The sequence below is a fragment of the Crocodylus siamensis genome, chromosome 1 (genome assembly GCF_052110815.1).
Source record: "Crocodylus siamensis isolate JL-2025a chromosome 1, ASM5211081v1, whole genome shotgun sequence".
NCBI lineage: Eukaryota > Metazoa > Chordata > Crocodylia > Crocodylidae > Crocodylus > Crocodylus siamensis.
This window is the reverse complement of record NC_143395.1, coordinates 326,513,396-326,657,574: the sequence shown is the minus strand read 5'-3', so window position 1 is coordinate 326,657,574 and position 144,179 is coordinate 326,513,396. Positions and strand designations below refer to the sequence as shown.

Below are 144,179 nucleotides of genomic sequence, written 5' to 3'. Positions count from 1 at the left end.
ATCTGTTTTCACTAATACACTTTGGGATTGCTTGCAGATGTAAATGCCCCCCCCCGAAAAATTATATATAAAAAGGTGCTTTATTTTCATCCTGAGCCCGTGCGTTACTTCGACCCGGCATTCCTGGTGTCTGTAATGATCGGGCACTTTGTGAGGCTTTTTTGGCACTTTTATATAATATTTAATATCTTTAGAGATCTAATAACTTTAGACCTAATGACTTTAGATCTACAGAAATTATGTCAGGTAAATTAAATCTAAGGACAAAAGTAGTATGAAAACAACAGCAAAACTTAGGAATGTTGCTAGCAGAATGTTACAGAAATGAAGAAGTATAGGAAGGATAATAAGGTAGACTAAATAGGGAATTTCGCCCATGTCTAAAAGGAGGAGAAGGGGAAAAAATCACCACAAAGATAAAGCAAGAGCACAATGCCTAGCATAGAGAGGTTTGCCCCAGAGATACCATAAATGTACAGATGTACAAGCAGGCTTGTTATCATCACAGTATAGTAGTTTGGTAATTGGGTGCATGGGATTGTAGATCATTACATGTCAGATGACTATTGATATCAAGTCAGAGGTAGATTTGGATCTTAACTGACTATAAATATATTTTTTTTACTTGAGCTTTATCTTTGATTTTTAAGACTTGAAGTTGCATGAGCTTTCCTTCCTTACATAGTATTTATAACTGATGATATGTTTAACTTTGCAATCTGACAGGTGTTCTCTTCTGATCAAAAATAATATGACCCCGATTTGCACCTTGCCTGTACTGATTTTCATGAGACTAAATCTACTGACTTCAGGGTAGAGATTAATGCTTTATTTTAAGTTTAGGATCTTAGGTTCATAGGAAAGTAGGTCTGGAAGGCACCCCATAAGGTCATCTGGTCAAGTCTCTTGCACAAGACAGGATCATCCCTGACTAAACCATTCTGACCAAGAGTCTGTCTAACCTAGTCTTGAAAAGTCAAGGGCTAGAGATTCTAAAATGTCTCTAGGTAGCCTGTTCCAATACACCTTCTGACCACCTTCATAGTCAGAAAGTTCTTTCTAATTTCCAAACTAAACATTCTCTGCACCAGTTTTAGACCCTCCTAGTTACTCTTCAAGTAATTGATAACTGTTACCAAACACCCCGTACAAGTGTGAGTGAAAGCATTCAGTGCCCAAGATGAGTGGTCATTCCTTAAGGAGATGATACTCAGGGCCCAAGGGGTAACCATCCAAACAAGAAACAAGGGGGGCAAGAGTGCCCAAAAGCCCCCCGGCTCACCAGGGGCATCTGGGAATCCCTGATTGCCAAAAAGTCAGCGTACACCCGGTGGAAGGGGGGTGCTGTCACCAAAGAGGAGTATACATCCTCTACTCAGGCCTGTAGGGGGGCTGTCAGGAAAGCTAAAGTGGACATAGAACTAGGACTAGCGTCCAAGATCAAAGATAATAAAAGGTCTTTTTTCAAATATGTAGGGAGAATGAAGAAAGCACCGGGAAATGTGGGGCCCCTGCAAGATACTCTGGGCAATCTGGTGGTTGCACCAAAGGAGAAAGCAGACCTCTTTAACCAATTCTTCACCTCTGTTTTCTTGTGCAGGGACCGGGACTTCCCCACCGTGATGAAAGACGGACTCGAGGGAAACGTCTCCAGACCTCAGGTTGGGGAGAACTGGGTTATAGAGCTTCTGCAGGGCTGAACGTGTTCAAATCAGTGGGTCCAAATGCTCTCTACCCCAGGGTGTTGAGGGAGCTAGCAGGGGTTATTGCAGGACCCTTCCTTGGCATGGCATTACAAGCACTTGTGTTTTTGGGGCCAGGTGCCAGATGATTGGAACATATCCAACGTGGTCCCCATCTTTAAAAAAGGGACGAGGGAGGACTCAGGCAACTATAGGCCCATCAGTTTTACTTCAATCCTAGGGAAACTCTTTGAGAAGATCATCAAGGAGAACATCTGAGATGCGCCAGCTTCGGGGATGATGCTCAAGGGCAACCAGCACCATTTCATTAGGGGCAGGTCATGTCATACCAACCTGATTGCCTTTTATTATCAGGTCACAAAAGCATTGGATGCAAGTGTCACCATGGATGTAGCCTTTCTGGACTTCAGGAAGGCCTTTGACACCGTCTCCCACCCCATCCTCATTAAAAAACTAGGCAACAGTGGCATTGATGCCTACACAGTCAGATGGATTGCAGATTGGCTCAAGGGTCATACTCAGAGGGTGGTGGTGGATGGGTCATATTCGACCTGGGGAGAAGTTGGCAGTGGAGTCCCCCAGGGCTCGGTCCTTGGGCCCGTGCTGTTCAAATTCTTTATCAGCAATTTGGATGATGGGGTGAAAAGCAACCTGTATAAATTTGCTGATGAGACCAAAATCTGGGGTGAGGTGAGCACGCTAGTAGGGAGGGAAAGACTGCAGCAAGACCTGGATAGGTTACAGGGGTGGGCTAACAAAAACAGGATGCGTTTCAATACTGACAAGGGCAGGGTGCTGCACTTGGGCAGTAGTAACCAGCAGCAAACTTATAAGATGGGAAATTCCCTTCTTGAGAGCACGGAGGCAGAAAGAGATCTTGGAGACATTATTGACTCCAAGATGAACATGGGCTGACAATGTGAGGTCGTGGTTGGCAGGGCTAACCAGACCTTGTCGTTCATCCACAGATGCATCTCAAGTAGGGCCAAGGAGGTGATTCTCCCCCTCTACGTGACACTGGTCAGGCCACAGCTGGAGTACTGTGTCCAGTTCTGTGCACCCCCACTTCAGGATGGATGTGGACAACATTGAGAGGATTCAGAGCAGGGCCACCTGCATGATCCAGGGACAACAGGGCAGACCCTACAATGGGAGACTGCGGGACCTGAACCTGTTCAGCCTTCACAAGAGAAGGCTGAGGGGGGACCTGGTGACCATCTATAAACTCCCTAGGGGGGACAAGAAGGGTTTGGGAGAGACCTTGTTTCCCCTAGCAACCCGTGGCAAAACAAGGAATAATGGCCACAAGTTGTTGGAGAGTAGCTTTAGATTAGACATATGTAATAACTACTTAACAGTTAGGGTGGCTAGGATCTGGAACAACTTCCAAGGGAAGTGGTGCTAGCTCCTACCCTGGGGGTCTTTAAGAAGAGGCTTGATGCCTACCTGGCTGGAGTCATTTGAGACCAGTTTTTCTCCTGCTCAGGCAGAGATCTACAAGGTCCCTTCTGACCCTACTTCTAGGATTCTATGATTCTATAATTTTCAGACTTCATACTTTTCTATTCTCTTTCTGGTGTAAAACAAGGTAACGTTGGAGGCTCTGGAAGGCTGGGTGAGGGAACTAGAAGAGGAGGTGAACAGGTTGCATAGCATGAGGGAACACAAGTCAGAGACTGATGCTTACTGCCAGGCCCTGCACCTGGAAACACCACAGAGACCAGGCTGATGAGCAGGCCTGAACAAGATACCCCTACAGATAACGAGTGAAAACTGGTCATGTCAGGACTGAAGGCATTGCATGCATCAGATGTCCAACCAATAACACTGCATAACAGTTACAAAGCCCTCACACCATCGATGGATGATGCACCCATGCAGGAACCACCAACCCCAGAAAGGAAACCATGTAGAGTGATTGTCATGGGAGACTCTCTGCTGCCTGGCACAGGAGGAACCATCAAGGGAGCAATCTGTTGCCCAGACCCCTTTGCTCAAGAGGTTGGCTGCCTTCTAGGAGCCAAGAGTCATGATGTTACAGCAAGTATCCCTAAACTGGACCACCCTACTGACCACTACCCCACGCACCTTGCTCATGTGGGCACCAATGACACAGCAATAAGTAGCCCTGGGAGGATCAGGAAAGAGTACAGGACCATGGGGGCAAAGCTCAAGGACCTAGGAGCACAAATTGTCTTCTCCACATTCCTCCCAGTCAGAAGCCATGCCTGGAGGAGGGAGGAGTGTATCAAGGAGGTCAACCAAAGGCTGAGAAGATGGTATCACCATGTGGACTTTGTATACTTCAACCTTGGCACATAGTTTAACTACAGCAGCCTCCATGCAAGGGGTGGTATTCATCTCATGGCCAGAGGGAAGAAGCTCTTTGCCATGAGAGTCATCAGCTTGTTGAGGAGGGCTTTAAACTAGGTCTATCTTGGGGCTGGGAAGAAGATTCTGCTGCTGAAGCAGAATCCACTAGCCAGAATAACACATGGGAGGGTGTTCAAACAAAGATGTCCACATAGGAACTGACATCTTGAGACACAGACAATGTGACAGAAAACCTGATGTGACTGGGGGAGAACTCAAGTGTCTTTATGGGAATGCCAGAAGCATGGGAAATAAACAGGAGGGACTGGCACTCCCTCTGAGTGATGAGTTATTCAATTTGGTTGGGTTGATGGAGACCTGGTGGGATGATACAAATGACTTGGCAATGAATATTGAGGGTTGGAGGGTTTATAGGAAGGATTGGATTGGGAAGAAGGGAGAAGATCTGGCCCTCTATGTGAAAGAGCACTAACCCTCCCTCAAGGTCATGTTTGACAGCAGGAAAGGGTCCCTTGAGACCCTCTGAGTCAGGCGGATCAGGAGAGGGAGACATGATAGTAGGAGTCTACTACAAGCCTCCCTCCAAAGAGGAGAGTGAACGAGAATTTTCAGAAGAACTGACAGAGGCAGCTAGCACTAGGGACATTCCCCAAGGTGGATGATCCCTACAATGGCCTGCACTTGTAGGGATCATATTAGAAATCTAAGGTGGCAACTGAACTAAAATTAGCAGCCGGAATCAAGGACAAGAAGTCAGCAGGACCAGATGAACTGCATTTGAGAGTGCTGAAGGAGCTGCCCAAAATAATCACAGAACCTCTGTTCAATCTTTTCCAAAACTCATGGTGATCTGGGGAGGTCCCTGAGGACTAGAAGAGGACCAGTGTTGTGCCCATCTCCAAGAAGAGGGGGAGGGAAGGCCTGTGTAACTGTAGGCCAATTCGCCTAACTTCTATCCCGTGGAAAATCCTGGAAAAATTCATTAAGGAGTTTATGTGCAATAGACTTGCAGAAGGTAGGATTCTGAATGACACCCAGCAGTGTTTCATCATGGGCAGGACTTGTCTAAACAATCTCATTTCCTTTTATGATCAGGTGACTCACTACCTGGATAAGAGAGAGGAGGTTGACATTATATACCTTAACTTCCAAAAAGCTTTAGATCTGGTGTCCCAGGATGTTTTGACAAGAAAATTGGAAGACTGTCAGCTTAACTGTGAGATAGGAAACTGGTTGTGCGGTAGGACCCAGAGAGAACGGATCTGTGTCATCTTGGCGGGAACTGGCCAGTGGTGTCCCACAGGGGTCACTGCTTGGTCCAGTGTTGTTCAACATCTTCATCAATGATTTTGATGTGGGGGTGAAGAACTCACAAAACAAGTTTACAGCAAACACTAAGTTTTGAGGAATAGTGGTCATGCTTGAAGATAGGCTGGAGATACAGATGGGCCTAGACAGGCTTGCCAGGTGGACCAGAATCAGATGACATTCAACACTGAGAAATGTTAAGTGCTCCACCTGGGGATGAACAATCCTCTGCTTTTGTAGTGCTAGTCTGATTGGCATTCCCTACAGGCTTGGGAATGCCAATCAGACTAGCACTACAAATGAAAGGGACCTGGGGGTAATAATAGACCACAGTATGAACATGATCTGACAGTGTGATGCTGTAGCCAGCAGGGCTAACAATACACTGGCATACATCAATCAATGCATCTCCAACAAAACCAAAAAAGTGATTCTCCCATTCAACTCGACATTGGTGAGACTGCAGCTGGAGTACTGTATCCAGTTCTGAGCACCACACTTTAACAAGGATGTGATAAAGCTTGAGAGAGTCCAGAAAAGGGCCATCTGTATGATCAGAGACTTGTATAGCAAGCCATACGAGGAAAGGCTGAGGGATCTGGGACTCTTCAGCCTGAATAAAAGGAGGCTGAGAGGGGACGAGGTGAGAGACCATAGGCTGAGTCAGACCAGTGTTCTGTGAACTGCCCAGCACCTGCTCAGATGAGCATAGTGGGAGATGCCCAAAAGGTGGGAAAGTGGGGTGGTATGAATGGGGCCCAGGAAGGGCAGCATGAACGAGCCTGGGTGAGAACCGGTGGAGTGAGAGAGGCCTCAGTGAGAAGTAGGTGGTAAGAGTGTGGCCCATAATAGAACAGAACATGAAAGGCCTAACGCTGTGCTGAGCTGGGCCTAGCCTAAGGCCAGAGCAGAGCAAAGCTGTTAAAAATATCTGTGAGGCATGAGACATGTTAAGGGTTGGTAAGAGCATGTACTTTTGGCCCTTAGACATCAGGGCCCTTGAATGGCAGTCTCCTGCCTAATTACCAACTAATTACCTAACAGCAAGGTGTGGTAGGTGAGAGAGGCGGGTAGCATGCCCAGAGGCAGTGGGAGACCAGCACTGTGGCTGGTTGAGGACCACTCACTTTGCCACACTTAAAGATGGGCTGCTGGACAGGTATTCTGGGCGACAGTGACCATGGCCTAATAAGCTTTACCATCCACCATAAGACTGGGAAGTTAGTCACCAGAACAGAAGTCCTAAATTTCAAGAAGGCATATTGTGGCAAACTCAGGAAGCTCATTAGAGAGGCCCTCTACAACCAGCAACTGCAAAATTTGGGAGTGCAGGCATGATGGTGCTTCTTTAAGGAGGCAATAAAAGACAGCAGAAAGTCCTTCTACAGATATATAGGAAGCAAGAAAAAATCAGGGTCCACTGTGGGACCCCTACTGAATACCCAGAGTCAGCCCATAGTTGATGCCTGCAAAAAGACAGAACTCCTAAATACATAATTTTCTTCAGCACTTGTAAAATCAAACAGGGCTGCTCACCTCACCAGAGGTCCAGGGAACAGAAAGAAGGCAACAGCCCACATTAAATCAGCCCAGAATGGGTGAGGGATTTCTACACTGCTTGTATATTTTCAAGGATGATGGGCTGGACAACCTGCACCCAAGAGTCCTGAAAGAACTGGCTAAACTTATAGCAGCACTACTGGTCAAGCTGCTTGAAGGGTCATGGAACTTGGGAGTGGTCCTGGATAACTGAAACTGGGTCAATGTGGTGCCCATCTTTAAGAAAGGAGAGAGGGATGACCCCACAAACTACAGACCGGTCCATCTGACCTTGGTCCTGGGTGAAATCTTTGAAAAGTTGGTTAAGAAGGCCGTAAATTACAAGCTGGTAATGGATGGGGTGCTAAAAAGCAACCAATATGGTTTTGTCAAGGGTAGACATGCTTGACAAACCTTTTGTCTTTCTACCACCAGCTAACTAGCCAACTGGCAGACTTCATATCACAGCTATTGTCGTGGATATATGCTGCTCAGATGAAGTACCTGAAGATTGAACTAGGGACAATGTAGTGCTCATTTTCAAGAAAGGGAGGAAAGAAGACCCAGGAAACTACAAGCCAATCAGTTTGACCTCAATCAAGATTCTGGAAAAAATTATAAAAAAAACCATTCTTGACAGGCTAACATAAGGCAATATCCTGAGGGATAGCCAGCATGGGTTTGTTGCAGGTAGGTCTTGGTTGACCAATCTCATTTCCTTCTATAATCAGGTGATTTATTACCTGGACAAAAGGGAAGAGGTTGATGTCATTGTGCCCACTGGGCTGTATTCCCTCCGGAGGGCAGCACCTTTTTGATATTGCCCCACCCCCAGAGCCTTGAGGGCAATGTGGGTGTTCTTTCACCGCCTCACCGCCCCCATTCTCGCCTGCCATGTGTTGGTGGGGCCGTCTAGTGAGTCCCTCATTGCTGCGTGGGTTTCGCCGGCACGTCGTCTCCTGCTGCAGGTGAGTTTCTTGTGTCACCCCGGTCTCTGGGACATAACCCCTCCCACCAGTTGCTTTGTGGTGGTTCCCATGACCGCGCGTGCCCATTACCTGTGTCTTCCCACCGGGCCTGCACCTCTTGCTGTCTGGAGTTTGGGACCCACTTGTCAGAACATCTGGACAAGAAATCCATGGTGATATTAGTTCTCCCCAGGTGATATAGGATTCGGAACTTAAACGGCTGGAGAGCTAAGGCCCACCGCATGATACACTCATAGATTTCATAGACATTAGGGCTGGAAGGGACCTCAGGAGATCATCGAGTCCAGCCCCCTGCCCAAAGGGCAGGAAGTCAGTTGGGGTCACAGGATCCCAGCAAAATAAGCATCCAATTTACTCTTGAAGGTGTTCAATGTAGGTGCTTGAACCACCTCCGCTGGCAGACTATTCCAGACCTTGGGGGATCGGACAGTAAAGACATTCTTCCTTATGTCCAGCCTGAAACGTTCTTGCAGGAGTTTGTGACCGTTCGACCTCGTCATTCCTTGAGGCGCTCTGGTGAACAAACGTTCCCCCAGATCCTGGTGGTCACCCCGATAAACTTATAGGTGGCCATCAGATCACCCCTGAACCTACACTTTTCCAGGCTAAAAAGTCCCATGGCTCTCAGCCTATCATCATAAGATCTGTTTTCCTGACCTCTGATCATGCACGTGGCTCTCCTCTGGACTCTCTCAAGCTTCTCCACATCTTTTTTGAATTGCGGAGCCCAAAACTGGATGCAGTACTCCAGCTGCGGCCTCACCAAGGCCGAGTACAAACGGAGAATGACGTCCCGGGATTTGCTCAAGAAGCATCTATGGATGCAAGCCAGCATTTTGGTCGCTTTACTAGCCGCAGCATTGCTTTGCAGGCTGATGTTCATCTTGTCGTCAATGATGACCCCCAAGTCTCTTTCTTCTGTAGTGCTATCCAAAGTAGCACTGCCGAGCCTATAAGCATGTGACAGGTTTTTCCTCCCAAGGTGGAGAATCTTGTATTTTTCAGTGTCAAAGACCATCAGGTTCTCGTCCGCCCATTGGCTGAGCTTGTCCAGGTCAGCCTGGATCACCTGCCTATCTTCTGGCATGGATGCTTTGCCCCAAAGTTTGGTGTCATCGGCAAATTTGGCCAGTCCACTCCTGACTCCAATGTCTCCATCATTAATGAAGATGTTGAACAGTATGGGTCCAAGGACAGAGCCTTGAGGGACCCCACTGGTAACAGGGCACCACGATGAGTGACTGCCATCAATTACAACCCTCTGGGTCTGACCACGGAGCCAATTTCCCAGCCAGCGGATCGTGGTGGAGCCAAGGCCACAACTGGGCAGTTTGGCCAAGAGGTGATCATGGGATACCAGATCAAAAGCTTTTTTGAAGTCAAGATATATGACATCAATCTCTTCTCCCTCATCCAGGTGATAGGTCACCTTGTCATAGAAGGAAATGGGATTGGTCAAGCAAGACCTACCAGCAACAAACCCATGCTGACTGTCCCTTAGGATGTTAGCCTGGGCCAGTCCATCAAGGATGGCCTCCTTAATAAACTTTTCTAAGATCTTCCCCAGGATAGAAGTCAGGCTAATGGGCCTGTAGTTAGCCGGATCCACTCTCCTCCCTTTCTTGAAGAACGGCACCACATTGGCCTTCTTCCACTCTTCGGGCACTACACCAGAGCGCCAGGAGTTTTCAAAGATCTGTGCCAGGGGCTGGGCTATGACTCTTGCCAGCTCCTTGAGTACCCTGGGGTGCAGATTGTCAGGGCCGGCTGACTTGAAGGTATCCAGCTTCTCAAGGTGTTCCTTCACGAGATCAGCATTTATGGAGGGTAGGGGATCCCCATCACCCGAATCTCCCTTTCCCATAGCAGGCATGGGCATCCCATGGGACTGATGAAAGACTGAAGCAAAGTACCTATTTAATAGGTTGGCTTTTCCTGGGCGTCAGTTGTCACTTGCCCCATCTGGTTTAGCAGGGGTCCAACCTTGCCCTTGCTTTTCATCTGGCTCCCCACATACCTGAAAAGGGACTTTTTGTTGTCCTTGATGCTTGAAGCTAGTTGGAGTTCAGTTGCAGCCTTGGCTTTCCTGGTTTGCTCCCTGCAGGACCGGACCAGTGCAGAATAATCCTCCTTGGAGGTGAATCCCATCCTCCATCCTTTGTACGCTTTCCTTTTTAGCCGTAGGAGGTCCGCTAGGTCCCTGGAGAGCCAGGAGGGCTGTTGTGCCTTCTTGCTGCCTTTCCTCCGTGTTGGAATAGATTTAGCTTGTGCATTGAGGATCGCTTCCATGAGAAGCAACCACTCTTCTTGAACTCCCATCTCCCTGGGGTCATGGTCCCTGAGGGCCTGACCGACAAGCCTCTTGAGCTTGTCAAAGTCGGCTTTTCTGAAGTCAAGGACTTCTGTGTTGCTGACTGACTTGCCAGCTTTATGGCGGATGGTGAAGGTGATCAGCTCCTGGTTGCTGTCACCCAGCTTCCCATCGATCACTAGGTCACCGATTAGGTCATTTCCCATAGCCAGTACCAGGTCGAGCAGCGCTTTGCCTCTCGTTGGCCCATAGACTTCTTGAGTCAGGTAGAGGTCATCCACGCACGAGAGAAAGTTTTGCGACCACTCGGATTTTGCTGAGTGATCTTTCCACGAGATGTCTGGGTAATTGAAGTCACCCATGACAACCAAGGTCCTGGAGCAAGTGGCCTCAGTCAGTTCCCGGGCGAACTCCTGGTCAAGCTCAGGACTTTGAGTGGGAGGTCTGTAGTAGACTCCCATCATTGTGTTCCCTGTGCTGTATTCCCCATGAATTTTTACCCAGAGGGTCTCTAGCTGTCCATGCTGGTTGCCAACATCAGCTTGCAGGGACATGTAGCTTTCCTTCACATAGAGAGCTACATCCCTGCCCCTTTTGTCAACACGATCCCTCCTGTACAGGGTATAGCCCTCTATACCCATGGTCCAGTCATGGGTGGAGTCCCACCAGGTCTCCGTTATCCCAATGATGTCATAATTCTTTGCACTGAGCAGGAGGATGAGCTCCTCCTGCTTGTTGCCCCGGCTCCTGGCATTACTGTACAGGCAGGCAGGTGTCCCCTTGGGGCTCTTGCCTTGCCCACAGATTGTGCCAGGGTTGGGGCAGGGGTGGGCTCCCTTAAGTGCCTTGGTCTGCTTGCTTTGCAAGGGTTGCTCAGCGGGCCAGCAGTGGCAGTAGTCCCCCCATCCCCCAGCGGGCTTAGTTTAAAGCCCGGTGGAGCAGGTCAGCAAGCCTGGCTGAGAAGAACCTCCTCCCCAGGGGAGAGAGGTGGAGGCTATCTCTTCCCAGCAGCTCACTGCCCCTCTCACCAAAGAGCAGGCTGTGGTCATGGAAGCCAAAGCCTTCCCGATGGCACCAGCTCCGCAGTCTTTGGTTCACTATGTGGATCCTCCTCTCCCTCCTCAGCCCATAGGCCGAGATTGGGAGGATCGACGAAAACACCACCTGAGCTCCCAGACCCCTAAGCCCCGCTCCCAAATCCTTGTAGCACCTCATGACCTGGCTGGGGGTGCTCCGAGCCGTTTCATTGGTGCCCACGTGAATAAGGACCATGGGATAATGGTCTGTGGGCCGGAGGAGCTCTGCGATCCTCTCCGCAATGTCTTGGATGCAGGCCCCCAGGAAGCAGCAGACTTCCCGGGCTAAGGGGTCAGGCTGGCAGATTGCCCCCTCAGTCCCCCGCAGGATGGAGTCTCCCACAAGAAACACCTTTCATTTTGTCTTGGGGAGAGCTGGGGCAGTAGCTGTGGTTTAGGCTGGGTTGCCTGCGGGAGCCAGCAACTGAGCAGGCTCTGCTGGGGCTGCAGGAGGTGCGAACCTGTTGCTAAGCTCCGGCGAGGGAGGGGCCATGGTGCAGCGCCCTTGACCACCTTGGTCCATGCCCCTGACTGGGCAGAGCGGGAGGTCCCAGAGTCCTCCTTAGTCCTGGAGGGAGATCGTGCTCTAACCTGCAGCTCCTGGGGGAGAAGGGCCTGGCAGTAGGAGTCTATCTCCTGCTCGCAGTCCCTGATGGCACGTAGTCTCTGGACTGTGGCCTGGAGCTCCTCCAGTTGGTGCTCCACAGACCCCAGTAGGGAGCAGACCCCGCAAGGGGAGGTGGCCATGCTCCCGGGCCTCAGAGCCTGAAAAAGGGAGGCTCTACCTTTGCTGTTTTAAGCCATTTCAATGGCGCGTGATCCGTGACTAGGGTGAATTCCCTACCAAGGAGATAGTATCTAAAATACTCAACCACCCATTTGATTGCTAGGCATTCCCTTTCAATTGCCATGTACCTGTTTTCTGTGGGCAGTAACTTGCGGCTAGCATATGCTACCAGTCAATCTATTCCAGCATCGCATTGGGTCAACACTGCTCCGATAGCTGTTTCAGATGCGCCCGTCTGCAATGAGAAGGGTTTCCTAAAGTCGGGGGTATGAATGATCACCTCCTCGCAGAATGCACGTTTCAAGGCTTGAAAGCTCCGTAACCTGGCTGCTGTCCACCGCACCCTCCTTTTGCTGGACCTTTTAGCGCCTCCGACACAGGTGCAGATACTTCTGGAAATTTGGGAACAAACCTCCAGTAATAGTTCACTAGCTCTAGGAAGGACCACAGCTGTCTCATAGTTTGGGGAGCTTGGAAGGAACGAATGGCCTGGACTTTGTCCTGTAATGGTCGAATGGTCCCCTGTCCTATGAGAAACCCCAGGTACTTTTTATATCTGTGGGCGATTGCACACTTTCAGGGAGTTGCAGTCAGGCCCACCTCTTTCAGTTCCTGCATGACTGCCCATAGAGCTTGCACGTGCTGGTCCCACGTCTGGGTGAAGATGACTATATCATTGATATACGCTGCTGCATATCATTCATGGGGTGCCAGGAGTTGTTCCATTAGCCTTTGAAACGTGGGTGCCGCACCATGCAACCTGAATGGCATTTTTATGAACTTGTACAGTCCTCGTGGGGTCCCAAAAGCAGTCTTGGGGCAGTCACAGGGTCTCAGGGGAATTTGCCAATATCCCTTGGCCAAGTCTAAGGTAGTGATATACCGAGCTACTCCGATCTGTTCCACTAACTCAATTACTCGCGGCATGGGGAAGGCATTGAACGTTGCTACACTCTTTAATTTGTGAAAGTCTATACAGAGTTGTAGGGACGCATCCGTCTTCCGAATAGGTACCAATGTGCTCCTCCAGGGGCTTTGTGATGGTCGTATTATCCCTAATGCCTGCATTTTCTCCACCTCGGCTTTCACCTCTTTGTTCCAGTGATACAGCGGCGGCCGCCACTGATCTCGTATTACCACTCCAGGCAGGGTATGGATGACGTGATGCATGCCCTGTACCCACCCTGGCTCCTCAGAGAATACAGCTTTGAATTCCTTTAGAATATTGTCTACCTCCATCAACTATGGTGGCTTCAAGTCCCCACTAACTTGGACGGTTCCTGTGCCCTTACTGTTTTCACTATTCTTCTCTCCGTCTTCCCCCCCAAAGGTCACCCAGCATTCCGGTCGCCGCCACTCTTTCAATAAATTAGTATGATAAATCTGTTTTGGCTTTAAATGTCCCGGACAATAGACTTTATAGTCTACAGGCCCCACTTGTCTTCTAATCTTGAAAGGCCCCTGCCACTGCGTTAATACTTTACTGGTTGAGGAAGGCAACAGGACTAACACTTTCTGTCCTGGTTGAAACTGTCTTTCCTTCGCACGAGTATCATACCAGGTTTTCTGCTGTTGTTTGGCTTGTTTCAGTTCCCTACCGTGAATTCTCATGCCATCTGCACTCATTGTTGAAATGCTTGCTGATATTTTGACCACTCGAGGACAGTCTCCGGGCCCTGCTCCCATTCTTCCCTAAGCATCTGCAGGAGGCCCCAGGGCTGATGCCCCAACACCAACTCAAATGGGAAGTATCCTAACGACTCCGACAGGGCATCTCGTAGTACAAATAGAACAAGTGGTAGCAACATATCCCAATGGCGGGGGTCCCCTTGGATGCACCGCCGCAGCACTCTCTTCATCGTCCCGTTTAGTCGCTCGACTAACCCATTCGTTTGAGGGTGGTACACCGATGTCTTGAGCTGGCAGATCCGTAACATCCGACAGACCCCTCGCAAGTCCCTCAACATAAAATTCTGCCCTTGATCCATGAGGATCTCCTGTGGGATCCCCATGCGTGCTATCCACTTCACTAGTTCCTCCGCAATGCGCGGTGCTGTCACTGACCTTAGAGGTATGGCATCCGGGTACCGAATAGCATAATCCACAAAGACTAGGATAAATTGGTAGTCATTGCTGCTCCGCGGTAAGGGTCCCACTATGTCCATTGCTATTCGAGAGAAGGGCTGATCTATGATGGGCATGGGTTGAAGTGGGCCCAGGGAGGTCTATCCTCTCGGGTTTTCTGGCACACGGGGCATTCAGTGCAATGCTGCGTGATATCGTCCCCCAGTTTAGGCCAATAGAATCACCGCGTGATTTTATCTATGGTCTGCTCCTGACACAGATGAGCGATTTTATCTATGGTCCGCTCCCGACCCAGACGCCCCCCCATGGGTGTGGCGTGGGCCATACGCCACACGGCCTGTCTACACTCTCGTGGTACCACCAGCTGGACTCTCTGCTCCCGTCCCCCTCTACCTGGGGTTATCTGATAGAGAAGGTGATGTCTCACCTCAAAGGGGCTTGCAGCACCCGCCGTCCTCAATGCTCGTCGGTCCCCATCCATCGCCTTGTTCCACAGTTTCTGCAACTCCGGATCTTCTCTCTGGGCTTCTCAGAACTGAGGTCCACTGATGCTATCTCTCCATCCTTCCCAGGAACTTTCCTCTTCCTCAGTCAATTCGGCTGGGCCACCCACATCTCTGAGCCAACCTTCCCAGTACTTCCACTTCCATTGTGCCACCTCTACATCTTGTACCCTATCTAGTACCTCATACAAAGGGGCCCAATCTCACCCCAGCAGCATCTCACACGCGAGGCGTGGTGCTAACCCAACCACCAACTCTCCTTGATGCTCCATTACCTTCATCTGAGCCTTAACGCAGTGCTGGACCTGGGTGTCGCCATGAAGGCAGGACACCCTCACCGAATCCTCCTGTCCAACACCATCTCCAGCCCACAGATCTGCCCAAATCACCAACTGGGCACAGCCTGAATCTAATATGGCTCGCACTGGTCTGCCCTCTATCCACGCCTGTACTACAGGGCACTCCCATTTGCTGCCCCAAAGCTACGATCCATTGGCTCCCCACCGTTCCAATCTCTGGGGAATTCCCTCATCCCCTTGGATGTGCTCACAGTATTGCCTTTTCCCCAACCGTGCCTGGGACATTCTCGGGCAAAGTGGCCCCCTTTTCCACAATGATAGCACACCATGTCCCAGCTTTGGGGCCAATACCCCATCTTTTGACGCTCATTGTCCCTCGATACCGACACCGCTCCCAGGATTCCTCTCCCTTCCTGTGGGTAGAACCACTCAGAGGTCGCAAAGGCCTCCACCACCTTTAAAGCTTCTTCACATGTTGCCGGAGCATGTTGCCTGACCCACTGTTGGGTTTGGTCTTCCAAATCATTAACAAACTGCTCCAGGATGATCTTGTTCACCAGAGTCGCCATTGTACATGTTGACAAGTTGACCCACTTCCCAAACAGATCACGTAGCCTTTGGAGCAGTACCCATGGCCTCCTTTCCTCAGGTGCCTTACGAGCTCAGAAGAGCCGCCGGAAGTGTTCTGGGCTTAACTCCAGGCAGTACAATATCATCGCCTTCACTGGCCCATAATCTTGGGCCTCTTCCCGATTTAGAGACCTATACGCCACCTGGGCCTTGCCTACTAGCAGCGCTCCCAGTTGGCTCACCCACAGCAATTTATCCAAACCCATTGCTATGGCGTGCCGCTCAAACTCCTCTATAAAGGCCTCGGGGTCATCCTCCGCTGACATCTTCAGCATCTCCAAGGTTGCTGAGCCCTGCTAGGCTAGCCACCTCTGTTGCGACCCCACGATTTGGGTTATGGCCTGCAGATTCTGGGAGATCAAATCAGCAGGACCCATTTGGGATGCCTGAAACTCTGGTGTCCCGAACCACGTTTCCCAGCCAATGCACCAGGTACTGTGCCCGCTGGGCTGTATTCCCTCCTGAGGGCAGCACCCTTTTGATGTTGCCCTGCCCCCAGAGCATTGAGGCAATGCGGGTGTTCTTTCACTGCCTCGCCTCCCACATTCTTGCCTGCCACGTCTTGGTGTACGGTCAATGGTGGGGGGCATCTAGCAAGTCCCTCGTTGCCCGGGTCTGACCCGGAGGATGTACACGTGGCTCCAACCACCCCTGCACCTTGGCCTCATGCCACCTTCAGGAGTGGACCCTGAGGAGGAGGTACGTGGCTCCTCTTGCCTGTCTGCAGCCTTTCCCTACCCCTATCCCTTATACCTAAAGGGTCGAGCCTTTATGGTTACAAGTTTGGCTCTGGACCCTCAGTCCCTAGGACCTTCGTCTCTAATAGACCCGGGCACCCGTGGTTCCAGCGGCAACCCCACCCCGATCGAGCTCCTCCCTCGGGATCCTTGCCACCCTGCTGCACCCAGCGTGCACCTGGTTCTCGTGAGTCCTCCGCGGTGCCTCCTTCTCCCACCATCTCGTCCGGACGCCGTCCATCTGCTGCCGGCTCCTGGGAGCTGTTGCCAGTTCCCTCTCTCCGGCTCCTCCTGCTCCGGCTCCTCATCCTACCCTGGACATCTCAGGGCTTCCCCCTCCTCTTCCATCATCAATGGATCTCCCTCTTTGGGGCCATCCTCCCCTTCCACTGCAGCCACCACCGCTTTTATCTTCACCGGCCAGCGTCTGGTGCTTACGTCACCGGCCGGCCACAGCTGTATAAAGAGCCAGCTCACGAGCTGCACGGGTTTCACCGGCGCATCGTCTCCTGCCGCAGGTGAGTTTCTTGTGTCACCCCGGTCTCCGGGACAGTCATATATTTGGACCTTAACACAGCCTTTGACCTGGTGTACCAAGATGTCCTCGTGGAAAAATTGGGCAACTGTGGCCTTCACTATTCCACAGTCTGATGGCTGGGGAACTGGCTCAGAGGTCATACCCATAGAGCGATAGTTGACAGAACTGAATCAACATGGCACTAGTGGTGTCCCCCAAGGCTCCTTTCTTAGACTTGTACTGTTTAATGTCTTCATAAACGAGATGGACACTGGTGTTAAAAGCAGACTGGCCAAGTTTGCTGATAACACCAAACTTTAAGGAAGAGTGTCCACCTGAGGATAGGCTGGTGATCCAGGCCAATCTTGATAGGCTTGCAAGATGGGCAGATGAAAACCTGATGGCACTCAATGCGGAGAAGTGCAAGGTGTTCCACCTCAGGAATAAAAACCTGCATCACACTTACAGGCTCAGCAATGCTACACTCGCTAGCACCGTGACTGACAGATACTTGGGGGTTATGACTGACCACAAGATGAACACGAGCCACCAATGCAATACTGCAGCTGGCAAAGCAAACAAAACTCTGGCTTGCATCTACCAATGCATCTCAAGCAAGACCCAGGATGTCATCCATCAGCCTTCGTGAGGCAGCAGCTGGAGTACTGCATTCAATTTTGGGCACCACAATTAGGAAGGATATGGAAAAGCTTGAAAGAGTCCAGAGGAGAGCCATGCACATGATCAGAAAGCAAGATAACAGGACTTATGAAGAGAGGCCATAAGCTATGGGACTTTTCAGCCTGGAGAAGCGAAGGCTCAGGGGTGACTTGGTGGCAGCCTATAAGTACATAAGGAGTGTGCTTCAGGATCTGGGGGAACACTTGTTCATCAGAACACCCCAGGGGATGACAACACCCAATGGTCACAAACTTCTGCAAGACCATTTTAGACTGGACATAAAGAAAAACTTTACTGTCTGAAGCCTGGAACAGATTCCCCCACAGAGGGGGTGCAAACACCTACTTTGGACACTTTCAAGAAACATCTGGATGTTTATCTTGCTGGAATCCTTTGACCCTAGATGACTTTCTGCCTCTTGGGCAAGGTGCTGGACCCAGTGATCTTACAAGGCCCCTTCCAGCTCTAATGTCTATGAAATCTATGAAATCTAGATGAGGGACATGAGGTAGATGTCATCTATTTAGACTTCAGTAAAGCCCTTGACTCTGTCTCCCACAGGATTCTCTCTAACAAACTGGAAAGTACTGGGCTGGACCAGTCTACAGTAAGCTGGGTGGACAACTGGCTTAGAGGCAGCTCTCAGAGAGTGGTGATCGATGGGATGGCCTCATCCTGGAGGGCTGTCTCCAGTGGTGTCCCCCAGGGATCAGTACTTGGGCCCGTGCTATTCAATATATTCATGACTTGGACGAGGGGGTAGAAAGCTCCATGATTAAGTTGGTAGATGATATCAAGCTGTGGGGAAATGTGGACACACCAGATGATAGGGCAAAGATTAAAATGACCTTGACAGACTGGATTTACGGGCAGAATGAAATCAGATGAGGTTTAACAGAGCACAAGGTCCTTCACCTGGGTAGGAAGAACCCTCACCACAACTGTACAATGGGCGGTGGCTGGCACAACATCTGAATGAGACCTGGAAGTTATGATTGACCAGAAGATGAATATGAGCCAAGAGTCCAACGAGGCTGCCAGAAGGGCAAATAAAATTCTGGCGTTCATCAGCAGATGTGTGGTCAATGAACAGTTTTTGGTTTTAAAAAAGTAACCCCAAATCCACATTTTTCTATGATTAAAATGAAACACCACTACCCATATATCTATATATTACTGGTGTTTTATTTAAATCATGGAAAAATGTGGATTTGGGGCTACGTTTTTTTAACCTCAAATCCACACTGGGGATTTTTTAAAAAGAAAATCAGAGAAAACCAGGATCCCTGGTCATAGGGTTGGCATTGTAGCAGACAGGAGCAGGATCTGAATCTAGCTCTGTTGATTTGATTGGCTATGGTTTTTGGTTTCATTTTAGGAAACCCTATTTCAGATCCCTTAAGTGTGTGCTCTGGCAAGTGGAATAACAGCAAATATAGTTTTAACATATATTTTGACTGTAGACAATGGATCTAGTGGTGTGCTTAAGATGAATACTGCACCGTGGTAGCCATTGTATCACTATCAAACTGAACACTACAACTATCTCCACCTTCTGTCTGTTGTCCACTTGAACAGCAGTGAGATACATAATGGGATGAACAGGCTTTCATGTCAATGGTAAAGAGGTCTTCTACGGTTTGAATGAGGTTTAGGTAGCAGGGAAAGAAAGACGTACAATGCCAGTGGAAATGTTCCTTCCATACTTGAAAAATGAAACTAATCTCAAATCTTGCTGAGATTTCAGGAGCTTTTCTATATTCATTTTTTTCATGGAGTGGCTGACACCAATTCTGCTTCTTTAGGTAGAGCAGGGCATTTTTTCCAACATGGATTAACATACTAAATGCAATATAAATCTGTCCTTTTCCTTGTGTTTCCATTATTCTTAACTGAAATAACAGATACTAGCCAGAGTACAATTATACTCCTGCTTCTGCCCTGACTATCTATTGATTCAGAGTGATGCTCCAAACCCTTTTATACACCTCTGTTAGAGTTAAAAGGACTTACCTGATCTGTCCATGAGGATGTGGAAGTGGAACATGTTATAGGTGGGATAACCTTTTTTTTTTATTTTCACCTTCTTTTCTTTCACATTTCTTTTCCTGAGATAATAGGGTTTTTCTCTCTTGTTCATGCTTCTTTATATCTCTTCTTCTGTTTTTAAAATGCTTTAAAGTTGCCTCTTCAATCTGTCATTTCAGGGCAGATCTAAACACACACACACACACACACCCGCACACACGAAAAGTTAAACACTTTGCTACAAGAAATAGTTAAGATTACTGAAAAAATCAGTTAATCTACTCAACATGTTATTTGAAAAAGCTTTAGCATGTAAAAGAAGATAATATATAGTTTGGGGTATCATAAATCTGCTGTCTATATAAGTAAATTATTCTTATCAAGGATAAAATAAATATTATATTTAATCACAAAAATATAGTTAAAAAAGAACATTAGTTTTCTCTATTAGTCTTAAAATATAAGGTCAATAAAAACCCCATTAGAAAGTGAAACACAATTATAGATCTTCAAAATAGTAACATATACAATATAATATTTTTTCCTGAAAAGAATGATCAGCCTGTCTCTTAGGTCCAGCCAACCTATACTCAAGGAATAGAGGCAAGTCAGTGCGGAGCTACCCCATCTTTATATGCACTGATGGCCAGGGGGTATTCTGAACTTTTCTGAACTCAATGAAGAGCAGCACCTCAGTCATGTTTGTATAAATGACTTTCTGCCCAGTTAAGCCAGCCTAACATAAAGGGTTTCTTTCATTTTGTACATATGCAAATATTATATATAACGTCAAGCAGAAGAGAAATTGGTAAATTATTTTAGTTGTTATCAATATTTTCTATAGGGGAAAAGAACAAAATGTAAAACTGTTATGTTTTCTGTTCCTATCATTCATAGCCTTCAAAAAATGCTTTAACTTATTTTAAAGATCCTCTTGGAAATTTAAAGCATGCAAGGCAATTTTTTTTCATGGAGTAAAGTTTATATCAGAGTTGTAAAAGCCTTTAAAAATCTAGGTTTATAATGACAAAGAGAACAGTGCCTTCACTACAGTGTTACTAATTCAATGCAGTAATGAAATAATCCTTTGACAGAACATTCAGTAGTCATGTAGCACATTAGCTGTATTCTGCAGCCTTCAGTGACTTCAAGGGAATTAATGGAACATCTAGAAACCTAGTTAGTGATAAAGGAAATTAATTAGTCTACTTCAGGAATTATCTTTTCAAACATGTTAGAGCGGCAGCCTGCAAGTCTTGTAAATCGTCATCAACATCACTGAATCAGTTCACTGATAAACAGGTGCTTAATAATCTGGTGAATATGAAACAATCTTGTTGACCTGATAGGAAGCAAGTAGCAGACTTTTATAAGCAAAATAATAATATGAATCAGAAACTACAAAATTACAATTAATCAACATGGAGTAAAATAGAAAGAACATAATGATCTTCTGAAACAGAGTATACAGTAGCTATTTGCAGAATAATTTTTGGTAAATTGACAAAGATTTTGTTAATTTTAGGTAGGCAAGGGTTTTTTGAGTAGATGTGATATCTTTTATTAGTTCAACTGAGTAGTCAGAAAAAAGTTCTTAGCAAGCTTTTGGGCACACTCACTCTTCTTCAGGCATTAGAAGCTTTTGGAGTTCTGAGATTCCAAGGTCTGTGAATTTTAAGCAGCTTTTTCTCTATTATATTTCATAGTTTCATAGTTTCTAGGGTTGGAAGGGACCTGAGTAGATAATCTAGTCTGACCCCCTGCCATGACAGGAAATAATACTGGGGTCAAACGACCCCACCAAGATGTTCATCCAACCTCCTCTTAAAAACCCCCAGGGTAGGAGCCTGCACCACCTCTCTTGGAAGTTGGTTCCAGATCCTAGTCACCCTGACTATGAAGTAGTGCTTCCTGATATTGAGCCTAAACCTTCCCTCTGCCAGCTTGTGACCGTTATTCCTGGTCACTCCTGGCAGTGCACAGGGGAACGGTGACTCCCCCAATGCCCGCTGATCCCCCCTGACTAGTTCATAACAGGCCACTAGATCCCCCCTCAGCCTTCTCTTGTGGAGGCTGAACAGGTTCAGGCCCTGTAGCCTCACCTCATAGGACCTGCCCTGCTATCCCCTGATCTTGCAAGTGGCCCTCCTCTGGACCCTCTCAATGCTGTCCACATCCCTCTTGAAGTGCGGCACCCAGAACTGGATGCAGTACTCCATCTGCAGCCTGACCAGTGTTGCATAGAGGGAGAGGATCACCTCTTTGGACCTGCTCAAGATGCATCTGTGGATGCATGACAAGGTACGGTTGGCCTTCCTGACTGCCTCCCCACACTGCTGGCCCATGTTCATCTTGGAGTCAATGATGATCCAATGGGATCCTATGACCCCAGCGGACTTCCTGCCCTTTGGGCAGGGGGCTGTACTCGATGATCTCCCGAGGTCCCTTCCAGCCCTAATGTCTATGAAATCTATGAAATCTATGACCCCCAGATCCTTTTCCGCGTCCGTGCTGACAAGAGGGGAGTTCCCTAACCTGTAGGTATGGTGCCGGTTGTTCCTCCCGAGGTGCATCACCTTGCACTTGTCTGTGTTGAATCCCACCCTATTCACATCCGTCCACCCTTGTAGCCTGTCTAGGTCTGATTGAAACCTGATGCTACCTTCTAGTGTGCCCACATCCCCCCACATCTTAGTGTCATCAGAAAATTTGAACAGGGTGCTTTTTACCCCCTTGTCCAAATCGCTGATGAAGATGTTGAACAGCGCGGGCCCAAGGACCGAGCCCTATTTCTTCAAGTTAAAAATGTTTTGAGCAAGATTGCTGTTCTGCTATTTTCTGATGGAATATTCTGGCCAGGAAACTGGACTATCTTTCTCCAGGAGAAGTGCATGCCTTGATAATGGGAAACTACAGATGAGTCTTTTGCTTCTCTTATGTACACAACCTTCCACTGTTTTTTACTTCCCAGTTCCAACTGTTGGTCTAGTACTTAAAGTTTAAATATAAAATGGTATCATCCATGTATTCATAAGATTTTGTAACAGTCCTAGTTATATGTACACACCTGACTTAGGATACAAAAATAGCACCTGAGTGAAAAATTTGAATCCAATGTTGCAAGCTGCTAACCATTAATGTACTAGGGAACACTGTCCTATAAACTAAGGGACAAGTTTTCAAAAGTTCTTAAAAGAATTAAGAGCACTAGTCTGAGTGATTACTAAATGTCTTAGGCGTTTCTGAAACTCCCGGCCCAAATCTCTATGAGTGAATGCTTATCTCTGTTATCTTTGTGGATTTCAGTCACTCCCGCTGTGGTTGTCAAATGACAGTGTTTTTAAGGAGATTGAAGAAAGTTTAACTTTCTGCTGAAGCAATTCAAAAGAGCATTGAAATAAAGGTCCAATTGTGCCTCCTGGGGGCTCATGTTGCAGCAAATTTCAGCAACATTGCCTCAGTGGGAGCTCTGCTGTCAGATACCCACTTCTGCAGCTCACAGTTGTGCAGGGAGTACATTTGCTTCTTTTCTCTCAAATGGCCCTGCCTGGCCACCTCTTTGTTAGGCAGGGTTTGTAATCTTTTTTCCTTTAGTTTTTTGGGGTACCTAATATATATATTAGAATTAGGCCACATATCTGTAAAGGAAGGACCAAGAATATCTGTAATGTGTTCAACTTTCTTCTCTCACTTCAGCGAGAGAGAATCCATGTTTAAAAACTGGCAGGATGTAAAAGCAATCCTAGGCTATGAACACATTAGCATGGAGGTAAACTTGTGTTAAATACTCAAGTCATATTTCATCCTCACTATTATCTCCTCTTAAATGGGAATTCTGTCTGAGTTAGCCTTCCAAAAGAATTATTATTTGAGACATCAGCATTAACAAAACTTTCTCAACAATGAAGTTATGAGATCAAACACACTAGCAGCAGTTAGTTACCCAGTAGAATATTCTTCTATTTGCACCTTATTATACAATATAGTTGGAATAACACGGGGGGGGGGAAGCTGTGAAATAGTAATTTACAGCTATATATGTTCTTTATGGGTAAGTGTGTGTGTCTGATGTTATTAGGAACAGTGCCCATCTGACATCATATCATGTTCTAGTAAGGAGGAAGATTTCGATTCTAGTTGATCAAAATCTATTCCCAAAAATAATGATTCCTATTAATCTCTCTTGAGTAGCAATAGAATTAAGACATGCTTAACAGGGATCCTGGTTTTCCCTAATGAAAAGCCCCCAAATTGACAATATAACCCCCCCCCTAAAATGTCCCTTTTTTCGTGATTGAAATGAAATGTTGTGTGTGTGTGTGTGTGTGTGTGTAGCAAAGTGCCTGTCAAGAATAATGGGCCAGCAGCAGGGACAGAGCACCACTGCCCCATGCTGCTATCACTCTGAGTCCACCCATGCACACCCCAGGGCTCTCTGTCAGCCCTGTGCACCCTCCACCTCAGATACAAACCCACCCACACACATCCAGCAACAAGTAACACACACACACACACACACACACTTAGCCGCACCCACCCACCTAGCCACATGACATGCACCCACCCAACCATACACCCCACACCCACCCAGCCATGTGCCACACACCACACACACACCCATCCACCCACCCAGCCACATGGCACATACACACCCACCCACCTTCATGCCGTGCCATGCACCCCACCGCCTGCAGCCAGTGGGTGCCCCTGGTGCAGAGAGGGGTTTGGCATGTGGCTGCAGGGTTCCATGTGGGGGGGATGGGGCAGCTCCCCACCCTCCTGCCCACTCCCTGCATGGTACCCTGTAGCCATGCTCCCCACCCCGTGCAGCAGGGAGCTCCCTATGCTAACTTCCTGTGCAGCATCCTATGGCCATGTGGTAAGGCAGGCACACCTTGTGTGGGGGGGCGTGACTTCAGGGTGTCATGCAGGGAGTGACTAGGGGGCATGCCCTGTCCTGCAGCCATGTGCTGCAGTCAGTGGGTGCCACCCACCCCGCCCAAACACCACGTGCCCCCAACACTGGGAGTAGCTGCCACTCTGAGGGAAGGGCCATGCAAGGTGCAGGCAGTGCCCACCACCTGTAGTGAATGGGGTGGGGCACAGTGGGGTGCACCCCCCCATGCCCACTCCCTGCATAGCACCCTGCAGCCATGCACCCAGACGCTCCCTCGTTTTGGTGTTCCAAGTGCAGGGTGGGGGGCATGGAATGTGCTCACAGGTTGTCTTGGGGAATGTGCTTGGGGGCTGAACCATGCCCCACAGGCCATGTGCAGTATTCAGCAGTGGTTACCCATGCCCCCCTGCCTACTCCCCTCATGGCACCCTGAGGCAGTGTGCCTTGCCCCCTCCTCATGACTATGCTCCACACCCCCTCCATGTTCTCTGCTATGGCAAGCCATGCCCCCACACGGCTGGTCCCTGGAGCAGGGAGCACAGCCTGGCCTCACCTGCCTCAGCCCCCAACTCCGCCTTTGCCTGTCAGTCTGTCTGTCCTAAGGCTTTGGGATGCACATGCACAGTTGATCCAGAGTGTTATGAACAGGCAGATGGAAATGGTAAGGCTTTCATTATATTAGAATAGCTTCTCACAGTAGAATATGTCTTTTGCAGTCCAGAATAGAGATGCTGAATCTATTTAAGTATAAGGTGAATTTTGTGGCTGCTGAAGTGAGGGTTCTTTATTGCTTTGTAAATTAGACACAATCCACCCATGTCTTGCTAGTCACCAAGGCTCAGATCCTACAACAGGCTTGAAGTTTTGGACTTTAAAAATGCAAAATTCAACAAGCTTAGGTCACTAGTAGGGAATAAGCTGCGGGACCAGGGATTGAAGCCTACAGGAGTGCATGAAGAGTGGTTGCTCCTAAAGGACACAGTCCTTGAAGCAGAAAGAAGTCAATTCCCATGCAGAGGGAATGTAGCAAAATGCCTGGGAAGTCCTCTTGGCTAAAGAGGGAAATCATGGCCGTCTTAAGAAAGAGGCATACAATTAATGGAAGCTAGAGACAGCCCTGAAGAAGGACTACTGGCATATAGCAATGGACTGCACTTGTAGGGATCATATTAGAAAAGCTAAGGTGGCAACTGAACTAAAATTAGCAACCAGAATCAAGGACAAGAAGAAGTCCTTCTTCAGGTACATAAGGAGTCAGAGAAAAACAAATGGGAGGGTGGGGCCATTTCTTAAGAACTCAGGATAGCTAGTCACTGGCACTCAGGAGAAAGCTGAACCCCTGCATGACTACTTCGCCTTGGTCTTTAACCGGGTCAAGGGGTTATTCATGCCAACTAGGGTACAGAATGAGCAGGGTTCAAATGACCACCTTCCTACTATTACTATAGAACTGGTGTGTGATTAATTGAAGAAATTAAATGTATATAAATCAGCAGGAATGGATGAACTTCATTTGAGAGTGTTGAAGGAGCTGGCTGAAGAAATCACAGAACCGCTGGTGAATCTTGCAAAATTCATGGCATTCCAGGGAGGTCCCCAAGGTCTAGAAGAAGGCCAATTTTATCCCCATTTTCAAGAATGGTAGGAAGGAGGATCTGCATAAATATAGGGCAATTAGCTTAACGTCTATCCCAGGGAAAATCTTGGAAAAATTCATTAAGGAGTCTATGTGCAATAGGCTTGCAGAAGGGAGGATTCTGAACAACAGCCAGCATGGCTTCATTGTGGGCATGTCTTGTCTTAATAACCTCTTCTCCTTTTAGGATCAGGTGATTCACAACCTGGATAAGAGAGAGGAGGTTGACATTATATACCTCAACTTCCAAAAAGCTGTCAATCTGGTATCCCACAATATCTCACAATAAAATTGGAAGACTGTGAGCTTAACTATGAGACAGTCAGATGGGTAGGAAGCTGGCTTCAGGGTAGGACCGAGATTTCTAATAAATGGATCTGTGTCATCTTGGTGGGAAGTGGCCAGTTGTGTCTCACAGAGGTCGGTGCTTGGTCTAGTGCTATTCAACATTTTCATCAATGATTTAGATGTGAGGGTGAAGAGCTCACTAGCCAAGTTAGGGGACAATATCAAGTTATGTGGACTCATGGTCACGCTTGATGTGGTGGAGCACAAGCAGGATGATCACCACTCCAGGGCTGTTACAAGCTCTGTGGGTGCTTGCTAGTGCAGCAGTGGGGAAAATCCTTCCCCAGGAACCATTTTAGGGGGGCAGGTGGGTGGCAGAGCACATCTGGTCTCTGCCATTTTAAGAGCTGGTGTCAAGTGATGCCCCATCTCAGATGAGCAGCCATTTTTGATCCATGCTAACAGAGCTAGAGGCAGCAGTTTGCTGCCTGACACCATGGGAGGAACATCTCCTGGTTACCAACTACTTAACAGTATTTAAATCACCTGGTCCTGATGATCTCAGAGACCATTGCAGGACACCTGGCACAGCTTTACAAGCATTCATGCTCTGGTGTGGTGCCAGAGGGCTGGAAAAGGGGCAAAGTGGTTCCCATTTTCAAAAAAGGTAGGAAGGAGGACCCAGGAAACTACAGGCCAGTTACTCTTACCTTGATCCTGGGTAAGCTTTTTGAGAGAATTATCCTGATGCATGTCCATGAGGGGCCAGCAGGGGAGATTACGCTTAGGGGCAACAAACCCGGGTTCACTAGAGGCAGGTCCTGTCAGATCAACTTGGTGGCCTTCTATGACCAGGTCACAAAATCCTTAGATGCAGGGGTAGTAGTGGATGTAGTCTTTACTGGATTTTAAGAAGGCCTTTGACATTGTCTCTCACCCCATTCTCATTAAAAAACTGGGGGACTGTGGTGTGGACACCTACACAGTCAAATGGGTCACTAACTGGGTTGATGGCCCCATCCAGAGAGTGGTGGTGGATGGGTCTTATTCGACCTGGAGGGATGTGGGCAGTGGGGTTCCACAGGGCTCGCTCCTCAGGCCTGCACTGTTCAACATGTTCATCAGCGACTTGGACGAAGAGGTAAAAAGCACCATGTTCAAATTTGGAGACAACACTAAGATGTGGGGGGGAAGTGGGCACACTAGAAGGAAGGAATAGGCTGCAATTGAACCTAGACAGGTTACAGGGGTGGGCAGATGAGAACAGGATAGGTTTCAACACTGACAAGTGCAAGGTACTGCATCTGGGGAGGAAGAACCAGCAGCATGCCTACAGGCTGGGGAACTCCTTTCTTGTCAGTGCAGAGGAAGAAAAGGATCTTGGAGTTATTATTGATGTCAAAATGAACATGGGCCGACAGTGTGGGGATGCAGTCAGGAAGGCCAACCGTACATTGTCATGCATGCACAGATGCATCTCAAGCAGGTCCAAGGAGGTGATCCTCCCACTCTATGTGGCACTGGTCAGGCCACAGCTGGAGTACTGCATTCAGTTCTGAGTGCTGCACTTCAGGAGGGATGTGGACAACATGGAGAGGGTCCAGAGGAGGGCCACTCGCATGATCAGGGAGCAGCAGGGCAGGTCCTACATGGGGAGGCTACGGGACCTGAATCTGTTCAGCCTCCACAAGAGAAGGCTGAGGGGAGATCTAATGGCCATGTACAAACTAGTCACGAGGGACCAGCAGGTATTGGGGGAGTTCCTGTTCCCTAGAGCACTCCCAGGAGTTACAAGAAATAACGGTCACAAGCTGGCAGAGGGTAGATTCAGACTATGCATCAGGAGGCACTACTTCACTGTCAGGGTGGTTAGGATCTGGAATCAACTTCCAAGTGAAGTGGTGCTGGCTAACAATACCCTGGCATGCATGAACTGATGCATCTCCAGCAAAACCAAAGAAGTGATTCTCCCAGTCTACTTGGCATTGGTGAGACCACATCTGGAATACCATGCCCAGTTCTGGGCACCATATGTTAACAAGGACATGGAAAAGCTTGAGAAAGTCCAGAGAAGGAGTCATCCACATGATCAGAGACTTGGAGACTTCCACTGCAACCTATATGAGGAATGGCTGAAGGATCTAGGACTCTTCAGCCTGAAAAAAAGAAGGCTGAGAGAGGACTTGATAGCAGCTTACCGCTACATCAGAGGCATACATCAAGGGCTTGGTGAACTGTTCACCAGGGCACCCATGGGGAAAACTAGGAGCAATGGTCTCCATGTCTTGTAAGTCTGTTTCAGTCTCAACATTAGGAAAAACTACTTCACAACTAGGGTGTCCAGACTGTTGAATTAGCTTCCTCCAGAGGTGGTGCAACCTCTTGCCCTGTAGATGTTCAAGAGGAGACTGGATAGTCACCCTGCTGGGGTAACCTGGCCCTAGCTGTCTTTCTTGTTTGGTGCAGGGGGCTGGACCCTGTGATTTTCTGAGGTCCCTTCCAGCCTTACAATCTATGAAGAAAAAATAATCTGTGTACTTGGACCACCTATATTGGTTTATGTTTGTAGTCTATGAAGCTCTTTCTGCTTCCTTAAACTAGTGTCATGAACCCACTATATTTCGGGGGAAGGGGGGAGATGTATGGAATGTCATACATATTACCTTGAATTAATTAACTGATATGGCATATGTGGTCTCTAGCATTAAGCTGTGTTTAGCTTTATTATTTTTAGATTGATATGAATTATGGCATTTGATGTGAATGTGTTAGTTTTATTCTCTAAAGAGTTAGAGTTAGCTTCATAAATGGCTGAAAGAAATAGTCACTGAAAATTAACATCCAACATGGGTAAAATTGATGCCTAGTCAAATAGGCCCTGCCAGTGTGGTCCTACATGTATGAGCCAGGCCATTTCAGACAATACTAAACTTACATGTTAAAAGGAGGGTCCTCTGGCAAGGATGACAGCTGGAAACAGGAGAATCATGTTCTATAGATACAGTAAGTGAGAGATCACTGCTCTAGAAGAGTGGTGCCCAAAACTTCTGGGCCGTGTACCAGGTGTGTGGTTCAAGATCAGTCCATAGACCGAACTGATTCATAGTATCAGTCTGTGGGTGTGATTCAGTGCATGGGTTTGATCCCATGCAAGGCCTCAGCTCCTCATGACCAGGGATCCTGGTTTTCTCCTATTTAAACAATCCCCAATTTTTGGTTAAAAAAAAGTAATCCCGAATTCACATTTTTCCATGATTAAAATGAAACACCACTATTTATATATTAGTGGTGTTTCATTGAAATCATGGAAAAAATGTGTATTTGGGATTACTTTTTTTTTAGACTGAAATTTGGGGATTTTTTTTTTTTAAACAGAGAAAACCAGGATCCCTACATGACAATTTGGGTCCCTGTTCTGATCTCTTTTGCACACTACAGACATTTCCTTTACAGTAAAAAGCAAAATATGTCAATAATATGCTACAGACAAGGATACAAGCAGTTTTTTGCCATGGCTAAAACTGATAGCTGAAAGACAATCAGAATAGATGGCCATTGTTGGATATCTGTCATTTTTAACTTTTTCAGTTAAAGTGCCTTTAACCTAGCAGGAGCAGATCATGTCTAGAACTGACTGTCTTTGAGAAGTTACTTTTCCCCGCCCCACAACATACTCTGGGTGTATGCTTACTGTTATCTATCTGTAGAAACCACATATGCCATATCAATTAAACAAATTCAAAGTGATATGTATGGTATTCCATGAACACCTCACAATAGTGGGTGTTCTTGACACTAGGACTGTCAAGAATTGACTGTCTTTGTAAGACCATTTCCTCATTCCCCAAAATACTTGGGTGTTCCAATCAAAAGGTACATGAAGCTTACTGTAAAACAACGAATTACAAAAAAAAGCAGAATAGACAATAAGAAATAGATTAAGTGACAGACAAGCCATTTAGAAATAATTAACTCAGTTTGACACTTTATATATTTTAATTGTTCTGCTGGACAAATGGAGTTGAGTTGCTAATGGTTTTTGATTACTATTTTGGTGGTTTACACTGCACTTCTCTGCATCCATGGTCGAGCTGAATTACAGAAGAGTGTAAATGGAGTTATATGACTTCCCCTGAGCATGTTCAGTAGCTACAAACTAAGTTTCATAGAATGAAAATATAACTATATAAGATATGTTGCTGTATTCATGCAATTATACCATTAATCAAGAGAGACTTGGAGATTTAAAAACGACTAAGTGTCACTGACACATCCCAGCACTAAAATAGAATTTGCTTCCTCTTATTTATGTCAAAGTCTAATGAGGATAAGTACTCTTCATCTGTCAGGAACTTATCCTAAATGTGATTTATTTGGATCATCTTTGTCAGATAAGACATACATAGCTAAATAACTCCCCCAAATCATGTGTAACTTTTCATTTCATTATCGCATATCTACTAGTAGAATGCCAGTCTGACAGATGAATTAATTATTGTACAATTGAAGAATATGTAAGAAATGGAGAGGAGAAACAAAAAACAAAAACAAACCAGCAAAAATACTTATAAAAAACAGAATTTACTTTTCTACTGACCTCGGCATGAACTTCCATAACAGGAAATAATATAAGAGGACTTAACTCTTAATTATGCTTAGTTTCAAGATATTATATACTACCAGAATACAATTCAAATATGTTTATGCAATTATATCACTTAAAAGGGGTTGTTTCCTCCTTTCAATGCAATGTATTAGTTACACTGGATGCATCTACACATGCAATTAATGCACCTGGATTTTCTTCATAGAATATTCATATGTATTAAAGTACTCCAAGGTGAAGATATATATTGATAATGACATTGTATCAGGTAAAGGAATCTTTTTCAATGTCCCCTCTAGTTTATACAAGTTCCCACTTCTATCCACTATGTAGAAGATCATGCAGATAGTGACTTGGCTCCCCAGTGCTCCATTTAATGTAAGTTTCACATGAATGTAACGATACCTTGGCTGGAATTTGAAATGACTTTTTGGCCCACTTGTGAAATAAAAAATAAATAAATATTTACCAGTTTTTGTATATGTATTTAGACAGTGTCAACCCCTGGCAGGCCATTCATCCATATATAACCAGGCATCAAACTCTTTGCTTTGTTTCACAGTAAGGTAGCGCATTGTAGTCTTTTATGATTACTTCCTGTCTTCTCCCAGGTCAAATATGGAAAACAGCAGCATAGGTTTCCACTAGCAGAAATGTTCAGAAAAAAAGATGGTGGTAGATGCATTTTTTCCAATATGTTTTTGTTTAAAGACAAAACAATTTCATTTCTTCTTTTCCTAGAATTATTACATTTTAACAGGAAACAAATTCTCACATACCTCTCATAGCTTCCCCACCCTCTGGTAATTAAAAAGCTGGGTAATCTGCCAGGAACATTTTTTTTTTAATTATGTGGAAGTACCAATGAATTAAAAGCAGTCCTAATCCTGTACATTTCTTGAATTTAAACACTCACTATTGAATATGCATATTACATATGTATATGCTAGGAATTTTATATTCTGACTGGCAGGTCTCATAGAGCGGGATTTAATGATTCATGCAAAAGAAGTGATCATACAAGGACAAAGTACTTTACATTTTACTTAAAGGAAAACTGTTTTTTAAATTTATGATAAGTGTGCCTCTTTATTATTCATAATGCAACTTTAGAAACCATCTGGGAACATTTACATTTAAAGCTGAAAAAAAAAAAAAGTTAAATAACAACGCATCTGCTCACTGTACACATCTCTAAGTAAAAGTTCACACTGCTCACTATCTCTTTTCCAAAAACTTGAATTAATAGCTATGCCTTGCAGAAAATTCAGTCACTTTTAAAAAGATACCTAACTAAGACTGTTGAATGTGCTCTGTGTTAGGATCTACCTACAGCTGAAGGACCAAAGAAGAGACTCAGAATACAAGAAATATATTGGGTCTGCTAAATAAAGTTTTAAGTTAGCTGTCAAAGGCCCTATTCTGCCACATTTTACTCTTAATGAAATATGGGTAGAACAGTACAGTTCAGACTCTTTTTTGTTACTGCCTTGGATGCTTTTTTATTCAGAATCAGAACGCAACACATCTTCTTACTTTTTAGCTGCATGCATGCAGAATCCATGTTTAAAATACCATAGTTTTTGTCCAATTAATGTTTACTATGGTGGACAAATAATCCCAGTATCTAAGGTGAGATATCCATATCTCATATTTTTTTTTACAAAGCAACAGGATCCTTTGATAAAAAAAAAAAAACCTGTTCTAATATTGTTACATTTTTTCTTTGCATTTATTTTTCATTGAATAGAATGAGAAAGCTTTTTTTTCCTTCTGTGAAAATGTTTGAAATTGGTCTGTCTGTGTCTCTGTATATTTTCTTACCAGGAAACATGATATTTCATTTCAGTTTCAAATATTTAGTTTATTTGCTACAGAAAGCTTACTTTTCTGCATGCATGTCCATTTTGAATCAGAAAAGCAGGTTCTGGTGCTACAAACATATAACTTTTTTTTTTTAAGTAATTTCAACACTTATTTTCTTAAAGGCTAAATACAGACTGTCAAAATGCTCAAAGCTGAATGGATTCAATTTTTGTAAGTTCCTCTAAGCTGCATAGATTGAAAAAATAATGAAGTGAACCACAGTTTACTTTTGAATCCAAAAAGGCAGCCCTTTGCCTGCAGTAGTCCAGGCCAGAAGCTGGGGGGTGCTAGAGCATGCCTTCCAGGCTGCCGGCCACTACTGAGCACACCCAAATGTGGGCAAGTGGGGCCCATCCCTGATGGGCCAGCCAGCACATGTCCCCCAACCTCTGGCTGTGCCTGTGGTGGGGTGGTGGGAAACAGACTCTCTAGCCAGTGCTAGTCATCAACCCACATAGGGGGACCACCATGCCTCAGCAGGGGCTTCCTCGACCATGAGCAGGGTCCCCTGAATCCTGCTGCCACTGCAGAGAAGGAATTCCCCCCTACCAACCCTCCACATGGTCTGGTGGTGTCTTAGCCCCAGGCTGGTGGAACTGTTCCTTCCTACATCTGCTGGGGAAGTACTAAGCCATCTCTGGATTGCATGGAGGGATGGGATAGGGGAAATCCTCCTCTGTACCAGCAGCAGGGTTTGGGGAAGCCTGCCCAGGTGGGGGAACCCCCACTAAGGCAGGGCTGCCCCCCCCATCTGCATGCCAGTAAGTTGCTCTGGCCCAGATGGGAAACTCTCACCCACCAGGGATCAGGCTGAGGCTGGGGAGTGGGGGCTCCATTCCCCTGCCTCCTCCCACCCCCAAGTTAACAGGAATCAGCAGGACCAGGGCTGCAGAACAGGTGGCCGAGCCAGCTCTGGCAACTCTTGAACAGCCTGGGACAGGACTGGCTCTGCTCAGCTGGGGCAGACAGCATGGGCCAAAGCTATCCTGCTAACCATAGAAGGCAATTGGGTTGGTCAAGCAGGACATGCCCTTGCTGAATCCACACTGACTGTTCCTGATCACCTTTTTCACCTCCAAGTGCTTAGAAATGGATTCGTTCAGGACCTGCTCCATGGTTTTTCCAGGTGAGGCTGACCAGTTCGTAGTTCCCTGGATCTTCCTTCTTCACTTTATCTGAGATGGGCACCACATTTGTCCTTTTCCAATCAGCCAGGACCTCCCCCAATCATCAGGAGTTTTCAAAGATGATCGTCAGTGGCTTTGTAACCACATCAGTGAACTACCTCAATACCCTTTGGGTGCATCCTGTCTGGCCTCATAGACTTGTATACATCCGATATTTCTAAGTTGTTCCTAACCTGTTCTTTTGCAACTGTTGGCTTCTCACCCTCTCCCTGAACTGTTGTGGCCAGTGCAGTAGTCTGGGAAGACTGAGGTAAAAAAGGAATTGAGTACTTCAGCCTTTTCTGAATCCTCTGTCACTGTGTTGCTTCCCTCATTTAATAAAGGACCCCACTTTCCCCGATTCTCTTCTTATTGCTGACATACTTGTAGAGCCCTTCATGTTACCCTTCAACTCCCTTGCTAGCTGCAACTACAACTGTGCTTTGGTCTTCCCAAATTAATCCCTGCATTCTTGAGCAATACTTTTACACTCCTTCCTAGTTGTTTGTCCAAATTTCCACTTCTTGTAAGCTTTATTTTTGTGTTTTAGCTCACTGAAGAGCTCCCTGCTTAGCTAAGCTGGTAAAACAACCATGGGCCCAGGGCCCAACCAGCACAAGCCAGGCAAGAGTCAAATCTGCAGTCTTCTGCTCCATAGTCAGATATGGTATCCATTGTGCCACTGACCACAATGAGAGCAGATATGTAAGGCAGATTTCAGAAGCTGAGGTAGAGCATAACAGACCTCAGAGCTGACCAAGGCAACCATGGGAAGATAACATAGAACTGAATTGGAAAGAACAGGTGAAGATGTGATAAGGTGGAAGGCAATGCGAGGGGACAGAAGGCAGTAGTTTAAGTGGTTGTAGGTTCTCAAGGCCTGTAAGACCAGTGAGAGAGAGAAAATTCTCATTTTTTTATAACACTATGAAATGTATATCTTTCTGTCATTCATTTAAACTTAAAACTTCAGCTTGCACTCATTTTTTGGAATAGCCATAGTTTTTTCCTAATTCTTAGATTGGCTGGCTGTCAGGTTCATCAGCAGCCTGGATTGTTAGCTTGAGCTTAAAGGGCTTGGGCTTCCATTGCTGGAGGCAGTTTCCCTCTCTACCAATCAGAGAATGACAGAAAGTAGACAGAAAGAAGGGCAAGGTGAGAAAGAGAACCTGAAAGGGAACTAACCCCACGGGCTCACTGATTGGTCCATTCCCAATCTGGGGGCGGAACCTCCAGAAGGAATAAAAAGCCAACATACCCAGCACACAAAGGCTTCAATGTGGGATGATGAAGAGGGCTGACAAAGAGCTAGTGTAGCTGACCAGTGGGGTAGAACAGTTTTCTAGAAGTCCCCAGAAGACACCTTTGCCAGAAAGGAAGCAGCAAGTGGTTGCAACCCAGCCCCACTATGGAGAGAGCCATGGCAATGGTGCACAGATGGATCTGGAGGATCTGGAAGCAGATGGCACCAGTGGCAGCTGCACAAAGCACAAAGCTCAGGAGCAAGGAGCAGCGGGGAGAGTTAGGACATAGGCACATGGGTGTCTTGCACACACGTGTGCCCCCTTACCGGACCCGGAGCAGAGGTGAGAGAAGCGGAGCAGCAGCGGGGGCAGCAACAGCTGATCCCCCTAAGGTAAGTGGGGCAGAGGGCCCGGCGCAGATGAGCCAGATCTGGAGGGGAAGCCCCTGGATCCCTCTTAGCTGAGCCGGTAGGGAGCTGCACTCCCGAGCCGTGCGAACAGAACATGCAAAAACGGTGGGCTGGGGGGAATGTCCCCCAAGCCAGGGAGCACCCCCGGGGGTATCCCTCCGGGAGGCACTGGGTCCCCCCAGCGAGGGAGAGCAGGGGGGCGGGATTGCCAGCAGGCACTTTCAGCAAGTCTGGAGAACCTGATTGGTGGTTAGAGCATAGGCAAGAAATTCAAACTGCAGCCTTTAAAAGCTGCGGTTTGATGTAGCTTCCAGCACTCGGGAGCAAGGAGCAGCGGGGAGAGTAAGGACACAGGCACATGGGTGTCTTGCACACTCGTGTGCCCCCTTACCGGACCCGGAGCAGAGGCGAGAGAAGCGGAGCAGCAGAGGGGGCAGCAGCAGCTGATCCCCCTAAGTTAAGTGGGGCAGAGAGGCCGGTGCAGCTGAGCCAGATCCGGAGGGGAAGCCCCCCAGATCCCTCTTAGCTGAGCCGGTAGGGAGCCGCGTTCCCGAGCCGCGCGAACAGAGCGCGCAAACAAGCACGGTCTGTAAGAGCGCGCCGGCGTTTGCGCCGGCGTTCACGCCGGAGGGTGAGCAGGAGGGGCTGAGAGACTGACTCTTGTTACCGAGGGCCAGAGGACCCGAACTCAGCTAGGAACTCCTACGATGGTGTCGACACGGAGTGCTGCCAGGGCCCCTGCCCGGGGGGCGCGGCCTTCCCGGGGCTTGTCTGAGGCCTCCACCCAGACGGAGACCGGGGGGGGCTGGCGTCCCCCAACCCCCTGGCCTGCGGGAGCTACCCAGCAAGGCCTGAGGGGGCAGGGACTGGGGACCCCCACACCTGTCCTGCAGGCGGCCGCCTTAGGGCCCTGGAGGCACAGGTGAGGGAGCTCCAGGAGGAGGTTAGCAGGCTGAGGGGAATCAGGGAGGCAGAGGAAGAAATTGATAGCTATTTTCATTCCCTGCAGAGTTCTATGACCAAGGAGGACGCACCTCAAGATGAGCCCTCCACTGCTAAGTGGCAGATGGTCACCTCCTGTGCCAGGGATGCTCGAGACGTGGCAGCACCTGTTCTTACAGTACAGCTGTAGAACAGGTACGAAGCTCTGGCAGCCCTGGAGGAGGAGGACAGAGAGGACGAAACCGGGGAGGAGGCAACTCCATGCACACCGTGTCCCATGCAAGCCGAAGGAGGCAAGAAGGCCAGGAGGAAGAAGCGTCGCGTGATCGTCATTGGTGACTCCATCCTGAGAGGTACGGAGGGCCCTATCTGTCGCCGGGACCCCTCGGCACGCAAGGTATACTGCCTACCTGGAGCGAGGATTCAGGACGTGAAAGGGATGCTCCAGTCCATAATCCAGCCCACCGATTATTACCCTATGGTCCTAGTCCATGTGGGTACTAACGATGTGGCCAGGAGGAGCCCTGACCACCTGATGGAGGACTACCATGCTCTGGGGTGCGTGCTGAAGGAGATGGGCACACAGGTGGGTTTTCTCTTCTATCCTCCCAGTGAGTGGAAGAGACAGACGACATGAAACAAACATCGCGGAGACCAACTAGCGGCTACAGGAATGGTGCTTCAAGGAGGGCTTTGGCTTCCTCAACCACGACTGGCACATCACGACGAGAGACATCCTGGGATGGGACGGGCTCCACCTTTCCCCTAAAGGTAAGCATGTGTTCTCTTCTAGGTTGGCGGACCTCCTCCGGCGGGCTTTAAACTAGGCTCGTCGGGGGAAGGGGAAGATGAGGGCGGAGGACATATCAGACTGCCAGACCAAACAGCACCCACAACTACAGCGCAGCCAGGACCGATAAGAGAAGCAATCAAACAGGTAAGAGAGGGGCCAGGGTAACGCTGGGATTAGGGGGTCAGCACACACACCCACAGGAGGCCTCAAATGCCTCTACACAAATGCTCGTAGCATGGGCAACAAGCAGGAGGAACTCACCCTCCTGCTGGTTGACACAAGCCCAGACATAGTGGGGATTACGGAAACGTGGTGGGATGAAACGCATGATTGGGCGGTCAATGTCAAGGGCTATAGGCTGTACAGGAGGGACAGGATAGGAAAGAGGGGTGGGGGCCTGGCGCTCTATATTAAGGAGAAATACACATCCTCATTAATAAGCAAGGAGCCAGGGGAGGGGCACTCTGAAGTGCTTTGGGTTAGAGTACAAGGCAGTCGAGGTGAAAGGGACTTAATGGTGGGAGTCTACTACAGACCTCCCAACCAGGGACAAGAGCTTGACCAGGAATTCTTGGGTCAGCTCACAGAGGTAGTGAAGGCTAGGGATGTTGTAGTCAAGGGGGGACCTGAACTTCCCGGACATCTGCGGGGAAGAGCAGTCAGCCAGGTCTGAACATTCACGTAGGTTCTTGGCCAGAGTGCAGGACCTCCATCTAACCCAGGAGGTGCACAGCCCCACCAGGGGGGATGCCTTGTTGGACCTAGTGCTGGCCATGGGCGATGACCTGGTGAGGGGGCTGCGAGTGCTCGACCACCTGGGCAACAGCGATCATCACCTGCTGGAATTCACCATCCAGCGCAAGGTGGCAAAGGCATGCAGTAAGACAGCAGCCCTGGATTTTAGGAGGGCAGACTTCAATGAGCTAAGGAGGATAGTTGGAGAAGTGCTGAGGCCCCAGAGGGGAGCGGAGCCAGGTGTCCAAGGAGAGTGGTCGCTCCTTAAGGAGACGATCCTCCAAGCCCAAAGGAAGGTAATCCCAATGAGGATCAAAGGGAGCAGGAGAGCACACAAGCCTCTGTGGCTCACCAAAAGAATCCAGGAAGGTCTCCTTGCTAAAAAGGAGGCTTATACCCAGTGGAAAGAAGGGGTCATCACCAGAGAGGGCTATTTTGTAGTTACTCGGGGATGTAGGGGGGCAGTTAGGAAGGCCAAGGCAGAGATGGAACTGGGACTCGCTTCCCAGATTAAGGACAATAAGAAGTCTTTTTTTAAATATGTAGGGGGTAAAAAGAAGGTCCCGGGTAATGTGGGGCCCTTGCAGGATGACATGGGTAACGTGGTCATCACACCAGACGGCAAAGCTAACATGTTCAATGATTTCTTTGCCTCCATCTTCCTAAGTAGGGACCAGAACAGCCACCTCCCTGCTGGGCCCCCCTCGGGCCCCAGGGGAGGCACACCTGGGCCACGGGTTAGCGAGGATCTAGTTAGGGAGCTTCTGGAGGGGTTGGATGTATTCAAGTCAGCCGGCCCGGATTATCTCCACCCTAGAGTTCTAAAGGAACTGGCCGAGGTCATTGCAAGTCCCCTGGCACAAATTTACGAGCACTCGTGGTGCTCTGGTGAGGTACCGGAGGACTGGAAAAGGGCCAATGTGGTCCCCATCTTCAAAAAAGGCAGGAAGAAAGACCCGGGAAACTATAGGCTGGTTAGTCTTACCTCGATCCTAGGCAAGCTGTTCGAAAAAATTATGCTTGCACACATCCAGGAGGGGCCAGCAGGAGGCTGCATGCTTAGGGGCAACCAACACGGGTTCATCAGTGTCAGGTCCTGTCAGACCAACCTTGTGGCCTTTACGATCAGATCACCAGATCATTAGATGCAGGGGTAGCAGTGGATATAGTCTTCCTGGACTTCCGGAAGGCTTTCGACACTGTCTCTCACCCCGTTCTCATTAAGAAACTGGGGGGCTGTGGTGTAGACACCCACACAGTCAAATGGGTCGCCAACTGGCTGGAGGGCCACACCCAGAGGGTGGTAGTAGATGGGTCCTTCTCAGCCTGGAAGGACGTGGGCAGTGGGGTTCCGCAGGGCTCGGTCCTTGGGCCCACACTGTTCGACATCTTCATCAGCAATTTGGATGAAGGGGTAAAAAGCACCCTATTCAAATTTGCTGATGACACTAAGATGTGGGGGGACGTGGGCACACTGGAAGGATGCAACAGGCTAAAATCAGACCTCGACAGGTTACAAGGGTGGGTGGACGAGAATAGGACTGGTTTCAACACAGACAAGTGCAAGGTGATGCACCTCGGGAGGAACAACTGGCACCATACCTACAGGTTGGGGAACTCCCCTCTTGTCAGCACGGAGGCGGAAAGGGATCTGGGAGTGATCATTGACTCCAAGATGAACATGGGCCGGCAGTGTGGAGAGGGAGTAAGGAAGGCCAACCACACCTTGGCATGCATCCACAGATGCATCTCGAGCAGGTCCAAGGAGGTGATCCTTCCCCTCTATGCGGCATTGGTCAGGCCGCAGCTGGAGTACTGCGTCCAGTTCTGGGCGCCGCACTTCAAGAGGGATGTCGACGGCATGGAGAGGGTCCAGAGGAGGGCCACTCGTATGATCAGAGGACAAGAGGGCAGGCCCTATGAGGACAGGCTGCGGGACCTGAACCTGTTCAGCCTCCACAAGAGAAGGCTGAGGGGGGATCTCGTGGCCTGTTATAAACTAGTCAGGGGGGATCAGCAGGCATTGGGGGAGTCACTGTTCCCCCGAGCACCGCCAGGAGTGACCAGGAATAACGGTCACAAGCTGGCAGAGGGTAGGTTTAGGTTAGATATCAGAAGGCGCTACTTCACAGTCAGGGCGGCTAGGGTCTGGAACTAACTTCCAAGAGAAGTGGTGCAGGCTCCTACCCTGGGGGTGTTTAAGAGGAGGTTAGATGAACATCTAGCTGGGGTCATTTGACCCCAGTACTCTTTCCTGCCATGGCAGGGGGTCGCACTAGATGATCTGCTCAGGTCCCTTCCAACCCTACAAACTATGAAACTATGAAACTATGAAAGCAGTGCAGGTCCCTGCATGAGGTGGAGCTAAGCCCCATTTGGTGCACAGAGGGACCCAGTGACTGCATGAGATGGTGCAGATACCCAATCCTGCACAAAAGCAGGAGCTGGGACATTGGTGTACAGAGCAGTGAACAGGGCCATAGAGCTGATGGGACAGTGGGGCTGCACTAGGCAACATGGGATTCCTCCCCCAACCCAAGGCAGGTGCCCCTTCAGGGCACAGGGTGGTGTATGGTGTGGAAAGCGGATTGACAGGCCAGAAGACCTGCATGAGGAAGCTCAGGCTTTCTAGCCAGGAGAGGCATGGGTCAACCACCTCTGCAAGGGGGGGCACCTCACACCCCAAGACACCACTGGAAATGAGTCTAACCCTTCAAAAGCTGCAGGAGTCACGATTTACCCAAGAAGGAGATTCCCACAGGGAAGAAGAGGCCTTCCCCATTGTGGGCAGCTGAGGGCAAGCCCCTGATGGGCGGGGACAATTTGTTCAGGGAAAGAAAGTGGTACCCAGGACTCCTGTTTTGTTATGGGGGGGTTGTCATGGCGGGGTCCTACGGGATGGCCGTGATCCTCCCAAGGCCCCCTTACCATGCCAAGTTGGCCCACCTTTGATTCTCGCCTGCCATGTCTTTGATGGAAAATTTATATATATGGGAGGCTGCCTTTACACCCTTTTGGACATGGTTTGCTGTATAATCTGACTCCTTGGACTCCCAGACCCCTGAAGATTCCCGTTCTGCAAGGGGTGTTTTGGGATGCTATAGCCTTATGGGCTACGTGTTTCTCCAACCACCCCTTTACTACACTCCAAGCCCTGCGGATGGAATTGACATTGTTTGGTCTGGGCCTTGTTACAGTTTGGCCCCCTGGTCCTCCATGAGCTCTCTATGGCCCTGTCTCACAGTGTGCCTTACTGGTGCTAGGTCAGTGCACCCCCAAATGCTGCACCCTCTCTGGCACTGGGGTCGGTACACCCCCAAATGCTGCACCCTCTCTGGCACTGGGGTCTCCACACTGCCATGGGTCCCCTATGAGGCCTCCTCCTTCCCTTAATAGCTTCACCCAAGCCACCAGTCTTAAACAGCAAAAAAACCCACAAGCCCCTGGGCTATAACATAAATTCAAGCCACCCAGCTACAACATCATTCAAACCATACCAGGGAATACTCTGTCCCGCAACAGTGTCAGAAGCTGCTCCTGCAGTCAGGTCTCTCCCCTTTGGTTGCTCTGGAACAGCTCCTTCCCCTGTGGCTGCTGGCAGGCAACTGCCATCCTGGCCTCAGCCCTAGGGTTTATATGTAAGTCTGGCCTTGCCCCTTTCAGTCAGGTGACCACTGGCAAGTGTGGACCACTAGCTCATTCTGGTTGCCCTGGTACCCAGCATCTGGGGCTCCCCATTCACTGCTAGGGCTCTTTTCCATGTAGTTTCCACTCTTCAATGGAGCAGGGCACCTAAGTACTCTATGACACACCTCCCCCCTTAAGACTCTAACTTACCCGAGTGGGTCTTCACATTTTTGAGTATGACTCCACCGAAGAAGTAGAGTCAAGGTTTTAGATATGCATTCATAGCAAAAGGTCATGTAAATGAATAGGCAATTCCATGTTAATGAAGTGGAACCAAAGGAAGGGAGAAGGTGGAGTAAATGTTAATGAGCATGAACCAAGGTGTATAAATGTGGAAAGAACTATTGTTTAGTGTGGCTCCCTGGTTACATAGGCTGTGTGTCCGTGAGGGAGGTAGTCTGAAGCTGTCTCCATTCTGAATAAAGCTGTTGTGAGCAATGTGTGCTAGTGTTTGCTCACTGCTTGCTCTGGCTAATGAGCAACAGGGTCCATGAGCAATTGGATTGTTATCTCCCTAGATGGGCACTGCATGGAGTCAGGGTCTAACAATAATCTATTTGGCTAGGGACAGAAGTTACACATAAACTGGTTTAACTGATCAGAAACTGGTTTAAACCTGTAACAGAACATAAGTTCAGTGCACATAAGCCCATTTCAAAATGGCCGAAACTATTTAAAGATAAACCTGGTTGACTAATAGCAGACTTAACTGGTTTGGATCAAACTGGTTACACAACTTCTGTCCCAGACCTCCTCCTGGTTTAAGTTAAAACAGAATTCCCCTGCATCCTAGACACTTTGCAGCCCTGTGCTGGGCTGTTCTGCCTGTTCCAGAGAGCACAGCTGGCCCTGCCTCTCTGCTCCCTAGCCAAAGAAGGAATGGGAACATGGCCAGATGCATGGTCCCCTGTGGCAAAAGAAGCAGGGAGGGAGTTTATTCCTCTACCACACCTCACCACACAACTCTGGGTGGGGTAAGTGGGGAGCGGGGAAAGGGACAGGAAGCTTCCACCTCATAGCTTCTTCTCAGGGCATGGAGGTCTGGCTCCAGCCCTTGGACGCCTTCCACCCAGGTATCTTGGAAGGCAGAAGGCATCCAGGAGGAAGGCATCCAGCAGCTGGAGCCAGAGCTCCACACATTGGTCAGAAGCTGCTGAGTCCTTACCTTCAGCTGTGGCTTCTGCTCCTGTCATGACACACAGCACTGCTTGGGGTGAAGGGAGCTTCCTTTAGTCCAGTGGCTTCCTCCTAGTTCAGGTTGAAGTGGCTGGGCTGATGGAAGGTCTCTCTGCCCTAAGGGGCACTGCATAATGCAATAGGAGCAGGAGATGCAGCTGGAGGTAAAGGGAGAAAAGCAGCCCTTCTGGGCCTGGTGGCTTCTGCCCAGTGCAGCCCCAGATGGTTTCCACCTGGATGCCTTCTGCCTTCCAAGGTGCCTAGGTGTAAGGCCTCCAGGGGCTGGAGCCAGAACTTCACATTCTGGGAAGAAGCCAAGGGGATGAAGCTTTCAGGCTCCACACTCAGAGCAGTGTGGCCTGGCCGTCTCCACAGCAGTGGCAGCTGGAAGCAAGGGTGGCAGAACAGCCCCTCCTCTGGTCATCCCTGCTCAGTTCTCAGCTGGTTGTGCGCCTGCAACCCTGGGTGCTGCACAGGTCAGGAGTGAGGGTGCCAGCTACTGGGCTCGGGGCCCACCAGCACCTCCAAGCTTGCCTCGGAAGCCCACTCCCCATCCAGGCTCCACCTGTGCTGCTGGGCCAGACTGTCATGGAGCCGCAGTGGGCTGGGAAGGGCCTTGCCCCAACCTCCATGGCCCCAACCTGGCCTGTCCTCCTGCCTCCACCCTGAGTAACACCCACAGGGTACAGTTCCAGTTCTGGGCGGATACCAGAGTCGTGCCAGCCAGCTCCAGCAAGGCCCCCTGACACCCAAGCAAGAGCATGATGGAAAGCTGGGCAGACCCTGACTGGAGTCCCATGCCCACCCAAAGACAAGGGAGTTTAATCCCCACCCTCTGCCTCCTTTGCCTGAGGTGCTGCCCTGGGTGGTGTCTGGCCCAAGGTACAAGCCTGGAAAGGGCTGCTTCCCCATTACCCATCTGCGAACAGCTTGGAGGGGTTCCCTACAGGCCAGGGTGGGGTTTTAAACCCTGTTGCAATCATACTTAGCCATACTCCCCGGGTCAGCTTCCCTCCAGTCTTGTGACTACCCCAAAGGGAAGGGAGGGCTTCTCTAGCACCCCCTGGCTTCTAGCCTGAGCCACTACAGGCATATGCCTGCCTTTCCAGAATTAAATGTGAAAGTCTGTGCACTTTAAAATCAGTTCATACTTTGCAGGTTAAATCAATTCAGGCTTCAGCTTTTTGAATGTCTGTACCTAGCCTTATGATTACCATGTATCCTTATTAATCTATCTTTCTATCTGCCTGTTTTGACTAACAGACTGAATTTTAAGACACTTAGTTTTTAGGGGAAAAAAATAATTGCAACAAATTTCTAATTGCCTTTGCATACTAGCTAAAATGTACATCTAATGTCAATGTATAAAATGTGAAACTAAATATAGTTAAAGAAAAGGAGTTAGTATGTAAGTTATCTTTTACAAGATATCATTTAATTACCATTGTATGATTATCTTTCCTTTTCTTTTAATTACCATACTCTTGCATACATTGCTGTGTTGTTATTTTCCTTCTAATTAGTTTTATTTGAAAAAGCTAATTACGTGCTTCTTATTTTCTTACACTCAGTGTGCAATTATCAGTGATCCACAGTGAACTGAGACAGATATTACAGTGGTTAATGATTATTCCTGAAGAATATCTGGTTTCTCCATTCCAGAGAGCTGTGATTATTTGCTGGCCTCCTCTTGCCCTTGTTTTCAGGGTTCTTCAAATACAATGAAAGGCAAATCAGCAGATGCTGTCCCATTTGAAGTAAAACATCTATTCTTGGTCATTAGAACCTAAATCCAGCATTCCCAGTCATTTGAGCAAAAAAGTCCCATATTTGTTTATTTTTTTAAAGTATGTCAATCAACCATTTGTGCGTTAGAACTTGCTCAGCCTTTTGTAAGAAAATTGTGTCTGCGTTGTCTTAAATGCTGATAAATAGAGAATAAATTCTTAACTCAACCTATTATCTCCATGTTAGATATTTTTTGTATTATCATACCAAAGCATAACCCCCGTCTTATTTTATTATTTTTTCCTAATATGTATTCAGTTGTTATAAAGACAGATTAAAGTTATCTTTATTCAAGTTGCATACAAACACATGCTTTAAATATAATAGGATTTATAATCCTTCTAGAGAAGAATGGAAAAATAATTAGATACTGCAGTGGTTACAATTAGATATCCAAAAATACTGCTATTCTACACATTATTTTACTGTTTTATTGCTTACATTAAAAAAACCTAATAACATCCAATAAAACCTTAGATTATCTCTCAGTTGAAAAACTGCAGGTTGAAAAGGTGAAGTTAAGGAAGCCAATTAAAACATTGTCTAGTTTGTGGAAAGGTTGCAAAATAATCACTGTAAGCTTCCTGACCATTTCCTCCACAAAGAAACGTGTGTGTGTGTGTGTGTGTGTAAAGGAGCTGACATGTCAGGTTCTTGAATGAGGAATATTTAACTTCTCTAGGTGTGAATCATAAGATAAATGGTTGTACCATTATTTGAAATTATGTCACATATTTTGTGGCATAATTTGGAAATTGTCTATTGATTTAGGTCATTATAGGAAGGAATGGGACACACCCATAATTAAGGAAGACAAAAGCTGCTTTGAAGAATTAGATTCTATCCCTGCTTCACCTCAGACATCCTATGCTCAGCAGTTCCCCAATATCAGGCTTTTCATAATTGGTCCTCAGGGGCCACTTGTAGGCTTTATATGCCTAAGTAGTACTTACATAGCTGCCTAAGCACCTAAAGTTGCACTTATACAAAGTTTAGATTCTGTTCACAATTGTGGTGGAATATAAGATTGCCAAACCATGTATGTAATTGCCTGAACAAAAATGGAAGAGGAAGGCTCTCCCATATGTTAATCTAATGGTTAGGGCACTTGGCTGAAAAGTGGGAGATCAGGTTACAGACATTCTCCCAAAAAGATGGCTTGAACTTCTATCTTCTATTTCTTAGCAAAATGCGCTAATCGCCAGGCCATGGAATAGAGACAGGGCTGGCCCATCCTATTCTGAGGAGCCTGTGGCCGCTGCTGCTGCTGCCACTGCTGGCTTCACATCTGGCCACTTGCCACTACCCCACCCCACTGACTATGACTTCTTTGCATCATGGAGCCCAAAAATTATATCTTGCAGGGGACCCAAAAATATTGGGCCCTAACTAGGAATGCCCAACACATAAACTATGAAGCTAATCTATATCAGCAGTTTGTTGTCTTCCTGTTTTACCAGTGGCAGGTCAAGTTGTGTTACATGGTTGATTGTGTAGTTTTAGCAATAGGTTAGACAAGCATTTGTATGATATTTCTGAATAGGGATGATCTTGCCTCAGGCAAGGGTTAAACTAGATGCCTACCATATGTCTCTTCAACTCTACTTTTCTATGTTTCTAAGAGAGAAAGAAATGTGAAACCAAAAAGTGTGCAAGCATCTGTGTGGGTGTGTCTACACATGCATTTGATCTGGGAGTAGTTTAACACTCCCAGGGAGGTATCTATACATGTAGGGAAGTGGGAGCAGATTTCTGCTTCTAGCAGCAAACTGCTCCCACTTCTTGGGGTCCTGCAACAGGCCCTTGCAACAGGGAAGATGAAGGCTCTGGCTGCAGCTGCCTGCAACAAAAGGTCACCTTGAAAGGCAGCCCTGCTTTCTGGCCAGCTGCTTCTCTGGCCAGGAGCAGCACACAGAGCATGGGGGAAACATATAATAGCTCTCTCATAGCAGCCTCTGCCTTCCCACGCCATGACTGCTACAGCCCATGCCCCTGGCAATGATGCCTAGTGCCTTGGGCCACTGTGCTGGCCCTGTTGGCTTGCTGTGGAGACTGCCATGACTACCATCTGGACCACAGCAGTCTGGGCCTTGCCTACTTACCAACATACAGCCACCACCTGGCTGGCCTCAATGAGCTCTCCCAAGCCTCCCACCACCATGCGGCTGCCATCCTGCTGACCAGACCCTGGCAGGCTCACTGACAAAGTGCTTCTGGATGCCACCATTGGGGCTGTCCATGTCCCCCTGGGTCTCCAGCCCTGCTGCCTCTGAGCCTGCCTGGCCAGACAGAACCACTGGCTGCACAACATCCAGGCCACCTGGATTACGAGCAGTGGCTGGAAGCATTCTGCATGACCTGGACCACCTTCCTGGGCCTCCTGGAGCAGCTGTGCTCACACCTGGAGTGGCAGAACACCACCATGCAGCATCTTCTCCCTGCAGACACTTGGCTGGCCATCACATTCCTGAAGCTCACCATGTCCACCAGCTTCCACTACATTTGCCACCTCTTTGGTGTGGGCAAAGCCACCACTGGGGAGGCCATCCTGGAGGTGTGTGGCACTCTCCAGGATCTGCTGGGGCACATGGTGCTCCATGTGCATGACCTCATGGTGATGGTGGTGGGATTTCATGCCCTGAGATTCTCCCAGTGCATCAGGGCCCTGGATGGGACCTATATCCCCATTATCTGCCCATCCCATGATGACCGCCCTTATTACAGCTAGCAGGGCTTCCACTGTGTCATGCTCAAGGCCATCATCAACCACCATGGTTCCTTCACCACCATGGGTGCTGGGTGGGTGGGCAGTGTCCATGGAACTCCACCCTGCCAGCCCTAGTGTAGAACAGATGCTTCACATTGGGGGTGTCTGACCTCCAGCTGGCCACCATGTTGGTCACTGCCCCTCATTGGGGATTCTGCCTACCTACTCCTGTCTGAGCTTATGCAGAACTACAATGGCCAGCTGGACCCTCACCAAACTCACTTCAACCAGTACCTTGACCACATGTACTGATTGAGTGCACCTTTGGCCATTTCAGTCAACTCTTCTGTACCCTTGCCACCCACCTTAAGTTCACCAAGGACAACATCCCCAGGGTCATCATCATAGCCTGTGTGTTGCATAACATCTGCAAGACCAAGAGGGACCTATTCTGTGAGGCCTGGGCAAAAGAGGCACAATGGTAAGTGGATGCCTGGCAATGGAAGCACCAGCTGTGGCTGCAACAATAGTGGTGCATTCTCCCACTGCAGAGGACCCAGGTGAACTGCACACCTCTCATGGGGTGCCAGGGCACTGGGTGCAAGAGGCTCTGTCTGACCAACTCCTGCACTCCCCACTATAGCCCACCTGGACAGCCACCCATGGACCCCCTCCCTATTGCCCACACCCCATACCATGCTCACTGCAGACAGTTCTCTGAAAAAATGCATTCTCACAGAAACAGACTTCCCTCCCTCCCCAAAAACAGAGTCACTCCACCCCCCACTCCACCCACCACCAACAAATACCCTCTTCTCTGTGTGAAATATTTACATTGTTATGCCTGTGTGATTGCCCTCCCAGTGGGGGATGTGGGGTAAGGGCCCCCAGGGGGAGGAATACTGGGACAGGAAGCCAGCACACTGGCCCCTGGCTGTGCTCCCATGGGTGTGCAAGCCATGATGAGCCCTTAGGGTGGGGGGCTTCTGCAAGGGTGATGGTAACCACTGCTGTCCTGGAGAATGTGCCTCCTCCTCTGGCAGCCAGTGGTCAAGGCCAGTAAGGCCTATATGCAGTCCTGGCTTTGCTACAGGCAGGTCCTGCTATGCAGCAATTTAGGGCCAGGGCAACCAGTGGGGCTGGGCCCAAGTGGGGTGGGGGCTGTGTGGTGGGGGACCCAGGGCAGGGGTGCGGGCAAGGGGTCCTGGCTGGTGAAGGAGGCACTGGACTTCCACCGAGGCCCATGGTGGGGGGCTTGCTCTAAGGTGGTGGGAAGCTGCCAGGGGACATGCAGGTCTGCAGTCAGGGATAGCGCTGTGCGTGGTGCCTCCTACCTCCATTGTGTCCTCATGGGCCACATCCTCCTTCCACCATGCATCCTGCTGAGGGATATCCTCCATTCAACATGCTATGCATCTGCCAGCTGCTCCTCTGACACCAACACCAGCTGTTCCAGGAGAAGAATCCAGTCCTGGGTCCTCCTTCTGCAAAGCTGGTGCATCTTGAAGTGACATTAATCCACCATCCCACCTGCCAACTGCTTGCTCTCCCCCTGTGCAACTGCAGAGTCTACAGAGCCATGATAAAGAATCTGTTTGTGAGAGTTTTCAAATTTCTGAGATAAGATACTCTGTACCAGAAGGCTGTGTGCTGCCCAGCCTCAGATCAGTGCTCATGCATGCACAAGTGTCCAGGTACCGTGGTAAGCTAGTGGGGTAGGCCAGGGCCCAATGGCCACCAGCTGAGCACTCCATCCTTGATCACTCCCCAGGTGCCAGTGGGCTGCTGGATGCTGGCTAGAGGCAGCCTGCCTCCCCCATCCCCTTCTGAAGACAGGTCTGACTCATGGCAGCACCTGCTAAGGCATCTCCAGAACCAATCTACCCCCTTCTCCTCCTGCAGGCCAGCCTCTCTCCTGCACTGCTGCCACACTTATGGCACCTGGGATCCAAGATGACTAGGATGTGGAGCTGGCTGCATCCTTGCCCTCCCCACAAGGGGCCTCTCTTTGGAGATGATTCCAGGGCCAGCCCCCACACCAGCAGTGAGTCCTGAGCATGCCCCTGCCACAAGTGTCCCAGGTTCAGCCCAAGGAGCTCTTTGCATGGACTGAGGGGTGCCAGACACACTATGCCTTGCTGCCATGGTGCCCCAAGCACACTTAAGCACATGTCATGGTACTCTGAGCTCAGCCTGCAGTGGGCAAGCTCATATTCCCCCAAAAGTCCTGTCACTCCCTGGAGGGCTACTTGTGGCTGTGCTACATGTCCCTGCCCCCCCCCCAGTCAAAGACTGCCAACATTGATGCATTCCTTGGCATATGACAAGCCCATGCCCACCTAGCTGTGGTGGTACAAGCTGCTCAATACTTTTTTCACCATCTCCCACCTGCATGCTGTGAGGAGAAACCTTGGGGCTGGGGAGCATGGGTGGGCCAGGTGAGGAGGGAGGGCAAGGGCTGGGCCAGGGAGGGCCCTCTGCCTAGTGTGGGACTTATCACATGGGTGGACCTGGCATGTTTTGAGACTCAGGTTGGTCTCTGCTGGTGGCAATGGCATGAAGCTCCTGGTGGTGTCCTCAGTGTGTGGCTTTCCAGGCAGGGGACACCTCCTTGGAGCAACTAGAGCTGCTAACAGCTGGTGATGACATGGCTGGCCTGGCCTCCTAGCCAAGGATGAAGCTGCAATGCTGGCAGGGCAGGCACTGTCCTGGGCTCCCATTTCCACTGGAGGATGCTGGGGGCAGGGAGCTCGGTTGCAGTGACTGCCCTGTGTGAACTGCCTCAGCAGTGTGGCTTCACCCCACAGAACCACAGGGGCATGGTGTGGAACTAGCAGCCTCATGGTGAGGTGATGTCCAGCAGCACCTGCAGAGTGTGGGCAGGCTGCTGAACATCACCTGCAACCAGATGGAGCTGGCTCCAGTGTTCAGGAACTAGTTTCACCTGGTCCCAGGCACTAGCAGGCCTGAAAAGTGCCTGCAGCACCCTGTGAGATTGGAAGGCAGGGTCCTGGCAGTTGCATGCACTATGGTACCATGGAGCAACAACAGGGCGCAGGCAGGTTGACTGAGCTGGCCTGTGGCCTGTGTAGGGGGATGCAGTGGCCTAGTGTGGCCCAGGCTTCCTGCACATGCTTCAGAGCTCCACAGTGCCTGTAGGCTTTTAAATGCCGGGGGCTGCCATGGATCCAGCCCAGCCCTAAAATAGATCTGCCAGCTGTATATATTCAGAATCATTGATTCCTACAAAATTACTACATTAATAAAAATCACTGCTTTTATTGTTTCTAGTCCTACAGAAAACATAGATGCATGACTCTAGGCTGGACTCTGATTCTGAGTATATATCATCATATGTCCACCCCATAGAGAACACTGCAAAGTCTGCTTGTTGTAGGCTTAAACATTATGAACTTCACTTTAGAACCAAATTATCTGGGGCTCTTTGTGTTCCTTGAAATGATGACAGGTGTCAACTTTTTGCCTGCTCGTCATTAGAGGTACATTTTCTATCAGGTGCCTCTATCTAGTGATTGGATGAATATATGAATATACTTCATCTTTGAGTTCTAGAATCCAGCATCAAAGAAGTTAATGTAAAGTATAGTGCTTAATCAGAATAATAGAGGACAGAGTATGTTCTCCAGTGTCTGCTATTACAAAGAATTTCAGCTGTTTTAGCACAATTGATAAAGCAGGATTGCATCTAAGAAGAAAAATAGAAGTTTCTTCTTTATTCTTCACAGACAAAGTGAGAAGCTCTGTTTCCTTTTGTTCCAGAAGCTGAAGTTCTATTGCTTTTTATCTAACATGGAACCAGTGTTCAGAGGTCCATCATATCAATTATTCTCCTGGCTCAGTAGATCCTTCTCTGATTGACTGGGTGGAAACAGGCATTGCATTTCATTGTCTTTGTGCCTACACAGAAATCTCCAGGGCAGTACAAGATCAGGCCATTTCAAGCCCTTTGAGCAACTTCCTGGGATAGTTGGAGGATGTGGAAAGCTCTAGCCTGCCTGGACTCTGCTGACACAAAGAAAAGAAATGTCTGCCACTAAGCATCAGCACAAATTAATACCATGTTTGTCTTGGCCACAAAATTTGGCATTTGTGATGTGGGAAGGGACATTGGTGCCTGTTTCCTTGGTTTTTGTCCTGCTAGAAAAATTCCCCCGCTTATGTGCTGGAAACAAAAGTTGTCAGTGAAGTACAATCAGCTATGTTGTAGAATCTCTACAGATATTCTCAGTTGCAGAATCCCAAAGTGGGGTGCATCTGTATGTGGGGGAAAACCCCCTGCTTCCAGATACATGCTCCATGTTGAAGAATGGGAGATTCCTTGCTTGCAGATGTGTGCCCCATGCAGCAATGATATGCACAGGCATTGGCAGCACATAGAGTGTATGCCAGTCACAAAACCGGAAGTGTCGATAGAAGTGCATTTCCGGATTCACTGGTTTCACTGCTGGCAGTTCCACACTTGGCAATCGGCTGCTGGGGGACCCCCCAGCCATCATCAGTGATCAGCTGCGCCCCCCATTGGTGATTTAGTAGCCCCGCCAGACTTGGGAGGCACCAATTACCCATGTGCACAGGGAAATCCCTCTGCAGGTGAATTTCCAGTGCCACCTGCTAGCAGAGACTGCGGAACTCTTGTGGGGAGCATTCTGCTTCAGGTAAGCACATGTTTTTGGCAGCAGCACAGGGCACGGGTTGCACACCTGGAGGGGAGACACCCCCTATGGGAGCTCTTTCCTCTATGCTTGCAGGCATATGCATATCACATGTGCAAGTTGTGCGTGTCTTCAAGCACGGAATCAAGGAATCCCCGCTTGCACACATATGCTCAGAAGTCCCAACTTTCCCTGAAGACATTTGAGTAAGTTGGGCTCTCAAAGTACAACCCTCCCTGAGAATTACCACGGTGTGCAGGACCAGGCCGCTCAAGCCTGCAGAGCCTCTACCCCAAAATCAGCTGAAGAACACCAACAACTTTGCACTGCCTGTGGTCTTCTGCCATCATCAAACAGATGTGGGTCATGGTAGAGTAGTTCAATTTATTTCTGTGATGGATGCAAACTTAAGCATTTGTGGTGCAACACAAGGTATGGACATCTGTTTGCTTTGTGCTACCATGAACGTTTTGATGGTGGCAAAAAAGTGATGTCTGTTTCCAACACAGAGACTTGCCCCTTGAATCTCTAGGGGCTCCTCAATGTAAGTGGGGAATCTCAGCTTTCCCTGCCTTCAGATATGCGTCCTAGGAATCTTGGGGCATCTCTCTGCAGGTGGGAAACTCCAGCTTTGCTCCTAGCCTCTGTTCCAGCCACTATCAGTGGCCAGGACTTCAGGGCATAGGCCAACAATTTAATTTTCTGTCTTATTGCTCTCTGTAACAATTCAAGAGAATTATTCATTCTTGAATTCTTAAGGTATGACCAAATTCTATCTTCATTGTGTTTGTAAACCAAATGTAGGTCAGACTGAGCTGGACATTTATGAAAATCTGTAAAAATAGGGTGGGTTTGAGGACTTCCTCTCTCCAGGTAACTACATCTCAGTCCTTTCTCTTTTAAGGAAAGACAGAGCTCTTTAGCATGAAAGGGACACAAAAATGAGCAGGGAAATCCATAGTGGTGTCCCCCTTCCACAAGACAGTCCCCATATGAGCTTTGGGCTGGACCATTCTCATAGGCTAAGTTTAGTGAATATACAACTACTAACAGGTATGGTTCAAAATATGGTGGAAGGTGATTGGAGAGGGCTGAGCCTCTCCGTAATAGGTGAGATCCCCCTATAAGCCCCCCATAAAAGATGAGAGTCCCCAGCCTACCCCACACCTTTCTAAGTAGCACAGGTGGTGGCAGCAGCTCCTTCCAGCTCCCAGCTGCCGCCACCACCACCTCAGACCCGCCCCCCCAAGTTGGAATACATTTTGAACCCTGCCAACAGGACTTAAGGTGGGGGCGGGGAGCAAGATGTCAACTTTTTTTTGAGCTGGTGTAAAGAACACAATTATGCTATTTAACTAGATGTAAACATACAATAAATACAATGAATCCTGTTAATTGAATAACCTAAAAATTCTTATTATTTTCAACAAAGTATTGAGTCCACTTTCTATTATTATTCAGACATTCTACTTAGCCTGTGTCCAAAATTAAAACCAGACAGAAACAATATAAATGCTTTCCCCCTTCTTTCCCCCATAATTTTGATAATTAAGAATTGCTTAATTGTAGAAGAATCCTAAAATATTCCCTTTCCCCTAATGGATGATCTATCAATATACCTTGCTTCTCATTATGCAGACAAAAATAATGAAACCAAAAGAGAAAGGCAATATGGAGACAATAAAATTGTGCAAAGGAGGACACAGTCTCTATCTAAAATGCATATAATACATAATAGAGTAAAAAATGGATCACCATATAAAACAAAGATTTTTGTTTGCTGGTTTTTCCTTTGATTATTTGTGTCCTTTTTCAGCAGATTACAAAGGGGTATCCTGTTCTGGGGGGAAAGAACTTCAATGAAAAAACATTATTTTCACAAACAATTATCTTTGCCATAGATCCAGGGTTAAAATCTATTCTTAGACTGTCTCAAAATAAACAGAGTTTTCTTAAAAAAAAAAAAAGAACTATGAAGCAATTTTTAACAGCAGCCTTCAATTGTGTGACCTTAATTTTATTCACTGACTTAATTACAATATTGATAGTGACCTCATAGCTGCAGGTGCAAATAATGAAACTGAGACATGAAACAAAACTGTTGTCAAGTCATTGGCAGGGATCCTGATTTTCTATGATAAAAAAAAATCCCCCTTTTTCAGTTTAAAAAAAGGAATCCCAAATCAACATTTTTCAAATTAAAATGAAACACCACTATATATATGGAAAATGTGGATTCAGTGTTACTTTTTCAACCAAAAATTGGGAGTTTTTTTTTTTTTTAAATAAGAGAAAACCAGGATCCATGGTCATAGCCATCCTGGGATGGGAGAGATGTCTCTAATTTCCATTTTTTAATATACTCATTTTAAGGATCAAAATTACTCTCCTTTATTAGATGGTAAAGTACATGATAGAAAAGGTTTATAATGCAGCCTACTGTGAATTTAACAAAGATTGCACAGACTAACCACTTGAGCAAGGATCAAAACTGGTAACTGATAAAGGACCAGCAAAAGCAAAGTAAAATAAATGCTGGTCTCTGGACTGCAAACACACCTAACAGAACACATAGTCCCAGGCCAGATCAGTTTAGTGAGAGGCCAGATGTCACTGAATAGTACGTGTTAAGAATAATACATTTTTTCAGACCAGTAATGGAAATCCTATTATCATAATCTTGGCCAAGAAGGCATATACAAAATAGAATATGGTTATCTCTATGAAGCAGAACATGAATATGGCTATGAATCCTCTAACAAATCCTTTTATGTGTTTCAAATACCTGTGCTTGGAAAAGGCAGGTACTTGTCACAGAGCACATTTACATGTGCCCCTGACTACACAGAACATGTGTAGTGATGCCCATAGTGTACCAAATGTTTTTGACTTTGCTTGTTTTTGGTGATGTACTCTTAGACCCAGAACAATATATATACTATTGTTTACATCTGACATTAAAATAGCTTGCATACATAAAAGAACATTGTTATTAACCCCTCCCCTTCCTACCCTACCCAGAAATCCTTTAAAAAATCCACTATCTTTGCCCACATCTGGAATGAAATTGCAGATATGACCACAGATCCTCGTTTTCTCCAATTAAAAAGAATCCCCAATTTTTGCATTAAAAATTACAAAAAATTCCATGGCTGGGGGAGGCCATGCATGCAAAGACGTTGTGGTCATGGGTGATATGAATTACCCTGACATCAACTGGGAGGAGCAGTTGGCCAGGTCTATCCACTCACAAAGGTTCCTGATGTGTGTACAGGACCTACACCTCATACAGGAGGTACTCGTCCCCACTAGGGGAAACGCTATATTGGATCTGGTGTTAGCCTCTGGGGATGACCTGGTGGGGGAGGTGCTAATATAAGGGAGGTTAGGGGACAGTGATCATGAAATGATCCAGTTTGCTATTAGAGGAAGGTGGGGAGGGTAACTAGCACAGTGCAAATGCTTGACTTTAGGAAAGCCAACTTTGATGTGCTCAGGGCAGTAGTCAGGGAGGCACTCAGAGCCCAGGGGGTAGGTAGTATCGGGGTCCAGGAAAGGTGGTCCTTCCTCAAGGAGGCTATCCTTGAGGTGCAGCAGGACACAATTCCTCTGTGCAGGAAGGCGGGAAAAGGGTCCAAGAAAACTTCATGGCTGAGCACAGATATCCAGGCTGGTCTGAGGGCAAAGAAAAAAACATACTGGCAGTGGAAGTAGGGGGCAGGGACAAAGGAGAAGTACACCTCCCTGACCCGAGCTTGTAGGGATTTGGTGAGGAAAGCAAAAGCAGCACTGGAGCTCAGATTAGTTTCTGGGATTAAGGATAACAAAAAGTCCTTCTTCAAGTATATAGGTAGCAAGAAGAAGTCTCAGGGTAACATTGGAGCCCTACGAGGCAGGGCAGGGCAGTTGGTGACGGACGCACGAGAGAAGGCAGAACTCTTCAACAAGTTCTTTGCCTCCGTATTCCTGTTTGCTGACAATGGAGTGCTCTCGGGTGATAGCGTAGAGAGGCCGGGAAGGATGCAAGTCCCCCGACTGTTAGTTCAGACCTAGTTAATGATTACCTGGAGGGCTTAGATGTGTCCAAATCAGTGGCCCTGGATGACCTTTATCCGCGGGTGCTGAGGGTATTGGCTGGTGTCATTGCGGAGCCATTGGCATGGCTGTTCAAGGGCTGAGTACCTGAGGACTGGAAAAGGGGCAATGTGGTCCCTATTTTCAAGAAGGGGAGGAAGGAAGAGCCTGGCAACTACAGGCCAGTGAGCCTCACTTCTATCCCGGGGAAGGTCTTTGAAAAAATTATCAAGGGCCACATTTGTGAGAGCCCTGCAGGGGAAGTGAGGTTGAGGAGTAACCAGCATGGTTTCATGCAAGGCTGATCATGCCTGACTAACCTGGTCTTTTTCTATGACCAGGTAATAAAGAGCTTAGATGGGAAGGAGGAAGTCGATGTCATCTTCTTGGACTTCCAGAAGGCCTTTGACACAGTGTCCCACCTAATTCTGGTGGGCAAGCTGAGGGACTGCGGCATTGACGAATGCATGGTCACATGGTGGCAAACTGGCTCCAGGGGTGAACCCAGAGTGTGGTAGTGGACAGGTTGATGTCAACCTGGGAGGGTGTGGGCAGCGGAGTCCCCCAGGGCTCAGTCCTAGGGCCAGTGCTGTTCAACATCTTCATTAGTGACCTGGATGAGGGTTTGGAGAGCACGTTCAAGTTGGCTGATGACACCAAGCTGTGGGGTAAAGTGAATACACCAGCAGGCAGGGACCGGATTCAGGCAGACCTGGATAGGTTAGAGAAGTGGGCGGATCTGAACAGGATGCGGTTCAACAAGGACAAGTGCAGGGTGCTGCACCTGGGGAGAGGGAACCAGCACTATGGTTATAGGTTAGAGGCAGAGAGGGATCTTGCACAGAGGCAGAGAGGGATCTTGGAGTCAGGATTGACTCCAGGATGAATATGAGTCACCAATGCAATGAAGCAATAGGCAGAGCCAACCGCACCATGTCATGTATCAACAGGGGCATCACTAATAGCTCCAGAGAGGTCTTGCTTCCCCTCTATGCGGCGCTGGTCAGGCCACAGCTGGAGTAATGTGTCCAGTTCTGGGTGCCGCACTTCAAGAAAGATGTGGAGAACCTGGAGGTTCTCATATGGTTGAGGGCCTCCATGGCCAGCCCTATGAGGAGAGGCTGAGGGACCTGAATCTCTTCAGTCTTCACAAGAGGAGACTGAGGAGGGATCTTGTGGCTGCCTACAACCTTATCAGGGGCCACCAATAGGGACTTGGGGAAAGTCTGTTCACCAGGGCCCCCCTTGAGGTCACCAGGAACAATGGCCACAAGCTGAGGGAGGATAGGTTTAGGTTAGATATTAGGAAGAACTACTTCACTGTAAGGGTGGCCAGAGCCTGGAACAGGCTTCCCAGACAGGTGGTGCTCTCACCTTCCGTGGAGATCTTCAAGAGGAGACTGGACAGGCACCTGGCTGGGGTCTTATGACCCCTGCCACTGCCAGTGCTCCTTCCTGCCCATGGCAGGGGGTCAGACTAGATGATCTGTCTAGGTCCCTTCCAACTCATTGATTCTATGATTCTATGAAAGTAACTCCAAATCCATATTTCTCCATGATTAAAATGAGACACCACTATATGTATATTAATGCCATTTATATAAATTAATGGCATTTCATTTTAATCACATAAAAACTGTGGATTTCGGGTTACTAGCTTTAATTTGAAAATTGCAGGGAGGTGGGATGGTTATCAGAGAAAACCAGAATCCCTAATTATGATTCAGGTATCCCATGTTCTGAACAAGTGCTGTAACTGCTCTTTGATTTATGGAGGAGGAATGTAGAAGTTTAGCCATCAGAACATGTCTTCTGCAATAAAGAGAGTAACAGAATTACAAACAAAGATGTCTTAGCACATATTAAAATTCCATATTGTAATAAGTTGAGAACCATGAACTTCCTGAACAATTAAGGATCCATGTCTGAATACTGCCAACTGAAATGAACAGAAGGGTTTTATGGCTCTGCCATGAAACAGACTTGGGCTAGGCACAGACATTGTACAAAACCCAGTATAAGTGATCAGAACCTCCTCTAAACCTGTAACCAAGCAGAAATTCAGCACACATTGGCCAGTTTCAAAATGGTGGAACCCTGTCTAAGATAGACCTGAATGGAAGTAGTATTATACTTAACCAGTTTAGGTTAAAGTAGTATACTGACATTTTGTCCTAGCTTCTGTATCAAATCACCTTAGTTCACTACACTCCAGGATCCCAGGCTTTCCTTGCAGGACAGTGTACTAGCCTTGGGTGGTGTTCATCTGCTCTGGGCTGGTGCTGGGATAGACCTGTCTCCTGGCTGTCACAAACAGGAGCCAGAAAAGCATCTGTCTCCTGTCCATGTAGCTAGGTAGTGGAGGCATGTAGTGGAGAGAACGGAGCCCCCAACCACATAGCCACCATCCCCAAGCCAGAATAGTGGAGGGGTTGGCTGTGAAGTGAGAGGCTCCATTCCTCCATTCTCCCCTCCCTTCCCCACTTGGCTGCTGACACCTGCTGGTAGGAGCTGTGGCTTGGAGCCAAGCTGTCCACTATGCCAGGAATTGGGGGAAAGGAGGGTGGGGAGCAGAAACACCAACACACAAGCTCCTTCCATCTTGCTGGCTTGGAGATAAGGGGTGCCAGGCCAGGGCTGCACACCTAATATACACAGATAGATAGATAGATAGATAGTACGGCTGTGTGAAATGGCACTGTTCCTTTTCGACTTGAGTTTTGAAGGTTCATGAAACAGCATTTTATTTTGAATTTCATTTTGATTCAAAACAGCGGTTCCATGTTGCTTCATTGAAACAGTGAGGCCGTTTTGACACTGTTTCAACGTTTTACCCATTAGCTATAATGGAGAAGCTCAAAACAGCCCCTTTCGTCTGGCAGGTACATTAGGGCTGTGGGCCTCAATCTGTCTGCCAGATGAGAGAAGGAAGCTGGTTCTGCCGCCTAGGACTGGGGAAGGGAACTGAGCCCGATTGCTCAGTTCCCCTCCCTTGTGCTAGATCCTCCTAGAAGTCAGCCCAGCTGGGCTTAGTTCCCATCTCCTGCACTAGATTGGGCTGGTAAAATGTACTCGGCCCAGGTGGACTGACTCCCCAGCCCCAGCCTGATTGTAGGGCTGGGGAAGAGAACTGAGTGATCAGACTTAGTTCCTTTCCCCAGCCCAATTGCAGTGCTTGGGAGGGGAACTGAGCTCCAGCTTAATTCCCTTCCCCTGCACTGTGATTGGCTTCCCGCAGCCTGGTGGTGGGAGACAGGGAGATCCAGGGCTGTGCTTCTGGCTGCTGCTGGGAGTGCAGTCCTGGTTCTTCCCTGTCTCCTACCACCTTGCTGCTGGCTCTGAAACTTGAAATGTTTTGAAACTTTTGAAATGTTTAGATTAGCTTCATTTTGTTTTGAGGCAGTTTCAAAGCCCTTTGTTTTGATTTGATCTCACTGTTTCAAGCTTGAAATGAGTCAAAACAGCATTGAATCAAAACAGCTAGAGAAATTTCACACAGCCCTAATAGATAGATAGTGTTTTTTTATTTTGATCATGGAAAAATGAGGATTATGGATTACTATTTTAAATCTGAAAATTGAGGATTTTTTTTTCATCATAGAAAACCAGAGTCCCTGGGTATTAGACTACTGCACAGTAAGAGTTTCATGTACACGTGCCCAATAAGTATTACAAAAATAATTTTAGTATGGCCTTTCCAGCTGAAACAACTGAAAGGTCACTAGTATTGATGAGTTCAACTGTTTAGCTGATGTTACATACAGTGTACATATTAAGAATGAACATATAAAATAAGAAGTTAAATTATTTGGTAAGGTATGGGTATTTGTTCTGAGACTTGTCATTGTTTCTTTTATTGGATCCTCTATAAATAGATTTTTCATAATATGCTTATTAAGATGGTGAGAAAAAAATATTTCATTTTCAGTCTTACATATTATGATCAAATGTTAATTTTTTATATGAAATTTTAAAAGGGGGTACTGGGACACATACATACATACATATACATATATATATATACACACATATATATAAATGGATTAATATCAGAGCACAAGTTGAAATATAATGGTAAAATAAAAGAGATCCATTGCTACATTCCCACCAATTTAAAAACTCCACAGCTGATAAACCTAAACGTTATTATAGAATACCAGCAGTCACTGCATGTTTGCAATTGGTTTAGAATAATTCTTTGTGGGCTTCATTTCTAAATTCCACAAACAGTTCATCTTAGTTTCATTTGACCATATCCAGTGTAGCTCCTCACCTGACCTTTAAAAAGGCAGTTAATTTTGACAATAGATTCCTGAATTATACACTGCAAAACCAGGAGTTCACTAAAGCTCAAATAAAAATATTTTTTCCCCTTTCCTGTATAGATGAATATTTTTGTAACAGTAAAACTGTTTTACAGGCTTCCCCTTCTTGAAATCTACTACATATCTCCTCAAAACAGTTGCCTAAAGTCTAATTGTAAAAAGTTATTAAACTTCTAAATTTAGGAATCATTGTGCCATAGTAAAATAGGACTGGAAGGAACCTTACAAGGTTATGGAGTCCAGCTCCCTTCTCAAGAAGGATCAACACTGACTAAAGTGTCTGTCAAACCCTCTTCTGAAAATTTCAAAGAATGGACATTCCACAGTTTTCTAGATAACCTATTCCAATTCCAGTGTTCAACTAGTTTTATTTTATTAATCACAGCAATTTGTAATATTGCTGCAAGCTATTGGTGACACTGTTTTCAGTTCAGTAGGCCAAATATCTACTGCAGAGCTTTCAAGGGAATGGTAGAGAGTACATGTGGGCTTTTTTACACGTGCTCTGAGGATGGGGGGAGCAGCGGTTTACTTAGAACAGGTTTGAGACCCTCCCTACTTAAACTACAACAGAGTTTCATGTATTAGTGTAAAACAGCAGCATGGGTACTTGAACTGAAGATCATTTGATGACCTTTATTTCATGCACCACCACCATTTTGAAGCACGGGGATACTGATACACAAGATGTGGCAGGCTACTGGAGCATGGTAATCACAATGCTCCATCAAACTCGATTAATCAAGTCTGCTCCAATGCACTGTAATTACAGTGTATCATAGCAGGCTCTGTGCTCATGTACAGGCACCCTTTGTGTGTTAGAGGGGGAGAGAGAGAGAATATATCTACCTTTTTCATTAAGTGCTCAAAGTGTAAGATGATCGCTGAAGAGATTTACAAGTCAGGTTGGAGGAAAGATAAGTTTTTCCATCATATAGCATAAACTATACTTTAGCAAGTAATGTACATACTCCCATGACATCTTTTGAGCAGGTTGAAGTCAAAGTGAAGTACATGAAGTTAGGACACTTGATGTCATAATCAAAGTGCTGGTGGTAGTGGGAGTAAAAATCAAGGGTTTTAAAATTTGTGACATCGCTAATAGATTTACTGAAACCCACTAATGCTTCTCTTAGATTCTTCTGAAACCTGAGCAAGATATTCTACCCACATGTCCTTCAACAGTCAGTCATTTGTCAGGTGCCTCTCGAAAGGCTTGATAACTGGAAATAGAGAAAAGAGAGAATAGATCAATTGGATAAAAGTCTAGATAGACACATAGTCATGCTAAGGGCCAGATTCAATGAGACTTCCAAGTGGACTTAGGCACCTAAGTGCTATTTTATTAAGGCCTCTTCAAGTCCCTGGAAATACATTAATGCATTTACTTTTGTAACAAACCAATATCTGAATCTTAAGCTTAAGTCACAATAAATAAATAACTCCCTTTCTCACCACAGGGCCTTGATCTGCCCCCCTCAATGGCCCTTTCCCCTCCTCCACAGATTTACCTGATGCACGTATGCTCAGCCTCCCCAAATAATTTTAATATAAAGAGGCACATGAGATGAAACTTTGAGACAGAAGGGGTACACTTGTTACAAAAGGTTGAAAACCCCTACCCCAGACCAAAGGGCAATGGAGGGAGCTCATTGTCGGGGCTCCCCAGCTGCACCCACCCCACCCTCTTGGAGGGTCTGTGTGTGAAAACTCTCAGAACAATCTCCCTCTACTTCCTTCCCCCCCATTCCGAAAATAATGCCAAGCTGGAGGGTCCACAGACACTTCCATGAACATTTATCTGGCTACAACTGTAAACTGCTTTCTGTGGCCAGATCAGGCAAAAATTGTCGCTTCTGTCTATGGGTGACTGGTGTGTCCTGATCCGGGGAGATGGGGGGGGCACCAGCAGCTGATCACCAACCGAGGGGGGGGTCCCCCAGCGGCCAATCACTGCTGCCACCAGAAGTGCCAATGGAAAGCCAGAAGTGACACCCACGCTTATCTCGGCACCCCCACATTCTTGGCGGGGCACCAGCAATTGCTCCTCACTCCCTGGCCAGGGAGGGCCAATCTCAGGCAGGGCGTGTGGCCCTCCTATGTATCACCTATGCTTCTGTCTCCACCTCTAGAGCACAGGAATAGTGGTTGCTGGATGGTTTCACCCATTCAACCAGCCCTGCTATCTACGATTAAAAGTGAAAGCAGATGTTGCATGATGTGTCATTTGTGCCACCATAAAAGATGTTTATGGTGGCACAAATGGTGAGCTAATATATACTGCTACTCTGTGTTTCACTGTATCAAAGGAAAATCAGTGCATAACAAAAGATAGTAATAGTCTTGTCTGCTTTATTGTGGTGGACATCTATTAGCTCTGTGGCAGGAGAATACAAGCATGCTAAATTGCTCAAACACTCAAGCCTTAATGAGTAGCTGCTCTAGGGTCTTGAGGGTTTCTCAAACCCTCAGAATACTTCCCTACCTTTCTCCAGCTACAGAAAGGCACCTCTTCTTAAGTAGAAAAGCCAGTGTTCTCAATTCATCCAGATGCATGCCCAGAGATGTCAGGAGGGAATTTTGGTGAGTCAAGAATGCCCCCCCCCCCACTGCCCTTTGCAGGGGATTTCCCCAGAGCATGTCTGCAAGCTGGGGGAGGAGGGGATGACTGTGTGTATGAGTGTGTGTGTGTGTGTGTGTGTGCGTGCGTGCATGTGTGTACACACATGCGCACATGCACATTTGACCACAGAAGTCAATAAAAGCTTTTGTGGGACTCACAATGCAATATTTAGAGAGTAAATTACGTTTAGTAGCAGCTTGCTTTCCATTTCTCATGTAGATAATGAAGCCTGGGATTTCCAAAAGGGTGATTGTACTTGCTTATTAAATATATCAGATAATCAGGAAAAAACACATTTTCAGTAATACATTCCTTATGTTATTGACATTCAGTCTTTTTTAAAAATGTTTTTACAATCTTTATGAAATACTCTGTTAGTGTCCTAGGAGCTGATTTGCCTAGATAGAAGTACTTTCTTTTCAACATTTGCTTTTCAGCCAAAAATCCGCATATGTATTCAAGTAAGATCACAGTTTTATCCACTTCTAGCAGCCCTTATCTCAGCAATAGACTGCATCAGTTGGCATGTTATCCCTTACAATTATGCAAAAATAGTGTTTTAAAACAGCACACCAAACTTTCTAATCTTGCACAAATGTCTCATTTGCCTTTCATCAAAGTTTGTCTCTTTTTACCTGAATTAATTTATCCTTTATATATTTCATTATATACTTCACTTGTCACCATAAAAGTCTTAGAGCCTTGTTACACCTCACATCATGCTGTAAGTGATACAAATTTGGAAGGGTGTCAGTGCTAGACTGAATTTGAGTCAGTCACTTTACATACCACCAGGGGACTGTAAAACTGAAAGGTAAGAATTTCCCCCTCCCTTTCTGGCCTCCCCATCCATCCCCCCAAACACACACATCTGAGGCTCCCTGCTTCTCCTCTGCCTCCAGGGCTCCCTTCCTGCTCCTCAGGGTTCTCCTCTGCCTCCTGACTCCTCCTGATCCTGGGACATTACTTACTAGTGGCTGCCTGTGCTGTCTGTTCCAGGGGAGCAGGCAGAAAAGAGTTAAATTACCTGCCCTGCCACCACTGTTGCTGGGATGCTGCTCTTCTGGCTCAGAGAGCAGCTACAGTGAAAGCAACTGGCCAGGTAGTTAAACATTACCCTGCCTGCTTCCTGGGACAGAGTGTGGGCAGCCACAATTAACTAGGGGGTAAGGGATGCTCAGGGGTAAGCAGGGATCTGGGGTGCTGAGTCGGGAGGGAAGTGGACCTGATCTAAATGAGCAGGGCAGGGGGGAAGGCAAGGTAGTTACACTAAGGTATAACCTAGAGTGGTTGCACCTTATGCCCTGGAGTGGTGTAACTTTGAACTGCATAATGAGTGTTTAAAACCAGTTTCAGGTGTTAATGTATGAACAATCCAGGTGTTAAGAACTCCAGGGGCTACCCAAAATGATAATGCAACAAGGCCCTGGATGTTAGTGGATGACAGTCATTTTCTTAGTGACTTATAGCGCCTGATGATGACCTTTGAAAAAGCAAAATGTTTCCAGAGTTTGTGGAAGGAACATAGGAGCCTATGGTAAGAGCATACTTCAGAGTCAAATCTGCTGCATCTGGATGAATACACAGCAGTTATGCTGGAATATCAAAACAGGAGGCCACATTCTTACTTCCCTCTCATTTAAAAGACTGTCTTTGCAGAACAGCTATCCTTTAGTCACTACAGTTCTCCTCTAGGATGGAGCATTATTTGATGTAACTTATCATTCAAACTAGTACCAACAGAGAAAGGCATAATTTAGTTTTATGGGTTTTTATCTTCTCACTCGGTTGCCCTCGTGTAATCTATGGAGATGTAGGATGAACCCTTTTAATTACATTCTCTTTTAGCATCTATTGTGGAATACAGCCTTACCTGGGGTCTTTTTGACTGATATAACAAGGCTAGTGTCCTCAATGAGCTGTCCATAGTAGCTTTTACATCTCTTTTCTATGTGTTGCAGTTATTTTATAACACATCAATCTGAAGAAGCAGTTCAGCATTTTTTTCGATGAAGCATCTAATCACTTTATTTATCTGCATAGTTATCCATATGTTACAATGTTATCCCTTCTTTGGTTTTCCCTACCAACAAATTAGTCCTACCCTTTGATGTGATGGGTGCTACACTGTAGCATGGGCACAGAACTGACCCTGGAGACAGGGATCCTGTCTCTTTCAATGCTATTTTATACAACTAGTTTATACAATCTCTCCCCTGTTAATGCAGCTTCCTTTTATTCCTGACATGATGCAAGCCCTCCCAGAAACAGATGACAAGTTGGGGGAATCACTTGAGCTCAGTTAAAGTAAAATATGAAAGGATAGACTGTGGGATTTCTTAGCCTAGGTGAAGCATATTTACTAGGGCTGTGGAAAGCTTCAGTCCCTGATTCAATTTGGCAGAAATCTGGCCTGATTCAGTGGCCAAATCTCCAAATCCAAATCAAGGAGACCCTTTAATCTCACTGAATTGAATTGGAACCCTCTGAATCAATATGGAGAGATTCAGAAAGGTTCAATGATTCAGACGTAGATGCAGCTTTAAATATTTTTCCTGCATACCTCTAGGTATGGGATGCTGGGGCAGATGGAACACCCCAGAGGAGCACACGTGTGCTTGGCAGCAGACCCAGAAGTCGACCAGAAGCAGTTCTAGTCCCCTGGAAAACACACTGGGGAGGCCCCCCCCCCCCCCCCCCCCCCCCATTCAATGACTGATGCCTCCTGGATCTGAGGGGTGCACCTGTGGTCCCCCTGTGGCTGATCGCTGAGCTGGGCGGCATGGGGGGGGGGCCCTCTGCATGCTCCCCAGTGGACCTGGAAATGGACTGGAAGTACTTCTGGTCCACTTCTGGGTTCACTGCCAAGCACATGGGGGGGGGCATATTCCTGTGGGACACTCTTTCTGCCCCACCATTGCAGCATTCATGAGCCATGCCTCATACCTTGAGGTACGTGAAAAAAAATATTTAAACCTGTGTCTAGTTCCAAATTGCTGATTCTCTGAATCTGATCCAGGTTCAGCCAAATTAAATTGGGAACAGTGAGCTGAATCAACAAATCAAATCACTGTCCCCAGTTCAGGCCTAATCTGAATTCAAATCAAATACGGGCTGTGGCGGGCCACTAGGGGGCGCTCCTGTGTTGAGCCGCCCAGCTCCCTGCTCCCGACCACCTTCCAAAGGCTCCGAATGCCTCCCTAGGTGTGCCTTATGCTTGGCCGATCCCTCTCCTGGAGGACACTCGCTAGTCTGGGGGTCACGTCGCTGCCACCACCCCGAGAAGGGACTCTCGGCCCTGTGTCCTCGGGGAAACACAGGCCTAATAGTCCAACGGGTACTCGACCCAGTACAGGCACTTGGGGCACTTCCCCAAGTCAGGGGGCAAAAAGTAAAATCTCCCTTAGTCCGCAGACCTAAGGGGTCTCTTAGGCATAATTTAGACCCACCCCTCAATAAGTCTCCCACACCAGTCAAAAAGGAGAACTTTATTGATTACCAGGGGTAGGGTAAACTAGGGTACAGGATTGAGCAATATCTTAGAAATCCTAAAGAGCAAACAGTCTGGCTGAGGTAGCCTTTTGATTACACATCTGTGTTACTGCCAGCTAAATATCTAATCAGATTGAGTAGCTTACTCACAAGCATCTTCCAAAGGCAGGTGAAGTTTCCCTTTGGAGGCAGGCAGTTCCTTGCTCATGAGTTGTGGGGTGAGAGAGAGCTAGTTTCAGATGGTAAGACTTTTTTGTGTCCCCCGCATGGCTGCTGCTTCACCTCATGGCCAAAGAGCGAGCCTCCTAGCTCGTCCTAACTTATATAGCCCCTGTGACCTCATTCACCTGGTCCAGTGGAGGTCAGCCCCAGTTGTCTATCAGCCAACCAGTTTGAAATACATCACCTGTTACCGGGCAGATTCCAGCTCACCAGGTAGATGCCCCTCACCCCGGTGGCTGATGCCAGTCATGTAGGCAGAGGGAGCAGGTTTCCCCCCTCCCTCAGGAATGCAGCCAGCTCAAGTTACCTAAAGAAACAGGGTAAGGGTGTGGTCTCCTCTGCTAAGCCCACCCTACTCAAATGGTCACAGCACAGAGGTTTTATCACATTGTCACAGGGCAGAGATTCTGGGGAGAAACCAAGGTGGCTTTCTGCCACATGGCCCATTTCACACATCCCTAATATTAACCACTAAACCTAAACCTAAAGTAATATCAGTAACTTTAATTACTGATTAAAGTCTGATTACTGATACAGTATTAAAGTCCCCCTACTTTTAATAGGAAAGTGATTAATAGTACTAAAAAAAACCCCATAGATAATACAGTAATAATAATTAATACCTTTTGCATTTCTTATACATGATTTACATATGTGCTACCCTGAAAGACTAAATAATCTAACTCCCTTGATGCCTGAAAAAAGTATGTATCATATTTCTGATTAGCCAGCTAATTACTCAGAGATTGGTTTCAGGTTTTCCAAAGCAGACCCTCTCACTAATATATTTAATATCTTATCAGAACTACAACCAAGACAGAACAAAGGTCAGTATTGACTTTTTCATTGTGCCAAATATAAATGAGGACATTATATCAATACTATATATGCTAGATCTCTAAATCTGGTAGAATATATTAAAAAACAAACTTGATGATAACTTCTACAGATGCTTTAGATCAGTGTGATGTGATTAAGAGCCTATGTCACTCTTTTCTATTAAACAGTACTTCTATTTTTTAATTAATCCTCCTGAAACCAGTAGAAGAAATCATTGAGTAAGTTTTGAAAGGGTTGCTAGAATCTGGCCCCAGGAAAATGACAGAGAAACCACCTATTAGTAACATGATTATCTGCATCAGTCACATTTTCCACAGTGCACTCACTGATGTAAATTTTAATCAGACTTACAATATTGAACTGAAAGGCAAAATTAAAAAAACAAAAAAGCCTTCACATTCATCTCAATTAAATTACACTGAATTGACTATCATTCTGTGCCATCAGTACCATCAAGATTTACAAAATTAATAGTGGTACCCAAGGGGGAAAAAAAAGGTAATATTTTAATATGTTCAGTAATTAATCAAAACTGCCTTTTCTGCAGTTCTTAAGGATAAAAGGTTTCCTCAAATATAGACAATCCATTGTCAGACTGGTTAAGTATAATGATCCTTGCTAATTTACTGATATCAAAGGACATATGAACTCTACAGTTATGTTTAGCTAGAGGAACTTATAAGAAGGACCTGGAACATATTTGAATACTACCCACTACCCAGTTTATCCTTGTGTAGTCTTTTATCCATGTTCTAGCTTGAGGGAAGGACAATTTATCCATGAAATAATGAGGAAGCAACCTGTATGCTCAATAGCTGTGAAGCTCCTGATGAGAAAAGGGGAATATCTTACAAGATTCTCACCTCATATATATGGAAAATATGGCATGACCCTTTATACCTCTCAGTAGTTTAACACAGACATGAAAACAATTTGACTAATTCTGGAGTAACTCCTACGCATGACAGACAAAGGCTGAGGATGTAAAGAAAGTTGGTCTTGCAGTAAGCCATTTTCATGACAGAAAAAAATACCTTTAAATAATAAGCAAGTATGCACATGTTTATGTAGAGGAAGCTGAGGCAGGGTCTGGTAACTGCAGTAGGGGGAGGGTCCCTGGAGTGTGACAAAAATAATATACAAAAAAGGGTCGTAGTTTCACCAACTTTTACTGCAAACTCCAGTGTCTTCATGAAAGTCCCCTTTTTTCCTGCCCACAACTGAAGGCAACAAATTGATGAATTCTGAAAGGGGTTTAAAATTCATGTCTGTATGACTTAGGCTGTATCCATTGGCTATACTATTGATTGACACTAAGTCAGGTTTGATGAGAGCAACAACAAGATCCAATCCTTCTTTGACTGGAAGACAAGGGCTCACTCTGATTAGCAAGACAACACCTCATCTTAGCAGAAGAAGAATTCAAATTTCAAAGTGTTCAAATTTCCAAGGAAGAGCTGGAAAATCAAAAACCAGTAGTGGCAAAATAAAACAAAGGAGATACAACTCTAAGTTGATAAACATGATATGCAAAATTTCTTCCAAGCAATGAATACCACCAATGGTGCAATGTCCCATGATCCTACTTTCCTGTGTTTGTAGGATGGTTCAACAGTCCAAGAAAACAATGAACCTATCCAAGCTAGATGGAAAGAGCACTTTGAGGTTCTCCTCAACCATGACTCAATTGTGATAGATGTCACTATGGAGTTAATCCCTCAACACCCCAAAAGAGTATACCTTACCATCCCTCTTATCCTAGAAGTCTTTGTGCCATTGAGGAAACCAAAAACCAAAACCAACAAGGCTACTGGACTGGATGGCATGCCTGCTGAAATCTTGAAGACTGGTGGCAAGGAACTGGTACTGAAACTCCACAAATTTATTCCTTGAAATTGGAACAATGGGGAGAACCTTGGGAACCTGAGGAATGCCAACATGATGAATGTCTTCAAGAAATGAGATGTCTTTGTGCAACAACCCCTCTTTACACAAAGGAAAAATCCTCACCCACATTATCCTAAGTCATCTTCTATCTCTTGCTGATGAAGTTCTGCCAGAATCTCAGTGTGATACCAGCAGAGATCCTGGTTTTCTCCAATAAAAAAACCCCGATTTTGAGATACAAAAAAGTAAACAAAAATCCACATTTTTCCATGATTAAAATGAAATGCCACTAATATGAAATGTATGTCTTTCTACTACAGCCCTCCTAATCAAGATCAAGAGCTCAACCAGGAATTCACCAAGGAACTGGCTGAGGCTGCATGCTTCCAGTGCATGGTGGTCATGGAAGACTTCAACTACCCAGACATCTCATGGAAAGAGCACTCAGCCAAATTCAAATGGTCACAAAGGTCCTCGTGTGTGGATGAGCTCTATCTGACTCAAGAAATCTATGGACTGACAAGAGGCAAAGCACTGCTCACCCTGGTACTGGCAATGGGGAATAACCTAATCAGCAACCTAATGATTAAAGGGAAGCTGGGAGACAGTGACCATGAACTGATCACCTTCACTATCCACGTAAAGCTGGAAGTCAGTCAGCAATGCAGAAGTCCTCGATTTCAGGAAAGCTGACTTTGACAAGCTCAGGAGGCTTGTTGGTAAGGCCCTAAGGGACCACTGTTGACTTGAAACATGCCAGATCAATACTCAGGAACTCAATATTGTGCTGTTAGACAGAAGGGCATGACATAAAATTATATACACACAAGAACTACATGAACAGCACTATGAGTTCACACACACATGCACACATACACAAACATGTACTTTCATGGCTGTGTGTTAACACTAGGGAGCATTGGGGTAACTTGATGCTTAAGGTCAAGTGGCTTTGGGGTTACTTGAGGTCACTGGGGCCTGGAGTTATTCAGGGTCAATATACCCTTGGGTTACTCATGATCACCTAGGGTTAGGGTTATTTAAGGTTACTGTGGCCCCTGAGGTTACATAAGGTTACTGGGGCTTGAGGTTAGTTAGTGTAAATCAGGCTTGTCTAACATATGGCCCGTGCTTCCATGCAGCCCTCCAAGCTGTTTTCTGAGGCCCAAGGTGTTGTGATGGGAAATGAAAGTAAACACTGTACTTTTGTTTTGGGGGGATGATGTGATACTGCTTCCTGTGAGGTCTTTGAATATGGTTCGCCAGCCCATTGGGTGATAAAAAGTTCATGATCCGGCCCAACTTTCAAAAAGGTTGGACACCCCGGTGTAAATTAATCAAAGGAAAAAGGCAAAAGCCAGCAGAGTGGAGGAGCAAGGCTAGAGAGAAGCCAGCACAGAGACTGGAGCCAGAGCTGGGCTGTCCTTGCCTGGAGATATCCCTCCCACAGCAGACATAGGTAGCCCATCCCTATAAAAGGGGCGGTAGAGTGTGACCTCCTTGGGACACCCTCTCCATCTGGACCAGCACTGCACCATGCCATCTATCTACTCAGAGGCCCTTCCAGTGACTCACTCTGTGCCTGCTACCATTGTACCAAAGCCAAAGTCCTCCAGGGTCTAGAAGAGGGTAGGCATGGTCTCCCGATTGAAGGCCTTCTCCTGGTCCAAAGAGATGAGGCCAATGTCTAGGCCAAAGTGTTCACTGACTGTTAGTAGGTCACACAGCAGGAACAGGTAGTGTTAGCTGATCCTGCCCAGCAGGCAGTAGCTCTTCTCAGGCCCAATGATGGAGGCCATGATGGTGTGGAGATGGGTCACAAGCACTTTGGCCAGAATCTTGTAGTTTGTGCACAGCAGGGAGACTGTCCACCAGTTCATAATGCAGCCAAGATCTCCCTTCTTTGATAGCAGCATAAGCACCTGATTGCAGCTGATTGGCATGACCTTGTTGGCAAGGCTTTCCTGGAAAACATGCAGGAGACAGGGACCAAGGAGAGGCTAGAAGGTCTTATACAGGTGGGAGTCAGAAAAAAAAGAGAGATAGGAAGCAGGGAGTCTTATGCTCAGGATTGCCCCATGCAGCTCCAAGCGAGTCTGCTCCCAAGCATCCAAAGTAGAACCAAGGAAGGAAGGACTTTTCAACTACTTTATTCAGGGGTTCAGGGATACAAAAAGGGTGGCTGTTTACAAAGCAAAAAAACAAACAAATTACTACCAAACCAAGAACACCATGTCATTGCATTCAACACATCACACCATGACAGACACCTTCGCTACATTCCATGTCATGTCTTACATGCTAGTTATGTGGTTGGAGTGCTGGCCACATGGTCATAACTATAAATAAACAATTCGTACCCTGCTCCATCCAATCATACATGTAACAAAACCTTCAACTTCCCACACAAAATGAAAGCAAAAAAGCCTGGCTAGCCTGGAGATGGTCGTCCAGGTTGGCTGCTGCCTCCATTGGGAGGGCAGTCTGGATGTCACACAGGAGACGGCCCACGCTGCAGATGGAGCTCATGCCCAGCTGGGTGGTCAAGACCTCAGGTGAGAGCCAGGCTGACTGAGCAGGGTCAAGGAGCTGGCTCAGGTGAAGAACACATGCCTGAATGAGGATGGCCGTGAGACTGGCAGAGGCCAGGCTTGAGGGTGCCTCAGAGCTGGATTGTGCACCAGGGGTTCCCTCAGCAAATGAGGGAACTGCAGGTGATGGGCCTGGGACTGGAGGTGGAAAGTGGTTTGCCAGGTTCGTACCACGCCATGGGAAAAAGCCAGAAGCACTACCCAGTTCAAAAGCGTCAGGTCCAACAGGAAGAGCTCCCAGTCAAAGCTGAGGCCCCCCACCCTCTGCAGAAACCAGCATGCCAGTTGTTGCCAAGGTAGGTGCTCCTCACTGTACAGGACTCATTGAAGGGCCTGCAGGTGGAAGGGAACCACCTTGCTCACAAGGTCAACCAAACTCTGGACCCCTCAGCTACAGGTAGGTAAAGGACAGCTCTTGGGAGCCAGTGGCACCCATCCCAGAAAAAAATTGACCAGGAGGCGCTGGAGTCTCTTGAGTAGGTCCTCTGGCAGATCGAGTCTGGTGCACTGGTGCCACAGGGTCACCACCACTAGGTTGTTCACGATGAGGACGCATCCATGGTAGGAGAGGCTGGGGTAGGTGCCAGTGCCACCTTTGTAGGCAGGCCTCCACTCCTTCCTCGAGGCCGTCCCAGTTATGCACCATGAAGGTCGATGACCCTAGGAACAGAGCCAGGATCTTAAGGCCCTCACAGCACCAGGTGATGCCTCCTGGCAAGTCTTCCTGGGTGTTAAGGAAGATGGTCATGTCATCTGCATATGCTGAAAGCCGGAGCGGAGGGGCAATGGACAAGCCCATGGCTGGTGGAAAGGCCACACCACACTGCATGCAGCAGTGGCTCAATGGCCAGGGCATAGAGCATGCCTGATGGGGCAGCTCTGACAGATGCCTCTGCATGTGGGGAACCGGGCACAGAGGATTCTATTCACCTTGAGCAGGTTGTAAGTGTCTCGATACAAGATCCGGAGGGCCCCAGTGAAAAGGGGCCCAAAACCAAAGGCCTCCAGGGTCTGAAAGAGGTGGGCATGGTCCACCCAGTCAAAGGCTTTCTCCTGATCCAGAGAGATAAGGCCAATGTCTAGGCCAAAGAGGTCACTGGCTGTAAGTAGGTCACACAGCAGAAACACGTTGTCTTGGATGGTTCTGCCAGCACGCTGCCCAGTAGCTCTGCTCAGGCCCAGTGATGGAGGCCATGACAGTGCGGAGGCAGGTGGCCAGCGCTTTGGCCAGAATCTTGTAATCCACGCACAGAAGGGAGACCAGCCACCAGTTCTTAATGCAGCCAAGGTCTCCTTTCTTGGGTAGCAGTGTGAGCGCTGCACAGTGGCAACTGATCAGCAAGACCTTGTCGGCAAGACTCTCCTGGAAAACATGCAGGAGACAGAAGCCGAGAAGAAGCCAGAAAGTCTTGTAGAACTCAGCAGGTAACCCGTCGAGGCCTAGAGCTTTGCCGGAGGCAAAGCCAGCTGCAGCCGCTGCCAGCTCTGCCAGATACAATTCCTGCTCAAGCTCACCAGCCTCCAGGGCACCAAGGCATGGCAGGCCGTCATGGAGTTCCCGCATGGCCTCAGGGCAGGATGGTTCAGCCACAAACAGGTCATGATAGAAGGCAACAGCATGCTCACGTACTTCACCTGGGTCAGTGATTACCTGGCCCTCAGGGGTCTTGAGGTGATCTAAGACTTTGCTCGCTGCCCGCCATCACTCCAGGTTGAAGAAGAAGCGGTTTGGGGCATCTGTTTCGGCCAGCTCTTGGCAGCGGGTAGGGATCCTTGCTCCATGGGCCGCACTCTCCGCCAAGTCATGCAGGCATTCTCTATGGAACCGGAGGCTCTCACACAGCACTGCATCACTGCCAGCAGCCAGCAGAGCAGCCTCGAGCTCTACCACATCTTCCTCCAGCTCTCTGATGTGGCGGCACAGTTCATTAGTGGCCAGCTGTGTGTACTGCTGGGAAAAAGCCCAGATCTGTACCTTGCCCAAATCCCATCATAGCTTCCAGGAAGAGTAATTGAGTGTTGTGGCCTCCCAGCCCTGCCGAAAGTTGGCAAAGCAGTCCCAGAAGTAAGAGTCTGGAAGCCTGCTGACATTGAAACACCACTAGGGCACTCTCGTGCAGGTTCTCCCCGACAGGCTAAATTCACAGCAAGCCAGGCCATGAACTGACAGGCCTAAGGGAATGATGTGGCCACTGCATAGGACTGGCAGGTGGTGCCTGGTGACATAAATGCAGTTGAGGCGGGCCATAGTGAGACCCCTGGCACTCATCCTGGCCCAGGTGTACTGGTGCATGTGAGGGTGCTGGGCTTGGCAAACATCAACGAGGCCTGAGTTTCCAAGATGAATTGCAGCTTGCGGGCTCAGGGAAGGTGAGGCTCAGGCCCCGTATGGTCGAGCGGGGTGTCAGTGGTACAATTAAAGTCCCCACCCGCAAGAAGCAGGTCATCATCCTCACCAATATCACACAAAAGGGTGGCCAAGGTCTCAAAGAAAGTGACCCTCTCCTGGCCACCAGTAGGTGCATAGATGTTGTCGAGTAGCAGGTGGTGTTGTGCTAGGGTGACATGGACTGTCAGCAGGCAGCCAGGGATAATCTCCCATGCCACCGCTGTGTCATGCTGTAGTTGTGATGATAGGAGAGTCACGACCCCGGTGCTAAGGTTGGTGCCATGACTCAAGAACAACTGGCAGCATGCCAAGCCAACCGGATGAGACTTTTAGAATGTGTCTTTTGGAGGAAGGTGACAGACAGCCACTTCTGGTGCAGGAGATCCAGGACGGCCTCCTGTTTCACTGGATCTTGACAGCCATTGATGTTAAAAGTGCCAATGGTTGTGGCTGCCATGGGTGTGGGTATTGTAAAGGAATAGCGAGGTAAAGTGTAGATAAAAAAGCAAGCCCTCAAGAGCAAAGCAAAAAGCAGAGACAGGTCAGAAAAGGCCTATCATGCCCTACTCTACTCCAGGGACCCCGCCAGGTCCCACACATCTGTCACCCACTGTGCAAGCTTCTCTGAAATTTAAGCCATCTGCCTAGTGCCTGGATCTTGCTGCATAAGTTTGGTCACAGCTCTGGCAGCCTTAATAAAAACTTTAGGGTCTGTGCACCATTGGGTGATGAGCCCCACTATGTTCTTCTGTCCTTTTGTCTATTTCAAAAAGGTCAGGAGCTCCCCATAGTCAGGACCGACCCGGGGGGGGGGGGGTCTGCCAACATGGGCTGCACATTTCCAACAGATGCGCGGTGAAGCTGCACACTGTAGTTGGGAGCTCAGCATCTACACCCTCAATATCTAAACCCATCAACCTCCTCTGATCATCCAAGTCAAGGTCTGGCTCTCGAAGAGCAATCCCCACCTTCTTTGGGGGAGAGAGGTCATCCTGCTCTCGAGATCACTTGCGACACTCAGAAAGCTGGATTTCCATCGCACTAGCCTCCTCATCTAATTCAGTAACCTGGGATGTGACCAAAAGGTCAGCAGACTCCTCTGCTGCCCCCTGGGTCAGACCTCCAGAAGAGAGACATTGTGCATAGGTCTTACTGCCACCCATCTCCAAAAGCTGGGAGATAAGTGAGGGGTAAGTGACCCCTGCCTTCGCCTCCCCCACCTCCAAACTGCTCTCATCCCCGGTCAACAGGGTCATCGACATGACAGCCGGAGCATGCCAGGCTCTCCAGCAGGGCGCCCCCCCCGCACCAGCTGAGGAAGGTCTCAGTGGGGATGGGGAGTCCCGATCAGTCCCTTTCACTCTCTGCTCTTTATTATTCTTCTTCTTCTGTGTGGCAGATGGCCCATCATAGTTTCATAGTTTCATAGTAGCTAGAGTCGGAAGGGACCTAGGTAGATCATCTAGTCCGACCCCCTGCCTTAGCAGGAAAGAGCACCGGGGTCAGATGACCCCGGCAAGGTGCTCATCTAACTTCCTTTTAAAAATCCCCAGGCTAGGAGCCTGCACCACTTCCCCTGGAAGCTGGTTCCAGGCCCTAGCCACCCTGACTGTGAAGTAGCGCCTCCTAATATCTAATCTAAACTTACCCTTTGCCAGTTTGTGACCGTTATTCCTGGTCACTCCTGGCAGTGCACGGGGGAACGGGGACTCCCCCAATACCTGCTGATCCCCCCTGACCAGTTTGTAGCAGGCCACAAGGTCCCCCCTTAACCTTCTCTTGTGGAGGCTAAACAGGTTCAGGTCCCGTACCCTCTCCTCATAAGGCCTGCCCTGCTGACCCCTGATCATACGAGTGGCCCTCCTCTGAACTCTTTCCATGTCGTCCACGTCCCTCTTGAAGTGTAGCGCCCAGAACTGGACGCAGTACTCCAGCTGCGGCCTGACCAGTGCCGCATAGAGGGGGAGGATCACCTCCCTGGACCTGCTCGAGATGCATCTGTGGATGCATGACAGGGTACGGTTGGCCTTCTTGACTGCCTCCCCACACTGCCGGCCCATGTTCATCGTGGAGTCAATGACGACTCCAAGATCCTTTTCCGTCTCCGTGCTGGCAAGAGGGGAGTTCCCCAACCTGTAAGTGTGGTGCCGGTTCTTCCTCCCCATGTGCAACACCTTGCATTTATCAGTGTTAAACCCCATCCTATTCTCATCCGCCCACCGTTGCAACCTGTCAAGGTCAGCTTGTAGCCTATTGCACCCTTCTAGTGCACCCACATCCCCCCACATCTTAGTGTCATCAGCAAACTTGAACAGGGTGCTTTCTACCCCGTCATCCAAGTCACTGATGAAGATGTTGAACAGTGCGGGCCCGAGGACCGAGCCCTGCGGAACCCCACTGCCCACATCCTTCCAGGTCGAGAAGAACCCATCCACTACCACCCTCTGGGTGCGGCCCTCCAACCAGTTGGCGACCCATTTGACCGTGTGGGCATCGACACCACAGTCTCCCAGCTTTTTGATGAGGACAGGGTGAGAGACAGTGTCGAAAGCCTTCCGGAAGTCCAAAAAGACTACATCCACAGCAACCCCTGCGTCTAATGATTTGGTGACCTGATCGTAAAAGGCCACCAGGTTGGTCTGACAAGACCTGCCACTGATGAACCCATGTTGGTTGCCCCTGAGCATGCATTCCCCCGCAAGGCCCTCCTGGATGTGTGCCAGGATAATTTTTTCAAAGAGCTTACCCGGGATTGAGGTAAGACTAACTGGCCTGTAATTTCCCGGGTCCTCTTTTTTTCCCTTTTTGAAGATAGGGACCACATTGGCCCTCTTCCAGTCCTCCGGCACCTCGCCAGAGCACCACGAGTGCTCATAGAGCCGCGCCAGGGGTCTTGCAATGACCTCGGCCAGTTCCTGTAGAACCCTAGGGTGAAGATCGTCCGGACCAGCGGACTTGAACACGTCCAGCCTCTCCAGAAGTACCCTAACTAACTCCTCGCTAACCCCTGGCCCAGGCGTGTCTCTCTCGGGGCCCGAGGGGGGCCCAGCAGGGAGGTGGCTGAACTGGTCCCTACTTAGGAAGACAGAGGCAAAGAAATCGTTAAATATGTTAGCTTTGTCATCTGGCGTGATGACTAAGTTGCCCATCGTGTCCTGCAGGGGCCCCACATTACCCGGGACCCTCTTTTTACCCCCTATATATTTGAAGAAGGACTTCTTATTGTCCTTAATCCGGGTAATAGAGGATTGGGCCAGACTGCTTCTGGCCTGCCTCCCCGGGGCCAGCCACCTCAGACAAAGCCATGGTGGAGGGCTGAGCCCCATCATTCAACAGGGCCTCGGCGCCACAATCGCTGACCACCCCAGCTACCTCAATCGGGGTGGTCAGGGCAGGCAGGGGGGAAGTGGAGGCATCAGTCTCTCCACCTGGTGGTGTCTCTGTACTGGTGGGGGTGGGCACTGTGGGTGGAATGAGGGGGGGAGGGTTGGGGCCTAGTCTCAGCCCCTCCGCTGGACGGCATTCTCACACCAGAGACTCCAGCCCCCTCAGATGGAACGGGGTAGAAGGAGGTCAGGAAAAACTCCCGGCCTCACTGGGTGGGGCCAGTGTCCCCAAGGTGGATGCGCCATCCGTCAGTGCCGCTGTAGTCACCAATGTTTTGGCCGATCTCCCCCGTGGGCACTGAGCTGCTAGGTGGGACGAGCTATCACACTGAAAACATGTGGCCTCCCCAAAAGAAAAATAGATCACAAACCTCCGCACGTTGAACATGAGGCTCAAGGACTGAGGCAGAGACCGTGGGCCCTCCCTGAGATGCATGCAAACCTGCCTTTGAAAAGACAGGACATGCCTCAGTTTGGGGTTTTTACTCCCTGTGGTCATTCGATGAAAGGGACTCATAAGAATCCCATAGGGCTCAAGTTCCTTGGCCAGCTCCCGATTGGTCATGTGTGGGGGCACATTAGAAATCACCATCCTCACTGCTGGGGTGTCTAGGGGTGTGACAAAATAACGCGCACCTGCAATGTCCAGGCCCTCTGCGCACACCCTGTTAACTAGGGTGGAATCACTCAAATAAACCATTGGGACTGCATTGACACGACCTGCGTAATGTATGTTACACTGTCCCAGGAGACTAGTGAGGTCATCTACGCAGACCTCAACCCCCATGTAGGGAGGGGTGTGAACCCTCAAACCATGGGTAACGGGGAGGTTCTGGGAGGCATCCTCATGCCAGCGGCTGGGTGTAGGAGCAGCCATTCCTGTTAGAACAGGGTTAATTTCCAGCTATAACTAAGCAAAAACAAAACAAAACAAAAAGTTTATACTAACTAAAAAGGTAAGTGTCTGGAAATGCAGCCACAAAACTCTAGACAGGAGAGGGAAAGGGGTGGAGGGAAAAAAAATGGTGGGGGGGAAGGGGATTGAAACAGCAAAAAAAAGAAAGCAAAGGGGGTGGGGACAAAAGGGGTAATTAAGAGCACCCCTCAGAAGGTAAGCTAGTAGAAAAGATAACTCTCAAGCAAACAGAAAAGAAAGAGAGAAAGGAAGGAAAAGAGACAGTAAGAAAGAAGGCTGTAAAAACAAAGAAACTGGAAGTACAGGGGCAATGGGAGAAAGAGAAGTGAAAAGGGAAAAAAAGCTACAAAAATGCAAGAAAAGAATCAGAAAGTGAGATAAACAGAGGATAGAGACCTTTAGACAGGTGGGAGTCAGAAAAGAAAAGAGATAGGAAAGCCGGGAAGTCTTACACTCAGGATCGCCCCACGCAGCTCCAAGCGAACCTGGTGCACTGTGCATCCAAAGCAGAAGGAAGGAAGGGAAGGAAGGAAGGAAGGAGAATAAAGATCTTGAGAAAAGTAGACTTTAACAAACTCAAGGAACTGATGGGCAGGACCCCCCAGGAGGAAAGTCAGAGGGGGAAAAGAGTTCAGGAGAGCTAGCTGTACCTTCAGGAGACCATACTTTAGAGCTAGCAGTACTTTAAGGAAGCCAGTGCAACAAAAGAATGGAAATGCAACAGGAGACTGACCTGGGTAAACAGTAATATCTTCAGTAAGTTGAAACTTAAAAAGGAATCCATCAAAAATAGAAATTATGACCTTCCTTTTGTGAGAATAATTGAAGAATCAGGTACATTCTGAATTTGTTCCACTCCTGAAAGGTGATAATGACGCTTAGATATCCCTTGGTCTCCCAGAAAGCACTTCTTTTCTTCTGCTAATTGTCTACTACCCCTGGGAATTTCTATTCCCCCCCTTAATGGTTTTTCCTATGTTGTGCTTGCTTTTACTCTATTTGCTAAAGAAATCCTTGCCCCTCACACAATACCTGGATCATCATGTCTACCCAAACACCACTGCTACCACCACTACTACTACTTCCATTACTACCTACACAAATGTTTGTGTGTGTACACACACACACACACACACACGGAATTATATAAGGAAACTTTGTTCCCTTAATAACTCAGCAATTTCAGAAATTAAAGTGACTCAGAGCTGCTATGTTAGGCTAAACATAGTCTTTAAAATGATTACAAAAAGAGTTGATTTTCAACATCTGCATTGCTTTCTGTCTGCTGAATCATATTAATCATAAGGAAATAAAAATGAAGTGCTTACATTCTGGCATTACAGCAAGATTACTTCAACATATGGGTTATAAAGTGAAAAAGTGTATGAAAGCCACAATTCTAAAAATCTTCCATTAAAAGTGAAAGTTTTGTTTTGAAATAGCTGGTAACTTCTGTATGCATTTTTGTTCAGGCTTTTACAAGCACAGGTCATATTCTCAAGAGCAAACTTGGGTCTTTTAATTACTAAGTGCAGGGTCATTTTAAATTCAGTACCATCAAGTTCTGGTAGAAGTACCCATGGGAAAGAGCTAACATTTCCATGTGTTCAATGTAATTAGTGAAAATTCCCTTTTGCTGCAATTCAGGGGATAAACGGTTCCCACAAATATAGACAATAGATTGCCAAACTGCTTGAATATAACAATACTTGCTAATTTACTGATATTAAGGGACATATGGATTGAATTGCTGTGTGGAGTTAAATGAACTCATATTTGGGGCCAAGGCATATGTGAGGACATTAAGAGGGGCAAAATACTACTGTAAAATTGAATAACAAGAATTTATTCTACTTTATTTTATTCTCCGTTCTCCCCCAAACAAATATTTTATCTTTAGCAAGTTGTAAATACACAAAAATTGATGAATGACAAATCACTTTGGGGAATATCCATCACAGCTCTAATTCATTAAAAAATTAGACAATACCCATTTTTTTTCAGCTGATTTGTATTCATGAATCAAACTGCATACTCTGCATTTGGTTAAAAAATGAAATGCTATTGATGCAAGAAGTCGTGCTTTGGGTTTAAGTAAGCAAGGAATTAGGCTGCAAAATAAAAATGGATATGTGTAAAAACACAATTTGCTCCAATTTACTAAAAAAAAGATTTGTCAAATGGTCAATATCTGAAAATTATTCAACTACTCCTTTCATGGTAGGCCAAAATATAAACTGTTTAGACAGAATAGAGTGGCTGATTTTTTTCTCAGTGCGTGCTGAGGAAAGAATTGTCTTCTCAGTTCCATAAGGTAAAACTCATATTTGATGTTTTGTCCTCCTACCTTTGACAGATCTCAGACATGCAGATCAATATATTTAGAGGCATCATCATTTAGCTTCTTTTTTCACTTATTTAGCTTTGTTTGCCCTGTGCTACCTCTTCAAGTATGCTCAGAAGCCTGCATTATGGCTGTGTAGGTTATCAGAGTAGATACCTGTCTTTATGCAGGTAAAATCTGTTGTTAATTACTAAATCCTGATAGCCCAGTAGCCTACAGTAAAGCCATGTAAGAGTGCTTTGAATGATCATGACCTAAAAAGAAAAGGGCCTGGCTCCTGCCTACTGTAAGGCGAAAATATCTGACTGGCTTTTTATCCATTTTTTCTAAAAAAAAATTAATGAAAGGTGCAGGTAAGGAAAAACAAAACAAAGCTAAATAAGAAAACAAACAAACAAAAAACCCTATTAGAATTGACTCCACAACCTAGATTTCCCTTCTTCTCAAGGCAGTTCCCTCATCATTGTTATATTCCTTCAGGTTTCTATATCTCTTTCTGGCTCCTTTTGCCTGCCCAGGTAGCCTGCTTCAAGAGGAAGTCTGAAGGCCTTATGGATAATGCCTACAGCATAGCCTTGTGATTTAAGTACTTTTCTTGGGGGTACTTTCTGGGAAGTACAAAATGTAGGCTTAACCCCACTCCTGGACAACTACTGAGTTATTGATGGGACACTGCCCCCCCCCACCTTTTTTATTGCAAAATTGCATACCTAGGGATGTGCTGTTACATTATGAAAATAAATCTATAAACTAGTAAGAGAAACAAATTGCACTTAGGAATATAAGATTGGAAAGGGTCTCTGAGGCCACTGAATCCATCCCATGTTTGCTTTTACACAGCCAAATTACATTTAGGTGCATATCAACGAAATAGGGGTTAGATCCTAGTCTCCACTCAATAGATTCTGAATGCAAAATGGAAGCCTTCAACTAAAAATCTTGGGCAGCAGTGATTAAAGATTATCAGAAAAGAGCTCTCCTGGGGCTCATACATAAGTATATGTGTGCTGAATTCTTAAGGATTGTTTGTAAAAGAGAATTTGGGAGACTGATGCATAATTATGCTTCTGTTGAAGAGCTTTGATGAGATTTAAAAAAAAATCAAAAAGACAGACAGACATAATTTTTATAAATGTTTATTAGGGGAAAGGGGGTAACAAGACAGCAAAACAACAAGGGACAGCCCACACAGGGACGCAGGTGCAAAAGGCAGAACCTGGACTGAGCCCGCAAGGTCTGCCCTCACAGTTTAAAACAAGAACAAGCAGCACCACATTACCACACCAATCCACTAGGGCCCTTGCCAATACCCTGGGAGGAGAGGGGAGGGAATGTCACAGCATGAGGACTAAATGGACACATTCAGTGCTTCAGAGTGCCCCCCAAATGGCCCAAACATGCCTGGAAGGTGTGCACTGTCTGCTGGAGGACTGCACGCTCAAACTACAGCAACAGGATTGCCCAGACCAAAAACTGGAACAGCCACAGGGGGTTGTCTTAGCTGGCCTCAGTGATCCAGTTCCTGGGGCTCTTGATGGTGGCCATCTTAGCCCGGCTCAGTAAGACATTGACCAGGCAGAGGACACCCCATCAGCCACCCACTATGGGAGGGAGAACAAGGAATGTCCTGGTACAGGACCCGGAGGGGAGAGGTGAAAGGCTTCTATGCCAAAGACTTTTAGAATCTGAAACAGGTAATCATGGCCAACACTATCACAAGCTTTTTTCTGGTCCAAGGCGACAAGACCAATGCTGAGACCAAAGAGGTCTGCAACCATCAACAGGTCTCAAAGCAGGAACAGCTTGTCTTGGATGGTTCTTCCCGGGACATAGAAGCTCTGCTCAGGGCCAACAATTGAAGCCATAATGGTGTGCAGACTGTTGGCCAAAGCCTTGGCTAGGAAATTGTAATCAACAGACAGGAGGGACACTGGCCACCATTTCTTGATGTAACCAAGGTCCCCTTTCTTAGGCAGAAGGGTGAGAACCACTCAGCAAAAGCTGGCTGGTATGGTCTGGTCCACGAGACTTTTGCAAAAGACACACAGGAGGCAGGGGCCAGGAAGAGGCCAAAAGGTCTTATAAAACTCAGTGGGAAACCCCTCAATGCCCAGGGCTTTGCTTGAGGCGAGGCTCCCAACAGCAGCTGCAAGTTCCTCTAATGACAGTTCTTGTTTAAGACCATCAGCCTCTGATGAGCAAAGCCTAGGGAGACCATCATGTAAGTGCCTAGCTGACTCTAGGCAGATCAGTTCAGCTGCAAACAGTTCCTGGTAGAAGGTGATGGGGTTTGGCTGTCTGGGGTCTTATAGTCAATGACCTACTGTGTGGCTCATCATTCTCAAGGCTGAAGAAGTGAGTTGGGGCATCTGTCTCTGCTAGTTCTCAGCAGCAGGCATGGACTGGGCTGAACTCTCTGCTAGCTCCTGCAGATGTTGCTTGTGGAGTTTAAGACTCTTGAGCAGCCCCACATCACTTTCAGGTATCATGCAGGGCCACCTCAAGCTGTGCCACAACTCCTGAACACAGTAATAGAGCTCACTTGTTGTCGACTGAATATACTGTTGACAGAAAATTAATCTGCGCCTTTCCCACATCCCACCGTTGCTTCCAGGAGGGGAAGCTGGCTCTTGTAGTCTCCCATATCCACCATAAGTGAGCAGAACAGTCAATGAAGTGAGCATCCTGCAATAGACTAGTGTTGAGGTACCAGTAGGGCACCTAGGAACATGTCCTGCCTGGAAGGCTCAGCACACAAGAGATAAGGCTGTGATGTGATAGTTCTGCTGGGGTAATGCTGCTGCCATGAAGGAGCAGCAGGTGGTACCTGGCAATGTACAGGCAGTCAAGGTGTGCCATAGCAAGACTGTCAGCAGTTGCTTTCAGCCAAGTATAGTGCTTCGCTTCAGTATGGAAATGGTACCAAATGTCAATGAGGTCCACTGCCTCCAAAGCAGTCCATATCTGCCAGAGTGAGGATAGATGGGGCTCCGGTCCATTCTGATCAAGCTGCATATCAACCATGCAATTAAAGTCCATGCCTGGGAGGACAAGATCATGAACAATAGCTGCTCTCAGCAGAAAGTCAGCCAAAGTGTCAAGAAAGGCAATCCACTCTTGGTCAGGACTGGGCACATAGATGTTAATTAGGAGGAGGCGATGTTGTGCATACAGGATGTGAACTGTGACCAGGCAGCCAGGGATGACCTCTTGTGCTACTGCCATGATAGACATGTGGTAACAAGAGGATCACAACCCCTGCACTGAGGGAGGTGCCATGACTCTACAAAATGCAGCCCTTCCAGGTAGCATGCCAGTCAGCTTGATTAACTCTGCCAGTCTGTGTTTCCTGCAGAAAGGTGATGTCCAGCCTTTTCTGATGCAGGAAGTCAGAGCTGTCTGCTTCACAGGATCTCTGCAGTCGTTGACATTGAAAGAGCCAAAAGCTGTAGCAGCTATGGATAAATGTGTAGAAAGGGGGACAGACAAAGGCAAAAGAGCAGATAGATGCACCATAGAAGAGCAAGCATGCAGGACAAGAAGAAAATTCGGCCTACTGCTCGCAAGCTGTAGCTTCCCACAACAGATGCCCAACGTCGCCTGCAAGCTAACTGAGGTGAAAGCTATAATACTGCATCCCCAGGCTGGAGTACAGCATCACCACTGCAATCTTAGGAGAAAGCACAAATGTCTCAGGTTTCATGAACCATTTATGAATACATTGTATAACTCTCCAGTGATGCTCAGTCTGGGCAAGGAACTCAAAGTGGTCAATAGAGTAACCAACACAAGTAGGTTCTTCAGTCGCAGAAGCAGGCTCCATTACCAGGATGGAGACCTGCCCCAGTGGGGGTACCTTGGCTGAGTCAGGGGATGGCAGGGCTTCTGCCTCAGAGGCAGAATCAAAATCTGACCCCAGAGAGGAGGTACAAGTTTTACACAGAGAGTCACTGAGGCCTGGTAGGGTTATGTGCCCCCTCACCAGGACTCGCAGTATCAGGCCCTGTGACAATGGTGTCCTCCAAAGGGCCCTGGGGGGGTGGGGGGTCACATCAGTCCCTGACCTCTTGGGGGGGCACTCTCCTGGGCTGGAATCTCTGTCTCAGAGCTCCCAGAGGATAGGACATGCCAGAGTTCAGGAATCTTGTGGCCAAGTGGCATTCTATGGACTGGCCCTGCAACCATTCCATAAAGGTGCAGACAGTTAGTTAGGCTGTCATCCAAGACAAATGGGGGGCTGTTGGGGGTTACCATCTGAACGGCCAGTGTGCCTAAGGGTGTTATGATACAAAAAAGTCCCCTGACACACACACCTGCTACCGTGACATGCATCAAAACAGGGTACTGAGGAAAATAATGGGGACAAAACTCACCTGGGCAGCATAAAGGACATTTGTGCAGCCTACCAGCACTCCCACAGCAATGGCACACTTCTTTAGTCCAATGGAAGCAGGGGCATGAAGACAGAGACTAAAACTCTAGTTGAAAGGGGCAGAAACCCCAGCAGTGAACTGGAATGGCTGAAGCTATTCCAGTAAAGAAAGGGTTAACGCTGCAAGGAATCAGAGTGGAGGGGGATGAGTAGCCCTCTGGCCAGCAGGGAACAAAGAAGCTGGAAAAAACAAACAAATACCAGAGAAATGGAGCAAGTTGAGCAATATATCAGGGAAGAGAAGGGAAAAAAATAAGCAGCAAACAGCTGCAGTGATGGGAGGACAAAGTAAACCCAGAGGGAGGGGGAAGGATGGGGGAGAGGCTTACTGCAGGAGAAAGAGCTTAGAGAAGGTAAAAGAAGGCAGGGAAAAAGTAATGAAATGTGGGAGGCTATGGTGAGGAAGGGATCATACTATTTGGGGGAGGAAAAAACAAAGCAAGAGAAGGAAAAAAGCTTACAGAACCAGTACAAGGCTCTCAGAACTCTGAGCAAAAAGACCTGTTGGCAGCCATTTCGAAAGACAGAAAGAATAACTAATACTGAGAAGAATTTATGTTTTAAGTACCTTGAGTTAAAGGAAAACATGACCAAAAAAAATAGAAAAGCATGACTTGAACATAAAGGAAGAAATTTAAGTTAAATGGAAGATAACGTATTGATCAGAAAAAATAAATAAATTCTAATTAAAAAATAAAATTTCCAAAGAATTCAAGAAATTGTACAGCTATAACAATAAAAAAGTAATTCCAAAAAATAATGGGGCTGGAGGAACCTGATGTAAAACTAAAAAAATGACACAATAGGTTGTTTTTTTTGCGGGGGGGGGGAATAACTCAAGATCAGCTAAACTAGTGTATTTACTAAGGCCATCTTTACTTGAGAAAGACATAATGGGCACTTCCAGATGAAAGGGAACATGTGTTTTCCTGGGGACAATTAGCAGCAGTACTCCTCGTGTCACTGCTACTTGTGCCCAGGGAACGCCCATGCCATGCACAATGGGTCATGGCAGATTTCCCCAGGAGTGGTAGGTTTGGCTGGAACAGTGACTGTGATGGCCCCAGCAGCATTACCTGGGGTCCTTGGAGCCTTCAGGAGCTTCAGCCATGGCACTCCTGCAGCAGGAAATTGGCCAGCAGCTGGAGTGTATCTCTGGCTGAGCAAACTCTGGTGCTGGGTGGGACATGCTGCTCCCATGTGCACTGCCCCACTTCTATTTTTTGTGAGTTTCTTTTTTACTTCAGGATCTCCTAGGGTCAACCCCCACCATGTGCTGCAAAATAGCAGCTCAGGAAATGCCTGCATGTGCAGTGTGCTGCACCACAAATGGGTCTGCAACACCACATATTGCATGCCTGTGCTCATCTGGACACTCCCAATTAGTTTTTAAAGGTTGTTTCTCAGAAGAGCGAAACAATATCAATATCAGAAAACAATTAAAGCATATCCTTAGATTAAATATTTTTAGAATCTACATTCATCTAATTCAAATTTAATTTTATGTACCAAAGTATTTATAGAAATGAAAAACTTGAAAAATGGAAAAGAAAATACAGTCAAAAGCATGTGGTTAAAATGGTCCTTGAGTTATAACTATTTGTCTTTGACAAGTAAGTACTAATTTCTGTGAAGTATAAGATAAATGGCCATTAAATCTTCTACACAATTTATTAGTTAATAAGACAAAAATATCCCTGATCATGACATACAGACAGAGCTGTGGGATATATTTGCATAAAACCTCAGTGTAACCAATGCATCATAAATAACTTGAGTTTCAGGAAGTAGGTTAAATAAATATGCATTGAAGCTTTTTCCAGTTAAAACAATTCACACATCTTATGCTCAGCTTGTCTCTTCCTCTATTTAACAGTTTCATCTTCTTCCATAGGATCATGGATGGATGCTTCACTATGGTAGTGTTCATCGAAGATGTGAGTCTTGAAGTAAAGATGTTATTGGTGTCTGCAACTGGGAGGGAGACTGCTCCGTAGCTTTTTGATCATATCATGTTAGATACAAATGTTGTATGAACAACCACTCAAATGATTCACTGTAGTCTACAGATTCTTCTTTTTTGTCATTTTTGTTTAGTTTCAATCATACATACCTCTTTTTTTCTTTATACCTACATTATGGTTTTATGTTTCTCCTCATTTGGTGTGTTTCAGGACTTTGTATATGTCATATTAAATACAATTTGTCATCACATCAACATCAGAAGTCATCAAGACAATAATAATTCCTAGATAAGTCGTCGTTGATATTCAATATAATAAAGCCTTAAGTATTGGTAAGAGAATCAAAGGGAAGATAAGATAACATTAATATGATTCACAAAAAGCTGGACATAAGATATTCAGTTCTCAATCTTTTCTACAGCTAATAAAAGCATTTGTATAAACTATATACACACACACACACACTAAAATCATTATTAAAAAATATGGATAAAACTGGCATGCAAACCTCTATAAGATTTTCAACCAGATATAACTTGAGACAGACTCTACTGGTAGATCCAAAGAGCTGGTAGTAATAAAAAATCTGCTTACATTGTTTAATAACAGGAAAAATATATTGAAAGAATGAGTCTAAACATGATCATTCGCAAGTGATAAAAGGAGTTATTCCATCCTAGAAGGTCTTTGGACATACCAAGTGTCTTGCTTTTGTTGATTTCTGCATAAATTTCTAGATTGTGAACCTTTTACACACAACAGTTCCCACATGCATTCAGACACTGATTTCTTTTTATTTATTCATCACACTAGGTGCATCTACACATTCATTAATGCACTTTTGCTGCTGCACATTAAATTTAGATTAAATACCTCTAATGTGGCATACTAACTATATGCACATTAGGCTGTTCTAATGCACAATAGTGAAAGTGTGCACTTTTTTTAGAGGTGCTTAATAAACAGTTGCCTAATTTTACTGTTCATTATCATATTAGAATGCTTTATGACATGACACTCTAATGGACAGTAAAATCATAAAATCATAGAATCATAGAAGTACGGTCAGAAGGGACCTTGTAGATCTTCAACTCTGACCCCCAACCTGAGCAGGAGAAAAACTGGGCTCAGATGACTCCAGCCAGGTAGGCATCAAGCCTCTTCTTAAAACCCCCCAGGGTAGGAGCCAGTACCACTTCCCATAAAGACACTTGAGTTCTTCCCTAGTCACATCAGGTTTTCTGTCACATTGTCTGTATCTCAAGATGTCAGTTCCTATGTGGACATCTATTGTTTGAACACCCTCCCATGTGTTATTGTGGCTAGTGGATTCTACTTCAGTAGCAGAATCTTCTCCCCAGCCCCCAGATATACCTAGTTTAAAGCCCTCCTCAACAAGTTGATGACTCTCATGGCAAAGAGCTTCTTCCCTCTGGCCATGAGTTGAATACCACCCCTTGCATGGAGGCTGCTGTAGTTAAACTATGTGCCAAGGTTGAAGTATCCAAAGCTCACACGGTGATAGCATCCTCTAAGCCTCTGGTTGACCTCCTCAATACATTCCTCCCTTCTCTGGCCATGGCCTCTGACAGAGAGGATTGTGGAGAAGACAGTTTTTTCACCAAGGGCCTTGAGTTTTGCCCCCATGGTCCTGTACTCTTTCCTGATCCTCCGAGGGCTACTTATTGCTGTGTCATTGGTGCCCACATGGGCAAGTTGCATGGGGTAGTGGTCAGTAGGGTGGTCCAGTTTAGGGATACTTGCTGTAACATCATGAATCTTGACTCCTAGAAGGCAGTCAACCTCTGGAGCAAAGGGGTCTGGGCAAAAGATGGCTCCCTCGATGTTTCCCCCTGTGCCAGGCAGCAGAGAGTCTCCCATGACAATCACTCTACATGGTTTCCTTTCTGGGGTTGGTGGTTCCCACATGGGGGCATCATACATTGATGGTGTGAGGGCTTTGTAACTGTAATGCAGTGTTATTGGTTGGACAACTGATACATGTCATGCCTTCAGTCCTGATATGATCAGTTATCACCTGTTATCTGTTCAGTCCTGCTCATCAGCCTGGTCTCTGTGGTGTTTCCAGGTGCAGGGCCCGGCAGTAAGCATCAGTCTCTGACTTGTGTTCCCTGATGGTATGCAACCTGTTCACCTCCTCTTCTAGTTCCCTCACCCAGCCCTCTAGAGCCTTCACCATTATCTTGTTTTATACCAGAAAGAGAATAGAAAGGTATGAAGTCTGAATATCATAGAATCATAGAATCATAGAAGTAGAGTCAGAAGGGACCTTGCAGATCTCTGCCTGAGCAGGAGAAAAACTGGTCTCAGATGACTCCAGCCAGGTAGGTATCAAGCCTCTTCTTAAAGACCCCCAGGGTAGGAGCCAGAACCCTTGGAAATTTCCCTTGGAAATTGGTTCCAGATCCTAGCTGCCCTAACTGCAAAGCAGCTCTTATGGATGTCTAATCTAAATCTACTCTCCAACAACTTGTGGCCATTATTCCTTATTTTGCCAGGGGGCGCTAGGGGAAACCAGGTCTGTCCCCAACCCTTCTGGTCCCCCCTAGTGACTTTATAGATGGTCACCAGGTCCCCCCTCAGCCTTCTCTTGTGAAGGCTGAACAGGTTCAGGTCCCGCAGTCTCCCATTGTAGGGTCTGCCCTATTGTCCCCAGATCATGCAGGTGGCCCTCCTCTGAATCCTCTCAATGTTGTCCACATCCATCCTGAAGTGGGGCTCACAGAACTAGACATAGTACTCCAGCTGTAGCCTGACCAGTGTCACATAGAGGGGGAGGATCACCTCCTTAGCCCTACTTGAGATGCACCTGTGGATGAACGACAAGGTCTGGTTAGCCCTGCCAACCATGACCTTGCATTGTTGGCCCACGTTCACCTTGGAGTCAGTAATGACTCCAAGATCCCTTTCTGCCTCTGTGCCCTCAAGAAGGGAGTTTCCCATCTTATAAGTGTGCTGCTGATTACTACTGCCCAAGTGCAGCACCCTGCCCTTGTCAGTACTGAAACGCATCCTGTTTTTGTTAGCCCACCCCTGTAACCTATCCAGGTCCTGCTGCAGTCTTTCCCTCCCTACTAGCGTGCTCACCTCACCCCAAATTTTGGTATAGTCAGCAAATTTAAATAGGCTGCTTTTCATCCCGTTGTCCAAATCACTGATAAAGAAATTGAACAGCACGGGCCCAAGGAGCCTGCACAAGGAAACTGATGTGAAGAATTGGTTAAACAGGTCTGCTTTCTCCTCTGGTGCAACCACCAGATTGCCCAAAGAATCTTGCAGGGGCCCCATGTTTCCTGGTGCTTTCTTCATCCTCCCTATATATTGAAAAAGGACTTTTTATTATGTTTGATCTTGGACACTAGTCCTAGCTCTATGTCTGCCTTAGCTTTCCTGACAGCCCCCCTACAGGCCTGAGCAGAGGAGGTATACTCCTCTTTGGTTATAGCACCCCCCTTACACTGGGTGTACACCGCCTTTTTGGCAATCAGGCATTCCCAGATGCCCTTGGTGAGCCAGGGGGGCTTTTGGGCACTCTTGCCCCCCTTGCTTTTTGTTGGGACACTCATCCCTTGGGCCCTGAGTATTGTCTCCTTAAGGAACAACCACTCATCTTGGACACTGAATTCCCCTGCTCTCAACTTATTGATGTTGGCCCTCTTGACGTCTCGGGCTACTGCCTTGCTGCAGGCCCTTGACACCCTGCGCTGGATGGTGAATTCCAGCAAACGATGATTGCTATCACCCAGGTGGTCAAGAACCTGGAGTCCCCTTACCAGGTCATCGCCTGTGGCCAGGACCAGGTCCAACAGGACGTTTCCCCTGGTGGGACTGTGCACCTCCTGAATTAAGTGGAGGTCCTGTATCTCGGTGAGGAACCTCCTGGAATGGTCCAACCTGGCTGCCTGTTCCTCCCAGCAGATATCCAGGTAATTTATATCACCCATGACAACTGCATCCCTTGCCTTAAGTGCCTGTGCAAGCTGGCCTGAAAATTCCTGGTCCAGCTCCTCCCCTTGGCTGGGGGATCTGTAGTAGACCCCTACCATTAAATCCCTCTACCCACGTCCCCCTTGTATCTTGACCCAGAGCACTTCAGCTTGACCCTCCTCTGACCTCATTCTGCTGGCAGAGGTTGCGTATTGTTCCTTGACATAGAGTGCCACACCCCCACCTTTCCTTGCTTCTCTATCTTGCCTGTAAAGCCTATGGACTTTAATGCTAACTGCCCAGTCATGAGATGAATCCCACCACGTTCCTGTAAGCCCTATTATGTCTGGGTTTGAACTGGCTATTCTGAGGGCGAGTTTCTCCTGTTTATTCCCCATACTATGAACATTGATATATAGACATTTAAGGCCTTGCATAGCTGCGTTTGCCACCCCCCCAATTTGGGAGACTGTCTGAACCCGTTTCTTACCTGATCACTACTTGCATTTGTCACCTGTCTTGCTTGGGTGGTGTCTCCTCGTCTTCCTGCAGCCCCCTCCCCGGTCATGCTAGTTTAAAGCTCATCGTACAAGATGAGCCAACCTGGAAGAGAACACACACTTGCCTTTACGAGAGATCCCATCCCACTCCAGCAAGTCCCCCGCCCAAAAGCATGGGTCATTATCTAGGAATGCAAGGCCTGCCTGGTGGCATGAACTGCGTAAGCACCGGTTGACCTCACCAATGCAGGCCTCGTGTCGCCGTCCCCACCTACTCACTGGAAGAAGAGAGGAAAATAGCACCTGTGCCCCCATCTCCTTAAGCCCCCAGAGCCTCAAATTCCTTCATAATGTGCCAGGTTGCCCCTGGCTATGTCATTTGCGCCCCCTTACCAGACCCGGAGCAGAGGCGAGAGCAGCAGCGGCAGCAGAGGTGAGTGGATCAGCAGCAGGGGCAGCAGCAGCTGATCCCCCTAAGGTAAGTGGGGCAGAGGGACCGATGCAGCTGAGCCAGATACAGATGGGAAGCCCCCCAGATCCCTTTTAGCTGAGCCAGTAGGGAGCTGCGCTCCTGAGCCGTGCAAACAGAGCACACAAACAGGTGAATTCTGTAAGAGCACGCTGGCTTTTGTATCGGTGTTCACGCTGGAGGGTGAGCAGGAAGGGCCCGGAGGCTGACTCCTGCAAGCGCAGGGCAGAGGCATCGCATCCAGCTAGAAACAGGCAGCAATTCCTACGATGGTCTCAACATGGAGTGCTACCAGGGCCCCTGCCCGGGGGGTGCAGCCTTCCCGGGTCTTGTCTGAGGCCTCCACCCAGACAGACCCCACGGGGGGGCTGGCATCCCCCAACCCCCTGGCCTGCAGGAGCTGCCCAGCAAGGCCTTGGGGGGGGGGCAGGGACTGGGGATCCCCACACCTGTCCTGCAGGTGCCCACCTTAAGGCCCTGGAGGCGCACGTGAGGGAGCTCCAGGAGGAGGTTAGCAGGCTGAGGGGAATCCGAGAAGCAGAGGAGGAAATTGACAGGTATTTTCTTTCCCCGCACAGTTGTACGGCCAAGGAGGATGCACCTCAAGAAGTGCCCTCCACTGCTAAGTGGCAGATGGTCACCTCCTATGCCAGGGCTGCTCGAAACATGGCAGTACCTGTTTCTCCAGTCCGGCTGGAGAACAGGTACGAAGCCCTTGCAGCCCTGGAGGAGGAGGAAGGAGAGGACGAAACTGGGAAGGAGGCAACTCCATGCTCACCACGTCCAGAGCAAGCTGAAGGAGACAAGCAGGCCAGGAGGACGAAGCATCGCATGGTCGTCATTGGTGACTCCATCCTGAGAGGTACGGAGGGCCCCATCTGTCGCCGGGACCCCTTGGCACATGAGGTCTACTGCCTACCTGGAGCGAGGATTCAGGATGTGAAAGGGATGCTCCAGACCGCAATCCGACCCACCAATTATTACCCCATGGTCCTAGTCCATGTGGGTACTAATGATGCGGCCAGGAGAAGCCCTGATCACCTGATGGCGGACTACCACGCTCTGGGGAATGTGCTTAGGGAGATGGGTGCACATGTGGTTTCTCTTCTATCCTGCCAGTGAGTGGATGAGGCAAACGACATGAAACGTGCCTCACGGAGACCAACTGGTGGCTTCAGGAATGGTGCTTTGAGGAGGGCTTTGGCTTCCTCAGCCATGACCGGCACATCATGACGAGAGACATGCTTGGATGGGATGGGCTCCACCTTTCCCCTAAAGATAAGCGTGTGTTCTCTTCTATGTTGGTGGACCTCCTCCGATGGGCTTTAAACTAGGCTCGTCAGGGGAAGGGGAAGATGAGGGCAAAGGAAACATCAGACTGCCAGACCAAACAACACCCACAACTACAGCCCAGCCCAGCCCAATGAACGAAATGAGCGAACAGGTAAGCAATGGGGGCCAGGGCAACGCTGGGACTAGAGGGACAGTACACACATCCATAGGAGGCCTCAAATGCCTCTACACAAATGCTCGTAGCATGGGAAACAAGCAGGAGGAACTCACCCTCCTGATGGCTGACACCAGCGCGGACATAGTGGGGATCACGGAAAAGTGGTGGGACTCTACGCATGAATGGGCGGTGAATGTCAAGGGCTATAGATTGTACAGGAGGGACAGGATAGGAAGGAGAGGTGGGGGTGTGGCAGTCTATATCAAGGAGGAATACACATCATCGTCAATTAGCAAGGAGTCAGGGGAGGGCACTCTGAGGTGCTTTGGGTTAGAGTACAAGGCAGTAGAGGGGAGAGAGACTTAACGGTGGGGGTCTACTACAGACCTCCCAACCAGGGAAAAGAGCTTGACCAGGAATTCTTAGGTCAGCTCACAGAGGTAGTGAAGGCTAAAGATGTGGTAGTCATGGGGGACCTGAACTTCCCAGACATCTGCTGGGAGGAGCAGTCAGCCAGGTCTGACCTCTCACGTAGGTTCTTAGACAGAGTGCAGGACCTCCATCTAACCCAGGAGGTGCACCCCACCAGGGGGGACGCCTTGTTGGACCTAGTACTGGCCACAGGTGATGACCTGGTGAGGGGGCTGCGGGTGCTCGACCACCTGGGCAACAGTGATCATCACCTGCTGGAATTTACCATCCAGCACAATGTGGCAAAGGCATGCAGTAAGGCAGCAGCCCTAGCCTTTAGGAGGGCAAACTTCAACTAGCTAAGAAGGATAGTTGAGGATGCCCTGAGGTCCCAGAGGGGAGGAGAGCCAGGTGTCCAAGGAGAGTGGTCTCTTCTTAAGGAGACGATTCTCCAAGCCTAAAGGAAGGTAATCCCAATGAGGATCAAAGGGAGCAGGAGAGCACACAAGCCTCCATGGCTCACCAAAAGCATCCGGGAATGTCTCCTTGCTAAAAAGCAGGCATATACCCAATAGAAAGAAGGGGTCATCACTAGGGATGACTATTCTGCAGTCACTCAGGGATGTAGGGGGGCAGTTAGGAAGGCCAAGGCAGAGATGGAATTAGGACTAGCTTCTCAGATTAAGGACAATAAGAAGTCCTTTTTTAAATACATAGGGGGCAAAAGGAGGTCCCGTGTAATGTGGGGCCCTTGCAGGATGCGTTGGTAAATTTGGTCATCACACCAGACAACAAAGCTAACATGTTTAACGATTTCTTTGCCTCTGTCTTCTTAAGTAGGGACCAGAACAGCCACCTCCCTCCTGGGCCCCCCTCGGGCCCCAGGGGAGGCACACCTGGGCCAAAGGTTAGCGAGAATTTAGTTAGGGAGCTTCTGGAGGGGCTGGATGTATTCAAGTCAGCTGGCCCGGATGATCTCCACCCTAAAGTCCTGAAGGAATTGGCCAGGTCATTGCAGGACACCTGGCACGGCTTTATGAGCACTCGTGGTGCTCTGGTGTGGTCCCAGAGGACTGGAAAAGTGCCAACGTGGTTCCCATCTTCAGAAAGGGGAGGAAGGAGGACCCAGGAAACTATAGGTCAGTTAGTCTTACCTCGATCCTAGGCAAGCTGTTTGAGAAAATTATGCTGGCACACATCCAGGAGGGGCCAGCAGGGGACTTCATGCTTAGGGGCAACCAACACGGGTTCATCAGTGGCAGGTCCTGTCAGACCAACCTTGTGGCCTTCTATGATCAGATTACCAGATCATTAGATGCAGGGGTAGCAGTGGACAGAGTCTTCCTGGACTTCCGGAAGGCTTGTGACACTGTCTCTCACCCTGTTCTCATTAAGAACTGGGGGATTGTGGTGTCGATGGCCATACAGTCAAATGGGTCACCAACTGGCTGGAGGGTCACACCCAGAGGGTGGTAGTGTATGGTTCCTTCTCAACTTGGAAGGACGTGGACAGTGGGTTTCCACAAGGCTCGGTCCTCTGGCCCGCAGTGTTCAACATCCTCAGCAGTGATTTGGACGAGGGGGTAAAAAGCACCCTGTTCAAATTTGCTGATAACACTAAGATGTGGGGGGACGTGGGCACACTAGAAGGAAGCATCAGGCTACAATCAGACCTAGACAGGTTGCAAGGGTGGGAGGATGTGAATAGGATGGTATTCAACACAGACAAGTGCAAGGTGATGCACCTCGGGAGGAACAACCGGCACCATACCTACAGGTTAGGGAACTCCCCTCTTGTCAGCACGGAGGCGGAAAGGGATCTGGGGGTCATCATTGACTCCATGATGAACATGGTCCGGCAGTGTGGGGAGGCATTCAGGAAGGCCAACCGTACTTTGTCAGGCATCCACAGATGCATCTCAAGCAGGTCCAAGGAGGTGATCCTCCCCCTGTATGCAGCACTGGTCAGGCTGCAACTGGAGTACTGCATCCAGTTCTGGGTGCCGCACTTCAAGAGGGATGTGGACAGCATTGAGAGGGTCCAGAGGAGGGCCACTCGTATGATCAGGGGACAGCAGGGCAGGCCCTATGAAGAGAGACTATGCGAGACCTGAACCTGTTCAGCCTCCAAAAGAGAAGGCTGAGAGGGGATCTAGCGGCCTGTTATAAACTAGTCAGGGGGGATCAGCAGGCATTGGGGGAGTCACTGTCCCCCCGAGCACTGCCAGGAGTGACCAGGAATAACAGTCACAAGCTGGCAGAGGGAAGGTTTAGGCTAGATATCAGGAAGCACTACTTCACGGTTAGGGCAGCTAGGATCTGGAACCAACTTCCAAGAGAAGTGGTGCAGGCTCCTACCCTGGGGGTTTTTAAGAGGAGGTTGGATGAACATCTTGCTGGGGTCGTTTGACCCCAGTATTATTTCCTACCATGGCAGGGGGTCAGACTAGATGATCTACTCAGGTCTCTTCCGACCCTAGAAACTATGAAACTATGAAATTTTCAGATAAAAATAAGTAACCCCAAGTCCACAGTTCTCCATGATCAAAATGAAACACAACTCTCTCTCTCTCGCTCTCTCTCTGTCTGTCTTTCTATCTATCTATCTATATATATATTAGGTGTTTTACTTTGATCACAGAAAAATTTGGATTTGGGGTTACTTTTTTTAATCCAAAAAATGGGATTTTGTAACCAGACAAAACCAGGCTCCCTGGTGGTCTGTCTGGCCCTGAGTAGAGGGGTAAGATTGTCTAATCAGGAACCTCCACATTTATGTCCCAGCAGGATCACTGGTGTATCCCAGTCAAAGCAGTCCATCAATAACAGATAACAATGGATTATCGTCTGCTTTATAGTTCTTGTACAAATTCCTAATGAAATCTGAAGAAAAATAAGAATATTTTAGTTTTTATCCATGGACCATGTATTTCCATGGGGTAAATAAGTACCGTTACTTTGAAACCAGTAGCACTATCACAATATGCATCAGATACATTTCTCATAACATCCTGACCTTCTATTCATTAACATCATTAGAAGCTTTTCCTTTTGATTCATTACAAAAATTACTGTGCCTTAAATATACCTAGTTGTTCCAGGATTTAGCAAACTGCATAGTTAACATATATTTTATTCATATTTGTGAAAACCCTTTTTGTTCACATGAATGGATAAATAAAAAAAACAAATCCTTCCATTCTTTCCCCATGTTCCTACTTAATTGAGGGAATTTGCAGTCATTGGCCTATGCATAAGTATAATGATTTCTTTTTTAAAGTAATCAAAATTCCCTTTAGCTTTGGGTTCTGAACAGGATTAAGCAAACTATTTTCTGTGAATCGTATAATATAATATTTCTGAAAGATATAAGAACTGTCATGGATTTGTATTTCTTTACCATTTGAAACTAATTGATAATTAGTTTTTAGGAATATGTTTTAGCTTATGGGTTGCTTACAGATATTCATTATTAGCATTCACTTTGGTTGAAACTTTATATTTGTCCTTTGCGATGGCATACTTAAATTGTATGGCATTTCTGCTTCATGATTAAATGAATTACTGGTGTACATTATTATGATTATCAGATCTGTATAAAGAGAATTAGGATCTGCAACAAGGGACAATATTCTTCTTGTGTAAGAGATGTACAAACACCAGGGAAGGAAATAGGAGGAGGAGGTGAGGGAATCAACCTGAAACAATGGCTGTACTAAATTCTGTTATTACCAGGGATCCTAGTTTTTTCTTGTAAAAAACACCCCAAATTATAGATTTAAGAAAGTAACCCCAAATCCACATTTTTGGTGGATTTTGAGTTCCTTTTTTAAATCCAAAAATTGGGCATTTTTTATCACAGAAACCTAGGATCCCTGGTTATCACTGGGCACAGCTACATGAGACACTTAACTGCCCTCCCCCCACCCCTTCATGGAGGCCCCAGGAGAGCCACACATCTGATACCAGGAGACAGTTCACTGGGTGCCAGAGGTACTGGAAGAACTGTCTCCTGATATCAGATGTGTGGCTCTCCTGGGGCCTCCGTGGAGGGGTGGGGGGAGGGCAGGCCATCGTTGCTGCAGCTACCGCAGGTGGTGCTCCCACTGCCAGCTGTCTTCCACATGCCATGCCTCCTCTGCTCAGGCCTTGCAGAGGAACTTCCCCAGGCCACATCAGTGTTCTGCAGTATACATGCTGCAATGATGACCTGGGGGAGATTATTCCTGGTGAACTCAAGGTGGCAGGTGAGGATGTACCAACAGCCCTTGAAGTGGCTGAAGGTGAACTCCACCATGGTGTGGGTCCAGCCCAGGCAATGATTGAAGTGGGCCTGCTGGGGATCCAGGTGCCCAGTGTAGAGCTGCATGTGCCAGTGCAGAAGTGGGTAGGTGAGGTCCCCAGTGAAGTGGGGTGAGATGGCCACAGCACACAGCCACAGGTCCAGGACCCCAAGCATGAAGCACCCAGTCTCCACCAGTCCTGGTAGGATGGGTATTACAGAAGATGCAGGTATCATGGGTGCTTCCCTCCCTACTGGCACTCACATGCTTGAAGGCCCTGCAGTGATCCACGATGGCCTGAAGCACCATGGGGGGCATCCAGATGAGTGCACATGTGCCTCTTGCTCCATCTCAGACCCCTTTGAGATAGGGCAAGAGCCACATGTGGGAATGAAAAAATGTTCCCCATGCTGCAAGTTAGCAGCATGGGAAGAAAACTAAACCCCTGGATATCCGGGGGTCTAAAAAAAAAAGTTTAAAAAAGTGGGGCACAGTCCTCTGCTGAGGCAATTGGAGGCTGAGTCCTCCACAGAGATTCTCTGGCTGTCAGAGTGTTTCTGTGGTTGGCCATTCACCCAGGTACTGAAGCACTGCTGCCTGCCAGGCAGCTTACTGCAGGACCAGGGCTCCAGTGCTGGTAAGTAAGGGGATGAGGGAGCTGGAGGAGGAGGGAGGGGACTATGGCAGGGGCTCCTTCTGGCCCTGCTCACTCCACCAGCCCCCCCGATCCCTGCCCTGCCTGGCCCCATTCCCCCCCAAGTCACCTGATTCTGCCCAGCCCCAGCCCCCCAGTACCACCAAGGCCCCTGATTCCTGCCCTGCCTTCCCCATCTCCTGTCTGCCCCCACAGACCCTCTGATCCCTGCCTCCCACCCTAACATCCCAACAGTTGAAAACATAGCAAAACAAAAAACTCCCCGGCAATTACCAGTAATCCAGCTGGTGTCAGGGTCACTGGGACCCCACCCACACAGCATGGGGCAGAGGGACAGCCCCAGCAGGCCTGAGGCCAGGCCCTCCTGCCCCCCACTGCCATGTGATGCCTGGTGGGGGGGGACTCTGTCAGAAGGCCCTGGAGCCCCCAAAGCCCTTGCTTTTAAGGTAAGTAGAGGCTTTTTCTTTGTGTTTTTTTTTTTTGTTTTTCTTTTAAGTGATGGTGCCTGGGATTGGGGGGGCTGCCGTGGAAGTCTGGGGGTGCAAGTGAGTCTGTGCAAGGCAGACATTGGAGGCTCTGGGGGAGTTGGGGTTGGGCTGGGTGAGGCAGCCATTGGGGGCTGCAGCAGTTGGCAGGAGATGGGGCCAGGTGGGGCACCAATTGGGGGGCTGGGTGGGGCATTTGGGCCTTCCAGAGAAGGTAGCCCCTGAAGGGGCCATTTGGCCCCTGTGTGGGGGCTGTAACCCCTGTGTGGGGCTGTAGACCCTGTTGGGAGGTCATAGCTGCTTTGTGGGGCCGTAGCCTCCATGTGGGGGCCATAGCCCCTATGGGAGGACAGCAAAATGTATATTCATGTTTCATGAATTTGTCAATACATGGATTTAGAGTTCACTTTATTATGATGATAGAGACACTGGTAGGCTTCCACATTGTTTTAACACTGTAGCTATATCAATAAAACATTGCCCAAATGATCACTGTCTCTGTTGCAATCTGTCTCTTTATAGTGGTATTTTAATTGTGGAAGAACATGTATTTTGGGGTACAGTACAGAGTGACTTTGGGATTTTTTTTATCAGGGATTTTTCAGTTTTCCAATAAGGAACACCAGAATTTCTTCTAGGGAGGTCAGTGGCAGAACCCTGCTTGCTTAGAACTGGCACTTTGGACCCAGTGGCTGTGGCTGACGTCCTGGCCAAATGGGGCCAGGAGGACATGCTTTGATAGTTCAAAGCAGGCCACCACACCCGGAACATCTTCCAGGTGATAACTGCCTTGATGGCTGGGCAGGGGGAACACAAGGCAGTAGTGCCGCACAGAGGCCAACTCTGCAGCCACAGCCCACTGGCAACTGGCCCAGAAAGGCAGATGCCTCTACTAGCTGTGCAGTCCCCATCTGGGTCTGGCAGGTGTGCAGCAGGTCACAGCCAGGCAGCAGCCCCCACTGCCAGACTGGTGCAGTGGGTAAAGGGTGCAGGAAACTCTCAGGGCTGCTTCAGCAGTCCAGCTGGCACAAGTGGTGGTGTCCTCAGGTACCAATTGGCTGAGCCCCAGAAGCTCCTGAGAGTGAGTAGCCCTGAGCTACTTGCTAGGGCAGCTTCTTTGTACTGATGGGGCCAGGACAGGGCAGCTCTTAATACTGCTGGGGGCAGCACAGGTGCTGGCCCTGGGCTGTAGCTCCCCCTGGCTACAGATCTGGGAGGAGCCAGGCAGGGTTATTTTGCCTCAAGTGGTACAATTTGCTCCACAACAAAGTGCATGTCTATGCATGTGCAATGAGGCAAAAAGCCCCAGCTCAAATTTGCACCACTTCTATATGAACTGCTGCAAGTGCACCTACTTGCACATGTGGACACGCCCACAGAGTGACAGCCTCTCCAGCTGTAATAGTAGCAGTCTTCTTGGGGCAGGCAGGTGGATCCCATTCAGGGCTCCAGTGCACTGGAGGAATCCTAGGGCACAGAACCCTGGGACCACTGCCAGGGGGATGTGCATGTAGAGTACAGTGTTCTTCAGCACATGCTGGAGGGAGCTGCATACCTCCAGGATGGCCTCCCCAGCAGTGGCCTTGCCCACACCAAACAGGTGGATGATGTCTTCAGGCTGGTGGGCATGGCCAGCTTGAGCAAGACAAAGTTTAGGTAGATGTCCATGTGAAGCAGTAGCCACATACCAGTGTCCTGCTACTCCAGGTGGGGCTGGAGCAGCTCAGGAGATCCAGACAGTGGTCTGGGTCACATGGAAGGCTTTTAGCCTCTTCTCATGGTCCCAGACAGCTTGAACAATGTTCTATCACCAGTTCTGGCTGCTCTGTCATGTCCAGAGGTGGCAGGGCTGGAGGATCAGGAGGGCACTAGCAGCACTGGCAGTGGCATCCTGGAGCCCATCATCCACACCCCTGCTGGGGTCTGGCCAGGTGGTTGGAGTGGAGGCAGTAGGAGTGCAGCAGTGTCTCACAATGGGTGGGCAGACAGTTGCTGCACGTGAAGGAGCCAAGAGGGGTGAAACAGCCATGGGCCAGGCAGCAGTCCAAGTCCAAGCCCTGCAACCACTTAGTCCAGTCCAAGCCCTGCAACCACTTAGCTGGTACTGAGAGATAAGGATCTCCCAGCCCCGACTCCCTGAGCACAATCTTGGAACAGGTTGCTTGGATCTCCCTGCTGCTGAGTCAAGGGGACATAGTCCCCAGTAGGGTTCTTGTGACTGAGCCCACCCTGGCAGCAGGCAGTTCCAGGGGCCAGGGAGCAATCTCCTGCTCCCTGATGGTCAACTGACTAGGAGCAGATTTACTCGCAGTTAAGCATTTATGTAAGTGCTACTGTACCATTACTAATCATGAGAAAAAATGTTATTTTTATTTGCAGGTAGCAAATTTATTTGTGATTAGCAAGGTTTACTGTGCAGTAAGTATGTGCACATCTAGACACGCATGCTTACTGCACAGTAAAGCATCTCATGTAGATTACTAAGTATCAGTTATATGTTATTTCCAAAATAACTTCTGTTGAAAGCAACTGAATAAATATGCAAATCCATCTACAGATTGAAATGAAGAAAGTGTTCCGGGATAAGGACCGGCTTTACTTCCATATATTACTAATCTTGCATGGGACATTTGGTTGCTTCTCTAATGTATCTAATGAATAATAATGATAAAAAGACTGCGTATTTTGACAATTTGATTGACTAGCAGGTGTATAGTAAAGTCATAAAGAATTAAGATCATGCTTCTGAGCATGCTTACTAAATATATTTTATTAGCCTAATAAACCCCTTCCCCTGCTTCAGAATAAGACATTTTTCTTCAATGTCTGAAGTTCATATCGCAATTTTTATGAGTTAAAATATGTCTTTATTTCATTTAATTTTATCACATAATCTGTGTAAGAACTTTTCATGCGGGCATTGAACATTATTTTTCTACAAGGTGTTTTAAAAATAGGACAGGGTGGGATTCACAGCGTCACTAATTTCTGTCCCATGCTATAACAGACAACAACATCATATCCTTCACCCGGTCCCTATCTACCAGGTGTCTAGTCTAGAAATTCACATTTTGATGGTTAAAAACCTTCTTTTAATTTCCAGGCAAAATTTACTTATGGCCAATTGACACATCCTTCTCCCTTTTGATATTTAGCTCTCTACAGTATTTATAGATGGTAATTATAATCCTTTGCTTTCACTTTACTAGATTAAATAAAGCAAGTTCTTAGTCTTTAGGATAGACTCCCGATAGCTCTTCTCTGCACCTGTTCCAGTCTGATCTAATTTTTCATGAATATGTATAAATGAAGTATACAGTGATACACATGGTATTCTTTATGTTTTTTTCCCCCAGTTGCATCATGTTGGCATCCTACAGTCACCCCCTGTTTCCAAAGCACACATAGGTGCATTCACTTCTCTCTTCTCAGGTAAGAACCATAACCACATGTTCTGTAGAGCAGACTGGAGACGTGGTGACATCCTACACCCAATTCAGAGGTCACTTGTTAAAGCTAAGCCACTTTGCAGGTAAAAGCATGAAACTCTTGGGACTGCAGAAGAAGCAAACAAGGGGGAATATACTTTCACATCTTAGTGTTTATAGAAATTGTCTAGGAAATAAAACCCAGGTTCTTATCTCTGCTGCCTTTTTTATCTATTTTTTTAAAAGGACTTCCCAATGTAAGCTTTGTCAAGAGTCCTATGATCTTGAATTAAAACCTAGGTTCCCTGACTCCTTAGGAAGTGCTATAACCACTAAGCAATAGAGTCATGCTTCCTCTTTTTTGCCCTCATTTTTGTCCCATGGATTTTGGTTTTTTTTTGGCTGTTCGATGGCACTGCTGCTACAAGGGGAGAGAAAAATGTCCCTGCTAAGACTATTCTCTTAGTATTCTAGGGATTAGGACACTTCCAGGAGATGGGAGAATATGATTCTGGAAATTTCTGAGACTAAGAACAGTCCAGAACATGTGTGTTTTCATGTCCTGAATGAATGCTCACCATTAAACTACTGTACTTAAGATAGGCACTGCTATCATACAAGGGTAGGACATCCCTGTGTGTCCTATTATTTATTGGTTTCTCTCGTGTAAACCTTTTTTAAAGAGGTGCATATTTATCCCCATTGGCAATATAGGAATTGTAGGTGCATACAGAGAGTCAAATTGGGCCACTCTTCAAGGTCAAGGCATCTCAAAGCTTAAATTTAAACACCTCTCAGACCTTATTGCCTCTTGCCTTTTTGTAGTAGTGCATTTAATTCAATTTTTATTATTCCAGTCCTCAAGAGCATCAAGTTCTTCCTATGTGAATATTCAGAACCTTGTCTCTTTCTTTAAAAAAAAAAATCTAAGTCCGTTTAACTGCATGGTTGGTAAGAAGGACATACTAAAGGCAAAAACAAATGAAAGCAATGCAACTTCTCCTTTGTCATGACCATGAATTTGGTGAATGAAAGTTAAAATGTCAAGCTTTTAGAAATATTTAATCAAAGTGAGTAGTTAAAAAGAGATACAGTGGGCTTCTACTGCCAGTTTCAACTAATCACACCCATATTATACTGAAATCCACAGAAGAGAAATTACCTGTGCAAAGCAACTTCTGGAACTGACTGACATTGTGAAGAAAGCTTTAAGCATATAATACCACTAATGTTATTCATCTGAATGACAAGGAGTAAGAGAAAAGATAACAATAGATGCTGACAGTGCATGGCATGAGCCATGAATCAATTTACCCTGACAGCGACACTTTCAAAAGGACATTCATCTGATCATATGATTAAATAACACTATTTAACTGCATACAAAACTGGAAACAGTGAAGCTTCTCTTTTTCTTTCTTGCCTTTAATACATACGATACAATTTGGTCTTCTTATATATAAAATATGATTCCTTCTTTCACAATTCCTTTCATACTTAATTGGATAGTCTTTGTTTTATGAATGGAGATTATTTTCTTAAACTCTTGCTTAGATGAATTTCAGCATCCACTCAGATTATGGCTGATATTGTGTTATGTTGCATTTGGAAAGAATGTATTTTCTAGTTAAGGTATAAAATGTTTCAACAACAGCATCAGTAATGATTTACAGAGTGAGATACATAAATATTTACATATATGATTAAGTGATTACTAAACTGACTTTAAGATGAACAAATGAAGATCAACAAGTACAGGTAAGAGAGATTCTGAAAACTGAAGACACATTAATAGCACCCAGTTCCTAAAGAATGTAGAATAGTGTTCAAGGTAATAAATAAACACAAAACAGTGAAAGAACAGTCATTGTTTACACAGAGGGAGAACACATATATTTATATTAGAGAAAGCCTGGACAGAAATAAACCTTGCACTTGAAGTACAAGGTGGTCAGGTTTACTGCGGTCTCTAGTTTTTCCAGGGGGATGGACAGATGTCACACCTGAAGTGTTTCAAATACCACATTGAAAGTGTTTTCTGCTCTCCCCACCCTGTGGTGGAAGTGGAGAGTAGAGTCACAAGTGGCCAAAGTCCCCTGCCATGCCCCTGGCTCGAGACCACATGGCTGCATGCAGCCATGGTGGGTGCATCTTTATGTGCACTTTACTGTGGAGCTGACTAATTAACTCTGAAGTAAAGTGTCACTGTCTACACTTGTGCCCATATTAGGGTGCAGTAAGTAACTCCACTGTAGGATAGTGCTGCCCAGGACAAGTCCTGTCATACAGCAAAGTAGTTACATGTGCTGGAACACATACATAGATGGTGACTGGGGATGTTTGGGGCATGAGGATGGTAGTGTGGAGGCTGCCTGTTAGCTAGCCCCACTCTGTAGCATTCTTGTGCCCTAGCCAGCCATTCTGCAGCATGTTAAGCTAAGGAAGATCAGCCTCTGGCTGGCAGGCTGAGCCCTTGGGCTCCCTGCCAGCTGTCTCTGCTCTGCCCTGGTTATGTTGTAGTCCTGGGTGCACAACTAAATGCTGCATTCTGGAGAAATAAACGCTGGCACAAACTGTGGTGTAGTTTATTGCTACATGCTAATTGCACATGTAGCAATAATAACCCAGTGAGTTCGAAGCACTCCAGCCAGGGCATGTGACAAGGGGCTGAATTCCTATTTTAAAACACTTCAAAGTACAACCAAAAAAGTCATATCATGGCTTTCCTCTGGCCACACTTTTGGTGACTTGAACTTACATGCTTAATCAGGTAGAAAAAGAATTCCACACAGTGTCCATGGCAATCATGGATTCCTTTTTAGAATGCTTAGAAGGACAAATATAGCTATGCAGATGAAAATAGGATCTAAAATCCACTTAAAAGGAAAAAAAGTCTCTTATGCAACTATATTTAAATGTATAAAGACCATTCAAATGCTCTTAAGCAAAATAGGATTTGGGTACATATTGTTTGTCATTGATGAGCAGCCCATGTGCTTAGTTCTGAAGTATTCAGTATCAGTATTTTGAAGTATTTTCCATGTCCATATAGTAATTTAGTCTATCACTCCCATTGTGTTGTATATATTTTTAATATTCTTTTCAAGGAATCCTATTTTAATGTTGTTCTTGCCAGCTGCTACTTTGTTTTCTTGCTAGTTTATCAAGGGCCTTTATTTTTTTAAAAACATTATTACTATTATTATCTTTTCTGATTTAGTGCTTTCTGCTGCTCTGCAGATGTCTCATATTTCAGAAAATGCTAAGTGTGGGTCTGTTTTTTATAGTAGGGCCAGATCAGTCACCAGTTGCAGTCAATGAAAAGATTTACATTGACTTCAATAGGAGTTAAATCAGTGTTTCACACTAATTCTACAAACCACCTTAGCCTAGGAAGTCCTGGTTTTTCAGACTCACAACTTTTACTTTTAGGGACTTATTTTAAGAAATGTTTAGTATTCAATGAATCTATTAAAGCTAGAGGTAGAATTCAATTAACCCATCTGACAGTTGAGCCTTGTTAAGTTTTTACAGAGCCACTATCTTCTCTGTTTTCTAATTCTTCCTGAAAGCACATTTATGGTGAAGCCAACAGGAAATTAGAGATCTGCGAAGTCTGAGAAGCTGGAGAGAGAAAAGCTGGGATGTTTGCCTGGGACGGACTGCAAATTACCCTGGGCTTTGGGGCCCAAGGGGTCTAGTTGCTGCATTGTCATGAAATAGTAAATGGTATTTTGTTTAACCTTTCCTGCATGTGACTTTGGGTGCACTTCATAATGTTAAAGAGGTAAATTCCCTCTGTAGGAGCTAAGTCAGAAGAGGAGGCCACGGGCAACCAGGGAGGTCAGAGAGGAAAATACCAGGTCTTAGAATCCAAGAAAACAGGGGATCACTGGCCACATCTACATGAGATGCTGACTGTGCAGTAGCCTGCAGTTAGTGTTACAAAAATTACTTCCTCAGTGTGACTGTGCAGTAACAACTATGCAGCCAGTGTCTCATGTAGATGCAGTCACTTTCTATAGAATTGCACCTGGGTTGGCTTCATGTGGTTTTCCAAGAATACCAAAAATACAGGAATATAAGCCTGGGAGTCCCAAGCAAGTGTTCCTTCAGTGAATCCAGGACATCTGTACTGTACCAAAATGCTTGGAAGCATAGTTAGCAGATTGTTCATCAGATTGTATATGCCCAGACATGCAGATTGCATTTGTTGTTATACATATTTTAATCAATTCTGGTATTATTTATTCACTTCAATATTTTAAACTTATTCAACCAAATGGGTAAATGACTGATTTTTTTTCCCTTTAATGTTGATAGTTTTTGTTGGATAATCATTACCAAAGTTAGATTATTTAAGCAGATTTAACTGTTTCACCTAATTAATGGACACAATTAAGAGCCGAAATTATTGTTTTTATTTTTTATGGAGATAACTATCTGTCACATTCCCCTATAACTGCATATATCTTATTTCATCCTTAGGTTCATTCTCAGAAACAAATTTCTTACACAACGTACGAAATGAAATTCTACACATTAGGTGTCTAAGCGGCACTTAGATAGCTTTGGAACATTAAAAGTCTGTAAGTGTAACCTGTGTTATTTGGTTTTGTTTGTTTTTCTTGTGGGGGTGGTTCTTTTCTTTGTTTTTTTGCTCTCTGGGGAATGGGGGGAGGGAAACCAATCTTGCATATATATTTTTTTCTAACACACCTTCATTTTAACCTGTCCTCGCTGGCAGGGTGTTTTGGGGGTCAGCCTGCCAGCCCAGGGCTGTTCTGTCTGGGTTCAAAGTGCTGCAGAGGGGCTGGATGGGGCACAATGGTGCTTCAGCGTGGGGCTAGCCATCAGGCATCTCCTGCTCAGAAACACCCACATGCCTCAGTCAGCTCCTTCAGCATCTACAAGTGTGCTAGTGAGCACATCCTGCTGCAAATAACTCCACAGCAGGCACATCTACACGAGATACTTTGTTGCACAGTAGGGCTAATTACTGCACAGTAAGCATTAGCATCTACACCTGCAAATGCTTACTGCACAGTAATTTATTCTGCAGCAGGAGTAAATACAATTACTACCCTGCTGTGGAGTAAATTAGTGTAGCCCAGGTACACCCAGGATTGTGCCCTGTCCACCAGTGGAAAGGATGGTGGTCAGGTAAGAGTGCTGAGAGAGGTGTCTGCCACCTGGGAGCAGTTCCCTCTCCTCTCTCCAGAGCCAGGCTGAGACAGAGCACTCAACTATATACAAGATTGTTCTTTTACATTTTTTTAGTAAATAAAATCATTTTTCATTTTCCTAAAAATTCCATTTCTTTGCTAAAATGTGATTTTCACCACTGTCAGAGGTGCGAAGATGATGATGATTTTGCAGAATAGTGTTTCTTGTATCTTTTCTTTTTATGACTCTGAGTAGAACCCTTGTCAGATGAAGTCAGTGGGAGTTTTGCCATCGATTCAGTGAGGTGAGCGAATCAACTTTGTATTCAAACAAAGTTGCAAAGTGTGACGAAGATATTTTTCCACCAAAAATGCTTGCTTTCAGTTAAGCAGGGTTGCTGCTGAGGATGATGATTATGATACAATATTTGACAACCTGTTTTCTAAAGGCTTAAGTGTAGGATTGAGGCATGGGTAGAGACCTTCTAAATTGGGGTGAAACAAGAGTTTTTTGAGTCCCACTCACGGCCTGCAGAGCCATTTTCATGGGCATTTCAGTGTCCGTGCTCCTCACCACTAATTGGCCCAGAGACCCCAGGGGCCTCATGGCTGATTGATAGAGAGGGCCTGGAGGAGGAGGAACAAGGTGTGGCTGCCATCTTACCTGCTCCCCTTCATGCCACTCTGCCAGTTAGTCCCCTCCCCCTGCCAGCAGGTTGTGAAGTCAGGAAGAAGTAGCCACAAGGACCACTGACTCCCACTGGGGATCTAGAATTTTATTTTTAGTATGTTTTTATTTTGGGGGGTGATTCCATGGGAAATCATGGCAAATGCCATTTTTTGTGGTGATCACAGGAATCACAGTTGTTTGCAGTTTCCACAAAAATTGCAGAAGCACAATTTAAGTAGGTTCCTAGGCCTGGGCTGCATTGGTTGGTGTTAGTCTATATAAGAACCACTGTGGCAATGCTGTCATATTTTTAATCAGTTTTAGAAAGAGATTGTGGAGATGGAAGAATCTGGGAACATAAAATCAATACAAAATTATAAAAAAATTAAAAATCAATAACAGATGAAAAAATCCTGACCCTGAAATTTACTGTGTTTCACTGGATCAGTAAATAAGATCAACACATTGTCGCCTAAAACAGTTTTCTTTGAAGTAAGAGACTTGTCAGACACAATTATTTGTTATCTCTTCCTACAGTGGTTGCCAGAAACAATAGGCAGATACTTACAGAGGCACCCTAGTCTTATAAGCTCCTGCTAAAGCAGGCAATTAACATTCTAAGTGCAGCATCTTCCTTCAGACAAGAGACAAGGTAATTTTTAACTGCTTAGCATTTTAAAGTATTATTCAAGATGTGTGTGAGAGCTTGTGTCTGAGAACAAGGACTACCTCTTTCTGACATATATTTGTATCTCTCACTTGGGTCTGTTACTTCCTTGGTCGTATTCCTTTGTGATGATGATGGCTGTGTGAGGTGGATAAGAGCCAGAAACAACTTGGCAGCTGTTTCTTTCTAATCTGTACCTGATTTGCTGGTAGTTAACTATAGAGCACTAAAGAACATAGGCACTAATACTAAAACATTCAACATGCAAATTAAGTGGTCTTGAATGTGTAATTTGGTATTTCTAGTTCATGCATTTCCCTTCTTCTGTTGTAACATATACTGTTTTTTTTTAAAGTAACATCCCCATCAACTATCACCCAGGACTACCAGAAACAGAGAAAGAGTATACTGCAAGGATTTCAGTACTTTGAAACCTTATAATGACAACAGGAGATGGAAAAGGAGTGGCAGAAACAGTGTTGCAGGATGATCAAGAATCTAGAGCTACCCATCCCACATGGAAACAAATTCCCAAGTTGTAACAGTCTGTTGAATTATTTGTCCCAGATTGGCCTTGGCAGTCATCTTCACACTTCAGACCCACAGATAAAGCAATCATGAAAGACAATCATGTTTGACTGTGAGGGATTGTGGATATGTATCTATCGGTCTAACTATCTTAATACAACAATTCATGTTTAATAATATATTCTTATTATAAATAATCTATCAAGGGGGACACTATTACCCAAGGAGCCCCAGTGGCCCAATGGATAAGGCACTGGCCTTCTAAGCCAGGGATTGTGGGTTCAAGTCCCATCTGGGGTGAAGCTGTTTATTTTTAACCAGGGTAAAAACAAGAAGGAATTAAAAACAAGTTCACAGGATTCCTTCAAGATCCTATCACTTCTCTAAGTAACCTGTTCCAGTGCTTCACCACCCTCCTAATGAAAAAGTTTTTTTACTTTATGGTTAGGGCTGCCAGGCTCTGGAATGGACTCCCAAAGGAGGTGGTGCTCTCTCTTACCTTGGGAGTTTTCAACAGGAGTCTGGATAGATATTTTGCTGAGGTGTTATGACCCCAGCACTCATTTCTGCCTAGGGCAGGGGGTTGGACCTGATGATCTGTTTAGGTTTCTTCTGACCCCAAGTACTATGAAACTGTATTTTATATATTAATATAACATTTAATATTGTATCATATATTTTTGTTACAGTTGCTTTCCTATGATACACAGGCACATCTACACGAGACACTTAACTGCACAGTAGTGTAGTTTACTGCACAGTAAGCATGTGCATCTACGTATGTGCATGCTTACTGCTCAGTAAAAACCTGTAATTGCAAGGAAATTTGATCCCTACAAATAAAAGTATCAAATTTACTTGTGATTAGTTACTGCACAGTAGCAGATGTGTAGATGGAACCTGGGCGCACATTTGCTCCCCGGTCAGCCCTGCTACTAGAAGGCTAGCCTGAAGTTGGACCCAGGGCTGCAGGCTGGGAGCCTCTCCTGCTCCAGTGCTGAGGTGTTTATATGGCAGCCTGTGACAGGAGTGCCACCATTGGAGCCTCTCCGGGTATGGCTCTGCCCTCCTGTAATGGACCACCCGCCTGCTTACTTTCCTGCCACACCTTGATCTTATTTAATAGATTGTTGTAATTAGCAGGAGGCTGCCCATTTCTACGTGCCTTGATGACAGGGGGCACTATCTGCAGCTCCTTTTCCTTCCCTACACCGCACCCCAAGCCTTGCAGATGGTGCTGGTGTGATCTGACTTTGGCCCTGTTATGTCTCGTCCTTCCTTTTGCCCTCGGGGCTTCTTGCTACCCCCCTCTCTCTTGGGGCTCCTCGGGGCCCCTCTGCACTCTCGGGATTAGGCCAATGCACCCTGCAAAATACTGCGCCTTCTCCGGCACCAGGAACTTCCCCCCTTCCCACTACTGGGAAGTCCCTATGAGGCCTCCTCCACCCCTAATAGCCACATCCTGTCCTCCAGTTAAACAGTAAACACAAAACACAAAGCCCCTGGGCTATAACATAAAGCTAAACCGTCCAGTCAGACAGCAGTTAATCCCTACCAGGCAAAAATACTCCAGCAGCAACCTGCAGCTACCGATGCAGCCAAACCTTGGCCTTCTCTCTGCACTGGCTGAACTCCTCACTCCTTGGCTGTCAGAGGGGAAGTGCCACCCTAGCCTTCTGCCTGGGTTTAAGAAGGGCTAAGCCCTTCCCCTTCCTGTCAGGGGAGTTTCACCTGTTGCCCTGGCAACCAGCACCTGTGTTGCCCTGGTGACTGGTGGCTGTGCCTCCCCTTTCTCACCGCTAGGGGACTCTCTGGAGCAATCCCTGTTCTCAGGTGCAGGGCACCTAAGTGCTCTGCGACACACCTCCCCCACTTTTACTCCAGAGTCACCGAGCTGAGTACTTCTGTTGCCGGGTGTCCCATCTGCTTTGGGGTTCTGCTCTGGGCCATTTCCTCCGGCACCCAGCCATTTAGGTACAGGAGGTGGAGGTTTTCAGGCACCTCTTATTCGCCTTTTACCCAAGGCGCACTGTGTGGGATTTGTTGGGAGTAACCTACCACAGGTAGTCCCCCCACACTAGCCATCCTTGGTAGGGCCACTTAGGCCGGTCTTTACCTCCCTGTTTCAGACATTCATGCGGGTAGCCCTGGGCAGGCCGTCCTGCTGATGAAAGCAGCTGACACATTATCATCATCGTTGAGAGCCCATCTCCCTGCCGCTCCCCTGCCTCGCTCCAGTTGCCCTTCTCCAGGGCTTGGCTTTCTTCCTCCAGTTGCCCGCCTGATGGGCCCCCCTCTGGGAGGTCCCAGGATTGGAGGTGTCTCTTGGTCTCCTAGCAGCGAGTTTAGGGCCTCAAAATATACGCCCCCTTCTTTCTCTCATCAGGGGTCCCTCTTCTTCTCTGTACCTTCTTGAAAGAAAGTCGGCATTTCTGTTCTGTGTTCCTGGGTGGTGTTCCACCTTAAAACAATATGATTGGAGGCTAAGGGCCCACCTCATAAGTCTTGTATTATCAGTTTTCATACTCTGAAACCAGCACAGGGGTGCATGATCGGTAACCAAAGTGAACTTCCACCCTAATAAATAGTACCGTAGTGTTTCGATGACTCACTTAATAGCTAGACACTCCTTCTCAACTGTGGCATAATTCTGCTCCGGCGGGTGTAGCTTCCTACTTATGTAGGCTGTAGGATGCTCATCTTCTCCTTCCCTTTACAGCAATACTGTACCAATGGCCACATTTGACGCATCAGTCTACACAAGGAAAGTTTATTAAAATTGGATGTATATAGAAGTGGTTTTAAGCATAGTGCATCCTTTACCTCTTGGAATGCCTTCTCTGCCTCTGGTGTCCATCTCACTTTGGTTGGGGCCCCTGCTTTTACCATCTCCGTTAACTGTATGACTACGTCTGCAAAGTGGGGTAAAAATTTCCTATAATTACTGGCCAGCCCCAAGAAGGCCTTGACTTGTCTTTTGGTACGGGGTGCCTGATACCTCCGCAAAGCCTCCACTTTGCTCAGCAACGGTCTCACCTTCCCGCTTCCAACTAGGAAACCCAGGTACTGCGTTTCCTCCTTTTCTATCGTACACTTCCTGGGATTGGCTGTCAACCCCGCTCTCCTTAGGTCTTGCACTACGGCTCTCAGCACGGCGAGATGTTCATCCCAGCTCTTGATATATATAATAATATTGTCAATGTATTCTGCGGCGTAACCCCCATGGGGAGACACTCTGTCCATTAGCCGCTGGAACGTAGCCGCAGCTCCATGCAGCCCAAACGGCATGTGTTGGAACTGGAAGAGCCCCCATGGGGTGGCGAACGTTGTTTTTTCTTGAACCTCGGGTGCCACTGGGATCTGCCAGTAACCCTTTGTCAGGTCTAAAGTGGAAATGTAACGTGCCTGCCCGATATTTTCTACCAGCTCGTTCACTCGGGGCATCGGATAAGTGTCGAACTTGGCCACTGCATTTACTTTCTGATAATCGATGCAGAGGCAGATCTTTCCATCGGGCTTAGGTACCGCTATAATGGGGCTTCGCCAGTCACTGTGGGATTCGCATATTATACCTTGCTCCAGCATCATTGCCAGTTTGGCTTTTATCTGGCCCTGGAGCCACTGGGGAATCCGTCTCCAACTCTCACGTATCACCTGGCCCGGAGGAGTTTTTATCCGGTGTACCACGCCCTGAGCTTCCCCCCGGGTTCCCCGGAATACATCTTTGAAATCCTTGACTAGCTCAGCAGCCTGTCTCCTCTGTTCTTTTGACAAGCGTGGGGCCAGCTCTACGTCATCTGGTCCATTTTCTTTTGTTAATGTGGGTCCCAACTCTAATTCCTCGGGATGAGGGGCTAGGTACATACACTTCTGGGTCTCCCACTTCTTTAACATGTTGACGTGGTACACATGCTTCTTTTTTTTCTTATCTATCTGGTGTACCTCATAGTCCACGGGTCCCACTCGGCGTATGATTTCATAGGGTCCCTGCCACTGAGCAAGCAACCTACTTTTGCTGTCTGGCAATAGGACCAACACGCGGTCCCCCACGTCAAACTCCCTTTCCCGGGTGCCTTGGTTGTAATGCCTTACTTGCCGTTGCTGGGCTTCCCTAAGGTTTCCTAAAACCAGGGTTCGAGCAACTTCAAGGCATTCCCGCAGTTGGATCACATATTGAATGATGTTCTGGTCATTACTCTGTTGTTCTTCCCACCTCTCTTTAATTAGATTCAGGATTCCCCTCGGCTGCTGACCGTACGATAATTCAAAAGGTGAAAATCCAGTGGAGGCCTCTCGTACTGCAAACAGAAGAGGAGGTATCATTCTGTCCCAATTTTGAGGGCTCTCTACCACGAACTTTTTCAGCATCTGTTTCAGTGTCTGATTAAACCGTTCCACCAGCCCATCTGTTTGGGGATGATACACAGCCATCTTCAGATGCTTAATCCCCAAGGCTTTACTCACGGCCTCAGACATGTGACGTAAAATTCATTCCTTGATTGGTTAGAAGTTCTCTCGGGACCCCTACCCAGGAGAATGTTTTCAAGAGTTCATTGGCCACCTCTGGCGTGGACACTGTCAGCATTGGCACAGCTTCCGGTTATCATGTCGCATAATCCAGTAAAACCAATATGTACTGGTTTCCTGTGCTACTTCAAGGCAGTGGTCTGACAATGTCCACTTCCACCCTCTCAAAGGGAACCTCTACCAGAGGCACCAGGACTAAAGGGGCTCTTGCAGGCTGCCTTGGGTTTGTTTTTTGGCAGACAGGACACGAAGTGCAGTATCTTGCAATTTTCCCCATCATATCTGGCCAATAAAACCTTGCTCAAATGCATGCTTGTGTCTTGTCCTGGCCTAGATGCCCACCCATGGGAAGCTCATGGACCACCTTCAACAACACCCGTCGATACCTGTGATACCGTGGGATCAACAGCTGGGCAACCTCCTCTCCTTCTGGCTTCCCTTGCTCAATCCGGTATAGAAGACCATTCCTCACCTCGAACCTCAGGGTTGTTCTCATCAGCTCTGGCCTCAATACCTCATTGTTTCTTTGAGAGAGGTGTTCTTGTACTGCCCACCTAAAATCCGCCTCTCAGTTTTCTTCCAGTTGAAAATGTTCATCTTCCCTCAGCTAGGCAATATCCACCCTCTGTTCCACTTCCTCTCTGGGGGAGGGTTGCTCTGTTTCACCCACGAACCCCTCCGCAGTCGCTTTACACCTCACGCCAACTACCTCTTCTAACAACTCAGGCCAGTCGCAGCCCAGTACCACGAGGTAGGGTAAATGGTCTGAGACCTGCACTAATATCTGTTGGGTCCTATTGCCCACTCTCAGGGTGACCCTCACCCTGTCAAAATCGAGGGGGTCCCCACACCAACACTGCATCTTTGCCAGATCCACTCTTCTCATCTCCCTTGCTGGTAACACGTCGCTCTGTACCATGGTCTGTGTTGAGCCCGAGTCTAGCATAGCCACTACTCTTTTCCCCTCTATGGTTACTCCTACCACCGGTGCGGGCAGCTCACCTGCCACCTCACGGTCAACTCGGGCTGCGTAGCTGCACATTCCTACCTGCTCTGGTGGGCTGAGTCGAGTGTTTCCCATCATACTGGCTTGCAAGGTTGGTTGTCCTGCTGCTTGATCCTGCAGGCCTTGTACTGCTTGGTGTGGCCGATCCAAATCTTGTTGCCCCGACTCTGGCCCAGGGGTTAGCGTTTGTCCTCTTTTCCCTCTCCACGCAGGCCCAAGGGGCCTCTTTTTCAAGCTGGCAAACTAGCGTCTTATAAAGCTTACTGCCCTATAAACCTTTCCCCGTCAATGCACCATTGTGATAGGAGTGCCACTATTGGAGCCTCTCCAGGTATGGCTCCGCCCTCCTGTAATGGGCCACCTGACTGCTTACTCGCCTGCCATGCCGTGATCTTATTTAATTAATAGATTGTTGTAATTAGCAGGAGGCTGCCCATTTCTATGCGCCCTGATGACAGGGGGCGCTATCTGTGGCTACTTTTCATCCCCTGCACTGCAGCCCAAGCCTCGCAGATGGTGCTGGTGTGATCTGACTTTGGCCCTGTTATGTCTCGGCCCTCCTTTTGCCCTCAGGGCTCCTCGCTGCCCCCTTTCTCTCTCTCAGGGCTCCTCGCCGCCCTCTTGGGGATCCCCACTGCCCCTCTGCCCTCTGAGGGCTCCTCTACACTCCCAGGCCTCCCCGCTGCCCCTCTGCACTCTCAGGACCCCTCGCTGCCCCTCTGCACTCTCAGGGTTAGGCCAATGCACCCTGCAAAATACTGAGCCTTCTCTGGTGCCAGGAACACCCCCCCCCCCACTACTGGGAAGTCCCTATGAGGCCTCCTCCACCCCAATAGTCTCACCCGGTCCTCCAGTTAAACAGTAAACACAAAACACAAAGCCCCCGGGCTATAACATAAAGCTAAACCATCTGGTCAGACAGCAGTTAATCCCTACCAGGCAAAAATACTCCAGCAGCAACCTGCAGCTACTCGTGCAGCCAAACCTTGGCCTTCTCTCTTCACTGGCTGAGCTTCTCACTCCTTGGCTGTCAGAAGAGGAACTGCCACCCTAGCCTCCTGCCTGGGTTTAAGAAGGGCTAAGCCCTGCCCCTTCCTGTCAGGGGGGTTTCACCGGTTGCTCTGGCAACCAGCACCTATGTTGCCCTGGTGACTGGTGGCTGTGCCTCCCCATTCTTGCCGCTAGGGGACTCTCTGGAGCAATTCCTGTTCTCAGGCGCAGGGCAGTAAGTGCTCTGCAACACAGACCCTGCCTCAGACACTCAGAGCCCTACAGCACACCAGCAGGAATTCTGAGGCTGCTCCTGGCCTCTGTGTCCCCCTGGGCAGGCAGCAGCTCAGCTGCCTCAGCCTGCCTGCACTAGGGTTACCATATACCTGGGTTTTCCTGGACATGTCCTCTCTTTTGGGTCTCTGTGCTGCATGGGCATGTTTTAAAAATAAGAGCATATATTTGATATTTTGCTCCCACAGACTGGCTGCTTTGGGCTGGTCCCTGCAGCTAGAAGTTGTCTGCATCTGGCTAGACACTGCAGCAGCCTGGACCAGCCTGCAGGTCTAGACAGCATGGGCCTGGCAACCACACAGCACTGTAGTGTGATGCAGCAGCACTGGATAGGGCTATCATATTTCCAGGTCCAAAAAAGAGAACACCTGTCGGGGGGGAGGGAGGGGCAGGGGGAATATGATTCTGTGGGGGCAGCAGTGCCCTGCACCTGACCATTCTGTTACCCCTCACTGACAAGTCACATGCCCCCTCCCAGCCCTTATGATGCTCCTCACTCCAGAACCACTGACCCCAGCCCTGCCTGTGCCCCTCACTCCCAAACAACAGTACCCTGTCCCCCTTCCCTTGCTGGTGCCCCTCACTCCTGACCCACAGCCCCTTGGTGCTGCAACTGCCCTACACACCCAACTCCCAGTCACCCAACCCATCACCCATGCCCCTAACTCCTGATCTGCTGCCCCATACCCCCTGTCAGCCCTGGCAGTGCCCCTCACTCCCGACCCAAAGCCCCTGCTCCCCTGCAAGCCTTGCCAGTACCCCTTTCTCCTGACTCAGAGCCCCCTGTCCAACCCCCCAGCCCTGCTGCTTACACTCTCTCTCACTGGCTTAGTGTCAGGGCTCGAGCTGGTTCATGGAGGAGACTGGTGACATCATGGAGACCTCATGGTGGCCTCATGGCACTGTAGGGTAAGGCAGAGTGCAACATGACTTCAAGTATGCATGACTTTGAGTACACATGCATGCCTGACCCCTGCTCCACCACCCACACCCATGTCAGCCCAGATGCAGGAGCATGGGCATGACTTGTTACCATGGCACTGCCACCTAAACGTCAAAGCAGTGTGGGCACAGTGGGTTGCCATCATCAACCACAATCATTGGTCAGGGAGTGCACATAAGTCCATGCCCTTTATGTGGCAAATGACAGACATTCTCATACCCCAGGACCCAGACTGCAGCCATGCTGTGTACAGCAATACATGTGGCCTGTGCATGCCCCTGCCACAGGCTAGCACATGCAGTGACATGTCACAGGGGGAGGACCCCTCACGTGTCCAGCAGCCCATCCCACTAAGCCCCCAGCTGGACTCTCCACGAACAGTTGATTAAGCCTGGACCAGTGCCTGCATCCCAGCTCTGCAGGCCCAATCCCTGCGATGAGGCCCAGCTGGTCATAACACCATCTGCCATCAAGAGGGATGTGGACAGCATGGAGAAGGTCCAGAGGAAGGCCACTCACATGATCAGGGGACAGCAGGGCAGGCCCTATGAGGTGTGGCTACAGGACCTGAACCTGTTCAGCCTCCACAAGAGAAGGCTGAGAGGGGATCTAGTGGCCTGTTATAAACTAGTCAGGGGGGACCAGCAGGCATTGCGGGAGTCACTATTCTCCCATGCACTGCCAGGAGTGACCCGGAATAATGGTCACAAGCTGGCAGAGGGCAGATTTACACTAGATATCAGGAAGCACCACTTCACGGTCAGGGTGGGTAGGATCTGGAACCAACTTCCAAGAGAAGTGGTGCTGGTTCCTACCCTGGGGGTCTTTAAGAGGAGGTTGGATGAATATCTTGCTGGGGTCATTTGACCCCAGTATTATTTCCTGCCATGGCAGGGGGTTGGACTAGATGATCTACTCAGGTCCCTTCTGACCCTAGAAACTATAAAACTATGAGCCTCCCTGTGCTGTCATAACTCAGAGTTCCATTCCAGGTGTGCAGGTGCTCCTGGAGCACCATGGTTTTTATGCAGCAGCAGGATGCAGTGGTTTGGGTACCCCCTGTCCACACAAGCAGCTTCTCACACAGCACCTGGTAAAAACACACAGCAGGGTCGTGCTTGGGCATAAGGCCAGCATGGGAGGGGGCTTGCTTTGGTGTGCCTCCCCAGAAAGGCCACCTGTGGGGAGGGTGGGTGCCTGGGCAGCTCCTTACTCCATTCATCCAGGAGCCACACATCCCCTTGACCTGGCCACCATGGGCTGAGTGGCAGCATAGGAGACAGGCTGGCCTGCAGGAAGAGTGGGGAGGCAACAGGCAACAGGAATTGTAGCCATGGCAGCAGGTGCTGCAAGGCCTCTGGCTTGTCCTGCCCTGGGAATGTCCAGAACCAAACAGGCTGCTGGCCACTGAGGAGCAAGCAAAGAAGGACAGGTGGTGGGAGGAGGACATTGCCCATGAAGATATGCAAGACTAGGCAGACTTCGAGTTGTGGGTGCATTTCCTGGTTCTGGAGTATCAACAAATGGAGGTGTTGTGGGAGCAAAATGCCATCCTGGCCCAAGCAGTGCAGGCCATGGACAAAGACTCCTGGGTACTGCACACTATTCTGGCCCTGGTAGTTGCCTTTGTGCCACCCTCTGCTTGGCCTCTGGCCCTAACCCCACTTGTCCCTTTGCAACCCCACTACCTAGGACCCACCTGTGCCTGGGAGGCAGTCCTGTGCCACCTCCAACAGCATCCTGCTTGGGCCCAGGCTCTCCTTTCACCCTAGCTCCATGCAAGCATGGAGCTGGCTTTGCATGCTGTAGGACCAGGCCCTACTGACTCTGAACACTGCCTGCTGGAGGGGGTGACACCCAAACCAGGTAAGCACTGGCTTCTGTCACCCCTAGGTGAGACCCTTGCTTGCTGCACTCACCATGGCATACACACCCACAAGGGAATGGTCAGAGGCCAGGGTGTTGGCCACCTGTCCCTGGGCTCTGCCCCCTAGGTATCCCCACCTCATGGCCCCCAAACTTGGGACAGCCCACAAGAGACTTTGTATATAATTTTCAACAGGAAGAAGGTATTTTTATTCTTGGTAGGAGGGGTGGTTTTATTCTTGGTTTATTGAGGGGTGGTTTTATTCTTGGTTTATTGAGGGGGAGGAAGGCTTTTTTTGAGGGGAAGGGGCTCTGTTAGGGAAGGGGAAGGGGATGCTCTGGTTGATGTGAGGGGAATAAAAACTTTTTCTTGTGAGACATGTCTGCACTGACTGTGTAGCTGGAGTTGGGGGAGTGGGATTCATGGGAGGTGGTGTCAGGGGGCTAAAGGGGGAAGTCCTGGCGGTGGTGGTCAGCCAGCACTTCCCACACATGGTGCCCTTGTCCCTGCTGGTAGGTGCACAGCTCTCCTCGAGCCTCACCACCAGTCCTGCCTGCAGAGGCAGCAGGGCTGAAGGCCCATAAAGGCAATGGTAGCCCTAGCAGTGGAATCCTGGAGCCTATTGTCAGTATCCCGGGTAGTGTCTAGTTAGGCAGATAGGGTTGAGGCAGCAGATCTACACCAGTGGTCTTGGAATGGCACACAGTGGCCTGGCATGTGGTCACTGCACATGAGGGAGCTGGGAGGGGTGAGACAGCTGTGGGCCAGATAGCGGTTGGCACAACAGGCCAGCAAGGCTAGTGCAGTGGCCAGTAGGAACTCAGAGTACTGGTCCTTGCTGCCAGGGGCAGAGGCTGGAGCAGCCACAGTGGGGAGGCAGAGGCAACAAGAAGAGCACTGTTGTGTGTTGTCCCTGTACTGGGCACACTGCTCCTGGACAGAGAAGGAGCTGGCCAGAGAACAACAAGCAGGGTTGTTTCTGAAGAGGGATGACACCTGCTGGTAGCTGCAGCCATAGCCTGGAATTTTCCTGGGCAGTGGAAGGGGCCCATTGCAGAACCCTGGGAAGTGAAAGCAGATTGACAGCAAACTGCTTTCACTTCCCTGAATGTGTAGATACTCACCTGGCACCTTCTACTCTCAAGTAATTTACTTGTGAGTAAATTAGTGCCACAGCAAGTGCCTATGTAGATGCACCCAGAGATACCTAAAAGAGAATCACTCATGACAGATTTAACCAATGGCATAGATTTCTGGTTGTTTGATGACTCAGTGCTAACAGTTTTAGGCACTTGGCCCTTGAGTGAGATTCTTAACGCCATGGTAAGATTTAAGCTTTCTATGTATGTAATGAATGAGGAATATTAAACCTTTCCTAAAGGGAGGTGCCTAAAACTGAATACACTAAATAAAGGGTCATGCAGATGTTACAACTTTCTAGAGATAGCCTATTAAAAAGTGCTTTCAAATTGGTGGCTCATGGATTGTATATCACCCAGGAGGGCTTAATCTGAGGCATCTAAGCTCCCACCTAGCCACCACTTTCCCTATTGCCTCAGCTGCAGTAGCAACCAGGGGCTTGGGGCCCTCTAGCTTCTGCTTCCTTCATCCTCCCTAGGAGATGGTATAGTATACCATAGTGTGATGGTGCAACACAGCCCACAGTGTTGTGGAAGCCCATGGTTAGTGAGCTCTGAAGGGTATAAATATGATGTAGTGGGAGGGGGGGCACCTGTAAGAGTGTAGTGGTGAGGATGGGCCTCTGATGCATGTAATACATTAGGGGAGGGGAGAACCAATGCACATGGTTTGGGAGGGGGAGGGAGGCATCTATAGGAAAGTGATCTGGGTGGTCTGTGGTCAAAATAGTGTGGCCTATACAGTGTGCAATGCCTGCATTCAGCATGAGGCCCCTGACTGCCCCTGACTGCTTACAAGTTGAACATCCTTGAATGAACAATTTTGCCTATAAGACCTCACTCGGAACTGTAGGGAGTCAGTTCCATCCATTCATGATCCATAGGCCTGAATCTTGTACTGAAATTAATTGCCTATGTATTTTCTTTCAATGAACTGAGCTAGTAGGCCACAAGTCTTGATACATCTGTGTTCCTTCCCTAGAGAGAACATTCTCCTGATAAATATTAACTAATTTTCTGTATGGTGGCACAACTTCAGTTGGAGAAATGGGTGGCAAGCACCTCATCCAAAAACAAATAGGAGCATGCTCCTCATTTGTATTTGATTCCCCTTAGCTGGAGAAAATACAGCCTAGATTTGACAGTTCCTGCCCAAATGCTCTAGCTGCTGAGCTTTTATACAAAAGATGAGGCATCAACAGCTTGCAACCATGTCTTAAAAGAAAATGGAAGCTGGCAACCTATGACATGTCTGATTCCAAGAAAAACAAAAAATAATATTAACACAGGAGAGGAGCTAAAGATCGTGACAAAGAAGATCTTTCCAAAAAAAAAAAAAGGGTGAATGAAGTTATCCCAAGGGGCTGAAGGAACTGGTTAAATTAATATTTGTGAAGTCATGGGAGACAGGTGATGTTCCTCAGGATTGGAGAAGGGCAAATGCTATGTCCATTTCTAAATTGGGAAAAGGGAGGACCAATCCGCTTGAATTCAACGGCTGGAAAGCTACTAGAGCAGACAGTAGTACCACTCTACTTGGGACTCATTACTTGTTGTAATCTATATATTAGTTGTGTTTCATTTTAAATCATGGGAAAATGTTGATTTGGGGTTACTTTTTTTGTTAACCTGAAAATTGGGGACTTTTTTTTTTAACCATTGAAAACCAGGATCCCTGCTCATAAGGACACCCTCCAACTCATCTGCCACGTCTTGATCTTTTAAGGAAAACAGGGAGGATCCTTAGTTATTGATATTTGGATCTCATGAATTTTTTGAGATGCTGGCCCCCAGGGTTTTTTGTCCTTACATTCACCAACCAAGGGAAAGGGGTCAAGAGAGTTCTTAATCCTGATGGCTCAGAAAAAGTCCCACCACTGAGTTTACCTTAAGTTTGTGCCCCTATTTTTTTAATCTTGAAAAAGTCTATTTTAAAATTTGTCCCCACCAGAATTGGCATAGGTAGAAGATTTTAAAGTACTTTACAAAAAGAGCTGTGTAAGAGGGGGCCTTCCTGGGACCAGTTTGATGTTGTCCTGCCCACCTGCCTCTGGACTAACCACCCACCTCTCTTTCCTGCCATGCCTGGATGACACAGGATTATGGTGTTAATTAGGTGGGAGCCTGCCCATTTTGCATCCCAATGCTTAAGGGGATCTCTGCAGCAATGTTTAAGCCCTACACTGTAGCCCAAGCCTTCCAGATGTTATCTCAGGCAGCTAGACTCAGCCAGACCCTTTGCCCATTCACTGTGGTGTCCTGTTTGGGAACTTCAGCTCCCTCTTAGGCCCTGACCCCATCTCAGGCTAGTCAGGATTCTGAACCTCTTGCTTTCTAGGCATCCCTCGTGGTGGGTTCCTGGCCCTTTTGACCCCACTCTGTGGCCTGGCCCCAGCATGACACAGTCAGGTACCTCAGGTCAGGTCTGCATGCCTGCTTCTACCATTACAACTCCAATGGCAATGGGATGCAGTCCTTTCTAAGCTCTCACAAGCCTGGCATTACCCAGCTAGGACTGTGTGGGGGCTGGAGGTGATTAGGTGCCCCCAACCCACCTTTCACCAGGGAGGTAACTGGCCTGGCATTTCATGGGGCTGCTGTGCCACCAGCAGTCCCACCAGGCCTCTCTTCCCTGGCAGGGTGCAGTTTTAGGTCATGCCCAGGACCTGGTGCCTCCTCCATTCTCATAGTCCCAGCCCATAGATCTCCAAGCTGTTCCTGAACTCAGCTCCACCACCTGATGTCTCTCTCATGGCTGCTAACACTATTTACAGCCTGCTCTCTAAAATGGCCACCCCAATCAAGCACCTGGCTTGTGCCTACTCTGGCCCTTGAAGCAGCAGGTAGCAACAGTGCACTGCGATTATGCTCATTGGACAAATGGGAAAATAGGGGCACACAGAAGTGAAGTAAATTGCATATGGAATATAAAGTTAAGCACATGCAAAACCTTTTCAGGATGACAGAACTCATTTAATTTACAATGGGCACATCTACACATTCAATAATGTGCACTAGCTACTGCACATTTAATTTAGTACTTTCTTAATGAAGTACTAACTAAATGTGCAGCAACTAAAATTACTGCACAGTAGTGCCGGTGAATGCCTTTTTAGTGACTGTGCTGTACCGTAGCCTAATAATACTACACAGTAGAGTATGAGCACTTTCTGTGCTGTGACACACGACTGCACAATGTTATTAGGCTACTGTGCATTAAGCATCTCATGTAGACATGCCCAGTAGCAATTACTGTTATAACATATGCAACTTTAAAATGACACAATCTTAAAGTTTTGATTGTTGTATTCAATAACACTCTCCAGCTGGCGGCAAGTGTGGGGGGGGGGGAGAGAGGAGTGGAGGGAATAATTCTTGTTAAAAATTAAGTCAGATTCATGGAAGGTAACTCCTGGAGTAGGAAAAATATGTTGAACATGCACTAACAACAAATCTCAAAAGGCATTGTTTTACTGTTAAATCTCCTTTAAATGACTAGACCTCCATAACTATTTGCTAATTAAAGAAGCCTGTTCAGTAACAGCAGTTAGTAAGAGTCAGTCTAGGCTCATACTGTATAACATAAAACACTTACACTCAATACAAAGCAAATCTGCCAGTTGAAGAAATACACAGTGAACCAGATAGAAAATGTTCAGAAACTGTACACCACAAGCATGCATTTAACATATCTCCCTGGTAGTGTAACTATGGAAATTCACTACCAATAATTATTAGAAACAAGTGCCTGGAAGGTATGTAATTTTAATTTAAAATTTTGCAATATTTTAGGAGTAGTGAAGGTGCTCTGTGAAGATAAACTTCGGTCATTCTGACTTATCATATGCAGTACCTGATTTTGAATTATCTTTCATTCCTACAGAGATTTGCATTCATTATAATTGCAAAATGCCTAAAGATTAAATTCTGAATCTTTTCCAGTGACATGTGCATTTGATAGAATTACGAGTTTGAGATTTAATGGTCTTGGGAAGCTTAAATTGTATTAAACTTTTATTAACTAAGGATTTTCTCTGTGTAATTGAATAACTCAAAACACTCAAAGCTTACATGAATTAACAGAGATTAAAACCACACAATAAGTTACAAAGTAAGTCTTAAATTTTACAGCAACAATGTAACTTGAAATAAAGTTTAAGTGAAAGCAATGCTAACAATTCACATTTACTTATTTAAAAGAACATCTTCAGCTTAGTTTGTCTATGCAGGCTTATATCATTTCATTGACATTTCATAGACATTAGGGCTGGAAGGGACCTCAGAAGATCATCGAGTTCAGCCCCATGACCCAGAAGCAGGAAGTCATCAGTGATCATAGGATCCCAGCAAGATAAAAATCCAAATATCTCTTGAAGGCATTCAATGTAGGTGCTAAAAGCACCTCTGGTGGCAGGCTATTCCAGACCTTGGGGGCTCAGAGAGTAAATAAGTTCTTCTTTATGCCCAGCCTGGGTGGTCTGGTGAACAAATGTTCCCCCAGATCCTGGTGAGCACCCCTGATAAATTTATAAGTGGCCACCGGATCACCCCTGAGCCTGTGCTTTTCCACACTGAAGAGTTCCATAGCTCTCAGCCTCTCAACATAAGGTTTGTTTTCCTGACCACTGATCATGTGTGTGGCTCTTCTCTAGATGCTCTCAAGCTTCTCCACATTCTTTTTGAATTGTGGACCCCAAAACTGGATGCAGTACTCCAGCTGCGGCCTCACCAAGGCCAAGTACAGTGGGTGAATGACATCCTGGGATTTGTTTGAGAAGCATCTATGGATGCAAGCCAGTGTTTTGCTTGCTTTACTAGTAGCAGCGTCTAATTGAAAGATCATGTCCATCTTGTGGTCAATCATGACCCCCAGGTCCCTTTCATCTGTAGTGCTAGCCAGTGTAGCACTGCCGAGCCTATAAGCATGCTGCATGTTTTTCCTCCCAAGGTGGGGAACCTTGCATTTTTCAGCATTAAACATCATCAGGTTCTCATTCACCCATTTCCTGAGCCTCTCAAGGTCAGCCTGGATTGCTCTCCTGTCCTCAGGTGTGGATGCTTTACCCCAAAGTTTGGTGTCATTGGTAAACTTGGCCAGTCTGCTTCTGACTCCAATGTCCACATCATTAACGATGTTGAATAGTATATGCCCAAGGACAGAGCCTTGAGGGACCCCACTGGTCACAGGGCACCATGATGATTAACTTCTGTCTACCACTACCCTCTGAGTCTGACCACGGAGCCAATTCCCCAGCCAACGGGTCATGATGGACCCGAGGCTGCAGTTGGCCAGTTCTGCTAAGAGGTGATCATAAGATACCAGATCGAAGGCCTTTTTAAAGTCAAGATATATGACATCAATCTCTTCTCTGTTATCCAGATGATAGGTCACCGGGTTGTAAAAGGAAATAAGATTGGTCAAGCGAGACCTACCCGCAACAAACCCATGTTGACTATCCCTTGGGATGTTGGTGTCAGCCAGTCCATTAAGGATGGTCTCTTTAATAAACTTTTCTAAGACCTTCCCCGGGATGGAGGTCAGGCTGATGGGCCTATAGTTTACCACATCCACTTTCCTCCCTTCCTTAAAGATAAGCACCACATTGGCTTTATTCCAATCTTTGGGCACGTCACCAGAGCATCAGGAGTTCTCAAAGATCCATGCCAAGGGCTGGACTATGATGCTTCCCAGATTCTTGAGTACCCTGGTGAGTAGACTGTCAAGGGTGGCTGACTCGAAGGTGTCCAGCCTCTCTAGGTGTTCCTTCATGAGGTCAGCATTGATGGAGGACAAGGAATCTCCCTCACCCAGGCCTCCCTGTCCCATAATGGGACTAGTGAAAGATTGACACAAAGTACCTATTTAACAAGATGGCTTTTTCATGGGTGTTGGTTGTTAGATGTCCCATCTGTTTTAGCAGGGATCCAATGTTGCTGGCTCCCCACATATCAAAAAAGGGACTATTTATTATCCTTGATACTTGTTGCTAGCTGGAATTCTGTTGCAGCCTTGGCTTTCCTGGTTCACTCCCTGCAGGTCTGGATAAGTGCAGAATATTCCTCCTTGGAGATGGATCCTGTACTTGATCCTTTGTAGGTCTTTCTTTTTAGATGCAGGAGATCCACTAGTTCCTTGCTGAGCCAAAGGAGCTGCTGTACCCTTTTGCTGCCTTTCCTCTGAGACAGGATGGACTTAGCTTGTGCATCCAGGTTCACCCCCTTGAGGAGCAACCACTGTTCCTGAATTCCCCTCCCTTTGGGTCATGGTCCCTTAGGGCCTTACCAACAAGCCTCCTGAGCTTGTCAAAGTCAGTTTTGCTGAAGTTGAGGACTTCTGTATTGCTGAATGACTTCCCAACTTTATGGTAAATGGTGAAGGTGATCAGCTCATGGTCACTGTCACCCACCTTCCCTTTGATTATTGGGTCACTGATTAGGTCATCCCCGGTTGCCAGTACCAGGTTGAGCAGTGCTTTTCATCTCGTTGGCCCATAGACTTCTTGCTTCTCCAGCTGGCAGGCCAGAGACCCCAAAAGGTAGCAGACCTCACAAGGGGAGGTGGCCATGCTCCCAGACCCCGCAGCCTGGATAGTGATAGGCAGCCCCTGCAGTGAGAGCCAGAGGCTCTGCCTGCATGAAGCTCAGAACCATGGTAACTATCTGGGTGGAGGCCTCTGAGGTGCCAAAGTGGGAGGCTGCAAACCCCAAGGGGACCCTTGGGTTGCGACATGTGCCCATCTGCATGGTGCCACTGGGAGGCTGGCTGTAGCTGGGACTGCTTTTCCTAGTGTGCACAAGTAGGCCCTTCGGGCCTCCCGCTCACCCTCCTGTGCAAACTCCACACTAACTCATGCATCGGGCAGACAAGTGTGCCTGTTTGTGTGGCCTGTTCGCAAGGCTCCGGTCACATGGCTCTCTGGGGTCTGGGCAAAGTAGGTGCTAGGGTAGGATGAGACCCTCCTTGTCCCCACTCAGCTGCCTCCTCTCCATTGCCTGGGGTTTACCCCCTGCCACAATGGGCCCCACTTACCTCCTGCTGTGCTGGGGGTTGGTGGGGTGCTGCACGGCTGCTGGAGGTCACTGGGGAGCTTTGGGAAGCAGGGGCACAGAGGGCTTGCACCCGCACTTCTCTAGTCACTCCTGGAACCTGTCTGGTTTTATTTTTTTTTGCTTTTTGAAGAAATATTAGTGTTAATTACTGTGGATTTTTACACCAGACTTCTGTTCCACTTCCTGTGCCTTAAATGGCAGGTGTTTTTTTCAGGTTTTTTTTAGTTGTACATACATTGCAATTCTATTAGCCATGGAGAGTTAGACATGTAAGGTCTCCACCTGAATACTGAACAAGTTCAGTAGGCTACACATAGACATAGCTCCATTTGTATTCACCTGAGCAAAAGTTCTCTAAAGGTGTGGAGGCCCTTCCATATTATACACCTAATATTTAAATGGTTAGGGCATGCAGCCTGAAAGGAGGACACCAATGCTCTACGACACTCACTAAAATAAGACTTAATGCTTCCTGTCTTTGAGTTCCCAACATATTTCTCTAATTACTAAGCAAAAAGAATTATATTCTGCTCCCCAGATCTCCTGAAGGCTTCTTGTATTTAGTATTTTATGGATAAAATGGATGGAGAAAGGTGGAGAAGCAAGGTCCAGCTAAAAACCAGGACTCAGTTCCTTTCTTTTTTATCATTACATTAAGCTATCTACTTGCTTTCCCTTGGCTTTTACACGGGTCAAACTGAAACTAAACTCCTCACATGCTAGGTACTATATATGCATCAGACAGCCCTTCCTTGAAAAGCTCACAACTTAATCAGAGAAGTCAGATAAAAGATAGAAAGGGAAGCAGAAGCCCACAAAAGTGAAATGACTTACTGAAGTTCACAAAGAATAATCAGGAATAAAATGTATGTAATATACCAGTCCTGAGGATGCAAAGCCGGATGTTTCTAAAGGGCACAGTATTGGAAGCCCAACAATAAATTGTTCTGATACAATGGAAGCAAAAGAAGAATAGCTAAAGACCAATGTGGCTATACAAAGAGTTGCTAGAATGCCTCAAATGCAAAAGTAAAATATACAGACAATAGAGACATGGGCAGGTCTCCAAGAAAGCTTATCAGGAAACAGCAAAAACCTGCAGACAAAATCAGACAAAGGCAAAAAGTGAACTGCACCTGGCGAGGGGGCTTAAAGATAACAACAAGAAGGTCTGTAAGTATATTGGCCAGAAAAGAAAAACCAAGATATAAGTCTAGTATTAAACAGCCAGGGGAACTCATAACAGAAGATGCAAATAAGTTGAAGCTACTTATCAGGTACATTGCCTCAGTCTTCACAAAAAAGTAAGCTGTACCCAGACACCTAGTAAGGTGTATTTGGATAAAGAAGGGCCCAAGCCGAGGGAGAAGATAACAAGCAACAGTCAGAGAGCTTTTGTTGAATCTGAATTAATTCAAATTTGCAGGGCCTAATAATCATCACCCATGGATACTGAAGGAACTGGAAGAGGTAATCTGGGAGCCCTTGGCCATAATATTTATAATGTTGTGGGAGATGGGGGATGTACAAGAGGACTGGCAAAAGATCAACATAGTGCCTTTCCCTAGAAAAGGCAAAAAGGAGGACCCAGGGATCTACAGACCAGTTACCTCAATGCTCAGGACATTACTAGAGCGTATCATAAGAAAGTCCATTTCTAAGCATCTGGAGGAGGAAAGGTTGATCACAAGCAGACAGCATAGATATACTAAGAGCCATTATGCACCCTTCAATTCCCTCTTAACAAAGTAACTATTTTGGTGGATGAAAGGAATGTGGTAGATACAGTGTATCTGGACTTCAGCAAGGCATGTGACAAAGTCTCATATACCCTCCTCAAACAAATTGAGGAAATAAGGGCTAGACAAAACTGCTATAAAGTTAATATACAACTGGCTCAGCAGCCACCAGCCAAGGGTAATTATTAACAGAAATATATCAGAATGGCAGGCAGTTTTGCATTGAGTTTCACAGGGGTCTGTCCTGAGCTCAGTGCTGCTCAACATGTTTATTACTAGGTGTCTACTGAACTGAAGGCAGATGCAGCCAATTCCATGGGCACACTGTGGGGCTGGCAGCCATTTTCACAATGGAGAGCAGCAGACCCCCCACAGCTCCAGTTGGTCATTGGGTACCGGTGGCCCACCCCTCAGTACTCAGTGACTGTGAGGGCTTCCTGTCCTATGGTTTCACCTCTTACCACAGATTGGTGGCAAGGAGTAGGGCTGTATGACAGACAACACTTACAGCCAATCAGCAGCGAAGAGCTGAAGCAGCAGCCATTTTACCATGCCAGAAGCCTCTCTCTTCCCTTTCCCCAGAAAGGTCTGTGCAGCCAGGTTGCAGCAGCCATGAGGACTGATGGCTTCCCAGAGGGATCCAGCATTTTATTTTTGGTAAGACCCACATCCCTGCCCCGCCCCCCAGTGGGAGCCAAGAAAAATTGTGGAGCCTGAACTTTTTTGCTGAGCTCAGTTTTTTCACAGAGTCTGTCCAAATTTGTGGTTTCTCTGAAAAAAAAAATTACAATTTTGGTAGGTTCCTACTTATTACTGATTTTCATGCTGGAATAGAAAACTTCTTAAGCAAGTTTAAGGACTACATGAAGTTAGGCTCGTCTCCACATTAAATGAATGTGAGGCAATAAACTCCAGCACATACAAGTCCAGAATTTATTGGTCCCAGATGCCACATTTACACATGTGGAAGCACATTGAGGTGGGTTGCAGCACCCTGGCTAGCAGGGGGCCAGGGACATCAGCCTGCCAGCCCAAGGCTGCTCCAGCCTGACTCAATGTGCTGCAGATGGGCTGCCTCAGGCACAAGGGTCCAGTGTAGGGCTAGCCAGCATGCAGTCCTAGTACTGAAGCACTCTCATGCCCCAGCCAGCCTTATCAGCATCTACACATGCATCGCTGTGCATTAAATAATGCCACTGCAGGCAGAGTTGTTAGTTTACTGCTGCTTAATAGGGATGCACATGTAGACACTAAGAGTTTACTATGGAGCTAATTAGACAGCGCTGCAATAAACATCTTGAGTAGGTGTGCCCTCTTGGAAAGATAGGAAATATGTTGGAAGACTGGAATATAATTTTAAAAAAATCTCCACAGATTGGAAACCCGGACTAGAGCTAACAGAATGGAGTTCAAAGCTGACAAATACAAGGTGCTACACCTCAGGAAGAATAATCAAGCATAAAATACAAAACAGTGACATCTGGCTGAATGGCAGCACTATGGAGAAGAATCTGGGAGTCTGGGTGCCAGTTAGACTAGATGGCCTCTGAAGATTCCTTCCAGCCCTACCTCTTTTTTACCATAAAACCAGTTACTCATGTCTTAAATAGTAACCCTGCCAAACATTCATACAGTTAATGATATGATAAAACAGGGAATATTTTATGTAATAACTTTGTGGCTGGTTTCCATTATACTTTATATTAACTGTCCTAACAGTGCCAGCTCAGCAAGGATCCTGGAGTTCTCTGATTTACAAAAGTCTCCAATTTTCAGTTAAAAAAGTATTAATCGTGGGAAAATGTGAATTTGGGGTTATTTATTTTTAACCAAAAATTGGGGATTTTTTTTTAAATGAGAGAAAACCAGGATCACTGAAGATCAGCTGGTGGGTGCTGCCATCCTCAGGAGCACATCAGAGCCTTTTACTCCAGTGTGCTTCTGAGACTGAGAACACCAGTAAGCTGATTAGCATGGCATAATAGTGAACTAGAGCCCTTTGCTTAAATGCAATTCTGAGGCTGGAAGCATCAGTCAGGTGACCAGAAATTCCCTCTTCAGATCTGCATTGGAACCCTTCACTTTGGAAAATTTTCCAAGGCTGCGAGTACAAGTCAGCTGATTGGTGCTCCCAGCCTTGGGAGTGCCCCCAAGGGCTATGTTGTACTCACAAGACTGGAAGTACAAGTTAGCTAACTGGAGGTCATAGATGTAGGAGCACACCTACTGAGATACTGGTTCACCCAAGTTTCTTCCCAACGCTGGGAATACCAGTCAGCTGATCAGTGCTTCTAGCCTCAAGACCACATCAGAGATCTTTTCTTCATAGTACTCCCAAGGTTGAGAGTACCAGTCAGCTAACTAGAACTCCTAGCTATAGGCATGTTGGGCATTTTGGTCTCTTTCTGCATCAATACATCATGATCCCAGGCAATTATGCTCCAGCTATGGGGCATAATTCAAATCCTTGATCCCACAGCATGCCTGAGCATGTCAGCAGCCTGTCAGAAATCAACATTCTCCTTAACCCCACATAATGGCCTGAATAGTACCAAATTGTCTAAATTGCTTACAAATATGCATTTTCTCTATGTGACCAAGGTAATGCTAATGCTCAGAAGAGATTCAGTGCAGTCAGGCACATGCCTGTTGTCACTCAGTTTTGCTATGAAAAAACAGACAATTTATCTGCAAATCCTCCAATATGTAGTTCTCCAAGACCTGGTGAGACTGGAATAAATATTTTACTGTTTGGAGAAATCTTAACATTTGGTCTTCATTACAGTATGTTATTCAGAAGAGTCCTATGGGAAGTTATTGTCTTAAAATCTTTAACAAAGAGTGCATCCTCCTGTTTGGAGAAAGAAAAAGACAAACCTAGTGGTTTGTTAGTAGCAAACTTCAATAACTGACTTTCCTTTCAGAATAATAAATGTAGAACATTGAGCATTCTTCTAGCTTCTGCAAGGCTGGATTAACACATAGGAAAACTAGGCCTTAAGTGAAGAAGAGGCTCAGTTGTGCTTATTTTACATATTATTTTACATATTGACTGAAAATGTAGTATAAATACACAGTATTAAGTAGGGGGTGGTCCATGAATTTGCTTAGGGCCCAATAAAGAGTTAATCCTTCCCTGATTCTATCACTAGCTCAATCTACTGTGGGCCTATTCTCTTCAATCTCAATATGTCCTGAAATCATTCTTTCTCTGTGACACCTCTCACTATACATCCAGCTTACTCAGAAGGCTGGAGTCTATACACCAAGTATGGGTGATTAAGTTGTCTGCCCTCACTCTGACTTACACTGATGCAATTCCATTGAACCTGATCCTGGCTTCAGTTTTAAAAAGTGTAATACATAATATAGCCATAACTTGCAACAGCATTCCTCCAGTTTTACATCACTATATGTGATGCATTTAACACTAAAGAGACATGGGTAAAATATGTAAACGGTCTGTGAACAAAGCTGTTTACAAGCCTTCAATATGGCTGCCCCCAGCCAAGTTAGGTTTTTCTTCTTCTAGCTACATGACTTCTTGATTTGATTGCCTATGATCCAGCTTCAATAGGAGGTTCGCTAATACTGCATGCCCCCTGATTTGGTGTTTGTCACCTGTTGCCCCACAAGGTCAGGCCCTTGACACTCCTTAGGTTTCAGGGACTCTATCCTGTGAGGCTACTGCAAGCATGGGAACTGATTTGGGGCACGCCTTTAAAAATGGGAGAACCCTAGTTCCCCATTTGTAGAGGTATGACTCAAATTGGCTCTTGGCAACACAATATGCATGCCAGGAGAATCTCTGCTGAAGGATTTCCAGGGATCCCCTTTACAAATGCCTCAGGTTCCCCCATTTACAGAAGTGTGCCATGAGCAGGAATCCTGGTTTCCTCTGATTTTCAAAAATCCCCATTTTTGGTTTAAACCCCCCCCAACAAATCCACACTTTTCTGTGATTTAAATGAAACACCATTAATATATAGTTGTTTCATTTTAACCCTAAATCCACATTTTCCCATTATTAAAATGAAACACATATACATTAGTGGTGTTTCATATAAATCACAGAAGAGTGTGGACTTGGGTTTCCTTTTTTTAACCGAAATTTGTTTTGTTTTGTTTTGTTTTTTCAAATCAGAGAAAACCAGGATCCCTAGCCATGAGTCAATGTATGAAAGTACACTATGGCCACCCAGGAAACTCCCTGCCTAAGAATTCTCTGGATACAATTCTGGAATCAGGGAACTCAGGTAATTGATACTGGAGTTACAGGGGCACAATCCTGCACAGCCCAGGGATGCCCCAGCTGGGGAATTCCCTTGGCATGCTGGAATGGGCACCTGAAACCCAAGAGCACCTGACTGTCATAGCTGGGGAGCATGGGTAGCTCTGGGCTGCTCATGCTCTTCTGCCATAAAGCAAACAGTTGTCTTCTTCATAGAAGTGACACAATTTTATACTACTTATTGTCATAGCCACAATTTGTGGTGTCTATTCCAGTCCCATCAGGTCTTGGTATTTAGGGGCATGAATGTCTATGTACTTGGGCTTTGTGATGCCATAAGAATATTTATGGCAGCACAAAAGCCACCTCTGTTTCCAGCTTTGGATCACCTATGTCCTGGGCAAGCACTCAGACTACAAGGAAGAAGGGGAACTCCCTATTTATGTCATTGCTGTTAGGTAGGTGTAGTCATCCATATATAAGTCTACCTGGCTGACTCAGAAATCCCAAGAAAATTTCCAGGAAAATTCTGACCAGATAAGAGTATCTTGGTACAAGTTAAACTCCCTTTTGAAATTAATGGAAAAGCTGTGTACTTTTGAGGGTGTGCTGGAAGTAGAATGACTCCTGGTGACATATTGCATTAATCTGGAAAAAGCAGATAGATGTTTGGAGTAGAATTTTGCCTTTTCATTATTACTGCAAACATTTGGGGAGTTAAAAGAGTTGATTGATTACATAGTGTTGATTATGTCATCCATCTTAATGGGCTACATCTACCATTTGTTTGCAAACTCTCATTGACTTAAATGAGAGGGGTTTGAAAAGAACAATGAGATAAATGGCCCAATAACTTTTTAAAGGAAGGGAAGGAATTCATCATTACAAGTGTATTTATTTATTTTTTTAAAAAGTTAGAACTCCTTCTATAGCCTTGGTTTACAAAAAATAATCCAGAACCTTGAGATAGGTACAAAAGTTTGTTGTACAGTGCACAAAAAGTTATAGGTGCCTCAGAATAGTATCTGAAAAAATCGCCACAAGTAAATGTTAAATCTAGCGCTCTATACAGAGCAAGACAGTGGAACCTATCCCTACCTCTCTGTAACAGGGGGCCTACTCAATCAATTAACCAAAAGAGGGCCAATCTCACTGTGGCCTGCCCACCTGTTTGTGGGCTAACTGTCCACCTTCTCACCCAGCACGCCCTGTTGGAATTAATTAGTTCATTGATGTAATTAAATGGGAGGCTGCCCGTTTCCTGCCCCAATGCTAGGGGGCACGATCTGCGGCTCCATTCCTCTCCTACACTGCAGCCCAAGCCTTGCAGATGACATCTAGATGTTATCATCATCAGCAGCCCCCACATTGGACTCCAGAATCCTCGTAATTGAACCCTGCCTGGATTCCTGTCCTCAGGTGGTCTCATCTGCCTTCATACTAGGCAGCATAGCTCCCTGAACTGCTTCCCCTTTGGATGTGGTCCCCCTGGGACCTTTGGCTCACTAACCCTGGCCCACCTCCCAGCCAGTTGAAACCCCAGGTGTGCAGCTCTTGGGCATTCCTCATGGTGGGCCCCTAGCCCTTTCACTCTTCCAGTCCTGGCCTCACTATTGACCAGTCAAGGGACATCCAGACAGATGTGAATGTGTGGCTTTTCTCTCTCTCCGGGGGTCCACCCTCCAGGCCATCCAAACAAGGGGTAACTCACCAGTTGTGTGGGCTAGGGGTTAAGGCACCCTGACACACCTTTCATTGCAGTGGTAACTGGCCTGGCATTTCCTGGGGGCTCCTGCACCACTGAGAGCTCCACCAGGCCACCCACTCCTGGCAGGGTGCAGTTTTAGGTGGAACCCAGGACCAGGAGCCTCCTGACCATCCCCTACAGCTCCTCCCTTACTTCCAGATGATACCAGCAGACCTCCAACCAGGCAATGTTGTTCCCTGGCCTCCACCATCAGAACTGCCCTGTTTATATGTACAGCCCTAGGTTTAAAATGGCTGCCCTCATCAGGCACCAAGCAGCTGCCAGCTCCAGGCCCTTAAATTGGCAGGTACAAACAGTGTCCTGCCACACTCTCATATAAATAAGCACTTGCCATGATTTCTTTCCCTCTCCCTCTTCCCTCCTAAAAATAAATCAGGGGATTACTCTTTTAAAACATGAGCAGAGGAAGCATGGCAGTATGTAGGAGAACTTTTATACTGGATTTGGGAGATACAGGATAAATTATTCCTTTTCTTAATAGAGTCAAACCTACAACTTTCTAGAAGCGCTGTAAGTACTATTCTAAGCAACTTTCTGGCACTTTCCATGCCTCCTGTTGAGTGTACATGCTATGCAGAAACAAATTAAAGATTAATTAGGGAGAAAGAGATTATAGGAAAAAAACACAATGACTATAATATAATTGCTATAGCATTGTCCCAGCCACCTGCAGAGGGTTTGGATTAAGAGTGTGGTCGGGGGTAGAAAGGTAAGAAAGATTTATTGACTTAACAAAAACGCAACTATGTGTAGTAACAAGACAAACAATTACAGACAAATGTAATTCACATCAGCAACTTATCGGCAGTACCCCCCAATGCCAGATACACAGCAAGTTTCTCTTTCCACACAGTTCAGCAAGTCAGGCGTCCCCCAGTAGTGCTGTCCGAGGAGTACCAGGAAGGACCCTGGAATGCAGTTCTTGGACTCCTCAAGGTCCACGGGCCCACTAATCCAGGCAACAGCTAACTAATCCTTTTCACAGAGCTGCATCTTCCTTCTGAATAGTTTCTAGATATTCAAACTAATTTATAGCTTCTGAAGGACACTGATAACATATAACCACTCAGATTCCTTTTACTTCAATTGTCCTTAGACTGACCAATAGCAGTACAAGCCTTGAATTCCTTTGATAAGGTAACTTTAACTATGCCACAGGGCCTTACTATTTCAAGGATTTGCTAAATTTATTAGACCTTACTTTATACAAGGCCTCACTACATCTTAAACTTTAATTAGGCTTTTAGCAGCAACATATAACTTAATTTTTAAACAAATACAGAAAAATGCTTGGTCTAATCTTCATAGAGCCTTTAGCAAGCACCTTTATCATACAGACATACTTTTAAGCTGCCACATAGCATAGTCACCCTCCAAGGCTGGTATATGGATTCTCCTTATGTAGACATAGGAAAAAATCCATCCTTGATGCAGGACTCACAACCCATAAAAAATACCTACTAAACTAGTCTATTTTTGTATACTCTTTGCCAGCCAATTAATCTTGATTTCCTTCATTCACAATAGTATAATATCAACAGGAAAAGTGAAGTTGGTCACACTGTACCTTTTTGAAGGCTTATAGGCAGTGGTTAGGGTACTTCCAGGAAGTGAGGAGATACGGGCTTGGTAGGGGAGGCAATTGAACCTGGATCTCTGACATTCTGCAGAAGTACTCTAGGATTTGGGCCAAATTTGGCCCACAGGACTGTGTCAGGCTGGTGGCAAATTTCTGGACCTGTGGCAAGCCCCATTGGCCAAATATCATGACTTTGCTACAGAACATGGGTTTGCTCACCCTGCATGGGATCCAGCCCACAAACCCTGTCCCACTCATCCTTTCTAAAGGGTCAGTAGGCTAGGCACCACTGCATTAAGATTTTGTATAAAAGGAAATACTACCCATGTTTTCAACAAAATGAGGGCTTTGCCATATAAGTCTCACTTTAGTCTTCTACATTCAATTTTAAAAAATCCCCAATTTTCGGATTTAAAAAAAAGTTACTCAAAATCCACTTTTTCTCCATGATTAAAATGAAACAACACTGTATATATCAAATGATTGTTAGTCCAACTCCTGTACTGCACTGGAGCCAGTTCAAATCTATGGTACTGTGTCAGGGCTGGGACTATCAATCAGTGAGCTCTGCATGTTGTATATCATAATAAACTTTGCTGTGTAACTGCTGAAAATACCACATTAATTTAACACATATTAAATATCCCATAAGCAGGGATCCTGGTTTTCTCTGATTAAAAAATAAAATCCTCAATTTTCAAATTTAAAAAGTAACCCAAAATCCATATTTTTTCTTTGATAAAAATGAAACATTACTAATATATAATTTCATCCTTTCTCTTAACATGTCATGCTCAGGTCCCTTCCGACCCTAGAAACTATGAAACTGTGTGTGGCTGTCCTTGTCCCATCTAGAGGTTTGTTATAGCAGAGGGGTTCATTGTTGATGGACTGCAATTTGCTCATATTATTACAGTGAAGAAGTTGGTTGATAGCTGAACATGTTACTTAATATGGGATGCCCCTTGCATAAAAAGCCATAATTTTGCCATGATACAAGCACACAATACATGTTTTACTGCTTGAATTCATAGTCACTTGCATTTATGTGCATTTGACACATGCTAACTGTGTCATGGGACACAGTCCTGATGCCCTATGTGATACCCAAATGCTTGAGGCCTTTTTTTTTTTTTTTTATGTAAGTGACTTAAGAGCTTATATTCATAGAATGCATAAGCTATTTTCAGGTGATTTTACAATAAATTACAATTAATGCTTGAATGGCTTAACATTATATGTTTATTCTTTTAATGAATCATTGTGTTATTGCTAATTCCATTTTGAAAGTGATTATGTGCCAGAATTCATTGTCCACGCTTCTTTTTAGGAATCATTTCCATTCAAAGTTAAACAAACCACCTTCACCAGAATTTGAAACATGGTCATTTATTTTCCCTTAAGTGAAAATGAATAACCCATCATTATAATAGGTATTAAGTATCTGCAGTCTTTGAAATGAGACAATAGCTTTAAGAATTAATGTTATTTTCAAGCCTATAAAATATAAAATTCCCAAATTCCCAAAGTAATTTCTGTTTTTCCTTTTTCTTTTCATTTATCAAAATTCATCCTTTCAATGGCAAAGTGAAATGAATGGTATTGAACAGAAAATCTAAAACATGCATTAGAAAAGTGGTTTTCAAACTGTATTCCATGGAACCCTGGGGCTCCTGAATAGGTTATCAGCGGTTCCTCAAAGTGATTGGGGTAATGGTAGAGAAGTCTGGGAGGCAGTGTGTTGCCATTGCCAGGCTGGGTTGCTTGGCTTCATGTCAGTGCACAAGATAAGGGTAGAGGTTTTGCAGCAGAAGTGATCTGAAATTGTCCTCTGATTTTAGGGAGTTTGAATACTACTGCATCAGAAAAACTGTCCAGAACATGTAGGAAACAATGTATAATCATTACATGATTTAATTCTCTGAAGCTAGAATTTCACATAATATATTTTATAGTCATTTGATATTTTCTAATTTTAGTTGTGCTTTTTTTTCTTTTTATTTATCTATTAAATATTTGTATGGCTTTTTCTTGTTTAAGATATTATTTTGAGAAATTATTCTAAAATTAAATTTTAAGTGTACTTTATGAGATTTATTGTGGGCCTGTCCTTGTTGAACTTCATGAGATTTATTGTGGGCCAAACCTCCAATTTCTCTAAGTCATTGAATCCTAGCCTTACCCTCCAGTGTATTGCTATGCCCCCCAGCTTAGTGTCATTTATAAACTTGTTGAGGGTGGAGTCCATTCCATTTTCAATGTTGTTGATGAAGATATTGAACAAAACAGACCCCAAGACCAACTCCTGGGGCACTCCACTTGTCACTGGCTGCCAGCTAGACAGTAAGCCACTGATTAATACCTGTTGAGCCTGAGAAGCCAGCCAGCTTCCTATCAGGACATTCATCCAACCCATATTTCTTAAGCTTCCTTGAAGAATGCTGTGGGAGACAGTATCAAAAGCCTTGCTAAAGTCAAGATGTATTATGTCTTCTGCTTTCCCAGCATCCACAGAGCCAGCCATTTCATCACAGAAAGCAGTCAAATTGATCAGGCATGGCTTGCCCTTGATGAATCCATGCCAACTGTTCCTAATCACCTTCTTCTCTTCCAAGTGCTTTCAGATGGATTCCTTGAGGATCTGCTCCCTGATTTTTCTAGGGACTGAGGTGAGTCTGACTGGTCTGTAGTTCCCCAGATCCTCCTTCTTCCCTTTCTTAAAGTTGAGCACTATATTGCCCTTTTTCAATCTTCCAAGACCTCCCCCAATCACCACATGTTTTCAAAGATAATGGTCAGTTGCTCTGTAATCACATCAGCCAATCTGCTCAGCACCCACCAAAAGAATATTCAGATTAAAAAAAAAAAGAAACCCAAATCTACATTTTTTCCATGATTGAAATGAAAAACCACTAATAAATAAATATATATTCATTTTAATCATGGGAAAACATGAATTTGGGGTTCCTTTATTTAATAGAAAATTGGAGTTTTTTTGGTCTTGGAGAAAACCAGGATCCCTGCTCATCCTCTGTCACAAGGATGCCTCCCTCATTCAGTAAGGGACCCAAATTTTCCCTAACCTTCCTCTTGTTGCCAGCATACTCTTAGAAACCTTTCATGTCCCTTACTAGGTGTAACTCCAGTTGCAGTTTATCCTTTCTGGGCATATCCAGACAAGAGTGCATGTGCCTTTTGCCCAGTCTCAAAACCCTTTGAGGCAGGGCAACAGGTACATGCGAGAATGAAAAAATGTTCCCTGTGCTGCAAGTCTGCAGTGATTGGAGAAATTAGACCCCTGGATATCCAGGGGTCTAAAACAATTGAAGCTTAAAAAAGCAGAGCAACCGGAGGCTGGGTCTTCCACTGAGATGCTCTGGCTGCCACAGCATCTCTGTGATTGGCCCCTCACCCTGGTGCTGAAACACATGCCAGCCAGGCCGTGTGATCAGCACCAGGGCTTTAGTGCTAGTGAGTAAGGGGTCGGGGGGCGGCTGGAGGAGCGGGGAGGGGACCATGTGGAGACCCCCACCAGCCTTGTCCACTCCCCCACCCCCCACCCCCTGCCCTGCCCAGCCCATCCCTCTGCCTTCCTCCCAAGCCCCTGATCACTTCTCTGCCTGGTCCCACCCCTGCCAGCCCCCCAGAGGCCTCCACCCCTGCCCTGCCAGACCCCACCCATGCCAGCCCCCAAGAAGCCTGGGAACTCTGCCCAGCCCCATCCCCCATCCCCCCAAGCCCCCTTGATCCCTGCCCCCACCCCATAGTTTAAAAATAAACAACACCTCCCCCAGCACTTACCTACAGATCAACTGCAGTCTGGCTGACTGGGGCCCCACCCATACAGTGTGGGGCAGGGTGACAGCCCAGTGGCCCCTGCCCTGACCCTCCTGTCCCCCCCTCCATCCTATGCTACCTGAACAGGAGCCCATGGAGCCCCACCACACCAGCTTCTGAGGAAAGCAATGGATTTTTTGGGGGTGTTCTGGGTTTTTTTGTTTCTTTTTGTTTCTATTTTCTTTTTTAAGTGATGCTGTCTGGAGTTGGTGGGGAAGCTATGAGGGTCTGGCAGTTTAAGTTGGGGGTGAGGCTGGGGGGAAGCCATCATGGGAGTTGCAGCAGCTGGAATGAGATGGGGCCAGGTCAGGCACAAATTGGGGGCTGGGGTGGGGTATATGGGCCTTGTGGGGGAGAAGCCCCTGTGGGGGCCATTTTCCCCTGTTGGGGGGGGCTGAACCACCTGTTGGGGCACCAACCTCCCTGTTGGGGAGCCGTAGCCCTTGTGTGGGGGAAAATCCCCTTTTGGGGGGGGCATAACCCTTGTGTGTGGCCTGAACCCCCTGTTGGGAGGCTGTAGCTCTTATGTGGGAGTCAGATCCCCTTTTTAGAGGGCCATAGCCCTTCTGTGAGGGCCATGATCCCTGTTGGGAGGCTAAAACCCCTGTTGAAGGGCCATATCCCTTGTGTGAGGGCCAAAGCCCCTGTGGGGGGGCTGTAGCCCTTGTGTGGGGGCCAACTCCCATATTGGGTGGCAGTAACCCCTGTTCAGGGCTGTAGGCCTTGTGTGGGGGCCGAATCCCCCTGTTGGGGGTCCATAACCCCTTTTTGGGGGGGCAAATCCCCTGTTGGGGGGTCATAGCCCTTGAGTGGAGGCTGAATCTCCTGTTGGGGGTCTGAACCCCCTGTTGGGGAGCCATAGCCCTTGTGTGGGGGCTAGACCCCCTTTTGGGAGCTCTAACCCCTGTTGGGGGGCTGTAGGCTTTGTGGGGGGACTGAACCCCTGTTAGGGGGCTGTAGCCCTTGTGTGCAAACTTATCCCCTTTTGGGGGGCTGAACCTCTGTCAAGGAGCCATAGCCCTTGTGTGGGGGCCGAATCCCCTGTTGGGGGGGCATAGCCAAATCTCTTGTTTGGGGACCCAACCCCTGTGGGAGGGCAACAAAATATATATTCATGTTTTATTAATTCATCAATACATGGATTTAGAGTTCACTTTATTATTATAAGAGACCTGCTTTAACATTGTGGATATATCCCAAAAAATTGTCCAACTGATCGCTGTCTCTGTCTCACTCTCTCTTTATAGTGGTCTTTTGTTTTGTGGAGGAACATCATTTTAGGGTATTTTACAGAGTGACTTTGGGATTTTGTTTATCAGGGGATTTTAAGATTTTCAATAGAGAACACCAGACTTCCTGCTATGGAGGCCAGTGGCAGGACCCTGCTTGCTCAGAGCTGGCACCTTTGAATCAGCTGGCTGCAGCTGTCCTCCTTCAAAGCGGGCGACCACACCTAGAACACACACCCAGAACATCTTCTGGGCGATACCTGCCCAGATGGCTGGGCAGGGGGCACACATGGCAATAAAGCCGCACAGAGGCCAACCCTGAAACCACGGTCCACTGTCAGCTGACCCAGAGGAGCAGATGCCTCTACTGGGTATGCAGTCCCCATCCGGGTCTGGCAAGTGCACAGCAGGTTACAGCCAGGCAGCAGCCCCCATTGCCAGACTACTGCAGTGGGTAGAGAGTGCAGGGAACTCTCACGGCTGCTTCAGCAGTCCAGCTGGCACAAGCGGTAGTGTCCCCAGGTAACAATTAGCTGGGCCCTAGAAGCTCCTGAGAGCTTCTTGCCAGGGTGGCTTTTTATACTGCTGGGGCTAGGACAGGGCAGCTTTTTATACTGCTGAGAACAGCACAGGTGCTGGCCCCAAGCTCTAGTTCCCCCCTGGCTGCAGATCTGGGAGGAACCAGGCAGAGTTATTTTGCCCCAAGTGGCACAATTTGCTCCACAACAAAGTGCATGTCTGAGCATGTGTGCTAAGGCAAAAAGCTCCAGCTTAATTTTTCACTGCTTCTATTTGAGCTGCTGCAAGCACATGTGCTTGCATGTGTGGACACGCCCTCTGACTTCATCCATGCATATCTGAGTAATATTCTTATACTCCTCCCAAGTTGCTTATCAAAGTTTCCACTTCTTGTGAGGTTCCCTTTGGTGTTTAAGCTCACCAAAGTGTTTTTTGCTAGGAGAAGCTGGTCTCTTGCCACATTTGCTATTCTTCCTGCACTTAAGGACGGTTTCTTTCTGCACTCTTAGTAAGGTTTTGTTAAAATAAAACCAAGTCTTTTCAACTCCTGTTCCCTCAGACGGCCCATCAGTTCCCCAGGGGAGTCAAAGTCTGCTTTTCTGAAGTTGAGTGTCCTTACTCTGCTGTTCTCATGTCATTCTTTTGTTAGGACCTGAACTCAGTCATCTTGTTGTCATTGTTGTCCACTTCTACATCCCCTACCAATTCTTCCCTTTTTCTGAGCACCAGGTCAAGAAGAAGACAGCCTCTAGTTAGTCTCTCCACAGCTTGCACCAGGAAGTTGTCTCCAATAGTCTTCAAAAACTTCCTGGATTGCCTGTACACTGCTGGATTGCCCTCCCAGAAGATGTCAGGGTGACTGAAGTCCCCCACTAGAACCAGAGTCTCATCTATGTCATCTTTCTGCTCAGGTAGTGTATAGCACACACCTACAACACCATCACTCTTCCATTGCTCTCTCTTCTAACCCTAACCTAGAGACTTTCAACAGGCCTATCTCCATTTTTATACTGGAGCTCTGACCAATTACACAGCTCTTTTGCATACAGTGTAACTCCTCCTTTTCTCCCCTGCCTAACCTTCCTTGTCAGTGCTCCAGTCATGCAATTTATCCCTCCAAATTTCTTATTCCAATCACATCATAGTTTCTTGACTTTGCAAGGACTTCCAATTGTT

The 144,179-nt window shown here is 47.0% G+C and overlaps 1 non-coding gene and 1 pseudogene across 1 annotated transcript; both read left to right on the top strand.

Annotated features, from left to right (window-relative positions):
• The first annotated feature begins 72,092 nt into the window (after nt 1-72,092).
• LOC149874838 (uncharacterized) lies at nt 72,093-112,453 on the top strand (annotated as a pseudogene).
• TRNAR-UCU (transfer RNA arginine (anticodon UCU)) lies at nt 110,513-110,585 on the top strand. Its single transcript has one exon. It is a non-coding gene; the product is annotated as a tRNA-Arg (tRNA).
• Nucleotides 112,454-144,179: the final 31,726 nt, after the last annotated feature.